The sequence below is a fragment of the Leucoraja erinacea genome, chromosome 13 (assembly GCF_028641065.1).
Source record: "Leucoraja erinacea ecotype New England chromosome 13, Leri_hhj_1, whole genome shotgun sequence".
NCBI classification, from domain to species: domain Eukaryota; kingdom Metazoa; phylum Chordata; class Chondrichthyes; order Rajiformes; family Rajidae; genus Leucoraja; species Leucoraja erinaceus.
The window spans coordinates 54245032-54388376 of record NC_073389.1 but is presented as its reverse complement, the minus strand read 5'-3'; the positions used below and the strand labels follow the sequence as shown (position 1 = coordinate 54388376).

The 143345-nt window shown below is 49.8% G+C and overlaps 4 protein-coding genes across 7 annotated transcripts; 2 read left to right on the top strand and 2 right to left on the bottom strand.

The window, feature by feature from the left end:
- Positions 1 to 3323: 3323 nt before the first annotated feature.
- Positions 3324 to 12216, bottom strand: LOC129703074 (lysozyme C-like). The gene is made up of 3 exons (XM_055645267.1): positions 11957 to 12216; positions 9498 to 9576; positions 3324 to 6506 (listed from the first exon to the last, which is right to left on the bottom strand). Exons 1-3 carry the CDS (start codon positions 12048 to 12050, stop codon positions 6440 to 6442), a joined length of 240 nt encoding a protein of 79 aa, XP_055501242.1. The 5' UTR covers positions 12051 to 12216; the 3' UTR covers positions 3324 to 6439.
- Positions 12217 to 32617: 20401 nt separating this feature from the next.
- LOC129703073 (splicing regulator RBM11-like) lies at positions 32618 to 47592 on the bottom strand. Of its 2 annotated transcripts, XM_055645265.1 has the most exons (6): positions 47322 to 47591; positions 43361 to 43523; positions 39884 to 39965; positions 35228 to 35333; positions 33916 to 33967; positions 32618 to 32876 (listed from the first exon to the last, which is right to left on the bottom strand). In XM_055645265.1, the coding sequence occupies exons 1-6, from the start codon at positions 47412 to 47414 to the stop codon at positions 32731 to 32733; spliced, it is 642 nt and encodes a 213-aa protein (XP_055501240.1). In that variant the 5' UTR covers positions 47415 to 47591; the 3' UTR covers positions 32618 to 32730. The 2 variants fall into 2 exon arrangements, with proteins under 2 accessions (XP_055501240.1, XP_055501239.1); XM_055645264.1 differs by lacking the exon at positions 32618 to 32876 and having other exon boundaries at positions 33276 to 33967; positions 47322 to 47592.
- A 6265-nt stretch (positions 47593 to 53857) lies between these two features.
- Positions 53858 to 79749, top strand: LOC129703070 (stomatin-like). 3 transcript variants are annotated; one of them, XM_055645261.1, is made up of 9 exons: positions 53858 to 54130; positions 56683 to 56774; positions 58482 to 58554; positions 60857 to 60939; positions 64938 to 65141; positions 71025 to 71207; positions 77356 to 77540; positions 79337 to 79419; positions 79632 to 79749. In XM_055645261.1, exons 1-8 carry the CDS (start codon positions 54058 to 54060, stop codon positions 79377 to 79379), a joined length of 936 nt encoding a protein of 311 aa, XP_055501236.1. In that variant the 5' UTR covers positions 53858 to 54057; the 3' UTR covers positions 79380 to 79419; positions 79632 to 79749. The 3 variants fall into 3 exon arrangements, with proteins under 3 accessions (XP_055501236.1, XP_055501238.1, XP_055501237.1); XM_055645263.1 differs by lacking the exons at positions 79337 to 79419; positions 79632 to 79749 and having other exon boundaries at positions 53860 to 54130; positions 56686 to 56774; positions 71073 to 71207; positions 77356 to 77544; XM_055645262.1 differs by lacking the exons at positions 79337 to 79419; positions 79632 to 79749 and having other exon boundaries at positions 53863 to 54130; positions 71073 to 71207; positions 77356 to 77544.
- An 11007-nt stretch (positions 79750 to 90756) lies between these two features.
- Positions 90757 to 115623, top strand: LOC129703069 (lipase member H-like). The gene is given in 11 exon segments (XM_055645260.1): positions 90757 to 91013; positions 97119 to 97483; positions 98067 to 98175; positions 100274 to 100375; positions 105278 to 105367; positions 107622 to 107777; positions 111002 to 111094; positions 112918 to 113029; positions 114404 to 114533; positions 114535 to 114578; positions 115465 to 115623. Coding segments are annotated over 11 exon segments (1356 nt in total). The 5' UTR covers positions 90757 to 90946; the 3' UTR covers positions 115553 to 115623.
- Positions 115624 to 143345: the final 27722 nt, after the last annotated feature.

Here is a 143345-nt window from a genome sequence, read left to right as displayed (position 1 = left end):
CCCTTCGAGCCTGCACCGCCATTCAATATGATCATGGCTGATCATCCAACTCAGTATCCCGTACCTGCCTTCTCTCCATACCCCCTGATCCCCTTAGCCACAAGGGCCACATCTAACTCCCTCTTAAATATAGCCAATGAACTGGCCTCAACTACCCTCTGTGGCAGAGAGTTCCAGAGATTCACCACTCTCTGCGTGAAAAAAGTTCTTTCTCATCTCGGTTTTAAAGGATTTCCCCCTTTATCCTTAAGCTGTGACCCCTTGTCCTGGACTTCCCCAACATCGGGAACAATCTTCCTGCATCTAGCCTGTCCAACCCCTTAAGAATTTTGTAAGTTTCTATAAGATCCCCTCTCAATCTCCTAAATTCTAGAGAGTATAAACCAAGTCTATCCAGTCTTTCTTCATAAGACAGTCCTGACATCCCGGACTGTCCCAGTCAGCGGAGCGAGATGTCCATCGGGGGAATGTTGCCGACTGGGCCCGCTCCAGACTGCAGGAGCACAATAGACAATAGTTGCAGGAGTAGGCCATTCGGCCCTTCGAGCTCCTGCTAAGGGACGCACTGAAGCTGGGTGCAGCCAACGCCAAGGCTCGGAGGGGGAGGACCACAGTCTAGGGACCTTCCGTTGCTGGACATGGGGGAGGGGGGGGGGGGGCAGGTTATGGTGGGGATGCCCCTCACACAAGGGAAGGGATATCACCCCAGGGGGCCACATGAGTGGTATTGGTGTTTAAGAAGGAACTGCAGATGCTGGAAAATCGAAGGTACACAAAAATGCTGGAGAAACTCAGCGGGTGCACCCGCTGAGTTTCTCCAACATTTTTGTGTACCTTCGATTTTCCAGCATCTGCAGTTCCTTCTTGCACCCGCTGAATGGTAAAGGTGTTTTGTTCTACGGTGAGGCCTAACATTGTTGAATGACACTATTGGAGAACTTTGAATGTATGATAAACTGAGAATATTTGAAGAGTGTTTGCCCAGTTTTATTTTTGTGCATTGTGTTTTTATTCTGAATGAAGTTTATTTTTGGAATAGATAAGAGTATTTTACATAGGGATTGGTTTACAGATACAGCATGGAAACAGGCCCTTCGGCCCACCGAGTCCACGCCGACCAGCGATCACCCCGTACACTAGCGCTATCCTACACACAAACTAGGGACAATTTACAATGTTTTGAGGCCAATTAACCGACAAACCTGCACGCCTTTGGAGTGTGGGAGGAAACCGGAGCACCCGGAGAAAACCCACGAGGTCACAGGGAGAACGTACAAACACTGTACAGACAGCACCCGTAGTCAGGATCGAACCCGGATTATTCCCTTATAGTGTGTCTATACACTGTGAATGGCTCGATTAGAAAATAAACAGTAGGAGCAGGAGTAGGCCTTTTTTCGGCCCTTCGAGCCAGCACCACCATTCAATGTGATCACGGCTGATCATCCCCAATCAGTACCCCGTTCCTGCCTTCTCCCCATGTCCCCTGACTCCGCTATTTTTAAGAGCCCTATCTAGCTCTCTCTTGATTGTGATCATGTGGTGATTTTCCGCTGACTGGTTAGCGCGCAACAAAAGCTTTTCGCCGTACATCGGTACAAGTGTATTCTCAAGCCTTTCTTGAGGTCCTCTGCATGAAGGCTATATGTATGTATTTATGTATGTACTTATCTGTATAACGTTAGTAACACCACCAATGTAAAGCACTTTGGCCAACGAGAGTTGTTTTTTAAATGTGCTCTAGAAATAAAACACACAGAGAGTGGTGAATCTGTGAAATTCTCTGCCACAGAGGGTAGTTGAGGCCAGTTCATTGGCTATATTTAAGAGGGAGTTAGATGTGGCCCTTGTTGCAAAGGGGATCAAAGGGTATGGAGAGAAGGCAGGTACGGGATACTGAGTTGATGATCAGCCATGATCATAATGAATGGCGGTGCAGGCTCGAAGGGCCGAATGGGCTACTCCTGCATCTAATTTCTATGTTTCTATGTCTATAAAAGTGACTTGACTTGAATAATCGGTTCGAATCCCGCTTGAATGGACTGTCCCTGGGGCGCTTTGCCTGTGTGTAAATGTAATGTAATTATGTGACCCATCTGAGTTGGGCTATATAAATAAGATTGTTATTATTATTATTATTATTATTATTATAAAAGTGACTTGACTTGAATAATCTAAAGTGAATGGATCCCTGGCGCGGTGAGGCAGCAGCTCTACCTATCTGAGGGGCGGTGGTTCAGCTGGAAGCCGAGTTGTCCTGTTGCCGGCAGTGGTGGGGGAGGGGTGACCTTCAACAATCTCCAGGGTTCCTGCCCCCTCCCCCCATTCCAGTAAATCCACAACAACAATTCTGTGAACAGCAGCCCTCAGCAGAACGTGTGGGCACAGAAGCCGGATTTCTGGGAAACCGTGTGGATTTTGGAGTGTCAGCATTAAACGTTCCTGCTTTGGGAAACGCGTTGTTTGGGAACGTGCCCGCAGAAGCTTTGCGAGAATCTTGACATTTTCAGTTCCGTTTAGTTGCGAGATACAGCATGGAAACAGGCCATTTGGCCCACCGAATCCGTACCGACTTGCACATTGTAGGGCCCGTTCCACTGCACGAGCTCATTCCAAGATCTCTCTCCCGAGTTTCCCCTGATTCGAACTCGGAGATTTACGGTAATGGCCGCTCGTAGGTACTCGGGGATCTCGTGGACATTTTTCAACATGTTGTAAAAGATTTCACGAGCTTACCGCGTTTCCCGAGTACCTGCCGTTAGCGTTACGAGCCGCTAAGAGACGTCCCCGAGCTCCGACGTACCCGCTACGTACGTTCTACGTACTTACCACGAGTTTGATTTTGTTTTAAACTCGGGAGAGCTCTTGGGTAAACTCGCTAGTGGGACAGGGCTATGACACTATCCAGGGGCCACACACACACAGTTTGAGAAGAAGGGGTAAGCCATTTAGAACGGAGATGAGGAAACACTTTTTCACACAGAGAGTTGTAAGTGTGGAATTCTCTGCCTCAGAGGGCGGTGGAGGCCGGTTTTCTGGATGCTTTCAAGAGAGAGCTAGATAGGGCTCTTAAAGATAGTGGAGTCAGGGGATATGGGGAGAAGGCAGGAACGGGGTACTGATTGGGGATGATCAGCCATGATCGCATTGAATGGCGGTGCTAGCTCGAAGGGCCGAATGGCCTCTACTCCTGCACCTATTGTCTACATACACTAGGGACAGGTTTTACATTTACTGTAGGCCAAGTCAATTAACCTACAAACCTGCATGTCTTTGGAGTGTGAGAGGAAACTGGAGCACCCGGAGAAAACCCACGCAGGTCACGGGGAAACTCCGCACAGACAGCACCCGTGGTCAGAATCAAACCCGGGTCTCTGGCGCTGTGAGGCAGCAGCTCTACCCGCTGCACCACCGTGACGGCCAAATCTCCAAAAGATTCTCAATCTAGAATCAAGGAGAGGGTTGGCTGGAATACACTTTAGGAAGGAACTACAGATGCTGGTTTAAACTGAAGATAGACACAAAATGCTGGAGTAACTCAGCGGGACAGGCAGCGTCTCTGGAGAGAAGGAATGGGCGACGTTTTGGATTGAGAGACACTTTAGTTTAGATGCTGAACTACAGATGCTGCCTGACCCACTGAGTTATGGTGCAGCAGCATCTATGGAGCTAAGGAAATAGGCAACGTTTCGGGCCGAAATCCTTCTGGAAATAGGCAACGTTTCGGGCCGAAACCCTTATGGGTTTCGGCCCAAAACGTTGCCTATTTCCTTAGCGCCATAGATGCTGCCTGACCCGCTGAGTTCCTCCAGCACTCTGTGAAACGTCACCTATCCATGTTCTCCACAGATGCTGCCTGACCCGCTGAGTTACTCCAGCACTCTGTGAAACGTCACCTATCCATGTTCTCCACAGATGCTGCCTGACCCACTGAGTTATGGTGCAGCAGCATCTATGGAGCTAAGGAAATAGGCAACATTTCAGGCCGAAATCCTTCTGGAAATAGGCAACGTTTCAGAGATCAGTTTATTATTGTCACGTGTACCGAGGTACAGTGAAGAGCTTTTTTGTTGCGTGCTAACCAGTCAGTGGAAAGACAATACGTGACTACAATCGAGCCGTCCACAGTGTACAGATACAAGATGAGGTTAATAATGAAGTACAAGATAAAGTCCAGTAGGATGAGAAAGCAGGAGAATGGGGTTAGGAGAGAGAGACAGATCAGCTGGCGGAGTGGCGGAGTAGCCTTGATGGGCCGAATGGCCTACTTCTACTGTACACAAAAGTGCTGGAGAAACTCAGCGGGTGCAGCAGCATCTATGGAGCGAAGGAAATAGGCGACGTTTCGGGCCGAAACCCTTCTTCAGACTGAAGACTTACTTCTACTATCCCTTATGACCTCATGACTCTTCCATTACAATGCCACAATGGGTTTTTTTTAGTCTATTTATTAATTCATACCAAATCGAATATGAAACAATCTGGAAAAAGAAACTGATTGTAAAACAGTTACAACAGCAGCTACAAACACATTGCAGTTGGTTATTTTTAAAATTAGTTTTTATATTACAAAATAAATCAAGATTACAAGGTAACTCCCAAGGTTACTCCTCGCTGTGTCTCTAACGGACTCTGGGCGTCCCGTACAGGGAGGTTTAGGCTGCGTGTGGACCCCACCTGATAGACATGTATAACATTATTCGGGCCTCAGATAGGGTGGACAGTCAGAACCTTTTTCTCAGGGTGGAAATGTCCAGCACATTTGTTGGGCGTAGCATGACGGTGAGAGGGGCCAAGTGTAAAGGAGATGCGCGGGTATGTTTTATTTTACACAGAGGGTGGTAGGTACGTGCTGCCAGGGGTGGTGGTGGTGGTGGAGGCAGATACCATAGTGGTGTTTGATACAATATTAGACAGGCACATGGATATACAGGGGATATGGGCCACGTGCAGGCAGATAAGAGTTGATCTTGGCATTGTGTTCAGCACGGACAATGTGGGCCGAAGGGCCTGTTCCTGTGCTGTACTGTTCTATGTTCCATGTGTTATGTCTGTGGAACTGCTGCTGGTGCTACAATGCTGAGATCTATACTCTGCACTCTGTATCTTCCCCTTTGAACTCTACTGAACGTTTTTCCTTCCATTATTTATTATGTCAAAGAATATGCGTGTTATGATTGTGTTTATAATTTGTTTGGTTGTTTTGTTGTTTGTCTTTTGCACAAAAGTCCGCGAGCATTGCCACTTTCATTTCACTGCACATCTCATATGTGTATGTGACAAATAAACTTGACTTGACTTGACTTTGCTCCACCTATTGTACTGGAATTTGACTTAATTGTATTTCTGCATAGTATTATCTTTTCACTGTACCTCGCTGCACGGAACATAAATAACTAAACCTAAACCCATGTCATGCATCCTATTACCACTCTCCCTCCAAGCAAAGGCGCCCATCATCCTACCCAAGGGGGGGCTGCACGATGGCACAGCGGTAGAGTTACTACTTAAAAGCCCTCGAGACATGAGTTCGATCCCGACCATGGGTGCTGTCTGCACATGGTTTGCACATTCTCCCTGTGCCCGCGTGGGATTTAGACAATAGGCAATAGATGCAGGAGTAGGCCATTCGGCCCATCGAGCCAGCACCACCATTCAATGTGATCATGGCTGATCATCCACAATCAGTACCCCGTTCCTGCCTTCTCCCCTTCTCCCCTGACTCCGCTATCTTTAAGAGCCCTATCTAGCTCTCTCTTGAAAGTATCCAGAGAACCGGCCTCCACCGCCCTCTGAGGCAGAGAATTCCACAGACTCACCACTCTCTCTGTGAGAAAAAGTGTTTCAAAGAAGTGCGGGTTTGTCGGCTAATCGGCCCTCTGTAAATCGCCCCCTAGTGTGTAGGGGGCATGGAGAGAAGGCAGGTACAGGATACTGAGTTGGATGATCAGCCATGATTATATTGAATGACGGTGCTGGCTCGAAGGGCCGAATGGCCTCTACTCCTGCACCTATTTTCCATGTTTCTTTGAGAAAGTGGGATAGCATGGAACTAGTGTGAACGAGTCGACGCGGACTCGGTGGGGCCGAAGGGCCTGTTTTATGCTGTAAGTCGGAACCAAACTAAACCAAACTAAACTACAAGGTGATGAATGAAACTTATTTTGTTGCAAATGTTGCCTCGGCAAGGCCAGCAGCATCACCAAGGTCCAGTCTCACTCACCCCGGCCACTCCCTCTTCTCCCCTCTCCCATTAGGGATAAGTTGTACCTCTAAACTAAACTAAACTCTAAGATGGACAGCTCGTGTGTCTGGTTAAGGGCAGGTTAATGGGAAGACAAGCTCTCTCATCCCTTGAAGAGGCAACATTAGTGTAAAGTTAACTCAAACAATCAGAATGCAGCACAGAAGTGCGTCGCTCCCATCGACAGCAGCAACTCTATAGGTTGCAGCCGGCTACAAACTCATCCATGTCTTTTCCCTTGCAGCGACTGCTCCAGGCTACCCTGTAATAGACAGAGGCGTCAGTCAGCGTGGGAAGATGCAACCATGAAGGTGGTTGGGCACGGCACAGCAGGGTGGCGCAGCGGTAGCACCAGAGACCCGGGTTCGACCCCAACCATGTCTGTACGGAGTCAGCACGTTCTCCCCGTGACCCGCGTGGGTTTCCTCCCCGAACTTCCCACCCTCTAAAGACGTGCAGGTTTGTAGGATAATTAGCTTGGAGTACGTGTAAATTGGCCCTAGTGTGTGTAGCATAGTGTTAGTGTGCGGGGGTCGCTGGTCGGCACGGACCCGGTGGGCCGAAGGGCCAGTTTCCGTGCTGTAGCTCTAAGGTAAACAAGACCAAACCCTTGAGTAAAGAGGGCCATACGGGTAGACGGACGACGGTTCAACAGAGGCATCGGCTGCAATGGGCCTTTGTGGCACCAACATTGTACCTTGTGCATGTCGACTGGGCTGCTCTGTACTGACCAGGGAATTGTGCTTCTGTACTGGGATAGTTTCACGGAACTAGATGTAGAATGTATTTCACTGTACCCGGTACACAGGACAGTAAAAAAAACATTGACCCTTGACCCTTGACCATTGAACCAGCGATCATTGACCTTTGAACCATTGACCATTGGGCATAGCACACGGTACTGGAGAAACTCAGCGGGTCATTCAGCGTCTGTGGAGGGAATGGACAGGCAACGTTTTGGGTTGGGTGCCTTGGAGACATAGAACCATAGAAACATAGAAATTAGGTGCAGGAGTAGGCCATTCGGCCCTTCGAGCCTGCACCGTCATTCAATATGATCATGGCTGATCATCCAACTCAGTATCCCGTACATGTCTTCTCTCCATACCCTCTGATCCCCTTAGCCACAAGGGCCACATCTAACTCCCTCTTAAATATAGCCAATGAGCTGGCCTTGACTACCCTCTGTGGCAGAGAGTTCCAGAGATTCACCACTCTCTGTGTGAAAAAAGTTCTTCTCATCTCGGTTTTAAAGGATTTCCCCCTTATCCTTAAGCTGTGACCCCTTGTCCTGGACTTCCCCAACATCGGGAGCAATCTTCCTGCATCTAGCCTGTCCAACCCCTTAAGAATTTTGTAAGTTTCTATAAGATCCCCTCTCAATCTCCTAAATTCTAGAGAGTATAAACCAAGTCTATCCAATCTTTCTTCATAAGACAGTCCTGACATCCCAGGAATCAGTCTGGTGAACCTTCTCTGTACTCCCTCTATGGCAATAATGTCCTTCCTCAGATTTGGAGACCAAAACTGTACGCAATACTCCAGGTGTGGTCTCACCAAGACCCTGTACAACTGCAGTAGAACCTCCCTGCTCCTAGACTCAAATCCTGGACTATCTTTAGTTTAGTTTAGTTTAGTTTAGTTTATTGTCACGTGTACCAAGGTACAGTATGGCTGATTGTATATTGCAGATAGTACGAGGGTCTCTAATGAATTAGATAGCAGCTCAGGACTGCTCTCTAATTGTGGGTGGCATGGCTTTACACAGTGAATCAATGAATTATAGCAGATCCACTTATGGGACCAGCCTGGTCTCGGCACCATCAAGGGCCACACAGCACGGAAACTGGCCCTTCGGCCCAACCTGCCCATGCCGACCAACATACTCCATCTATACTAGTCCTACCTACCTGCATTTGGCCCATCTACCTCTAAACCTTTCCAATCCATCTACCTGTCCAAATGTGGCCATTTACGGCCATTTAAAACTGCGATGAGAAAACAAATGTCACCCAGAGAATAATGAATTTGTGCAATCCTCTGCCGCAGAAGGCAGTACAGGTCAATTGACTGGATGAATTTAAAAGATGGTTAGATTTAGCTCTTGGGGCTAACAGAATCAAGGGATATGGGGAGAAGGCAGGAACGGGGTACTGATTGTGGATGATCAGCCATGATCACATTGAATGGCTCGAAGGACCAAATGGCCTCCTCCTGCACCTATTTTCTATGTTTCTATACATATTGTTATGGTTCCTGACTCTACCTCCTCTGGCAGCTGATTCCATAAACCTACCACCCTCTGTGTGAAAAGGTTCCTATTAAAACATTCTGCCCTCACCTTAAACCTATGTCCCCTGGTTCTTGAGATGCAGACATTGAATTATATTAAAAAATATATTTTGTTTTTGGTCATGCCAACTATAAATATAGACTTTGTAAAAGGAACTGCAGGTGCTGGTTTATACAAAAAACAGGCACAGAGTGCTGGAGTAACTCTGCTGGCCGGGCAGCATCTCTAGAGTAAAAGGATGAGTGACGTTTCAGTTCGAGTTGGGGTCTGAGGAAGGGTCCCGAGTCGACCCCAAACGTCACCTATCCATGTTCTCCACAGATGCTGCCTGACCCGCTGAGTTATGGTGCAGCAGCATCTATGGAGCTAAGGAAATAGGCAACGTTTCGGGCCGAAATCCTTCTGGAAATAGGCAACGTTTCGGGCCGAAACCCGGAAGGGTTTCGGCCCAAAACGTTGCCTATTTCCTTAGCTCCATAGATGCTGCCTGACCCGCTGAGTTACTCCAGCAGTCTGTGAAACATCACCTAGCCATGCTCTCCACAGATGCTACCTGACCCGCTGAGTTACTCCAGCACTCTGTGAAACGTCACCTATCCGTGCTCTCCACAGATGCTGCCTGACCCGCTGAGTTACTCCAGCACTCTGTGAAACGTCACCTATCCATGTTCTCCACAGATGCTGCCTGACCCGCTGAGTTACTCCAGCACTCTGTGAAACGTCACCTATCCATGTTCTCCACAGATGCTGCCTGACCCGCTGAGTTACTCCAGCACTCTGTGAAACGTCACCTATCCATGTTCTCCACAGATGCTGCCTGACCCGCTGAGTTACTCCAGCACTCTGAAACGTCACCTATCCATGTTCTCCACAGATGCTGCCTGACCCGCTGAGTTACTCCAGCACTCTGTGTCTATGCTAAAACGACACTTCATCAGGGAGTACCAGTGTTGGCTTTACCAAGCTATCATTCCGGGATGCAGCGTGACGATAGACTTTGCGCACTTGATGTCATCGGTTAGATCATCGTCCAGAAAGTCTGAAAAAGGAGAGATATATTTTACGATAAATGGAATGAGAATGGGTGGCACGGTGGCGCAGCGGTAGAGCTCATGCCTTGCAGTGCCAGAGACACGGGTTCGATCCTGACTACGGGTGCTGTCTGTATGTGCTCCCTCAAACCGCGTGGGTTTTCTCCGGGCGCTCCGGTTTCCTCCCCACACTCCAAAGACATTACAGGCTTGTAGGCAAATTGGCTTGGTAATATTGTAAATTGTCCCCAGTGTGTGTAGGATAGTGTTAGTGTGCGGGGATCGCCGGTCAGTGCGGACTCGATGGGCAGAAGGGCCTGTTTCTGTAACTCAGTGGGTCAGGCAGCATCTGTGGAGAACATGGATAGGTGACGTTTCACAGAGTGCTGGAGTAACTCAGCGGGTCAGGCAGCATCTATGGAGCTAAGGAAATAGGCAACGTTTCTGGTCGAAACCCTTCCGGGTTTCGGCCCGAAACGTTGCCTATTTCCAGAAGGGTTTCGGCCCGAAACATTGCCTATTTCCTTAGCTCCATAGATGCTGCTGCACCATAACTCAGCGGGTCGGGCAGCATCTGTGGAGAACATGGATAGGTGACGTTTCACAGAGTGCCGGAGTAACTCAGCGGGTCAGGCAGCATCTGTGGAGAACATGGATAGGTGACGTTTCGGGTAACCATATAACCATATAACAATTACAGCACGGAAACAGGCCATCTCGGCCCTACAAGTCCGTGCCGAACAAATTTTTTTTTTCCCCTTAGTCCCACGTGCCTGCACTCATACCATAACCCTCCATTCCCTTCTCATCCATATGCCTATCCAATTTATTTTTAAATGATACCAATGAACCTGCCTCCACCACTTCCACTGGAAGCTCATTCCACACCGCTACCACTCTCTGAGTAAAGAAGTTCCCCCTCATATTACCCCTAAACTTCTGTCCCTTAATTCTCAAGTCATGTCCTCTTGTTTGAATCTTCCCTATTCTCAAAGGGAAAAGCTTGTCCACATCAACTCTGTAAATGGTTTCCGTCATCTGAAGAAGGTCCGAGCTGGCCCGCTGAGTTACTCCAGCACTCTGTGTGTATCTTTGGTATAAACCAGCATCTGCAGTTCTTTGTTTCTATATCCTGTAGCTAACATGGGAACAGCAGCTTCCCACAAACAACACTCAGATAGGTGATGGTTTTGCCTGTTTCGATCACCCGTTCGCGAGTTCTATCCGACACACTAGGGTCAATGTAAGAAGCCAATTAACCTACAACAAGGTGGCGCAGCGGTAGAGTTGCTGCCTTTTGCCCCTGTCCCACTTAGGAAACCTGAACGGAAACCTCTGGAGACTTTGCGCCCCGCCCAAGGTTTCCGTGCGGTTCCCGGAGGTTCCCTGCTTCCACTACCTGCAACCTCCGGCAACCACCTGCAACCTCCGGGGACCACACGTAAACCCTGGGTGGGGCATAAAGATTTCCGTTCCAGAGGTTTCCGTTCAGGTTTCCTAAGTGGGACAGAGGCATTACAGCGCTTGCAGCGCCGGAGACCCAGGTTCGATCCCGACTACGGGTGCTGTCTGTACAGAGTTTGCACGTTCTCCCCGTGACCTGCGAGATCTTCGGTTTCCTCCCACACTCCAAGGACGTGCAGGTTTGTAGGTTAATTGGCTTAGTATAAATGTAAACATTGTCCCTAGTGTGTGTGTGTGTGTGTGTGTGATAGTGTTAATGTGCAGGGGATTGATGGTCGGCGCGGACCCGGTGGCCAAAGGGCCTGTTTCGGCACAGTATCTCTAAACTAAACTAAACTTAAGGATAAGGGGGAAATCCTTTAAAACCGAGATGAGAAGAACTTTTTTCACACAGAGAGTGGTGAATCTGTGGAATTCTCTGCCGCAGAGGGTAGTTGAGGCCACAGTTCATTGGCTATATTTAAGAGGGAGTTAGATGTGGCCCTTGTGGCCAAGGGGATCAGAGGGTATGGAGAGAAGGCAGGTACGGGATACTGAGTTGGATGATCAGCCATGATCATATTGAATGGCGGTGCTGGCTCGAAGGGCCGAATGGCCTCTACTCATGCACCTAATTTCTATGTTTCTATGTAAACTAATCCCGCAGTTGGGATCGAACCTGGGTCTCTGGCGCCGTAAGATAGCAACTCTCCCATAAACTAAAGGAAACTATATACAGATCGATAACCATATAACCATATAACAATTACAGCACGGAAACAGGCCATCTCGACCCTTCTAGTCCGTGCCAAACACATAATCTCCCCTGGTCCCATATACCTGCGCTCAGACCATAACCCTCCATTCCCTTCCCATCCATATAACTATCAAGATACTAAAGCGAAGTCCAACCAGCCGTGACTGCGGCTGAATAACGGGACCTACCTCCGCAGGACATGCCACAGTTGCGTTTGGTGACAGGAGTTTCCGAATCCAAGCACCACCAGAAGCTGTTGATCTGGAAGATGCCACAGTCCATGGACAGAGCCGTTCCCTTGTTCCAGTTGATGTTGATGGCTTGGGAGTTGTAGGTGCTCTCGTAGAACGCCGTACACACCCCTCGTCCATCGCAACGGAGAAACGGTCCAAAATTAGAAACATAGAAACAGAGAGACAATAGCTGCAGGAGTAAAGGCCATTCGGCCCTTCACTCCAGCACCGCTGTTCAATATGATCATGGCTGATCATCCACAATCAGTACCCCGTGCCTGCCTTCTTCCTTGATTCCACTAGCACCTAGAGTGCTGGAGTAACTCAGCGGGTCAGGCAGCATCTGTGGAGAACATGGATAGGTGACGTTTCACAGAGTGCCGGAGTAACTCAGCGGGTCAGGCAGCACATCTGTGGAGAACATGGATAGGTGACGTTTCACAGAGTGCCGGAGTAACTCAGCGGGTCAGGCAGCATCTATGGAGCTAAGGAAATAGGCAACGTTTCGGGCCGAAACCCTTCCGGGTTTCGGCCCGAAACTTTGCCTATTTCCAGAAGGATTTCGGCCCGAAATGTTGCCTATTTCCTTAGCTTTCCTTTCCTTAGCAGGTCAGGCAGCATCACTGGAGCGAAGGAATGGGAGACATTTCGGGTCTGATTGAAACATATAAGATTATTCAGGGTTTGGACACGGAAGAAGCAGGAATCATGTTCCCGATGTTGGGGGAGTCCAGAACCAGGGGCCACACATTAAGAATAAGGGGTAAGCCATTTAGAATGGAGACAAGGAAACACTTTTTCTCACAGAGAGTGGTGAGTCTGTGGAATTCTCTACCTCAGAGGGCGGTGGAGGCAGGTTCTCTGGATACTTTCAAGAGAGAGCTAGATAGGGCTCTTAAAGATAGCGGAGTCAGGGGATATGGGGAGAAGGCAGGAACAGGGTACTGATTGAGGATGATCAGCCATGATCACATTAAATGGCGGTGCTGGCTCGAAGGGCCGAATGGCCTACACCTGCACCTATTGTCTATTGGATCAAGATCTAAGGGCAGATGCTTAGCTTGATCTGAGCTGAGCTTAGCTTAATTTAACTGAACCGAACAGAATCTAACTTATGTCCCACCCACCCACACCCTCACCCTCACATGATCAGTTTAGCTTCGAGAAACGGCATGGAAACAGGCCCTTCGGCCCACCTAGCCCGTACCGACCAGCGATCCCCGCACACTAACACTAGGAACAATTTTACACTCATACCAAGCTAATTAACCTACAAACCTGCACGTCTTTGTAGTGTGGGAGGTAACCGAAGATCTCGGAGAAAACCCACGCAGGTCACGGGGAGAACGTGCAAACTCCGTACAGACAGCACCCGTAGTCGGGATCGAACCCGGGTCTCTGGCGCTGCAAGCGCTGTAAGGCAGCGACTCTACCGCTGCGCCACCGTCACGCCCCCAATAGCAGTCTCTGGATCCAGTCTCTGAATCTTTCCTGCCTATCCTAGATCTCTGTCTCCATCTCAGGTGAGAGTTTTAACTTTCGCTTACAGCATGGAAACAGGCCCTTCGGCCTGCCGAGTCCGCGCCGACCAGCGATCACCAACACAGTCGTTCTATTCTACGCACTAGGGACCTTTTATAATCTTTCCGAAGCCAATTAACCTACAAACTTGCACGTCTTTGAGGAGTGTGGGAGGAAACCGGAGCACCAGGAGAAAACCCACGCAGTCACAGGGAGAGCGTGCAAACGTGCATCTTAATGCTCATCATTCGTTAGTCCACCATATAATAACCATATAACAATTACAGCACGGAAACAGGCCATCTCGACCCTTCTAGTCCGTGCCGAACACGTATTCTCCCCTAGTCCCATCTACCTGCGCTCAGACCATAACCCTCCATACCTTTCCCGTCCATATAACTATCCAATTTATTTTTAAATGATAAAAACGAACCTGCCTCCACCATCTTCACTGGAAGCTCATTCCACACAGCTACCACTCTCTGAGTAAAGAAGTTCCCCCTCATGTTACCCCTAAACTTCAGTCCCTTAATTCTCAAGTCATGTCCCCTTGTTTGAATCTTCCCTACTCTCAGTGGGAAAAGCTTATCCACGTCAACTCTGTCAATCTCTCTCATCATTTGAAAGACCTCTACCAAGTCCCCCCCTTAACCTTCTGCGCTCCAAAGAATAAAGCCCTAACTTGTTCAACCTTTCTCTGTAACTTAGTTGCTGAAACCCAGGCAACATTCTAGTAAATCTCCTCTGTACTCTCTCTATTTTGTTGACATCCTTCCTATAATTAGGCGACCAAAATTGTACACCATACACCAGAATTGGCCTCACCAATGCCTTGTACAATTTTAATATTACATCCCAACTTCTATACTCAATGCTCTGATTTATAAAGGCCAGCACACCAAAAGCTTTCTTTACCACCCTATCTATATGAGATTCCACCTTCAAGGAACTATGCACAGTTATACCCAGATCCCTCTGTTCAACTGTATTCTTCAATTCCCTACCATTTACCATGTACGTCCTATTTTGATTTATCCTGCCAAGGTGTAGCACCTCACATTTATCAGCATTAAACTCCATCTGCCATCTTTCAGCCCATTTTTCCAAATGGCCTAAATCACTCTGTAGACTTTGGAAATCCTCTTCATTATCCTCAACACCCCCTATCTTGGTATCATCTGCATACTTACTAATCCAATTTACCACACCTTCATCCAGATCATTGATGTACATGACAAACAACAAAGGACCCAACAGATCCCTGAGGCACCCCACTAGTCACCTGCCTCCAACCCGATAAACAGCCATCCACCATTACCCTCTGGTTTCTCCCATTCAGCCACTGTTGAATCCATCTTGCTATTCCTGCATTTATACCCAACAGTTGAAACTTCTTAACCAACCTTCCATGAGGAACCTTGTCAAAGGCCTTACTAAAGTCCATATAGACAACATCCACATAGAATCATCCCTGGGATCATTCTCGTAAATCTCCTCTGGTCCCTCTCCAGAGCCAGCACATCCTTCCTCCTTTAAAACTGCTCTCAATATAAACTGTGATACAAGGAGCGAGGAGCGATGGCAGGTTTGTTTTTGAGATTCAATTATTTTGTCTCAGAGCCTCTCGGTTGGTGACTCACATTCTTTCAGATGATATCCCTTAAAACCATCCAATCCTCCCGCTTTGAATATCCGAGCCAGCTCACACTTGTCGAACACTTTGCCACCTGTGGGCGCGAGGAGAATGGCCAGTGTCAAACACAAGAGCATCCTGCCCTTCACCGCCGGGCCTCTGCTTCTCCAGCCTCCGCTGTGGCCAGTAGCCGACTGTAGAATTCCTTTAAGAGAAGATAATCAAAGTGGGAGCACCTTCTGTGACCCAGTGATGGTCCAACCCCCAGAAGATGCTCAACCCCCATCGAAGCCCAAAAGCAAAATATCGCAGATGCCGGAAATCTGAGATAATTAAAAGGCATTTGGACAATTTAGTTTCCGTTAACTTTAGATGAGTTTAGTTTTGGTTTAGTTTAGAGATACAGCGCGGAAACATAGAAACAGTCTGACTGAAAGCATGCAGGAGATTTACTGCATCAAGATATATTTCAATTTCATGTCATAGAAACATAGAAACATAGAAATTAGGTGCAGGAGTAGGCCATTCGGCCCTTCGAGCCTGCACCGCCATTCAATATGATCATGGCTGATCATCCAACTCAGTATCCCGTACCTGCCTTCTCTCCATACCCTCTGATCCCCTTAGCCACAAGGGCCACATCTAACTCCCTCTTAAATATAGCCAATGAACTGTGGCCTCGACTACCCTCTGCGGCAGAGAGTTCCAGGGATTCACCACTTTCTGTGTGAAAAAAGTTCTTCTCATCTCGGTTTTAAAGGATTTCCCCCTTATCCTTAAGCTGTGACCCCTTGTCCTGGACTTCCCCAACATCGGGAGCAATCTTCCTGCATGTAGCCTGTCCAACCCCTTAAGAATTTTGTAAGTTTCTATAAGATCCCCTCTCAATCTCCTAAATTCTAGAGAGTATAAACCAAGTCTATCCAGTCTTTCTTCATAAGACAGTCCTGACATCCCAGGAATCAGTCTGTTGAACCTTCTCTGCACTCCCTCTATGGCAATAATGTCCTTCCTCAGATTTGGAGACCAAAACTGTACGCAATACTCCAGGTGTGGTCTCACCAAGACCCTGTACAACTGCAGTAGAACCTCCCTGCTCCTATACTCAAATCCTTTTGCAATGAAAGCCAACATACCATTCGCTTTCTTCACTGCCTGCTGCACCTGCATGCCTACCTTCAATGACTGGTGTACCATGACACCCAGGTCTCGCTGCATCTCCCCTTTTCCTAGTAGTCCACCATTCAGATAATAGTCTGCTTTCCTGTTTTTGCCAGGCCCTTCGGCCCACCGGGGACGTGCCGACCAGCACATTAACACTATCCTACACCCACTAGCGACATTTTTTAATATTTACCGAAGCCAATTAACCTACAAACCTGTATGTCTTTGGAGTGTGGGAGGAAACCGGAGCACCCGGAGAAAACCCACGCAGGTCCCGGGAAGAACGTGCAAACTCCGCGCAGACAGCACCCGTAATCGTGATGGAACGTGGGTCTCCGGCGCTGCATTCGCTGTCAGGCAGCGACTACCGCTGAGCAACCGTGACCGCCCCACTGTGACAGTTTAGTTTTAGTTTAGACATACAGCGGGGAAACAGGCCCTTCGGCCCACTGAATCCATGCTGACCATCGATCACACGCTCCATGTTATCCCACTTTCTCATCCACTCCCTGCACTCTAGGGGTAATTTACAGAGGGGCCGATTAACCTACAGAACCGCACGTCTCTGGGATGTGACAGGAAACATTAGCACCCCGAGAAACCCTATATAGTCACAGGAAGAACGTGCAAACTTCACACAGACAGCACACGAGGATTGAACCCGGGTCTCTGGCGCTGTGAGGCAGCAGCTCTACCCGCTGCGCCACCGTGCTGCCCACAGGGATGGTATTGAGGGACTCGTGCTTAGTGCCTGGAGAGAGTGGATGTGGAGAGGATGTTTCCACTGGTGGGAGAGTCTAGGACCAGAGGGCACAGCCTCAGAGTTAAAGGACGTTCCTTCTTATAGAAACTTACAAAATTCTTAAGGGGTTGGACAGGCTAGATGCAGGAAGATTGTTCCCGATGTTGGGGAAGTCCAGAACAAGTGGTCGCAGTTTTAGGACTGAGATGAGGAAAACATTTTTCACACAGAGAGTGGCGAATCTCTGGAATTCTCTGCCACAGAAGGTAGTTGAGGCCACAGTTCATTGGCTATATTTAAGAGGGAGTTAGATGTGGCCCTTGTAGCTAAAGGGATCAGGGGGTATGGAGAGAAGGCAGGTACAGGATACTGAGTTGGATGATCAGCCATGATCATATTGAATGGCGGTGCAGGCTCGAAGGGCCGAATGGCCTCTACTCCTGCACCTATTTTCTATGTTTCTATGTTTAGGAAGGAGATGAAGGAGGAATTTCTTTAGTCAGAGGGTGGTGAATCTGTGGAATTCTTTGCCACAGACGGCTGTGGAGGCCAAGTCAATGGATATTTATATGTTAGCGATAATGGGGAGAAAGGAGGAGAATGGGGTTGACAGGGAGAGATAGATCAGCCGTGATTGAATGGTGTCAGGTTGTGAAAAGGAGAAGTACAAAGAGATCTGGAGGTCCTTGTTCAGACACGGAAAGTAAGCATGCAGGTAGGGCGATCGTTTCGCTGAACACCTCCGCTCAGTCCGCCTTAACCTACCTGATCTCCCGGTGGCTCAGCACTTCAACTCCCCCTCCCATTCCCACACTAACATTTCTGTCCTGGGCCTCCTCCATTGTCAGAGTGAGGCCCAGCGCAAATTGGAGGAGCAGCACCTCATATTTCACTTGGGCAGTTTACACCCCAGCGGTATGAACATTGACTTCTCTAACTTCAGATAGCCCTTGCTTCCCCCTCTCTCTCCCACCCCCCCCCCCCCCTTCCCAGACGACATTCTATCTCTGTCCCGCCCACTCCCCTGACATCAGTCTGAAGAAGGGTCTCCACCCAACAACACCCGTTCCTTCTCTCCAGAGATGCTGCCGGTCCCTCTGAGTTACTCCAGCATTTTGTGTCCACCTTCGAAACTCAATATTCCTACCACCCTGCCATTGACTGTGTCAGTCCTGCCCTTGTTAGACTTCCGTAGCTTAGACTTTTCCCACCCTCTGTGTGGAAAACGCTGCCAGTCGGGTTCCCAATAAATCTTTCCCCTCTCACCTGAAACCTTTGTCCTCTGGGTCATGATTCCATATCATCTGGAAATAACTGTGTGTTCACCCTATCTCTTCCCCGCATGATCATACACACTGCAGCTCATCAGAAGATGCGTGGTTGAGGCAAAGATGGGATTCGGACAGAGTAAGGAACATTGAACAAGTCAAATAATCTGACAATACATACTTGAGGGTGCCGACTATATTCAGCAATCTCTGGTTTTATTTCGAATACTGAAAGCAGGGATTTAGAAACATAGACAATAGGTGCAGGAGTAGAGGCCATTCGGCCCTTCGAGCCAGCACCGCCATTCAATATAATCATGGCTGATCATCCAACTCAGTATCCCATCCCTGCCGTCTCTCCATACCCCCTGATCCCTTTAGCCACAAGGGCCACATCTAACTCCCTCTTAAATATAGCCAATGAACTGTGGCCTCAACTAACTTCTGTGGCAGAGAATTCCACAGATTCACCACTCTCTGTGTAAAAAATGATTTTCTCACCTCGGTCCTAAAAGATTTCCCCTTTATCCTTAAACTGTGACCCCTAGTTCTGGGCTTCCCCAACATCGGGAATAATCTTCCTGCATCTAGCCTGTCCAACCCCTTAAGAATTTTGTAAGTTTCTATAAGATCCCCCCTCAATCTTCTGAATTCTAGCGAGTACAAGCCGAGTCTATCCAGTCTTTCAGTGTGGAAACAGGCCCTTCGGCCCAACTTGCCCACACCGGCCAACATGTCCCAGCTACACTAGTCCCACCTGCCTGCGTTTGGTCCATATCCCTCCAAACCTGTCCTATCCATGTACCTGTCTAACTGTTTCTTAAATGTTGGAATAGTCCATACACCCACCACCCTCTGTGTGAAAAAGTTGCCCTTCAGATTTCTATAAAATCTTTTCCCCTTCACCTTGAAACTGTGTCCTCTGGTCCTCGATTCCCCTACTCTGAGCAAGAGATTCTGTGCAACCACCCGATCTATTCCTCTCATGATTTTATCCGCCTCTATAAGATCACCCCTCATCCTCCTGCGCTCCAAGGAATAGAGTCCCAGCCTACTCAGCCTCCTCCTATAGCTCATAGTTAGATGCTCATAAAGATATGGATATGGGGAGAAGGCAGGAACGGGGTACTGATTGTGGATGATCAGCCATGATCACGGTGAATGGCGGTGCTAACTCGAAGGGCCGAATGGCCCACTCCTGCACCTATTGTCTATTGTCTCGCACCCTGCGTGGGAACCACAACTGAGGGGGTGGGGTCAGGCCAGAGGGAGAGGGAGGAGCTGGTCAGGAGACTGGGGAACATTCTCCTAAATCTTCTCTGAACCATTTCAAGCTCGACAATATCTTTCCTGTAACACGGGTGCCCAGAAAATGTTTCTTTACACGGTCCCATCACCCACTCCCCAGGGCAGGGACCGCTCGGGGTAGATACAGACTGAAGCTCCACCCAACACTGTGTCCACTGATACATCCCTGCATTCGATAACCCCGGAAGCCTCTCTGAATTCAGGAGCCGGTGAGTGAAGCCACTCTCGTAGAAACATAGACAACAGGTGCAGGAGTAGAGGCCATTCGGCCCTTCGAGCCTGCACCATTCGCCATTCAATATGATCATGGCTGATCATCCAACTCAGTATCCTGTACCTGCCTTCTCTCCATACCCCCTGATCCCTTTAGCCGCAAGGGCCACATCTAACTCCCTCTTAAATATAGCCAATGAACTGTGGCCTCAACTACCTTCTGTGGCAGAGAATTCCACAGATTCACCACTCTCTGTGTGAAAAATGTTTTTCTCACCTCATAGAAACAGAAAAATAGAAATTAGGTGCAGGAGTAGAGGCCATTCGGCCCTTCGAGCCTGCACCGCCATTCAATATGATCATGGCTGATCATCTAACTCAGTATCCCGTACCTGCCTTCTCTCCATACCCTCTGATCCCCTTGGCCACAAGGGCCACATCTAACTCCCTCTTAAATATAGCCAATGAACTGGCCTCGACTGCCCTCTGTGGCAGAGAGTTCCAGAGATTCACCACTCTCTGTGTGAAAAAAGTTCTTCTCATCTCGGTTTTAAAGGATTTCCCCCTTATCCTTAAGCTGTGACCCCTTGTCCTGGACTTCCCCAACATCGGGAACAATCTTCCTGCATCTAGCCTGTCCAACCCCTTAAGAATTTTATAAATTTCTATAAGATCCCCTCTCAATCTCCTAAATTCTAGAGAGTATAAACCAAGTCTATCCAGTCTTTCTTCATAAGACAGTCCTGACATCCCAGGAATCAGTCTGGTAAACCTTGTCTGCACTCCCTCTATGGCAATAATCTCAGTCCTAAAAGATTTTCCTCTTATCCTTAAACTGTGACCCCTTGTTCTGGACTTCCCCAACGACGTGGGACACTCTGACCTTACCCCCTCGCTGCGCCTGAGGCTCCTTGCTCCAGTCTCTGCGGCTCCGAGCTGCTGAGGATTCCTGCGACGGGCTCTCAGGCAACCTCTGCTCACAGCCGGCTGCTCTTTATGATCGTGGGAACTGCACATGGAGGGGTGGGGTCGGGCCAGAGGGAGAAGGAGGGGCTCCAGGCCCCATCTACACCTCACGCTGCCTCAGCAAGACCAGCAGCATCATCACAAAAGACAATAGACAATAGGTGCAGGAGTAGGCCATTCGGCCCTTCGAGCCAGCACCGCCATGCAATGTGATCATGGCTGATCATCCCCAATCAGTACCCCGTTCCTGCCTTCTCCCCATATCCCCTGACTCCGCTATCTTTAAGAGCCCTATCTAGCTCTCTCCTGAAAGTATACAGAGAACCGGCCTCCACCGCCCTCTGAGGCAGAGAATTCCACAGACTCACCACTCTCTGTGAGAAAAAGAGTTTCCTCGTCTCCGTTCTAAGTGGCTTACCCCTTATTCTTAAAGTGTGTGTGTGGCCCCTAGTTCGGGAATCACGCACCAGTCTCACCCCGGTCACTCCCTCTTCTCCCCTCTCCCATCAGGCAGATACTGAAGTTTGAAAACGCACACCTCCAGATTCAGGGACAGTTTCCTCCCGGCTGTTATCAGGCAACTGAACCACCCTCTCACCCACTGGAGAGCGGCCATGACCTCCATCTTGTTATCTTTCTCACCCACAGCCAAACAACGATCAAACATTTGGATTTCAGGTTGACACGACAAGTTAGAGTAACTCAGCGGGACAGGCAGCATCTCTAGAGAGAAGGAATGGGTGATGTTTCAGGTGGAGACCCTTCTTCAGACTGAGTCAGGGGAGTGGGTGGAACAGATATGTCCTGCTGAGTTACTCCAGTATTTTGTGTCTACCTTCGATTTAAACCGACAGCTGCAGTTCTCTCCTACACATTTGGATTTTAGGTAATGTTTTAAGGTAGCATGATAAATTAATCGATAATTCAGTCTGAAGAAGTGTCTCGACCCGAAACGTCGCCCATTCGTCGGCATTCATAGCAAAAGGATTTGAGTATAGGAGCAGGGAGGTTCTACTGCAGTTGTACAGGGTCTTGGTGAGACCACACCTGGAGTATTGCGTACAGTTTTGGTCTCCAAATCTGAGGAAGGACATTATTGCCATAGAGGGAGTACAGAGAAGGTTCACCAGACTGATCCCTGGGATGTCAGGACTGTCTTATGAAGAAAGACTGGATAGACTTGGTTTATACTCTCTAGAATTTAGGAGATTGAGGGGGGATCTTATAGAAACTTACAAAATTCTTAAGGGGTTGGACAGGCTAGATGCAGGAAGATTGTTCCCAATGCTGGGGAAGTCCAGGACAAGGGGTCACAGCTTAAGGATAAGGGGGGAAATCCTTTAAAACCGAGATGAGAAGAACTTTTTTTCACACAGAGAGTGGTGAATCTCTGGAACTCTCTGCCACAGAGGGTAGTCGAGGCCAGTTCATTGGCTATATTTAAGAGGGAGTTAGATGTGGCCCTTGTGGCTAAAGGGATCAGAGGGTATGGAGAGAAGGCAGGTACGGGATACTGAGTTGGATGATCAGCCATGATCATATTGAATGGTGGTGCAGGCTCGAAGGGCTGAATGGCCTCTACTCCTGCACCTAATTTCTATGTTTCTATGTTTCCTTCTCTCCAGAGATGCTGCCTGACCCCCTGAGTTACTCCAGTATTTTGCGTCTACCTTCAATTTAAACCAACATCTGCAGTTCTTTCTTACACATTACACTCCCAATGGCATGATGACGCAGGTACAGAGTTGCTGCCTCACAGCGCCAGAGACCCTTGTTCGATCCTGACTACGGGTGCTGTCTGTATGGAGTTTGCACGTTCTCCCCGTGACCTGCGTGGGTTTTCTCCGGGTGTTCCGGTTTCCTCCCACACTCCAAAGACGTACGGGTTTGTAGGTTAATTGGCTTGGGTAAAATTGTAAATTCTCCCTAGTGTGTGTGTAGGATAGTGTTAGTGTGCGGGGATCGCTGGTCGGCGTGGACTGGTCAGCGTGGACTGGTCGGCATGGACTGGCCAGCGTGTTTGCGTGCTGTATCTCTAAACTAGACTCAACTCATCCAAAAATTAAATCATAATTAAAATAAAATTAACACCAATATGTTGTTTTCTCGCAGGGTTCAGAGGGAAATGGGTCAAATGCAGAAACATAGAAACATAGAAACATAAAAATTAGTTTCAGGAGTAGGCCATTCAGCCCTTCGAGCCTGCACAGCCATTCAATATGATCATGACTGATCATCCAACTCAGTATCCTGTACCTGCCTTCTCTCCATACCCCCTGATCCCCTTAGCCACAAGGGCCACATCTAACTCCCTCTTAAATATAGCCAATGAACTGTGTTGCCTCAACTACCCTCTGCGGCAGAGAGTTCCAGAGATTCACCACTCTCTGTGTGAAAAAAGTTCTTCTCATCTCGGTTTTAAAGGATTTCCCCCTTATCCTTAAACAGTGACCCCTTGTCCTGGATAAGGTGTGACTAGCCCAGTAGGCCAACCTAGTCAGCATGGACAGGGTGGGCCGAAGGGCCTGTTTCTGTGCTGTACAACTCCGTGACTCTGTACAGCAGCTAAGTTGGACTGGGGTCAAAGTTCATTGGGGGTAGTACAGATGCAGGAGGCTGAATGGCCTTATTCATGGTTCTATTTCTTTAAGTGTCACTGAGTCTTAGATCACGAGAGACTGCGTTCATGTCTTTTGGGATGTATGTGGAGCTACAATCCAGGCCACACTTAGTTGAGGAGTTTATTGTCCCGTGTACCGAGCTACAGTGAAAAGCTTTTGTTGCATGATGTCCAGTCAGCGGAAAGATAATACGTGATTGATTGATTGGTAGATACAGCACAGAAACAGGCCCTTCGGCCCACCGAGTCTACGAATACCAGCCATCGCCCATTCACACTAGTTCTACAGAAGCCAACTAACCTACAAAACTAACCGCATGGTTTTGGGATGTGGGAGGAAACCGGAGCGTCCGGAGAAAACCCATGTGGTCACAGGGAGAACGTGCAAACTCCATACAGACAGCACCCGAGCTCAGGATCGAACCAGGGACTCTGATGCTGAGAGGCAGCAGCTCTACCTGCTGCGCTGCCCCACGTGACGTACACAGGGTGAAGCAGAGATAACTAACAAAATGACTTTCTTCTCTCAACCACCCACCCACTCACCCACTCTAACTCACACACACTCACTCACACACACTCACTCACACACACTCACTCACACACACTCACTCACACACACTCACTCACTCACACTCACTCACACACACTCACTCACACACTCACTCACTCACACACACTCACTCACTCACACACACTCACACACACACACACACTCTCACTCACACACACTCACACTCACTCACACACACACACTCACTCACACTCACTCACACACACTCACACTCACTCACACACACTCACTCACACACTCACTCACTCACTCACACAGAATATGTGTGTTATGATTGTGTTTATAATTTGTTTGGTTGTTTTGTTGTCTTTTGCACAAAAGTCCGCGAGCATTGCCACTTTCATTTCACTGCACATCTCGTATGTGTATGTGAGAAATGAACTTGACTTGACACGCTCATGCATGCATGCACGCTGAAACAGATGGCTGTGGAAGCCAGGTCATTGGACAATTTTTAAGATGGACATCGCCGGATTCTTGACCAGTCGGGTATCAGGGGTTACAGGGACAAGGCAGGAGAATGGGGGTAGAGAGGGAAAGATAGATCAAACGTAATTGAATGGCGGGAGAGACTCGATAGGCTGAATGGCCTAATCCTGCTGATGAACAAGGACAATCGCAAGTTGAGAGGAAGGTTCCCACAGTATAACAGTGTCTCACACACACACAGTGTGGCCGTGGACCGGTGCTCACCGCCTCGCACACCCTGGTCCAGGGAAACGTTCCCACCCTGATAGCAGCTCTCTCGATACACTGGCGCAGGCAATCCTTCACACTGTGTCCACAGTGGCTGATAAGTAGCACAGCTGCTGGTCACAGCGGCAAACGGCAAGGCTGGCCGCTACTGGCAGCGCGTACGGGCACAAGGGGAAACATGTCTAACTGCATTTACATAGCGCCCTGGTGAGACCACACCTGCAGCACTCAGTGAAGTCGTGGGCTCAAGAGAGAGGGTCAAAGGAAGATAGACATACAAAGAGGGGACAGAGAGAGAGAGAGAGAGATAGATGTAGACAGAGAGAAAGACAGAGAGGGAGATAAACAGAGGGAGAGACAGAGAGAGGGAGAGGGAGAGAGACAGAGGGAGGGAGAGGGTGAGACAGAGAAGGAGAGACGGAGAGGGAGAGACAGAGAGAGAGGGAGTTAGAGAGCGAGGAAGAGAAGAGAGGGAGAGACAGAGAGAGGGAGAGGGAGAGAGACAGAGAGAGAGAGATGGAGAGAGGGGGAGAGAAAGAGGGACTGAGAGAGGGAGACACAGAAATGGAGAGGGAGAGAGTGAGAGAGACAGAGATCTTGAGTGTTGACAATACTCACCTTGGTCAGAGGAGCTCCGACCAGAGAGAGCTGCAACCATCCACCATCTTGGTCACCGGCCCTTGCTGGGTCTACCTTGGACGGTCACTGTGTGACCATGCGGTGTGGACGGTCACTGTGTGACCACGCGGTGTGGACGGTCACTGTGTGACGATGCGGTGTGGACGGTCACTGTGTGACCACGCGGCGTGGACGGTCACTGTGTGACCACGCGGGGTGGACGGTCACTGTGTGACCACGCGGTGTGGACGGTCACTGTGTGACGATGCGGTGTGGACGGTCACTGTGTGACGATGCGGTGTGGACGGTCACTGTGTGACGATGCGGTGTGGACGGTCACTGTGTGACCACGCGGTGTGGACGGTCACTGTGTGACCACGCGGTGTGGACGGTCACTGTGTGACCATGCGGTGTGGACGGTCACTGTGTGACCATGCGGTGTGGACGGTCACTGTGTGACCATGCGGTGTGGACGGTCACTGTGTGACCATGCGGGGTGGACGGTCACTGTGTGACCACGCGGTGTGGACGGTCACTGTGTGACCACGCGGTGTGGACGGTCACTGTGTGACCATGCGGTGTGGACGGTCACTGTGTGACCATGCGGGGTGGACGGTCACTGTGTGACCACGCGGTGTGGACGGTCACTGTGTGACGATGCGGTGTGGACGGTCACTGTGTGACCATGCGGTGTGGACGGTCACTGTGTGACCACGCGGTGTGGACGGTCACTGTGTGACCACGCGGTGTGGACGGTCACTGTGTGACGATGCGGTGTGGACGGTCACTGTGTGACCATGCGGTGTGGACGGTCACTGTGTGACCATGCGGCGCGGACGGTCACTGTGTGACCACGCGGTGTGGACGGTCACTGTGTGACCACGCGGTGTGGACGGTCACTGTGTGACCACGCGGCGCGGACGGTCACTGTGTGACCACGCGGTGTGGACGGTCACTGTGTGGCCATGCGGTGCGGACGGTCACTGTGTGACCACGCGGCGTGGACGGTCACTGTGTGCGGTAGGGTTGACCTGTACAAAAGGGACGGGTTACACCTTAACTAGAGGGGGGCCGACATTCTGGCAGCCAGGTTTGCTAGGGCTACGCGTGTGGGTTTAAACTAAATAGTGGGGGGGGGGGGGGGGTGGAGGGATTGACAAATTGGGAGTATAATGGCTGCGGGACATTTAACATTGCCCGCGGGGGGCTTTGACTGTCTTTGACTCTGACATGGGGGGGGGGGGAGAGGAGAGTGCAGGGGAGAGATATGATTTTTTTTGCCATCCTTCACAGCGAGGAGAAGATGCGCTGTGAAGGATGTTTGTGTAAATTGTAGGTTACACAAAAAAGCTGGAGAAACTCAGCGGGTGCAGCAGCATCTATGGAGCGAAGGAAATAGGCAACGTTTCGGGACGAAACCCTTCTTCAGACTGATCGGGGGCGGGGACAAGAAAGGGAAAAGGAGGAGGAGCCCGAAGGCTGGGGGATGGGAGGAGACAGCAGGGGGGCTGAGGAAGGGGAGGAGACAGCAAGGACTAACAAAATTGGGAGAATTCGATGTTCATGCCCCCGGGGTGCAGACTCCCCAAACGGAATATGAGGTGCTGTTCCTCCAATTTCCGGTGCTGCTCGCTGTGGCCATGGAGGAGACCCAGGACAGAGAGGTCGGAGGCGGAGTGGGAGGGGGAGGTGAAGCCTACTTTGTGTAAATTGTGTTGTGTCTTGGGTCTTTTTCGTTTTGTATGTATGGCTGCAGAAACGACATTTCATTTGGACCTCCACGGGGTCCAAAACGACAAATAAATTGCATTGTATTGTATAAAGATGGAGTTGAAGTGATTACAGGAAAAATTACAAATGATTCTCGAATTAATGGGAAGGAAAGCTTGAGAATGGACAACAGGGTAAGGTCAGGGCCAATTGCCAATTGCGAGGGGGGGGGGGAGGGGGGAGTGAATACAGAGGTCAAAGTGCTGGATATGAATGCTTGAAGTGTAAGTGGAATAAAGTGGACGAGCTTGAGGCTCGGGTAGAAACTGGCAAGTATGATGTTGTGGGAATTACAGAAACATGGGTGCAAGAGGGCCAGGACTGGGAACTGAATATTCAAGGGTAGACAAAAATGCTGGAGAAACTCGGCGGGTGCAGCAGCATCTATGGAGCGAAGGAAATAGGCGACGTTTCGGGCCGAAACCCTGAAGGAAATAGGCAACGTTTCGGGCCGAAACCCAAAGGGTTTCGGCCCGAAACGTTACCTATTTCCTTCGCTCCATAGATGCTGCTGCACCCGCTGAGTTTCTCCAGCATTTTTGTGTACCTTCGATTTTCCAGCATCTGCAGTTCCTTCTTGAATATTCAGGGTTATACCTCCTATCGAAAAGACAGACAGGGGGTGGTGTTGCTCTGTTGGTGAGGAATGAAATTCAGTCCCTTGCAAGGGGTGACATTGAGACAGGAGACGTGGAGTCAGTGTGGATAGAACTAAGGAATTGTAAGGGTAAGGATGTTGTTTTTGTAGATTTTAGTTCTGCATTTAATGCCATCATCCCCAGAATGGTGGACAAACTGTCTGACCTGGGTGTTAATGCCAACACATGCAGATGGATCAAGGACTTTTTTAACAGACCGCCCACAGACTGTCAGGATGGGGTCCAATCGCTCCCCAGTCCTGACGCTCAGCACAGGAGCGCCACAAGGTTGTGTGCTGAGTCCCATCTTAACCATATAACCATATAACAATTACAGCACGGAAACAGGCCATCTCGGCCCTACAAGTCCGTGCCGAACAACTTTCTTTCCCTTAGTCCCACCTGCCTGCACTCATACCATAACCCTCCATTCCCTTCTCATCCATATGCCTATCCAATTTATTTTTAAATGATACCAATGAACCTGCCTCCACCACTTCCACTGGAAGCTCATTCCACACCGCTACCACTCTCTGAGTAAAGAAGTTCCCCCTCATGTTACCCCTAAACTTCTGTCCCTTAATTCTGAAGTCATGTCCTCTTGTTTGAATCTTCCCTATTCTCAAAGGGAAAAGCTTGTCCACATCAACTCTGTCTATCCCTCTCATCATTTTAAAGACCTCTATCAAGTCCCCCCTTAACCTTCTGCGCTCCAGAGAATAAAGACCTAACTTATTCAACCTATCTCTGTAACTTAGTTGTTGATGATCCAAACTTGATGATCCACAAACCGGTTCATCAAGTTTGCGGACGACACGACTGTGGTGGGGCTGATAAATAACAACGACGAGTCTGCCTACAGAGATGACGTCCAAAAACTGACTGTCTGGTGCACTAAAAATAACCTGGTACTCCACCCAACTAAAACAAAAGAACTGGTCGTTGACGTCAGGAGGAAGAGGAGTCAGGAACCTGCTCCTTTCTACATCAAAGGAGACACGGTGGAGAGAGTCACTGGCTTTATGTTCCTGGGAATAAACATCTCCCAGGACCTTAAATGGACAATGAACACCGTCACTCTCGTGAAGAAGTCACAGCAGCGGCTGTATTTCTCTGCGGAGAGCAAACGTTTCACAGCCGCTGCGGTGTGCGCCGTGGAAAGTATCCTCTCCTATGGCATCCTGGTGTGGTTTGCTAGCTGCACTGTGGCTGAGAGGAGGGCGATGCAGAGTTATAAAAACTGCACAGAGCATCAAAAACGCTCAACTACCCTCCCTGCATGACATATACAGGGCCCGATGCTTGTGCTGGGCCACAGACATCAAACAGGGCACATCCCACCGTGCCAACCACCTCTTCACTCTGCTACCCTCCTCTGGGAGGCGATAACAGGTCTCTGAAGGCTCGCACCGGTAGACTAAAAAAGTTTCTACCCATGTGCGATAAAATAACTTAATTCCAACAGAGAACACTGGGGAAGCAGAATATAATTTGGGGTGCAAGATAATGCACAATATTCTTTTTTAATATTTTTAATACCTATTTATTATTTTTTTTACTGATTTGTGCAGATGTGAGTCAATTGCTGTTTGTGTTTTGTTCTTTTTAAACCGAAGGAGATGCAATGGAATTTTGTTGCACAGTAAACGTATCGTATTCTAAAAAGACCCAAATGGGACTAATCTACAGGCCCCTCAACAGTAGCCTGGACATAGGGCGCAAGTTGAATCAGGAGTTAAAATTGGCATGTAGTAAAAGTAATGTTGTGGTTGTTATGGGAGATTTCAACATGCAGGTAGACTGGGAAAATCAGGTTGGTACTGGATCCATAGAAAAGGACTTTGTAGAGTGCCTTTGTGATGGATTTGATAAAGGACCTCGGGGTTAAAGAGTATTTTGCTTGGGTAGTTTACACCCCAGCGGTATGAACATTGACCTCTAATTTCAGGTAGTCCCTTCTTTCTCCTCCCCTTTTCATCCTTTCCTCAGCCCACTGGCTCATAGAAAAGAAACATAGAAAATAGGTGCAGGAGGAGGCCATTCAGCCCTTCGAGCCAACACCACCATTCATTGTGATCATGGCTGATCGTCCCCAATCAATAACCCGTGCCTGCCTTCTCCACATATCCCTAGAGCTCTATCTAACTCTCTCTTCAATCCATCCAGAGATTTGGCCTCCACTGCCCTCTGTGGCAGGAAATTCTACAAATTGGATTCTTAGAACAGCTTGTATTGGAGCCTACCAGGGAGAAGACAATTCTGGATTTAGTGTTATGTCATGAACCGGATTTGATAAAGGACCTTGAGGTTAATACAAGATACAAGATACATTTAATTGTCATTTGGACCCCTTGAGGTCCAAACGAAATGAGCCATTAGGAGGCAGTGACCATAACATGGTCAGGTTTAATCTACAACTGGAGAGGGAGAAGGATAGATCGGAGGTGTCAGTGTTGCAGTTGAATAAAGGGGACTATGGGGCCATGAGGGAGGAGCTGGCCAAAGTTAACTGGAAGATACCCGAGCAGGGATGACAGTGGAACAAAAATGGCAGGTGTATCTAGGAATAATACAGAAGGTGCAGGATCAGTTCATTCCTAGGAGGAAGAAAGATTCCAAGGGGAGAAAGGGGCGACTGTGGCTGACAAGGGACGTCAGGGACAGGATAAAAATTAAAGCAAAGAAGTCCAACGTAGCAAAGATGAGCGGGAGCAAGAGGATTGGGTAATGTTTAAAGAACAACAGAATATAACTAAAAATACAATACGGGGAGAAAAGATGAGGTACGAAGGTAAGCTACCCAAGAATATAAAGCAGGATAGTAAAAGCTTCTTTAGGTATGTGAGGAGGAAAAAATTAGTTAAGACCAAAGTTGGACCTTCGAAGACAGGAAAAGGTGAATTTATTATGGGGAACAAGGAAATGGCAGTGGAGTTGAACAGGTACTTTGGATCTGTCTTCACTAAGGAAGACACAAACTATCTTCCTGATATAGTAGTGGCCAGAGGATCTGGGGCGACGGAGGAACTGAAGGAAATCCACATTAGGCAGGAAATGGTGTTGGGTAGACTGATGGGACTGAAGGCTGATAAATCCCCAGGGCCTGATGGTCTGCATCCCAGGGTACTTAAGGAAGTGGGTCTAGAAATCGTAGATGCATTGGTGATCATTTTCCAATGTTCTATAGACTCAGGATCAGTTCCTGTGGATTGGAGGGCAGCTAATGTTATCCCATTTTTTAAGAATGGCGGGAGAGAGAAAACAGGGAATTATAGACCAGTTAGAAACATAGAAAATAGGTGCAGGAGTAGGCCATTCGGCCCTTCGAGCCTGCACCGCCATTCAATATGATCATGGCTGATCATCCAACTCAGTATCCCGTACCTGCCTTCTCTCCATACCCCCTGATCCCTTTAGCCACAAGGGCCACATCTAACTCCAGCATGCGGAGCAAAACCTCCAGATTCAAAAACAGCTTTTTTCCTCAGGCCATCAGACTACTCAACACACTCAAGAAAATTCCATGAACATTACACAAACAAAGACCAACTGACTGTCAAAATAACTTTAACTCAATGTCTGCAGTATGCTATTTGCACTTTTCTATATTGCACCTTTATTATTGCACCTTAATAACATACCTTAAAATTTTACTACACTCTGGCACACTGTGAATATTTTATATAATGTATATGTCCACTGTCTATCTTTATTGGTATATAGTCTGTCTGTGTTATAAATATTATTGCACATTTGGAGTATGTGGAAACGCAATTTCAATCCTCTGTGTAACTACTTATTGCATTATTTGAATTGACAATAAAGTTTACTTTGACTTTGACTAACTCCCTCTTAAAGATAGCCAATGAACTGGTCTCAACTACCTTCTGTGGCAGAGAGTTCCAGAGATTCACCACTCTCTGCGTGAAAAATGTTTTTCTCATCTCGGTGCAAAAGGATTTCCCCTCTATCCTGTGGATAGGGTGAACTGTTTTAAATATCTGGGAGTCCACATCTCTGAGGATATGACATGGGCATCACACGCCTCAGCACTCGTGAGTAAGGCAAGGCAGCGCCTTTACCACCTCAGGCAATTAAGGAAATTCAGAGTGTCTCCGAGGATCCTACAGTGCTTCTACGCAGCGGCGGTGGAAAGCATCTTGTCTGGGAACATTACCATCTGGTTCGGGAATTGCTCTGCCAAGGACAAGAAGGCTCTGCAGAGAGTAGTGCGTTCGGCCGAATGCACTATGGGAACTTCACTCACCCCCCTGCAGGAACTATACAACAGGAGGTGCAACTTCAGAGCAAATAAAATCATGGGAGACCCCTTCCACCCCTGCAACGGACTGTTCCAGCTGCTACGGTCAGGCAAACGCCTCCGTTGCCATGCGGTGAGAACGGAGAGGTTGAGAAGGAGTTTCTTCCCAGAGGCAATTCGGACTGTAAACGCCTATCTCACCAGGGACTAACTCTACTGAACGTTTTTCCTTCCATTATTTATTATGTAAAAGAATATGTGTGTTATGATTGTGTTTATAGTTTGTTTGGTTGTTTTGTTGTTTGTCTTTTGCACAAAAGTCCGCGAGCATTGCCACTTTCATTTCACTGCACATCTCGTATGTGTATGTGACAAATAAACTTGACTTGACTTGACTTGACTATCCTTAAGCTGTGACCCCTGTTAGCCTGACATCGGTGGTGGGGACGATGCTGGAGTCTGAAGCATTCGCTGTAAGACTGCTGCACCACTGTGATCGCCCCTTTCCATGCTGTTTCTCTCTGTATAATACTCATCCCTCAATGGGCCTGTTGCTCTGTAGTTACAGCACCTTTACCACACAAGGAGACGAGGCAAGAAACGCTAATGACGGTGAGACTGAACTGAGAGGAGCGAGCAGCTTTTAATTTCTGGAGGCGACCAACATTTGGCGAGTCTGATTTGATCAATAAACTTGCCAGTAAGTAACATGTTTGCAGCCGGGCATTGCACTTGGGCTAAGGCAGGAGAGCTGGGCAGGACCGGCCACGCACTACCTTGGCCGCCAGTGGCCACAGAGGTGGCGGCTTTACCACTGGTGCCAGGCTTAGTTTCATTTCAAGAAGGAACTGCAGATGCTGGAAAATCGAAGGTACACAAAAATTGCTGGAGAAACTCAGCAGGGTGCGGCAGCATCTATGGAGCGAAGGAAATAGGCAACGTTTCGGGACGAAACCCTTACGGGTTTCGGCCCGAAACGTTACCTATTTCCTTCAGGGTTTCGGCCCGAAACGTTGCCTATTTCCTTCAGGGTTTCGGCCCGAAACGTCGCCTATTTCCTTCAGGGTTTCGGCCCGAAACGTTGCCTATTTCCTTCAGGGTTTCGGCCCGAAACGTTGCCTATTTCCTTCAGGGTTTCGGCCCGAAACGTTGCCTATTTCCTTCAGGGTTTCGGCCCGAAACGTTGCCTATTTCCTTCGCTCCATAGATGCTGCTGCACCCGCTGAGTTTTTCTCCAGCATTGTTGTGTACCTTTAGTTTCATTTCAGTCGATCGGGGGGGGGGGGGGGGGGGGGAAGAAATTCTCATGGATGTGCGGCGTTCCTCAATTCATTCAATGCCACTTGGTTCCCATTGCTGGCGGGCGTGCGTGCGTGTGCGGGCCTGCAGCAGTCTGTAGCTCCAATCCTCTGTCGGATTCAGTCCCCAGTTTGGAGGGGCTTTGTCTGCCCAGCCTGTCGTACCCGCACCGCGAGGGTGGGTGTGAGATCCATCCCAGGTGCGGGGGACTTCTCCACGGCCTGTCCTCATACACACGGTGGGAACGCCAGGATTCCGTCGGTGCGGGGGAGGGGGTGGCAAGTTGGGATTCCGTACCCCTTCCCCCTGCCCCCGCCGCCCTCAGTACTTCTTCTTCTTGGACTTGTGCTTCCTGTAGGAGTGCTTGCTGAAGGCCGGCAAGCGCTGGCTGCGGCCGTCGCTGTCGCTGTCCGAGCCCAGGGTCTTGCCCCCCCCTCCGCTGTCCCGTCGCCCGCGGCTGCCCCCCCCACCCCCCACCACGGGCTCGGGCTCCGGCGGGGGCCAGCTGCTGTCTGGGGTGGCGGGGCATGGCCAGGACGCGAGGTCCTGCAGATGCCCGAAGCTGGGCATGGGAGGCACCGAGGTCGGCGGGTAGTACTGCTGCTGCTGCTGCTGCTGCTGTTGCTGGAGTAGCTGGGAACTGAGGTGGTACTGCTGCAGGGTGTAGGAGCTCATCTGAAACAGAACAACACACAACAAGGCCCCATCAGCTCACAATGTCCATTGTAAGCACAATGCCACCTTATACCGAGCCCCCGGCGCGGCGTTAATGGCCGCGGGACAATTGTTGTCGCCCGCCGGGGGCTCTGACTTTGACTCTGACATCGGGGGGAGAGGGAAGTGCAGGGGAGAGATACGTTTTTTTGCCTTCCATCACAGCGAGGTGGGGATGCGCTGTGATGGATGTCTGTGTAAATTGTGTTGTGTCTTGGGTCTTTTTTTTCTTGTATGTATGACTGCAGAAACAACATTTCACTTGAGCCTCTATGAGGTTCAAGTGACAAATAAATTGTATTGTATTGTATTGTAAACTCATCTCCTCCGCATTCACTTCCAACAGTGGCGCAGCGGGTAGAGCTGATGCCTCACAGCGCCAGGGACACAGGTTCGATCCTGACTACGGGTGCTGTCTGTACGGAGTTTGTACGTTCTCCCCTTGACCTGTGTGGGTTTTCTCCGGGAGCTCTGGATTCCTCCGACACTCCAAAGACATACTAGTTAAAGGGCTAATTGGCTTGGCATAATTGTAAATTGTCCCTAGTGTGTGTAGGATGGTGTTAGTGTGCGGGGGTCGCTGGTCGGCACGGACCCGGTGGGCCAAAGGGCCTGTTTCCGCGCTGTATCTCTAAAAACTGTAAAGCAAACTTACTAAGGCACAAAGCTAACTAACTGCTCTACATCGGTGGGACCAAGCACAGGCTTGGCGATCGCTTCGCCCAACACCTCTGCACAGTTCACATTAACCAATCTGATCTCCCGGTGGCTCAGCACTTCAACTCCCCCTCCCGTTCCCAATCTGACCTCTCTGTCCTGGGCCTCCTCCATGGCCAGAGTGAGTCCCACCGCAAATTGGAGGAGCAGCACCTCATATTCCGCTTGGGCAGTTTACACCTCAGCGGTATGAACATAGGCTTCTCCAATTTCAGGTAGTCCCTGCTTTCTCCCTCCTTCCCCTCCCCTTCCCAGCTCCCCCACAGCCCACTGTCTCCACCTCTTCCTTTCTTCTTCCCGCACCCTCCCCTTACCCCCACATCAGTCTGAAGAAGGGTCTCGACCCGAAACGTCACCAATTCCTTCTCTCCTTAGATGCTGTCTCACCCGCTGAGTTTCTCCAGCATTTTTGTCTACCTTCGATTTTTCCAGCATTGCAGTTCTTTCTTAAACAAGGCTAGTGACCAGACAGGCTTCCTTCCAGTGGCCCAAGCCGTTACTCACCATTGCTTGCCAGTAGTAGGGATCAGGGTGGCTGTAACTGTTGTTCATACAATACGGTGGAGTTAGAAACAGCGAGGAACTGGGCCCACTGGGGAACTGAACGTTCCTGCAGCAAACACACAGAGAGAGAATGTATTAACAGGGGACACAAGACTGTGATTCACCTCTTCTCTCCTTCCTCTCTTCTTCTCTCCAATTTGAGGAAGGACATTCTTGCTATTGAGGGAGTGCAGCGTAGGTTCACCAGGTTAATTCTTAAAGAAAGGAGACTTTGAAAGGTATGAGACGGGAATTGGTTCGGATAGACAGGCAAATTATACTTAAAGGGTTAACGGTGGAGATGCAATGGTGAAGATTTAAAGACCGCATGGTTGACCTCCAAAAATTGTTCATCCCTGTCTGGCGAAAAAATAAAATGGGGAAGGCGTCTCCACCATGGCTGACAAGGGAAATCAAGGATAGTGTTAAATCCGAAGAGGCAGATAAATTGGCCAGAGGAAGCAGCACACCAGCGGACTGGGAGAAATTTAGAACTCAACAGAGGAGGACAAAGTAGCAATGTTACAAAATTTTGAGATTTAAAAAATCAAGTCTGCAATTTATCCCATCAGATAAAGCATAACAATAAGTTTAACTTGACACCTAATTCACTTTCATATCTCAAGTAATAAAAAAGTTATGGCCATTTTCATACTCGGAAATTAGCATCTTGTTCCCTATTGATTTTCTATGGACACAACAAAAAAGCTGTGATCATGGACAGTCAAAAGCCCATAACCTTCTTAAAAATTAAGAGAACTGAATGAAATTTTCAGTTATCATAGATTGAACCATTCTGAAACAAATATAAAATAATCTTACTTGGATGACCTGAAATTAAAGCATATATTAGTTAGTTACCCAATTGTAGCTAATTTCAAACTTCAATTACTAGATCTAAACACCTATCCATTTCTTAATAAATGATTAACATTTTTAAATAGCCTAAGTGTTCAAATAATATTCACAAATAATTCACAATAAAACATGATTTTAAAATCTCATTTACATCAATTTATAGGCCAAATGGAAGGAATTTAGTGTTCAATTGCTGTAAATTAAAGTCCATTTTAAAATCAGCTTTCTAGTGGGATCCTGTGAACGCGCTGGTTTAGAACGTTCACATTGCGCTGGATTTGTGCCCTCAAATGCCCAGAAAAATACTGCGGGATATAAAGAGCCCAAAATGAGCTACTCGCTATAGAAAACTTTATATACAGGGTTCTTAAGAAGCCCCTTTTAATGTAAAAATAAGGTACATACCTTTAATTGTTTGTTTTATAAAACCCTGGGGCTGCGAGAGGTCGCGGGTTTAGAGAGTGATTTTTAAACTACTATAACTATTATACAAGGCCATAAAAACTAATAATACCTTTTGCGACGGGGTCTGTCAGCGATTTTCCGTTAATGATTTACTAGGCTGAACATTTTCGATTGCAACAGCCTAGTAAAAATCGCGTTTTAAACCCGCCCCCTCTAAACAGCGCCAAAATCACACACACGGGGCTGGGACAGATTCTCAACGACGATTCAGGTAGGTTTTGTAACATACCTAGACAAAGGGGTTAATTAAGAGGGGGGGGGGGGGGAAGTGCATGAAAGAAAGTTTGCGGGGAATATAAAAACTAACTCTTAAAAACGTCTTTAGATATGTAAAAAGGAAAAGATTAGTGAAGTCAAATGTAGGTCCCTTACAGTCAGAGTAGGGTGGGAGATTGCAACCTTCACGTGGTCCGCCCTGTTTCGATGAATGCAATCAACCCGGCGTGCATAATCAAGTAAGATCAAATAGAACAAGTTGTCCTACAACTTTAGGCTGTGCACGCCATACGCAAGAAGAAGTCAGTCAGAGACAGGTGAATTTATAATGAGGAAACAAGGAAATGGCAGACCAGTTAAACAAGTATTTTGGTTCTATCTTCACAAAGGACGACACAAACAATCTCCCAGAAATACTAAGGGACCGAGGATCTGTATATCTCCCAGAAATACTAGGGGACTGATGGTAGGGAGGAACTTAAGGGAATCCACATTAGTCAGGAAATGGTGTTGGGTAAACTGTTGGGACTGAAGGGAGATAAATCCCCGGGGACCTGATGGTCTGCATCCCAGGATACTCAAGGAGGTGGCCCTTGAAATTGTGCATGCATTGGTGATCAGTTTCCAATGTTCTCTCGACTCTGGATCAGTTCCTGTGGACTGGAGGATAGCCAATGTAACTACACTTTTTAAGAAAGGAGGGAGAGAGAAAACGGGGAATTATAGACCAGTTAGCCTTACATCGGTAGTGGGGAAGATGCTTGAGTCGATTATTAAAGATGTTATAGCAGCGCATTTGGAAAACAGTGACAGGATCGGTCAAAATCTGCATGGATTTATGAAGGGGAAATCATGCTCGGCTAATCTTCTGGAATTTTTTGAGAATGTAACAAGTAGAATGGATAAGGGAGAGCCAGTGGATGTGGTGTATCTGAACTTTCAAAAAGCCTTTGACAAGGTCCCACACAAGAGATTAGTGTGCAAAATTTGAGCACATGGTATTGGGGGTCGGGTATTGACATGGATAGAGAACTGGGTGGCAGACAGGAAGCAAAGAGCAGGAATTAATGGATCCTTTTCAGAATGGCAGGCAGTGACTAGTGGGGTGCCGCAAGGCTCAGTGTTGGGACCTCAGCTATTTACAATATATATTAACGATTTAGACGAGGGAATTAAATGAGACACCTCCAAGTTTGCGGATGACACAAAGCTGGGTGGCAGTGTGAGCTGCGATGAGGATGCCATGAGGCTGCAGGGTGACTTTGATAGGTTGGGTGAGTGGGCAGATGCATGGCAGATACAGTATAATGTGGATTAATGTGAGGTTATTCACTTTGATGGCTGGAACAGGAAGGCAGGTTTTTATCTGAATGGTAGACAAAAAAATGCTGGAGTAACAGCGGGACAGGCAGCATCCCTGGAGAGAAGGAATGGGTGACGTTTTGGGTCGAGACCCTTCTTCAGACCGATGTCAGGGGAGTGGGCGGGACAGAGATAGAATGTAGTCGGAGACAATAAGACTGGTGGGGGAACTGGGAAGGGGGAGGGGATGGAGAGAGAGGGAAAGCAAGGGCTATCTGAAGTTAGAGAAGCCAATGTTCCTATCACTGGATTCATATTATCTGAATGGTGTCAGATTAGGAAAAAGGGGAGGTGCAAGGAGACCTGGGTGTGCTGGGTGTACATCAGTCACTGAAAGTAAGCATGGAGGTACAGCAGGCAGTGAAGTAAGCTAATGGCCTTCGTTGCGAGAGGATTTGAGTAGGAGCCAGGAGGTCCTACTGCAGTTGTACAGGGCCCTGGTGAGACCGCACCTGGAGTACTGCATGCAATTTTGGTCTCCTAATTTGAGGAAGGAAATTATTACTATTGAGGGAGTGCAGCGTAGGTTCACCCGGTTAATTCCGGCATAGCGGGACTGGCATATGATGAAAGAATGGGTCGACTGGGCTTGCATTCACTGGAATTTAGAAGGATGAGAGGGAATCTTATAGAAACATATAAAATTCTGAAAGGATTGGAGAGGCTAGATGCAGAAAAAATGTTCCCGATGTTGGGGGGAGTCCAGAACCAGGGGTCACAGTTGAAGAATAAAGGAATGAGATGAGGGAAAAAAAAAAACACCCAGAGAGTTGTGAATCTGTGGAAGGCAGTGGAGGCCAATTCACTGGATGTTTTCAAGAGAGAGGTAGATGTAGCTCTTAGGGCTAAAGGAATCAAGGGATACGGGGAAAAGCAGGAACGGGATACTGATTCTGGATGATCAGCCATGATCATATTGAATGACGGTGCTGGCTCGAAGGGCCGAATGGCCTACTCCTGCACCTATTTTCTCTGTTTGCATTTCATTCCCCTCTCCTTATCTGACACCTTTTTGTTTCCTTTGCCACTTACTCCAGCCACCTGCCATCCAACCCCTCCCTCACCTGTATCCACCTGTCACATGCAGGAAGGAACTGCAGACGCTGTTTTACAGGCGAGTCTCTACACAGATAGAACGTGGAAATGTACAGTGTAGGAAGGAACTGCGGATAACCATATAACAATTACAGCACGGAAACAGGCCATCTTGACCCTTCTAGTCCGTGCCGAACACATAATCTCCCCTAGTCCCATATACCTGCGCTCAGACCATAACCCTCCATTCCCTTCCCATCCATATAACTATCCAATTTATTTTTAAATGATAAAAACAAACCTGCCTCCACCACCTCCACTGGAAGCTCATTCCACACAGCCACCACTCTCTGAGTAAAGAAGTTCCCCCTCATGTTACCCCTAAACTTCAGTCCCTTAATTCTCAAGTCATGTCCCCTTGTTTGAATCTTCCCTACTCTCAGTGGGAAAAGCTTTCCCACGTCAACTCTGTCTATCCCTCTCATCATTTTAAAAACCTCTATCAAGTCCCCCCTTAACCTTCTGCGCTCCAAAGAGTAAAGGCCTAACTTGTTCAACCTTTCTCTGTAACTTAGTTGCTGAAACCCAGGCAACATTCTAGTAAATCTCCTCTGTACTCTCTCTATAGAGCCGGATGCCGGTTCGTATTTAACCAAAGGTAAAGCTTCACAGTTACTGTACCTGGAGTTGTCCTGTGGCATTCGACACAGAGTGTTCTCCGCTCCCAGGTACGGCGTACCTGCGTCAGTGTTGTGGGAGCTCCCTGCAACACACACACACACACACCGGTCCCGTAAACCTCACATAACAACACGCGTCTGCTACAGTTATTCACGATAACACGCTCCCCAAAAACTTCAACCTTCCATTTTTTAATTTTCGGACAGTTAGTAGGCCCCCCCTCGGTTATGACTGACCTTGGCTGATGCATCCTGGTCGGATGCAAGCCTGGACAATGTCTTATGGAGGACAGGCTGTTCCCCTAGCAGCACGGCCCCCCTCCCCAGGTCGCTGATCGATTGATTTTCGGACAACGAAAGCCCACTTTTGTCCCATGCTTTTAATTAATGGGTCAGGCCGCATTTGGAATATTGTGAGCAGTTTTGGGCCCAATGTTTGAGGAAGGATGTGCCGGCTCTGGAGAGGGTCCAGAGGAGGTTTACAAGAATGATCCCAGGAATGAGTGGCTTAACCTATGATGAGCGTTTGTCGACACTGGGCCTGTACTCGCTGGAGTTTAGAAGAATGTGGGGAGGACCTCATTGGAACTTACAGAATAGTGAAAGGCTTGGATCGAGTGGATGTGGACAGGATATTTCCACTAGTGGGAGAGTCTAGGAATTATAGGATGTCCATAGCCTCAGAATTAAAGGATGTTCTTTTAGGAAGGAGATGAGGAGACATTTCTTTAGACAGAGGGTGGTGAATCTGTGGAATTCTTTGCCACAGACGGCTGTGGAGGCCAAGTCAGTGGATATTTTTAAGGCAGAGATAGATAGATTCTTGATTAGTATGGGTATCAGGGGTTATGGGGAGAAGGCAGGAGATTGGGGTCAGGAGGGAGAGATAGATCAGATGCTGGTTTAAATCATAGACACAAAATGCTTTTGAGGGAGTGCAGCGTAGGTTTACAAGGCTAATTCCTGGGATGGCGGGACTGTCATATGCTGAGAGAATGATTGAATGGCGGAGTAGACTTGATTGGCTGAATGGCCTAATTCGGCTCCAATGACTTATGACCTTATCTCAAACTGTCCTAAACACCATCCTGACCTTGTCAGGGTATGTAGTCGCCAACGTGCAGAGCTGACTGCAATTTTATTGTAAAGATCCAATCTCTTTATCGTGCAGCTTTTGAAGAAATGCAACAAGTTCAGAGGCCCTCAGTGTTGCAGAAACACTATGCGTGGGCTCCACACATACATGAATCTTCACAGGAATTAATCAAAGATAAAGGCTATTTTTTCACACAGAGAGTTGTGATTGTGTGGAATTCTCTGCCTCAGAGGGTGGTGGAGGCTGGTTCTCTGGATACTTTCAAGAAAGAGTTAGATAGAGCTCTAAGGGATATGGGGAGAAGGCAGGAACGGGGTAATAATTGTGGATGATCAGCAATGATCACATTGAACGGCGGTGCTGGCTCGAAGGGCCGAATGGCCTAATCCTGCACCTATTGTCTATTTGGGTTACAGCAAACTCTGCTCTGGAAAGGGCGGCACAGTGGCACAGCGGTAGAGTTGCTGCCTCACAGCGGCAGAGACCCGGTTTCGAACCTGACTATGGGTGCTGTCTGTTCGGAGTTTATACGTTCTCCCTGCGACCTGCGTGGGTTTGTAGGTTAATTGGCTTCTATAAATTGCCCCTTAGTGTGCGTGTCGGATAGCACTGGTGTATGGGTGATCGATGGTCGGCATGGACTTGGTGGGCCCAAGGGACAGTTTCCGCACTGTATCTCTAAAGTCTAAGGAATCGGCATGAGTTGGCATCATGTTTGGGGGCATGGGTATCGTGGTATGGACATGAGCATATGCAGTAGGAAAGAACTGCAGATGCTGGTTTAATTCGTAGATACAAAATGCTGGAGTAAGAATGTCCTTTGAGAAAGGACATTCTTGCTATTGAGGGAGTGCAGCATAGGTTTACAAGGTTAATTCCCGGGATGGCGGGACTGTCATATGCTGAGAGCTTGTACACTCTGGAGTTTAGAAGGATGAGAGAGCATCTTAATGAAACGTATAAGATTATTAAGGGTTTGGACACGCTAGAGGCAGGAAACATGTTCCCGATGTTGGGGGAGTCCAGAACCAGGGGCCACAGTTTACAAATAATGGGTAAGCCATTTAGAACAGAGTTCGATTTTTTTTTAAACTCGGGAGAGCTCTTGGGTAAACTTGCTAGTGGGACAGGGCCATAACACTATCCAGGGCCACACACAGTTTAAGAATAAGGGATAAACCATTTAGAACGGAGATGAGGAAACACTTTTTCACACAGAGGGTTGTGAGTCTGTGGAATTCTCTGCCTCAGAGGGCGGTGGAGGCCAGTTCTCTAGATACTTTCAAGAGAGAACTAGATAGGGCTCTTAAAGATAATGGAGTCAAGGGATGTGGGGAGAAGGCAGGAACGGGGTACTGATTGGGGATGATGAGCCATGATCACATTGAATGGCGGTACTGGCTTGAAGGGCCGAAAGGCCTACTCCAGCACCTATATTCTTTTGTCTATAACTCAGCGGGACAGGCAGCATCTCTGGATAAATGGAATGGGTGACGTTTTAGGACGAGACCTTGCGGTCTCGACCCGAAACGTCACCCATTCCTTTTATCCAGAGATGCTGCCTGTCCCGCTGAGTTACTCCAGCATTTTGGCGCCTATCTTCGGCATTTGTTGTATCTCTAAATGGACCAGATATCTCTAAATGGACCAGATAGCCAAAACCTTTTTCCTGTATCCCCACATGGTGACAAATATAACCCAGTATCGTTTAAGAAGGAACTGCAGATGCTGGAAAAATCGAAGGTAGACAAAATTGCTGGAGAAACTCAGTGGGTGAGGCATCATCTATGGAGCGAAGGAATAGGTGACGTTTTGGGTCGAGACCCTTCTTCAGACTGATGTGGGGGTGGGGGCGGTAAGAAGAAAGGAAGCGGTGGAGACAGTGGCTGTGGTAGACAGAGGCTGTGGGAGAGCTGGGAAGGGGAGGGGAAGGAGGGAGAAAGCAGGGACTACCTGAAATTGGAGAAGTCAATGTTCGTACCGCTGGGGTTCAACACCCCCTCCCATTCCGAATCTGACCTTTCTGTCCTGGGACTCCTCCATGGCCAGAGTGAGTCCCACTGCGAATTGGAGGAGCAGCACCTCATATTTCGCTTGGGTAGTTTACACCCCAGCGGTATGAACATTGACTTCTCCAATTTCAGATAGTCCTCGCTTTCTCCCTCCTTCCCCTCCTCTTCCCAGCTCTTCCGCAGCCCACTCTCAGCCTCGTTCTTTCTTCTTCCCACCCCCCCCACACCCCACATCAGTCTGAAGAAGGGTCTCGACCCGAAACGTCACCTATTCCTTCACTCCATTGATGCTGCCTCACCCGCTGAGTTTCTCCAGCATTTCTGTCCACTATAGCCCAGGAGCAATGTACGGTGTTGATCCACAACCTACCGGAGCGATATTGCAGGTTCAGCGGTCTACCGTATAGCCGGATGCCGTTGAGCAGGGTAATGGCGTAGGGCACAGACTCTGTGTGCTTGAAGCAGACAAACCCGTAGGTCTTCTGCCTGCCGTCCTTCTCCTTGGCAATGTGCACCTTAGTTAGTGGGCCTGCCTACAATCACAATGGAACATAGAAACATAAAAAATAGGTGCAGGGGGAGGTCATTCTGTCCTTCGAGCCAGCACCGCCATTCATTGTAATCATGGCTGATCGTCCCCTATAAATAACCCGTGCCTGCCTTCTCCCCATATCCCTTGACTCCACTAGCCCCTAGAGCTCTATCTAACTCTTAAATCCATCCAGTGACTTGGCCTCCACTGCCCTATGTGGCAGACCATCCTGGCCACATACTCATCTCCCTGCTACCTTCAGGTAGAAGGTACAGGAGCCTGAAGACTGCAACAACCAGGTTCAGGAATAGCTACTTCCCCACAGCCATCAGGCTATTAAACCTTGCTCGGACAAAACTCTGAACATTAATAACCCATTATTGTTATTTGCACTTTATCAGTTTATTTATTCATGTGTTTTGTAGTCAATGCCTATTGTGTTCTGTTGTGCTGAAGCAAAGCAAGAATATCATTATCCTATCAGGGACACATGACTACAAACTCTCTTGAACTTGAACTTGAATTCCATAAATTTACAACTCTCTGGGTGAAAAAGTTTTTTCTCACCTCAGTCTTAAATGTCCCCCCCTTTATCCTAAGATTGTGGCCCCTGGTTCTGGACTCGCCCAACATTGGGAACATTTTTCCTGCATCTAGCTTGTCCAGTCCTTTTATAATTTTATATGTTTCGATAAGATCCCCCTCATCCTTCTAAACTCCAGTGAATACAAGCCTAGTCTTTTCAATCTTTCCTCATATGACAGTCCCGCCATCCCAGGGATCAGTCTTGTGAACCTACGTTGCACTACCTCAATCACAAGGATGTCCTTCCTCAAATTAGGAGACCAAAACTCCAGATGTGGTCTCACAAGCAAGATGAAGCATCACCCACACTGACCATCATGCTGTGCCCTCTGGAGATCAAGTCCACTCCGCAGTTCAATCATGACTGATCTATCTCTCCCTCCTAACCCCATTCTCCTGCCTTCTCCCCGTAACCCCTGACACCCGCACTAATCAAGAGTCTATCTATCTCAGCCTTAAAAATATCCACTGACTTGGCCTCCACAGCCTTCTGTGGCAAAGAATTCCACAGATTCACCATCCAGGTTCAGGAACAGCTTCTTCCCCACAGCCATCAGACTATAAAACACAACTTCAAACAAACTATGAACTATAACAGCCTATTGCACTTTATCTGTTGGTAGACAAAAGTGCTGGAGAAACTCAGAAGGTGCAGCAACATCTATGGAGCGAAGGAAATAGGCAACGTTTCGTGCCGAAACCCTTCTTAAGCACTTTATCTGTTTATTTATGTGTGTGTATATATATATTCTATGGTATATGGGCACTCTGAACTGATCTGTATTCATGCCTTCAATATTCTGTTGTGCTGCAGCAAGCAAGAATTTTCCGATCTGGGACACATGACAATAAACTCTATTTACTGAACTCTTCACTCCCTCTGAATAAAGAAATTCCTCCTCATCTCCTTCCTAAAGGAACGTCCTGTAATTCTAAGACTATGACCTCGAGTCCCAGACTCTCCCACGAGTGGAAACATCCTCTCCACATCCACTCTATCCAGGCCTACATTAATAGACAATAGATGCAGGAGGAGGCCATTCGGCCCTTCGAGCCAGCACCGCCATTCAATGTGATCATGGCTGATCATCCCCAATCAGTACCCCATTCCTGCCTTCTCCCCATATCCCCTGATTCCGCTATCTTTAAGAGCCCTATCCAGCTCTCTCTTGAAAGTATCCAGAGAACCGGCCTCCACTGCCCTGTGGCAGAGAATTCCACACTCACAACTCTCTGTGAGAAAAATGTACACTATCTTACAGCGCCCTCCATAATGTCTGGGACCAAGACCCAGCATTTATTTATTTGCCTCTGTACTCCACAATTTGAGATTTGTAATACGAAAAAAAATCACGTGGTTAAAGTGAACATTGTCAAGATTTTAATGATTTTTATACATTTTGGTTTCACCGACTGGAAATGACAGGTCCCCAGGGTGGAGGAGGAAGGTCACTAGGGTGGGGGTTTAGTCTCCAGCGGGTGGGGATGATCCTGACGGGATAGGGGGAGGAGAGGGGAGGGAAAGGATGCTCCCTGGGGTGGGGAAGAATCCGAGCTTTGGGAGGAGGATCACTAGGGTGGGGGAGATCTCTCAGAGGGTGGGGATGGTCCCGGGGGGTGGTGATGATCCTGTGAGGGTGGGGGCTGATCGCTGGGGTGTGTGTCCCGGTCCCCGGGGGGGGGGGGGGGGGGGATGATGTGTGTCCCGGGCCCCAGGGGGTGGGGGAGATGTGTGTGTCCCGGTCTCCAGGGGGTGGGGGAGATGTGTGTCCCGACCCCCAGGGGGTGGGGGAGATGATGTGTGTCCCGGTCTCCGGGGGGGTGGGGATGACGAGTGTCCCGGCCCCAGGGGGTGGGGGAGATGTGTGTCCCGACCCCCAGGGGGTGGGGGAGATGTGTGTCCCGGGCCCCAGGGGGTGGGGGAGATGTGTGTCCCGGCCCCCAGGGGGTGGGGAGATGTGTGTCCCGGTCCCCCAAGGGGTGGGGGAGATGTGTGTCCCGGCCCCCAGGGGGTGGGGGAGATGTGTGTCCCGGGCCCCAGGGGGTGGGGGAGATGTGTGTCCCGGGCCCCCAGGGGGTGGGGGAGATGTGTGTCCCGGGCCCCAGGGGGTGGGGGGAGATGTGTCCCGGCCCCCAGGGGGTGGGGGAGATGTGTGTCCCGACCCCCAGGGGGGGGGGGGGGAGATGTGTGTCCCGGGCCCCAGGGGGGGGGGAGATGTGTGTCCCGGGCCCCAGGGGGTGGGGGAGATGTGTGTCCCGGGCCCCAGGGGGGGGGGGAGATGTGTGTCCCCGGCCCCAGGGGGTGGGGGAGATGTGTGTCCCGGGCCCCAGGGGGTGGGGGAGATGTGTGTCCCGGGCCCCAGGGGGTGGGGGAGATGTGTGTGTCGGGCCCCGGGGGGGGGGGAGATGTGTGTCCCGGGCCCCAGGGGGGGGGGGAGATGTGTGTCCCGGGCCCCAGGGGGTGGGGGAGATGTGTGTCCCGACCCCCAGGGGGTGGGGGAGATGTGTGTCCCGGGCCCCTGGGGGGTGGGGGAGATGTGTGTGTCCCGGGCCCCAGGGGGGGGGGGGGTGGGGGAGATGTGTGTCCCGGCCCCCAGGGGGTGGGGGAGATGTGTGTCCGGGCCCCCCTGGGGGTGGGGGAGATGTGTGTCCCGGGCCCCAGGGGGGGGGGGAGATGTGTGTCCCGGGCCCCAGGGGGTGGGGGAGATGTGTGTCCCGGGCCCCAGGGGGTGGGGGAGATGTGTGTCCCGGGCCCAGGGGTGGGGGAGATGAGTGTCCCGGGCCCCAGGGGGTGGGGGAGATGTGTGTCCCGGGCCCCAGGGGGGGTGGGGAGATGTGTGTCCCGGGCCCCAGGGGGTGGGGGAGATGTGTGTCCCGGCCCCCAGGGGGTGGGGGGGGAGATGTGTGTCCCGGGCCCCAGGGGGGGTGGGGTGGGGGAGATGTGTGTGTCCCGGGCCCCAGGGGGTGGGGGAGATGTGTGTCCCGGGCCCCAGGGGGTGGGGGAGATGTGTGTCCCGGGCCCCCAGGGGGTGGGGGAGATGTGTGTCCCGGGCCCCAGGGGGTGGGGGAGATGTGTGTCCCGGCCCCCAGGGGGTGGGGGAGATGTGTGTCCCGGGCCCCAGGGGGTGGGGGAGAGGTGTGTCCCGGGCCCCAGGGGGTGGGGGAGATGTGTGTCCCGGGCCCCAGGGGGTGGGGGAGATGTGTGTCCCGTCACCTGCAGGAAGAGCTCGAACAGGATCTCCTCCCGGGCGCCGCCGTCCAGGTTCCCCACAAACACGGTGCGGTCCGCCTCGTCCTGCTTGCTCATCCCCGGCCCCAGGTCCAGGCCTCAGGCCTCAGGCCGCCCGTCCCCGGAGCTCCCCGCTACCCGGCACCGCCATCACGGCCCTCGGTGCGGCCACACAACCGGGCACAGCAGAGCAGAGCAAAGCCGGCCGGCCGCCACTCCTCCCAGCGACAGTGGAGCAACCCTCCCGGCCACAGGGGGCGCCGTGGGCCCGGTGGTAAATGGTCCTCCCAGCGACAGTGGAGCAACCCTCCCGGCCACAGGGGGCGCCGTGGGCCCGGTGGTAATTGGTCCTCCGGGAGACAGTGGAGCAACCCTCCCGGCCACAGGGGGCGCTGTGGGCTCGGTGGTAAATGATCCTCCCGGCCACAGGGGGCGCTAATGGGATATGTGGTAATTAGTCCTCCCGGAGACAGGGGGTGCCGTGGGCCCGGTGGTAAATGATCCTCCCGGAGACAGAGGGCGCTAGTGGGCCCAGTGGTAATTGGTCCTCCAGGAGACAGGGGGCGCCGTGGGACCGGTGGTAATTGGTCCTCCGGGAGACAGTGGAGCAACCCTCCAGGCCACAGGGGGCGCCGTGGGCCCAGTGGTAATTGATCCTCCAGGAGACAGGGGGCGCTAGTGGGCCCAGTGGTAATTGATCCTCCAGGAGACAGGGGGCGCTAGTGGGCCCGGTGGTAAATGGTCCTCCCGGAGACAGAGGGCGGTAGTGGGACTGGTGGTAAATGGTCCTCCCGGCCACAGGGGGCGCTGTGGGACCAGTGGTAATTGGTCATCCCAGCGACAGTGGAGCAACCCTCCCGGCCACAGGGGGCGCTGTGGGCTCGGTGGTAAATGATCCTCCCGGCCACAGGGGTCGCTAATGGGATATGTGGTAATTAGTCCTCCCGGAGACAGGGGGCGCCGTGGGCCCGGTGGTAAGTGGTCCTCCAAGGAGAGGGGGCGCTAGTGGGACTGGTGGTAAATGGTCCTCCCGGCCACAGGGGGCGCTGTGGGACCAGTGGTAATTGGTCCTCCCAGCGACAGTGGAGCAACCCTCCCGGCCACAGGGGGCGCCGTGGGACTGGTGGTAATTGGTCCTCCGGGAGACAGGGGGCGCTAGTGGGACCGGTGGTAATTGGTCCTCCCAGTAACAGTGGTGAGCAACCCTCCCGACCATTGGCCCTCCTGAGCCACAGGGGGCGCTTGTAGGCCCCATGGTAATTGGTCCTCCAGGAGACAGGGGGCGCTCGTGGGACTGGTGGTAAATTGGCTCTCCTGACCCACAGGGGGAGCAAGCGAGCCTGGTGTGATAGGTCCTCCCAGCCACAGAGGGCGTTAGTGGGCTCAGTAGCAATTCGCCATCCTGGTCTACAGGAGGCAGTAGTGGGCCCAGTGGTAATTAGTCCTCCAGGGCCAGGGGCACTACTGGGACTGGTGGTAATTGGCCCTCCCGGCCACAAGGGGCGCTAGTGAGCCCAGTGGTAATTGGTCCTCCCGGAGACAGGCTGCAGTAGTGGGCCCGGTGGTGATTAGTCCTCCTGACCCACAGGGAGCGGCAGTGGGCCTGGTGTGATTGATCCTCCCTGTGACAGTGGTGAGCAACCCCCCTGGCCACAAGCGGCGCTTGTGAGCCCAGTGATAATTGGCCCTCTAGGCGATGGGGGGGGGGGGGGGGGGGGGGGGGGGCGCTGCGGGACTGGCAGCGTTTAGTCATTCCACAGGGGGCGATAGTGGGTCCAGTGTGATTAGTCCTCCCAACCCACAGAGAGCAGTAATGAACCCAATGGTGATCAACCCTCCCAGACTACAGAGGACGGTAGTGAACCTGGTGTGAGGTGATTTATTCCTCTCTGCGACTGGAGGCGCTTGTGGGACTGATGGTGATGAGTCCCGCTGACCCACAGGGGGCGGTAGTGGACCTGGTGGTGATGTGTCCCGCTGACCCACAGTGGGCAGTAGGGGTGTTCAAGAAGGAACTGCAGATGCTGGCAAATCGAAGGAACACAAAAATGCTGGAGAAACTCAGCGGGTGCAGCAGCATCTATGGAGCGAAGTAAATAGGCAACGTTTCGGGCAGAAACCCTTCTTCAGACCTGGTGGTGATTGATCCTCTAGGAGACAGGGGGCGGTAGTGGATCCGATGGCAATTAGCCCTCCTAACCCATAGGGGGCGGCGGTGGCATTGATGCGACAGGTCCTGGCAGCGACATTGGTGAGCAATCCTCCCGGTGGCCACTGGTGTTAATTGGTCCTCCAAGCGACAGGGGGCAGCAGTGGGACTCGTGCTGTTGCTCCTCCCGGCCAAAGGGGGGGCGGCAGTGAACCATATAACCATATAACAATTACAGCACGGAAACAGGCCATCTCGACCCTTCTAGTCCGTGCCGAACACGTATTCTCCCCTAGTCCCATCTACCTGCGCTCAGACCATAACCCTCCATTCCCTTCCCATCCATATAACTATCCAATTTATTTTTAAATGATAAAAACGAACCTGCCTCCACCACCTTCACTGGAAGCTCATTCCACACAGCTACCACTCTCTGAGTAAAGACGTTCCCCCTCATGTTACCCCTAAACTTCTGTCCCTTAATTCTCAAGTCATGTCCCCTTGTTTGAATCTTCCCTACTCTCAGTGGGAAAAGCTTTTCCACGTCAACTCTGTCTATCCCTCTCATCATTTTAAAAACCTCTATCAATTCCCCCTTAACCTTCTGCGCTCCAGAGAATAAAGCCCTAACTTATTCAACCTTTCTCTGTAACTTAGTTGCTGAAACCCAGGCAACATTCTAGTAATGAACCTGGTGGTAATTGGTCCTCCAAGCGACAGGGGGCAGCAGTGGGACTCGTGCTGTTGCTCCTCCTAACCCACAGGGGGCGGTAGTGAACCTGATGGTAATTGGCCCTCCTGACCCACAGGGGGCGGTAGTGAACCTGGTGGTAATTGGTCCTCCTGACCCACAGGGGGCGGTAGTGAACCTGGTGGTAATTGGCCCTCCTGACCCACAGGGGGCGGTAGTGAACCTGGTGGTAATTGGTCCTCCTGACCCACAGGGGGCGGTAGTGAACCAGGTGGTAATTGGCCCTCCTGACCCACAGGGGGCGGTAGTGAACCTGGTGGTAATTGGTCCTCCTGACCCACAGGGGGCGGTAGTGAACCTGGTGGTAATTGGCCCTCCTGACCCACAGGGGGCGGTAGTGAACCAGGTGGTAATTGGTCCTCCTGACCCACAGGGGGCGGTAGTGAACCTGGTGGTAATTGGCCCTCCTGACCCACAGGGGGCGGTAGTGACCCTGGTGGAGGAAGGGGACGATGGTGGGCCCGGTATAACGAGGTACGTCCTCACTCCCAGTGTAGTGTCATCGCCAATAGACAATAGACAACAGGTGCAGGAGTAGAGGCCATTCGGCCCTTCGAGCCAGCACCGCCATTCAATGTGATCATGGCTGATCATCCCCAATCAGTACCCTGCCTTCTCCCCATATCCCCTGACTCCGCTATTTTTAAGAGCCCTATCCAGCTCTCTCTTGAAAGCATCCAGAGAACCGGCCTCCACCGCCCTCTGAGGCAGAGAATTCCACAGACTCACAACTCTCTGTGAGAAAAAGTGTTTCCTCGTCTCCGTTCTAAATGGCCGACCCCTTATTCTGAAACTGTGTGTGGCCCCTGGTTCTGGACTCCCCCAACATCGGGAACATGTTTCCTGCCTCTAGCGTGTCCAAACCCTTAAGAATCTTATACGTTTCAATGAGATGCCCTCTCATCCTTCTAAACTCCAGAGTGTACAAGCCCAGCTGCTCCATTCTCTCAGCATATGACAGTCCCGCCATCCCGGGAATTAACCTGGTGAACCTACGCTGCACTCCCTCAATAGCAAGAATGTCCTTCCTCAAATTAGGGGACCAAAACTGCACACAATACTCCAGGTGTGGCCCCACTAGGGCCCTGTACACCTGTACACAATACTCCAGGTGTGGTCTCACTAGGGCCCTGTACACCTGTACACAATACTCCAGGTGTGGCCTCAGTAGGGCCCTGTACAACTGCAGAAGGATCTCTTTGCTCCTGTACTCAACTCCTCTTGCTGCCAGTGCCTCGGAGTGTGGGAGGAAACCGGAGCACCTGGACAAAACCCACGCAGGTCACGGGGAGAACGTGCAGACTCCGTACAGACAGCACCCGTAGTCGGGATCGAACCTGGGCCTCTGGCGCTGTGAGGCGGCAACTCTATCGCTACGCCACCGTGCCACCCCATCTGTCTATTCACCCCCTCCGTCCCTAACTACCTTGCTCTCTCCCTCCCTCTCTCCCTCCTGCCCACCTTCACCCCCCTCTACACTGGTCCACACATGTGTTCCCACACCCCCAGTCACTTTGCTCTCTCATCCTCTGACTGCCCATCCACCATCCCCAATTCCTCTATTTCCGTTTTATTCCCGTCCACTGACACACTGGCTGGATAGCACGTAACAAAAAGCTTTTCACTGTACCTCGGTACACCTGACAATAAACTCAACTAAACTAAACTGAACCAAATTTCATGTATAATCTGACGAAGGGACCAACCTAAAACGTCACCTATTCATGTTCTCCACAGGTGCTGCCTGACCCGCTGAGTTACTCCAGCACTCTGTGAAACGTCACCTATCCATGTTCCCCACAGATGCTGCCTGACCCGCTGAGTTATGGTGCAGCAGCATCTATGGAGCGAAGGAAATAGGCAACGTTTCGGGCCGAAATCCTTCTGGAAATAGGCAACGTTTCGGGCCGAAACCCGGAAGGGTTTCGGCCCGAAACGTTGCCTATTTCCTTAGCTCCATAGATGCTGCTGCACCCGCTGAGTTACTCCAGCACTCTGTGAAACGTCACCTATTCATGTTCTCCACAGGTGCTGCCTGACCCTCTGAGTTACTCCAGCACTCTGTGTCCTTGTTTTGTAAGCCGGTTCCTTGTTTATACATTCATTGTTTTTCTTCAATGGTTGATAATGTAGTTCCTCATTGCTCCATAATTTTATGTACCATTTTTAGACCTTCCCTCAATCCTGAATCGGGTGAATCCATCACTCCAGTGGATCAGTGGTGATGGTGTTAATGTCCGAGTGACCCACTCCTTGCGAACTCCTTCCTGGTAAACACAGGGAAACCCTGGAGTGACAGCCCTGACCTCCATCTGTTTGCCCCACCGCCCCTCCCAGTATGTGTCAGTCAGCACCAAACAGTAACCTGACTCTGGGAGAGTGGAGGAGAGCCGACACATGTGATGCACCAGCGGCCCAAAATACCACCAGCTCTCACTCTGAAATATCTGGCCTTAAATCGTCCCCTCGCTGTCATGCCTGTGATTCAAACACTGCTGCTCTCTGTGTGAGTTGATGTTCCAAAATCTACCCCAGTTTTCGCGTCGGACCAGGGTCCAACCTTTGCCTGGTTGACTCAAATAAACAGCCTAACACACTGACCATTTGACCAAAATAAAATCCTCTTTCTTGCATTACAACCCATCACACCCTATCATTCCATTCACAGATAGTCACGAAACGCTGGAGTAACTCAGCGGGACAGGCAGCATCTCTGGAGATAAGGAATGAATGGGTAACGTTTCTGGTCGAGACCCTTCTTCAGACTCCATAATTTTACATGGATTGGTGAAGTTTCACTTGCACTCGGGACAGGTATGAAGAAGAGTCCCGACACGAAACGTCACCTGTCCATGTTCTCCACAGATGCTGCCTGACCCGCTGAGTTACTCCAGCACTCTGTGAAACGTCACCTATCCATGTTCTCCACAGATGCTGCCTGACCCGCTGAGTTACTCCAGCACTCTGTGAAACGTCACCTGTCCATGTTCTCCACAGATGCTGCCTGACCCGCTGAGTTACTCCAGCACTTTGTGAAACGTCACCTATCCATGCTCTCCACAGATGCTGCCTGACCCGCTGAGTTACTCCAGCACTTTGTGAAACGTCACCTGTCCATGTTCTCCACAGATGCTGCCTGACCCGCTGAGTTACTCCAGCACTCTGTGAAACGTCACCTATCCATGTTCGCCACAGATGCTGCCTGACCCACTGAGTTATGGTGCAGCAGCATCTATGGAGCTAAGGAAATAGGCAACATTTCGGGCCGAAATCCTTCTGGAAATAGGCAACGTTTCGGGCCGAAACCCTTATGGGTTTCGGCCCAAAACGTTGCCTATTTCCTTAGCTCCATAGATGCTGCCTGACCCGCTGAGTAACTCCAGCACTCTGTGAAACGTCACCTATCCATGTTCTCCACAGATGCTGCCTGACCCGCTGAGTTACTCCAGCACTCTGTGAAACGTCACCTATCCATGTTCTCCACAGATGCTGCCTGACCCGCTGAGTTTACTCCAGCACTCTGTGTCTTTTTTCTCCTCCTGCCTGGTCTTCTGTGGGTGTAGTGGACACTGGCCCCTTTTAAGAACTGTGGCAGCCCATGCTGCTGTGACACTTGAGCACTCTGCAGTGCCCTGGTGCCGTAGCAACCCTGGCAGCCCTGTCGGAGGTGGGGCCATCCCCTGCTCATCCTCTGCCCCGGCCAGCCCAGTGCCCGGCCCCTCTTGCCCCCACTCGCGTGTCTCCCACTCACTGATTGTTGCCTCTGTCCTCCAGCGATCGGCTCCAGTTCCAGCTCGTGGCTGGACAGCGAGAGAGCAGCCATGGATGAATACAAAATACAGATTCAAGCACGTAGCATGGATGAAACTGTGAAAGAGGAGAAACAAGATGAAGGTATTGGTCGGTTAAATGACAAAGATGTTGCAACCCTCACCCTTCCGGCTCATGTTGAAGTTTGAGAACGCACTATCTCCATCGAGTCATAGAGTGATACAGTGTGGAAACAGGCACTACAGCCCAACTTGCCCACACCGGCCAACATGCCCCATCTACACTAGTCCCACCTGCCCGCGTTTGGCCCATATCCCTCCAATCCCATCCTATCCATGTACCTGTCGAACTGTTTCTTAAACGTTGGGATAGTCCAAGCCTTAAAATACCCCCCAGCAGCTTGTTCAATACACCCACCACCCTTCGTGTGAAAAAGGTACCCCTCAGATTCCTATTAAATATTTCCCCTTCACCTTATGTCCTCTGGTGCTCGGTTTCTCTGCTCTGGGTAAGAGACTGTGCATCTACCCGATCTATAGACAATAGATGCAGGAGTAGGCCATTCGGCCCCTCGAGCCAGCACCGCCATTCATTGTGATCATGGTTGATCATCCATAATCAGTACCCCGTTCCTGCCTTCTCCCCATATCCCCTGACTCCACTGTCTTTAAGAGCTCTATCTAACTCTTTCTTGAAAGTATCCAGAGAACCGGCCTCCACTGCCCTCTGAGGCAGAGAATTCCACAGACTCGCAACTCTGAGAGAAAAAGTGTTTCCTCATCTCCAGACTAATGTCATCATCTCATGCCCTCTGGTCCTCGGTTCCCCTACTCTGGGCAAGAGACACTGTGCATCTTCCCGATCTACTCCTCTCATGATTTTATACAGATTCAGGGACAGTCATCAGGCAACTGAAACGTCCTCTCTCCAACTAGAGAGCGGTGCTGACTTCCCATCTCCCTCATTCGAGAACCTCAAACTAGCTTTAATTAGAGAGAGACACAAAGTGCTGGAGCAACTCAGCGGGTCAGGCAGCAAGTCTAGAAGGGCCCTGACCCTAAACGTCACCTGTTCCTTTTCTCCGGAGACGCTGCCTAAGTTGCTCCAGCAGTTTGTGTCTCTTTGTGTATAAACCAGCATCTGCAGTTCCTTCCTACATATCTTTAATCGGAGTTCACTGGACTTTATGTTGCACTAAACGCTATTCCCTTTAGCCGGTATCGTTATGCTATGGGCGGCTTGATTAGACAATAGACAATAGGTGCAGGAGTAGGCCATTCGGCCCTTCGAGCCAGCACCATCATTCATTGTGATCATGGCTGATCATCCACAATCCGTACCCCGTTCCTGCCTTCTCCCCATATCCCTTGACACCACTATCTTTAAGAACTCTGTCTAGTTCTCTCTTGAAAACATCCAGGGAACCGGCCTCCATCGCCCTCTGAGGCAGAGAATTCCACAGACTCACAACTCTCTGGGTGAAGAAGTTTTTCCTCATCTCCGTTCTAAATGGCCTACCCCTTATTCTTAAACTGTGGCCCCTGGTTCTGGACTCCCCCAACATTGGGAACATGTTTCCTGCCTCTAGTGTGTCCAATCCCTTAATAATTTTATATATTCCAATAAGATTCCCCTCTCATCCTGCTAAATTCCAGTGTATACAACAAGCCCAGCCGCTCCATTCTATCAACATATGACAGTCCCGCCATCCCGGGGATTAACCTGGTGAACCTACGCTGTACTGATTGGGGATGATCAGCAATGATCACAAAAATGCTGGAGAAACTCAGCGGGTGAGGCAGCATCTATGGAGCGAAGGAAATATGCGACGTTTCGGGTTGAGACCCTTCTTCAGACCCGAAACGTCACCAATTCCTTCGCTCCATAGATGCTGCCGCACCCGCTGAGTTTCTCCAGCATATTTGTCTACCTTCGATTTTCCAGCATCTGCAGTTCCTTCTTAAGCATTGAATGGCAGTGCTGGCTTGAAGGGCTGAATGGCCTACTCCTGCACCTATTGTCTATTGTCTATTGTTATCCTTCTAAATTCCAGTGTATACAAGCCCAGTCAGTCCATCCTATCAACATATGTCAGTCCCGCCATCCTGGGAATCATGATCATGTAGAATCTTTCCGCTGACTGGATAGCACGCAACATTAAACTTGGTACACATGACAATCAAGTTTATTGTCATGTGTCCCAGATAGGACAATGACATTCTTGCTTTGCTTCAGCACAACAGAACATAGTAGGCATTGACTACAAAACAGATCAGTGTGTCCATTTACCATAATATAAATATATACACACATGAATAAATAAACTGATTAAGTGCAAATAACAGATAATGGGCTATTAATGTTCAGAGTTTTGTCCGAGCCAAGTTTAATAGCCTGATGGCTGTGGGGAAGTAGCTATTCCTGAACCTGGTCATTGCAGTCTTCAGGCTCCTGTACCTTCTACCTGTAGGTAGCAGGGAGATGAGTGTGTGGCCAGGATGGTGTGGGTCCTTGATGATACTGCCAGTATTTTTGAGGCAGCGACTGTGATAGATCCCCTCGATGGAAGGGAGGTCAGAGCCGATGATGGACTGGGCAGTGTTTACTACTTTTTGTAGTCTTTCGTCATGTAGTCATGAACTAACCTAAACCTTCCACCGTTATCGCTCTCTCAGCAGGGTACGGATGGTGTGCCTGGATGATCATCATCGGCTCAGTAATGTTAGTCCTCGCAACCTTCCCCGTCTCCATCTGGTTCTGCCTTAAGGTAAATAAATGTCTCCTCTGGTGGCTTTGAACGGCTGTTCAGTAACTGTCCCCAAAACCCAGCTATTGCAGAGAGACACGAAACGCTGGAGTAACTCAGCGGGTCACGTGGCATCTCTGGAGAAAAGGAATAGGTGACGTTTCGGGTCGCGACCCTTCGTCAGACCTCTCCAGAGTCTTGCAGAAACTCTTGCAGAGTCTTGCTCCCGATGTTGGGCAAGTCCAGGACAAGGGGTCACAGCTTAAGGATAAGGGGGAAATCCTTTAAAACCGAGATGAGAAGAACTTTTTTCACACAGAGAGTTGTGAATCTCTGGAACTCTCTGCCGCAGAGGGTAGTCGAGGCCACAGTTCATTGGCTATATTTAAGAGGGAGTTAGATGTGGCCCTTGTGGCTAAGGGGATCAGGAGGTATGGAGAGAAGGCAGGTACCGGATACTGAGTTGGATGATCAGCCATGATCATATTGAATGGCGGTGCAGGCTCGAAGGGCCGAATGGCCTCTACTCCTGCACCTAATTTCTATGTTTCTATGTTTCTATGTTTCTATGACTGAAAACTACAAAAGAAGAAAAGGTCGAGACAGGCCATTGGCGAGGCTGCCATCGTACAGCGCCACCTGCAAAGTAAATGAGAGGGACCAGTCAGGGTCCAGGGGTCAAGGCGCACTGTCACTCCACCTCGGGTCCACAAGGGGGAGCAGTGGGTCTGTGACGGGATCTAGGGAGTGGGCAGGGCTGAAGATGTCCTGGGTTACACAAAAAAGCTGGAGAAACTCAGCGGGTGCAGCAGCATCTATGGAGCGAAGGAAATAGGCAACGTTTCGGGCCGAAACGTTGCCTATTTCCTTCGCTCCATAGATGCTGCTGCACCCGCTGAGTTTCTCCAGCTTTTTTGTGTAACCTTCGATTCTCCAGCATCTGCAGTTCCCTCTTAAACACTGAAGATGTCCTGGTTGGGTTGCTCCTGGGCCTGGCCATGCTGGCCATCCGCGAGTCACGGCGCAAGGCGGTGGAGGGCTTTGCCCGAGCCCGATGCCTGCCCCTTTACCAGGGTTACGTCCGCCAGTGCCCGGCTGGTGTTACAGGGGGACATCGTAGTCTAGTAGTTATTGAGTATATTTGTAACAACGCTGTTTGCAATTTAGAGCCTGAATAATCTGGTGATTCTGGAACATGGTGTTGGGGGGGCACCACGTGGTTGTTACGTGCAGGGTTAATAATAATAATAATAATAATAACTTTATTTATAAAGCGCTTTTAGAAAACATCAGTTACCACAAAGTGCTGTACATGGGAAATCAACAAAAAGTTATTACAAACTACTAAAACCATTAAGACGACAGGACTATAAAAACAGTAAAAAATTAAAAGACATTAAAAGCACTAAAACAGGAACAATGTCTCAGCCAGTGTCGAAAGCCAGTGAATAAAAGTGAGTTTTTAGGGAGGATTTAAAGATGGACAGTGAAGGGGCCTGTCTGATCTGCAGCGGCAAGGTGTTCCAGAGTGCCGGGGCAGCAACAGAAAAGGCTCTATCCCCTCTGAGCTTCCGCTTAGACCTTGGTACCTCAAGGAGCAGCTGATCCGCTGACCTGAGGCACCGGGTAGGAGCATATAGGTGGAGCAGCTCAGAGAGGTTGGTGGATGATGGGCTCGTCGTGGCTGAGTGATGATGTGTCGGTGTTGATTGTGTCCGTTTCTTGCAGACTGTCCAGGAATACGAGAGGGCTGTGATATTCCGACTCGGCAGACTCCTTCGTGGGGGGGCCAAAGGACCAGGTAGGCTTCCCAATCCCTGGCACGGAACCCAGAGCTTCAACCCACCGGCCAGAAGCGATAGGAGTGGAATTAGGCCATTCAGCCCATCAAGTCTACTCTGCCATTCAATCATGGCTGATCTGTAATTTTTCCTCTTTCTCCTCCCCTTCCCAGCTCTCCCACAGCCCACTGCCTCCGCCTCTTCCTTTCTTCTTCCCGCCCCCACCACCCCCCCCCCCACATCAGTGTGAAGAAGGGTCTCGACACCTATTCCTTCACTCCATAGATGCTGCCTCACCCGCTGAGTTTCACCAGCATTTTTATCTACCTTCTATCTCTCCCTCCCTAACCCTATTCTCCTGCCTTCTCCCCATAACCCCTGACACCTGTACCAATCAACAATCTATCTAGAGAATCTCTGCTTTGAAAATATCCATGGACTTGGCCACCACAGCCTTCTGTTCCAAAGAATTCCACAGGTGAGAATTTCCTCCTCATCTCCTTCCTAAAGGAACGTCCATTAATTAATTCCGAGGTTATGACCTCTAATCCTAGACTCTCCCGCTAGTGGAAACATCTACCATCCAAGCCTTTCACTATTCTGTAAGTTTCAATGAGGTTCCCCCACCCCATTCTTCTAAACTCCAGTGAGTACAGGCCCAGTGCCATCAAACGCTCCTCATAAGTTTGACCCACTCATTCTTGGGATCACAATAGACAATAGACAATAGGTGCAGGAGTAGAGGCCATTCGTCCCTTCGAGCCAGTACTGCCATTCAATGTGACCATGGCTGATCATCCACAATCAGTACCCCGTTCCTGCCTTCTCCCCGTATCCCCTGACTCCGCTATCTTTAAGAGCCCTATCTAGCTCTCTCTTGAAAACATCTTTGAATAAGGAAGTACAGCGAAGGTTAACACATCGATTCCCAGGACAGAGGCTCTTCCAACCTACCTCATTGTGGAGCCCTATCTAGCTCTCTCTTGAAAGTATCCAGAGAACCGGCCTCCACCGCCTTCTGAGGGGGAGAATTCCACAGACTCACGACTCCCTGTGAGAAAAAGACTCGTGTAAACCTCACGCCAGTGTGTCTGCTTCCCACTGGCCTGATTCAGGACCAGCTCCTTCCCCGCTGTTGTCAGACTCAGACAAACATAGACCAGTGCAGCACGGGAACAGGCCCTTCGGCCCATAATGTCTCTGCAGAACACGATGCCAAAACCAACTCTTATCTGTCTGCACGTGATCCACTTCCCTCCATTCCCTGCATATCCACGCGCCTGTCCAAATATATGCTGAGAACTATATTCTGCACTCTGTATCTTTCCCTTTGCTCCACCTGTTGTACTTTAGTTCCTGATTGTATTTATGCATGGGATTGTCTGATCTGATCTGTACAGCATGTGAAATAAAGCTTCTCACTGTACCTCGGTACACGTGACAACAATAAGCTTAAATACAGAAGGCCATTTGCCAGAGTAGGCTGTGGAGACAATAGACAATAGACAATAGATACAGGAGTAGGCCATTCGGCCCTTTGAGCCAGCACTGCCATTCAATGTGATCATGGCTGATCATCCCCACTCAGTACCCCGTTCCTGCCTTCTCCCCATATCCCGTGGCTCCGCTATCTTTAAGATCCCTATCTAGCTCTCTCTTGAAACCGGCCTCCACCGCCCTCTGAGGCAGAGAATTCCACAGACTCGCAACTCTCTGTGTGAAAAAATGTTTCCTCATCTCCGTTCTAAATGGCTGACCCCTTATTCTATGTTATCCCACTTTCCCATCCATTCCCTAAACATTGGGGGCAATTTACGGAGGGCTGATTAACTTGCAGATCTGCGCGTCTTTGGAATATGGAAGGAAACCGGAGCACCCGGAGGAATCTCATGCAGTCACAGGAAGAGGGCGGCACGGTGGCGCAGCGGGTGGAGCTGCTGCTTCACAGCGCCTGAGACCCGGGTTCCATTCTGACTACGGGTGCTGTCTGTGCGGAGTTTGTACGTTCTCCCCGTGACCTGCGTGGGTTTTCTCTGAGATCATCGGTTTCCTCCCACACTACAAAGACGTTGGATAATCGGCTTGGTGTAAATGTAAAATTCTCACTCATGCGTTCAGTATTAAAGTGCGGCTCGGACTCGCTGGTCCGAAGGGCCCATTCCCGCGCTGTATCTCGAAAGTAATTAAAAAAACTAAGAACGTGCAAACTCCGCACAGACAGCTCCCGAGGTCAGGATGGAACCAAGCTGTCCCACTATGCCGCACTTGCGTTTAAGTTTCAACTTGTTTAAAAGGCTGATGACATGTTTTGTTTACCTTTAGGTCTTATATGGTTCATTCCTTACACTGATAGCTTCTCTCTTGTTGACTTGCGGACAGTGTCATTCTCTGTGCCACCTCAAGAGGTAGGTGTGGTGGTTGTTTGCTACGTGCTGGTGGGGAGGGTGGAGAGTAATTAACTGTTTGCCGAAATATATCGTGCCAATGGTTGCACAATCTCCATGATCAGCTTTGTTGTTGTTTGTTTGTTTATGTGTGTATGTCTGTGTGCAGTGTGAACTGTGAGGAAGATGCTATGAGGATGCTGGGTGACTTGGACAGGTTGGGTGAGTGGGCAGATGCATGGCAGATGCAGTTTAATGTGGATAAATGTGAGGTTATCCACTTTGGTGGCAAGACCAGGAAGGCAGATTACTATCTGAATGGTGCCAAGTCTGGAAAAGGGGAAGTACAATGGGATATGGGTGTCATTGTACATCAGTCACTGAAAGTAAGCATGCAGGTGCAGCAGGCAGTGACATGTTGGCCTTCATAACAAGAGGAGTTGAGTACAGGAGCAAAGAGGTCCTTCTGCAGTTGTACAGGGCCCTAGTGAGACCACATCTGGAGTATTGTGTGCAGTTTTGGTCTCCAAATTTGAGGAAGGACATTCTTGCTATTGAGGGAGTGTCATATGCTGATAGAATGGAGCGGCTGGGGTTGGATACAGTGGAATTTGGAAGGATGAGAGTGCATCTTATTGAAACATATAAGATTATTAAGGGATTGGACACACTAGAGGCAGGAAACATGTTCCCATTTTTGAACGGAGATTAGGAAAAAATTCTTCACCTAGAGAGTTGTAAATTTGTGGAATTCTCTGCCTCAGAAGGCAGTGGAGGCCAATTCTCTGGATGCTTTCATCTACAATTCTCTGGAATCAGTACCCCGTTCCTGCCTTCTCCCCATATCCCCTGACTCCGCTATTTTTAAGAGCCCTATCTAGCTCTCTCTTGAAAGCATCCAGAGAACTGGCCTCCACCGCTCTCTGAGGCAGAGAATTCCACAGACTCAGAACTCTCTGAAAAAAAAAGTATTTCCTCGTCTCCGTTCTAAATGGCTTACTCCTTATTCTTAAACTGTGGCCCCAGGCTCTGGACTCCCCCAACATCGGGAACATGTTTCCTGCCTCTAGCGTGTCCAAACCCTTAACAACCTTATATGTTTCAATAAGATCCCCTCTCATCCTCCTAAACTCCAGAGTGTACAAGCCCAGCCGCTCCATTCTCTCAGCAAATGTCAGTCCCGCCATCCCGGGAATTAACCTTGTAAACCTACGCTGCACTCCCTCAATAGCAAGAATGTCCTTCCTCAAATTAGGAACAACATGCTGTATCTCTAAAACTAAACATGACTTTGACACCATCATGTTTCCACTAGTTTAGTTTAGTTTAGTTTCGAGATATAGCGCGGAAACAGGCCTTTCGGCACACCGAGTCCGCACCGACCAGCGATCCCTGCACAGACCAACAGGCCCTGGTACTGAAGGCTGATAAATCCCAAGGGCCTGATGCTCTGCATCCCAGGATACTTAAGGAAGTGGCTCTAGAAATCGTGGACGCATTGGTGATTATTTTCCAATGTTGTAAGACTCAGGATCATTTCCTATGGATTGGAGGGTAGCTAATGTTATCCCACTTTTTAAGAAAGGCGGGAGAGAGAAAACAGGGAATTATAGACCAGTTAGCCTGGCATTGGAGGTAGGGATGATGCTGGAGTCAATCGTTAAAAGATGAAATAGCGGCATTCGGATAGCATTAACAGGATCGGTCCGAGTCAGCATGGATTTATGAAGGGGAAATCATGCTTGATTAATCTTCTGGAATTTTTTGAGGATGTAACTAGCAAAATGGACAAGGAAGAGCCAGTGGATGTAGTGTACCTGGACTTTCAGAGGAAAACATTTTCACACAGAGAGTTGTGAATGTGTGGAATTCTCTGCCTCAGAGGGCAGTGGAGGCTGGTTCTCTGGATGCTTTCACGAGAGAGTTAAATAGAGCTCTTTGGGATAGCGGAGTTAAGGGATATGGAGAAAAGGCAGGAACTGGGGTACTGATTGTGGATGATCAGCCATGATCACAGTGAATGGCGGTGTTGGCTCGAAGGGCTGAATGGCCTACACATGCATCTATTGTCTATTAACACTATTCTACACACACTAGGGACAATTTTTAAAAATCATTTATCCATTTATACAAAGCCAATTAACCTACAAACCTGTTTGTCTTTGGAGTGTGGGAGGAAACCGAAGATCTCGGAGAAAACCCACGCAGGTCACGGGGAGAACGCAAAAAATGCATCAGACAAGCACCTGTATTCAGGATCGAACCCAAGTCACTGGCGCTGTGGGGCTGTAGTTCTAACGCTATGCCACGGTGGGAGAGTCTAGGGCGAGCCCTCGCCAGGCGTCGCCGGAGGTGAGCGCTCCGTTCGTGGCCCGTGTCAGCCTGAAGCCGCGGTCTGCGGAGCTCCAGCTGGCGGCGTTTGGAGCCCGGGATCCTTCGTTGGGGATCCATAGAAACATAGAAACATAGAAACATAGAAATTAGGTGCAGGAGTAGGCCATTCGGCCCTTCGAGCCTGCACCGCCATTCAATATGATCATGGCTGATCATCCAACTCAGCATCCCATCCCTGCCTTCTCTCCATACCCCCTGATCCCCTTAGCCACAAGGGCCACATCTAACTCCCTCTTAAATATAGCCAATGAACTGGCCTCAACTACCCTCTGTGGCAGAGAGTTCCAGAGATTCACCACTCTCTGTGTGAAAAAAGTTCTTCTCATCGGTTTTAAAGGATTTCCCCTTTATCCTTAAGCTGTGACCCCTTGTCCTGGACTTCCCTAACATCGGGAACAATCTTCCTGCATCTAGCCTGTCCAACCCCTTAAGAATTTTGTAAGTTTCTATAAGATCCCCTCTCAATCTTCTCTAATTCTAGAGAGTATAAACCAAGTCTATCCAGTCTTTCGTCATATGAAAGTCCTGACATCCCAGGAATCAGTCTGGTGAACCGTCTCTGCACTCCCTCTATGGCAATAATGTCCTTCCTCAGATTTGGAGACCAAAACTGTACGCAATACTCCAGGTGTGGTCTCACCAAGACCCTGTACAGACACCTGCTGAGCAGACACCAAGATCCAGAGGAGAAGGGCTCCGACCAGCGGCCCGTGGCCTACCTCTACCGCAGGCACTGCGGGTACTTACCAACCTGGAGTAGGGTCCCTTGCCGGGGATCCCTGGAGGAGAGCTCTGACCACTGGCCCTGCCGTCTGCGGTGCTTCTGGCTGCGGCGCGGCGGGGACTTTAAATCTTCGACCGCCAGCCTGCCGTCTACACCATCTTGAAGCCGCGGTCTCCGGTGGGGATGCACCGATTCAGGACTTACCTGGACTTACCCTGTCTGTACATCTGGACGCCCGCAGCGGCGACTGCGGAGGGTTGAGGTCCCGACCACGGGGGAAAATGGAGGAGGACTGGCCAAACTTTGTGCCTTCCACCACAGTGATGAATGTTGTGGTGGATGTTTGTGTTAAATGTTATTGTGTATTTGTGTGTGTTCTTTTTTGTTGTACCGCTGCTGGCAAATTCATTTCACGAATAAAACTTGGCGACTTGACTTGACTTGACTCTGAATAAAAGGACGTACCATTAGAAATGAGACGAAGAGGAATTTCTTGAGCCAGAGGGTGGTGAATCTGTGGAAATCTTTGCCACAGACCAAGTCAGTGGATATTTTTAAGGCAGAGATTGCCAGATTCTTAAATAGTACGGGTGTCAGGGGTTATGGGGAGAAGGCAGGAGAATCATATGATGGTGAAACATAGAAACATAGAAAATAGGTGCAGGAGTAGAGGCCATTCGACCCTTCGAGCCAGCACTGCCATTCAATATGATCATGGCTGATCATCCAGAATCAGTACCCCGTTCCTGCCTTCTCCCCGCATCCCTTGATTCCGTTAGCCCTGTGAGTTAAATCTAACTCTCGGTTGAAATCATCCAGTGAGTTGGCCTCCACTGCATTCTGTGGCGGAGAATTCCACAAGTGTCTGGGAAACTCTACTGACCGCTGAGCTTTGTTGCAGGTGCTGTCGAAGGACTCTGTGGCGGTGATGGTGGACGCTATAGTGTACTACCGCATCTTTGACCCGGTGCGTTCGGTGGTCAAAGTGAAGAACGTGGCCAGTGTGACTCACCTCCTGGCCCAGACCACACTGCGCAACATCCTGGGCACCCGCAACCTGTCCGAGATCGTCTCGGATCGCATGAACATGGCTCAGCAGATGGAGGTATGGCCCAGGCAATCAACCCCTCCCCCCCTCGGCCCACAGCCTGGTCTACCTGTTCAGGTGTCTTTTAAATGTTGTTGTCGTACCTGCCTCAACGACCTCCTCTGGCACCTCGTTCACTAATGGAAACAAGGGGAGTATACGGGGAGAAGGCAGGAACCGGGTACTGATTCTGGATGATCAGCCATGATCACATTGAATGATGGTAGACACATATGCTGGAGAAACTCAGCGGGTGAGGCAGCATCTCTGGAGCGAAGGAATAGGTGACGTTTCGGGTCGAGACCCTTCTTCAGACTGATGTGGGGGTCTGCGCCTCTTCCTTTCTTCCTCCAGCCTCTATCCCCCCCACCCCCACATCAGTCTGAAGAAGGGTCACGACCCAAAACGCTCCATAGATGCTGCCTTACCCACTGAGTTTCTCCAGCATGTTTGTCTACCTTCGATTTTTCCAGCATCTGCAGTTCTTTCATAAACACATTGAATGGCGGTGCATGCTCGAAGGGCTGAATGGCCTACTCCTGCAGCCAGAGCAGCTACCCCGGCCTTTGTCTCTCATGTTTAGTTTAGTTTAGGGATGCAGCGCGGAAACAGGCCCTTCGGCCCACCGAGTCCGCGCCGACCAGCGATCCCCGCACACTAACGCTATCCCCCACACACACTAGGGGACAATTAACCTACAAACCTGCCGTTCTTCCGCGTGTGAGAGGAAACCGGAGTACCCGGAGAAAATCCACGCAGGTCACGGGGAGAACGCACAAACTCCGTTAAGACAGCACCCGTGGCGGGGATCGAACCTGGGTCTCTGGCACCGCGGCGCCACCGTGTCACCCTGTTACTGGTGCATTATTCTCCGTACTCTGGCCCCGTACATCGCCCATCATGTTGTTGTGGGTAGGAACTACAGATGCCGGTTCAAACCGAAGATAGACACAAAACACTGGAGTAACTCGGCGGGACAGGCAGCGTCTCTGGAGAGACGGAATGGGTGATGTTTCGGGTCTCGGGTCAATATCCTTCATTCCGAAGAAGGGTCTCGACCTGAACGACTCCCATTCCTTCTATCCAGAGATGCTGCCTGTCCCGCTGAGTTACTCCAGTATTTTGTATCTATCTTCGCCCATCACTTTGTGTCTTACACGTTCATAAGGCCATAATTTCTTGGTGCAGTATTAGGCCATTCGGCCCATTATGTCTATTCCATCATGCAATCATGCCTGATTAATCTTTCCCTCTCAACCCCATTCTCCTGCCTTCTTCCCATAACCCCTGATACCTGTGGTAATCAAGACTCTTGTCTATCTCTGCCTTAAAAATATCCATTGACTTGGCCTCCACAGCCGTCTGTGTCAATGAATTTCATTCTGTGGCAATAAATTCCATTCCAACACTTCCCACCAGTAATCGGGCAGCTTGTTCAGTGTAGATTCTCATCTTTGGCCTGCGATTCCATGAGACTTTTAGATGTTTACACTTTCGAGATACAGCGCAGAAACAGGCCCTTCAGCCCATCGAGTCCGCACCGACCAGTGATCACCCCGTACACGAACACTATCCTACACACTGGGGACGATTTACGATTTTTAAACGGAACCAGGCCCTTCGGCCCAACTCGTCCATGCCGACCATCTAAGCTGGTCCTATTTATAGAAACATAGAAACATAGAAAATAGGTGCAGGAGTAGGCCATTCGGCCCTTCGAGCCTGCACCGCCATTCAATATGATCATGGCTGATCATCCAACTCAGTATCCTGTACCTGCATTCTCTCCATACCCCCTGATCCCTTTAGCCACAAAGGCCACATCTAACTCCCTCTTAAATATAGCCAATGAACTGTGGCCTCAACTACCTTCTGCAGGAGAGAATTCCACAGATTCACCACTCTCTGTGTGAAAAAGGTTTTCTTCATCTCGTTCCTAAAAGATTTCCCCCTTATCCTTAAACTGTGACCCCTTGTTCTGGACTTCCACAACATCGGGAACAATCTTCCTGCATCAAGCCTGTCCAACCCCTTAAGAATTTTGTAAGTTTCTATAAGATCCCCCCTCAATCTTCTAAATTCTAGCGAGTACAAACCGAGTCTATCCAGTCTTTCTTCATATGAAAGTCCTGCCATCCCAGGAATCAGTCTGGTGAACCTTCTCTGTACTCCCTCTATGGCAATAATGTCTTTCCTCAGATTAGGAGACCAAAACTGTGCGCAATACTCCAGGTGTGGTCTCACCAAGACCCTGTACAACTGCAGTAGAACCTCCCTGCTCCTATACTCAAATCCTTTTGCTATGAATGCTAACATACCATTCGCCTTCTTCACTGCCTGCTGCACCTGCATGCCTACTTTTAATGACTGGTGTACCATGACACCCAGGTCTCGTTGCATCTCCCCCTTTCCTAATCGGCCACCATTTAGATAATAGTCTTGTCCTTGAAGGCACCAGTCAAAAACACAACTCGATGGCAAATCCTTGGTGCCACATACTCTGTAGCTGGCTCCAGATGTAACACATTCCCAGTTAGCCTTTGTTTTGAGTTTAGAGATACAGCGCAGAAACAGGCCCTTCGGCCCACCGAGTCCATGCCGTCCAGCGATCCCGCCACACTGGCGCTATGCTACACACACACGAGGGACAATTCACAATTTTACCGAAGCCAATTAACCTACAAACCCCTACGTCTTTGTTGTGTATTGTGTATCGCCTTTCCGCTGACTGGTTAGCACGCAACAAAAGCTTTTCACTGTACCTCGGTACACGGGACAATAAACTAAAACGCTATTGTTTCTCCCGCCTTGGGCACAGATAGGTGCTCACCCTTATAGTTTCCCCCCTTCTATTAATGGGTGCTCACCCTTATAGTTCTGCCCTTGACCCCCACTGATAGGTGCTCACCCTTATAGTTTCCCCCTTCCTCCCACTGATGGGTGCTCACCCTTATAGTTTCCCCCTTCTATTAATGGGTGCTCACCCCTATAGTTCTGCCCTTGACCCCTGACTGATGGGTGCTCACCCCTATAGTTTCCCCCTTCCTCCCAATAATAGTGCTCACCCCTATTGTCCCCCCCCCTTCCTCCACTGATGGTTGCTCACCCCTATTGTTTTCCCCCCTTTCTCCTGTCGAAGGGTGCTCACCATCAGTTCCCTCCCCGCCAACTTCCTCTCACCAGAAGTTCCCCATACTCCTCCTCATCAATGGGTGTTCACCTTTGGTGTTCCCCCGTCCCCCTCACCGTTGCGAACTCACCTTGCCGCCCAACTTGTCCACGTTGACCAACAAGCCCCATCTGCCTGTGCTTGGCCCATATCCCTCCAAACCGATCCTGTCTCACTGTTAAACGTTGCCTCAACTACCTCCTCCAGCACCAAGCCACACTTCCTGCATGGATGGGGTTGTTTTTCAACGTTATTCCCTTATCGTATCTAGACACTGGAAATAGCTCGATTGTAATCATGTACTGCCTTTTTTAACTTGGCATCATGGTCAGCACAGACATTGTGGGTCGAAGGGCCTGTTCCAATGCTGTACTATATACCATGCTCTGTAAAGTTGACCAGAGCATCGACTATAACATTTCTCTGGAGCGTCGGAGACTGAGGGGAAACCTGATATAACTGAACTGTATAAAGTATGGGAGACGCAGAGAGGGTGGGCAGTCAGAACTCATCTACTATCTACCTCATTGGTGACCCTCGGACTATCCAACACCCAATGCGGTTTAGTTTATTAATGTCAGGTACAGTGGGGTCCAGTGAAAAGCTTCAGTTTGCAGGCTGCCTGGACAAAGGAAAGACTATACGCAATTACAATCAAGCCGTCCACAGTCCGAGCCTCGGACTGTCCTTGATCGGACTTTACTGGCTTTATCTTGCACTAATCGTTATTCCCTTATCATGAATCTGTTCACTGTAGACGGAGATGAAGAAAAACGTTTTCACCCAGCGAGTTATGAATCTGTGGAATTCTCTGCCACAGAAGGCAGTGGAGGCCGATTCACTGGATGTTTTCAAGAGAGAGTTAGATAGATTTCTTAAAGATAGCGGAGTCAGGGGATAGGGGAGAAGGCAGGAACGGGGTACTGATTGGGGATGATCAGACATGATCACAATTGGTGGAGTGCTGGCTCGAATATCCAACACCCCAATGCGGTTTAGTTTATAATGTCAGGTACAGTGGGGTCCAGTGAAAAGCTTCAGTTTGCAGGCTGCCTGGACAAAGGAAAGACTATACGCAATTACAATCAAGCCGTCCACAGTCCGAGCCTCGGACTGTCCTTGATCGGACTTTACTGGCTTTATCTTGCACTAATCGTTATTCCCTTATCATGAATCTGTTCACTGTAGACGGAGATGAAGAAAAACGTTTTCACCCAGCGAGTTATGAATCTGTGGAATTCTCTGCCACAGAAGGCAGTGGAGGCCGATTCACTGGATGTTTTCAAGAGAGAGTTAGATAGATTTCTTAAAGATAGCGGAGTCAGGGGATAGGGGAGAAGGCAGGAACGGGGTACTGATTGGGGATGATCAGACATGATCACAATGAATGGCAGTGCTGGCTCGAAGGGCCGAATGGCCTACTCCTGCACCCATTGTCATCGTGTATTGTCTTTCAGCTGTCTGGATAGCATGCAACGAAAGCTTTTCACTGTACCTGGGTACATGTGACAATAAACCGGACTGTAAATTGGTTCAAAGACGGTGACGTTCCGCGCTGTGGCCCCCGCTGGCCTCTGACCAGCGACCTCCACATGAGGTGGAGACAATGTACTGGGGCTCAACATCTGCCGTTAAAAATCCCCTCCTGCTTGAACCTTGGACAGAATAAAACAGCCCTGTCCGCACTCCGAGTGCTGGCTTTTGCTGTAATTTAGAAACATAGAAAAACATAGAAAAATAGGTAGGAAAGAACTGCAGATGGTGGATTAAATCGAAGGTAGACACAAAATGCTGGAGTAACTCAGCAGGTGAGGCAGCATCTCTGGAGAGAAGGATAGGTGCAGGAGTAGGCCATTCGGCCCTTTGAGCCATTACTGCCATTCAATATGATCATGGCCGATCATCTAAAATCTACCTCCTCATATCCCTTGATTCCGTCAGCCCTAAGAGCTCTATCTAACTCTCTCTTGAAAACGTCCAGTGAATTGGCCTCCACTGCCTTCTGTGGCGGAGAATTCCACAGATATAGCCGGCTCCTTATTGCTGAATCTTGTACCATTTATCTGTGGACTTTGGACGGCTTCATTCTCGATTAGTTCGGGTGTCAGGAGTTACGGGGAGATGGCAGGAGAATGGGGTTGAGAGGGTAAGATGGATCAGCCATGATTGAACGGCGGGGTAGATCCGATGGGCCGAATGGCCAAACTCTGCTCCGAAGACTTAGTTTAGAGATACCGCAGAGAAAACTGGTCCTGCGGCCCACTGAGTCCGCGCTGACCAGTGACCACCCCTGGGGACAATTTACCACTAACGCTAATTAACCTACAAACCTGCGTGTCTTTGGAGTGTGGGAGGAAACCGGAGCGCCCAGAGGAAACCCATGTGGTCACGGGGAGAACGTGCAAACTCCGTACAGACAGCACCCGTAATCAGGATTGAACCCGGGCCTCTGGCGGTGTAGGGCAGCATCTCTACCTTAAGGTCCTAAGTGATGGCAGTAGAATGAGGCCATTCAGCCCATCGTTTACTCCACCATTCAATCATGGCTGATCTATCTCTCCTTCCTAACCCCATTCTACCACCCCTTAACCTCTGACACCCGCACTAACCAAGAATCTATCTACCTCTGCCGTAAAAACATCCACAACAGCCGCCTGCCCAAGTTTTTGTTTTGTTGACAATGTCAGGCATCCTGTGGGGGTAATTGTCATAATTGATGTGCTTTTGGGCAGCGGCCAGGGAGAGAGACCCCCAGTGTGAATGCCGTGTCCTTGCCACAGGGCCTCCTGTTCGAAGCGTCGCAGGTCTGGGGCGTCAAGGTGGAACGCGTGGAGTTCAAGGATGTGCGGCTGCCGTCGGGCCTGCAGAGAATGATGGCGGCAGAGGCAGAGGCCGTGAGGGAAGCCAAGGCCAAGGTGAGGGGGCGAGGGGTGAAGGTGAGGGGGCGAGGGGTAAAGGTGAGGGGTCGAGGGGCAAAGGTGAGGGGGCGAGGGGCGAGGGGTAAAGGTGACGGGGCAAGGGGCAAAGGTGAGGGGGTCGAGGGGCAAAGGTGAGGGGTCAAGGGGTAAAGGTGAGGGGCAAAGGTGAGGGGGCGAGGGGTGAAGGTGAGGGGGTCGAGGGGTAAAGGTGGGGTCGAGGGGCAAAGGTGAGGAGTAATGGTGAGGGGGCGAGGGGCAAAGGTGAGGGTGCAAGGGGTAAAGTTGGGGCCGAGGGGCAAAGGTGAGGGGTCAAGGGGTAAAGGTGAGGGGCAAAGGTGAGGGGGCAAGGGGCAAAGGTGAGGGGGCAAGGGGAAAAGGTGAGGGGCAAGGGGCAAAGGTGAGGGGGCGAGGGGCAAAAATGAGGTGTGGGGCAAAGGTGAGGGGGCAAGGGGCAAAGTTGAGAGGGAATGGCTGGGGGGGGAAGGTGATAGGGTCAGGGATAAGGTCACAGAGACTCCATGAATGGCAAGACTAGTGTGAGGGATCTACTGCCATTCCCATTCCATTATGTGTTTCTAAGACGTTCTTGTTTAATTTATTATTGTAACGAGGTGCTGTGAAAAGCTTCTTGTTGCGTTATTTTGTTTAGCGATATGGCGCAGAATCAGGCCCTTCGGCCCATCGTGTCCGTGCCGACCAGCGATCCCCGCACACTAACACTATCCCACACACTAGGGACAATTTACTATTTTTTTTACCGAAGCCAATTTACCAACAAACCTGAAAATGGATGCAAAAAGCTGGAGTAACTCAGTGGGACAGGCATTATCTCTGGAGAGAAGGAATGGGTGACATTTCGGGTCGAGACCCTTCTTCAGACCTGTCTGTCTTTGGAGTGTGGGAGGAAACCGGAGCACCCGGAGGAAGCCCACGCAGGTCGCGGTGAGAACGTACAAACTCTGTACAGACGGAATCCGTAGTCAGGATGGAACACGGGTCTCTGGCGCTGTGAGGCGGCAACTTTACCGATGTGCCACCGTGCCGCCCTATTCAGCCGGAGGAAAGGATCACAAGAGACATTGTTTGCTGCTGGGGTGTGGGGCTGCTTGATGTGCTTGGTGTGATGTGAGGACAGGGCCACGGAGTGAAGCCACGATGACTCCCGACATCACAGTCCAGAACCAGGGGCCACAGTTTACGATTAGATTAGATTAGATTCCTTTATTGTCATTCAGACCTTTCGGTCTGAATAAAATTTTGTTGCCTGTAGTGATACACGACAATAATAAATAACAAAACATCCAATAAACACAAATTAACATCCACCACAGTGAGTTCACCAGGCACCTCCTCACTGTGATGGAGTCAAAAGGCTTAGTCTCTGTCTCTTCCCTCCTTGTTCTCCCTCTGCTCTGAGGCGGATCCAGGCCGAAGATGCCGCCCTCCAGTCCAGCGGACCTCCGTAGTGATGTCGCCGCTGCCTCAGCTCCGATTCGGGCCGCTGCCGAAAGCCGGAAAACACCACCTCAGTGAGTCGGGCCGCCACCGCCTCAGCTCCGAGTCCCGCAGCCCCACCTCCGAGTCCCGCAGCCCCAGCTCCGAGCCGGGCCGCATCAGCTCCGAGTCCTGCAGCCTCAGCTCCAATTCAGGCCGCTGCCGAAAGCCGGAAAACGCCACCTCAGTGAGTCGGGCCGCCACTGCCTCAGCTCTGAGTCCCGCAGACTGAACTCCGAGTCAGGCTGCTGCCGAAAGCTGGAACGCCGCCTCAGCGAGTCGGGTCTCCGCCGCATCAACTCCGAGTCCCGCAGCATCAGCTCCGAGTCGGGCCTCCGCCGCCGCCTCAGCCCCGAAGTCGGCCAGCCTAGTCCTGGCTGGCACTGCCTCCGGAGCCTCGAGGTCGGTCGCAGTTGGAGACCGCCAGCTCCGCCATTAGGCCTCAGCGCAGACGGAGGCAGAGAAGAAGGGGATACGACAAGAAAAAGTCGCATTCCCCCGAAGGAAGAGACAAAAAAACATGTTTCACCCCCCCCCACACACACATAACACAAACAAATAAACTAAAATTTAACTAAAACAAGACAAAAAAAATACAACAAAAAAAGTAAAAAGCAGACGGACAGCAGGCGAGCCGCAGCTTAAGAATAAGTAGAAATGTTACAAAATTTTGAGATTTAAAAAAATCAAGTCTGCAATTTATCCCATCAGATAAAGCATAAAAAGAAGTTTAATTTGACACCTAATTCACTTTCATATCTTCAGTATTAAAAACGTTGTGGCCATTTTCATACTCGGAAATTAGCATCTTGTTTCCTATTGATTTTCCATTGACTTAACACAAAAGCTGTGATCGAGGACAGTCTAAAGCCCATAACTTTCTTAAAAATTAAGAGAACTGAAAGAAATGTTCAGTTATTATAGATTGAAGCATTCTGAAACAAATGTTAAACAATCTTACTTGGATGACCTGAAATTAAAGCATATAATTAGTTAGTTACCCAATTGTAGCTAATTCCAAAATTCAATTACTAGATCTAAACATCTATCCATTTCTTAAGGAAAGATTAACATTTTTAAATAGCCTAAGTTCCACAGAACATTCACACAAGAATTCACAATAAAACATGATTTTCAAAACTCATTGACATTAATTTATAGGTCAAATGGAATGAATTTAGTGTTCAATTGCTGTAAATTAATGGCCATTTAAATCAGCTTTCGAGTGGGATCCTGTGGAACTCTGTGGAACGCGCTGGTTTGGAACGTTCCCATTGCAGTGAATTTGTACCCCATATGCCCAGAAAAATACTGCGGGATTTAATGGGCCCCCAAATTAGCTACTCACAACATAACATTTTGTATAAAGGTATCTTATGAAGCGCTTTTTAATGTAAAAATAAACAGCCTACCTTGCGTTGTCCCCTACATGATATCCGTCCCATTGGCGGCGGTCGCGGGTGTAGAGGATGATTTTTAACCTACTATAACAATTAAATTAACCAATTAAGTTTAAAAATAGCTGCAGCGAACGAACCTCGCAGCGATTTTTCGTCAGCAACTAAGTAGGCTGAACAACCTCGATTTGAATAGCCGAGAGAAAATCGCGTTTTAAACCCGCCCCCCTCTCAAAGGCGCCAAAATTGCGCACACGGGCAGCGATAGATCTGCAGCGTAGGTTTTGCAACATACCTAGAATAAGCTGTAAACCATTTAGAATGAGGAGATGAGGAAACACTTTTTCACCCAGAGAGTTGTGAGTCTGTGGAATTCTCTGCCTCAGAGGGCAGTGATAGGAGTAGAGTAAAATGGGTGCTGGGTGAACCGTGCGCAGCTGAAGGGCTTGGTTCAGTGCTGTATGACTCTCACACAGAGTTGGAGAGCTGAGAACTAGAGGACATCGGTAGAAGGTGAGAGGGGAATGGTTTAATGGGAATCTGAAGGATAACCTTCACACACAGAGGGTGGTGGGTGTATGGAACAAGCTGCCAGAGGAGGTAGTTGAGGCTGGGACTATCGCAACGTTTAAGAAACAGTTAGACAGGTACATGGACAGGACAGGTTTGGAGGGATATGGACCAAATGCAGGCAGGTGGGACTAGTGTAGCTGGGACAGGTTGGCAGTGTACGCAAGGTGGGCCGAAGGGCCTGTTTCCACACTGTATTACTCTATGACTCTTAAAACATAAGAGGGGAGGAGGAAGATTTAATAGGAAGGTGAGGGACAACTTTTCCACACGGAGTGTGGTGGAACGAGCTGCCGGAGAAGGTAGTTGTGGCAGGTACAATAACAGCATTTTAAAAAGTAGCTCAGCGGGTCAGGCAGCATCTGTGGAGAACATGGATAGGTGACGTTTCACAGAGTGCTGGAGTAACTCAGCGGGTCAGGCAGCATCTATGGAGCTAAGGAAATAGGCAACGTTTTGGGCCGAAACCCATAAGGGTTTCGGCCCGAAACGTTGCCTATTTCCAGAAGGATTTTGGCCCGAAATGTTGCCTATTTCCTTAGCTCCATAGATGCTGCTGCACCATAACTCAGTGGGTCAGGCAGCATCTGTGGAGAACATGGATATGTGACGTTTCACAGTGCTGGAGTAACTCAGCGGGTCAGGCAGCATCTGTGGAGAACATGGATAGGTGACGTTTCACAGAGTGCTGGAGTAACTCAGCGGGTCGGGCAGCATCTGTGGAGAACGTGGACACAGCTGGGGTGTGAGCTACACTAGGTGCTTTTCCTGCAGTTTGCATGTGGCCTCACTCTGGTAATGAAGGAGACCCAGGACAGGAAGGTCAGAGTGGGTACACTAAAAAGCTGGAGAAACTCAGCGGGTGCAGCGGCATCTATGGAGCGAAGGAAATAGGCAACGTTTCGGGCCGAAACCCTTCTTCAGAGGCCAGAGTGGGAATGGGAAGGGGAATAACCTGGGAGATTCGGTAGGAACTCTCTTATTCCGGACTGCAGAGAATTGTGAATGTAACCGGGTCCATCACACAGACCAGACTACCTACCATCTGTCTGAAGAAGGGTCTCGACCCGAAACGTCACTCATCCCTTCTCTCCAGAGATGCTGCCTGTCCCGCTGAGTTGCTCCAACATTTTGTGTCTAACTACCTACCTCCGCCTCCACCAGGTGGCGCTTCGATGGCAGCCTCGCCAACAGTCTGTCTGTCCATTTTGTCTTTTTTTTAGTTATTTTTAGTGTGTTTTAAAAGTTTGTGTTAATGTTCTCTGGTTTGTTTTATGTGGGGGAGGGGGCGAGGGGGATTTTTTTTCTCAGTCTCTTACCTTGCCGGAGATGCGATTGTTTCCCGGATCGTATCTCCAGTCGATCTGCAGCCTAACATCATGGAGCTGGCGGCCTCGCTCGGGACTGACTTTGAGCCCCACCGCGGGGACGTGGACTTGCCAGCGGAGCCTGCGATTCCTTGCCTGGGATCGACGCTCCAACCGCGGCCTGCGGACTTTAACATCGAGGAGCTCGCAGTCTCGGTTTGAGGGCGACGTCGGGAAGCTCCAAGAGCAACACGACGTTCGACCAGTCCCGGCCCGGGGTAGATCGCCCGGCGCGGGGAAGCTGAGATTCCCCCCCGATGCAGGAGCTTGATCGCCCCAACGAGGAGGCCCGCCACTGGCTACGGGAGTAAGATCGTCCCGTTAACGGAAGGTTCGAGGCCCCCGACCGCTGGAGGACAAAGAAGGGAAGAGATTGAACTTTTTTTCGCAAAAACAGGAAAGCAGACTATTATCTAAATGGTGGCCGATTGGGAAAGGGGGAGATGCAGCGAGACCTGGGTGTCATGGTACACCAGTCATTGAAAGTAGGCATGCAGATCCAGAGCCAGCAACATTTTGGGGGACCCCTTCCACCCCAGCAACGGACTGTTCCAGCTGCTACGGTCAGGCAAACACCTCCACTGCCACGCTGTGAAAACAGAGGATGAGAAGTAGTTTCTTCCCACAGGCCATTAAGACTGTAAACTCTTATCTCACCAGGGACTCATTTACTGTTGTGTTGTGTCTTTTTTAAATTGCTGTTTTTTTTTTCTTTCATCAATATGTAATTACTGTCTGAAGGAAGGTTTCGGCCCGAAACGTTGCCTATTCCCTTCGCTCCATAGATGCTGCTGCACCCGCTGAGTTTCTCCAGCACTCTGTGAATGTCTATGGTTTAAAACAGCACCTGCAGTTCCTTCCTGCACTTGGAGGTTAACGGACAAAAATGCTGGAGGAACTCAGCGGGTGCAGCAGCATCTACGGAGCGAAGGAAATAGGCAACGTTTCGGGACGAAACCCTTACGGGTTTCGGCCCGAAACGTTGCCTATTTCCATACCGGTTTCGACCCAAAACGTTGCCTATTTCCTTCGCTCCATAGATGCTGCTGCACCCGCTGAGTTTCTCCAGCTTTTTTGTGTACCTTCGATTTTCCAGCATCTGCACAGTTCCTTCTTAAATAATATGTAATTACGTTCAGTTCTATTCTATATTGTAGTGTTTTGCACAAAGTCCGCGAGCATTGCCACTTTTCATTTCACTGCACATCTCGTATGTGTATGCGACGAATAGACTTGACTTGTCCATGTCTCTGTGTTTCCACGTCTCGTTGTTAATGTCCGGTATGGGTGTCTCTCTCTCTCTCTCTCTCGTCGCAGGTGATCGCTGCCGAGGGTGAGTTGAATGCGTCGCATGCGTTGAGGGATGCGGCAAGCGTGATGAAGAGACACCCGACTGCCCTGCAGCTGCGGTACCTGCAGACGCTGACCGAGGTGGCGTCCGAACACACCTCCACCATCTTCTTCCCCGTGCCCATCAACCTGATGACCGGCTTCGTGAGGAAGTGAGCCTGGGTCGACGGGGGGGGGGGGTCTCGGGGAAAAGGAGGGGGTGCACCTCAACATCCTAAAATCCTGCACTCGTGTTTCCTGCCTCTAGCGTGTCCAAGCCCTTAACAATCTTATATGTTTCAATGAGATATCCTCTCATCCTTCTAAACTACAGAGTGTACAAGCCCAGCCGCTCCATTCTCTCAACATATGACAGTCCCGCCATCCCGGGAATTAACCTGGTGAACCTACGCTGCACTCCCTCAATAGCAAGAATGTCCTTCCTCAAATTAGGGGACCAAAACTGCACACAATACTCCAGGTGTGGTCTCACTAGGGCCCTGTACACCTGTACACAATACTCCAAGTGTGGTCTCACCAGGGCCCTGTACAACTGCAGAAGGACCTCTTTGCTCCTGTACTCAACTCTTCTTGTTATAAAGGCCAACATGCCATTCGCTTTCTTCACTGCCTGCTGTACCTGCATGCTTACTTTCATAGACTGATGAACAAGGACCCCCAGATCCCATTGTACTTCCCCTTTTCCCAACTTGACGCCATTTAGATAGTAATCTGCCTTCCTGTTTTTGCTACCAAAGTGGATAACCTCACATTTATCCGCATTAAACTGCATCTGCCATGCATCTGCCCACTCCCCCAACCTGCCCAAGTCACCCTGCATTCTCATAGCATCCTCCTCACAGTTCACACTGCCACCCAGCTTTGTGTCATCTGCAAATTTGCTAATAGACCTTGGGCAGGAGTGGGGGTGAGGAGGGGGAGGGGGAGGGGGAGGGGGATAGAAAGATGCCAAGCGTTTGGGTTAACGTGTGGGAAGGAACTATAGACCGAAGATAGATGCAAAAAGCTGGAGTAACTAGGCAGGTCTGGAGAGAAGGAATTGGTGACAATGGTCTCGACCCGAAACGTCACCGAATCCTTCTCTTCAGAAATGCTGCCCGTCCCGCTGAGTTACTCCAGCTTTTTGCCTCACCCCTCCCCATCCCCACAACACCATCACACTTTTGTTTTACAGACTTAAGGTCATGAGGAATAGTAGAATAAGGCCATTCGGCCCATCGAGTGCACTCCGCCATTGAAGCATGGCTGATCTGTCTCTCCCTCCTAACCCCATTCTCCTGCCCTTCTCCCCGTAACCCCTGGCACTCGCACTAATCAACAATCTATCCACTGATCTGTCTCCCACTTAAAAATACCCACTGACCTGGCCCCCACAGCCTTCTCAAGATTCAAGATTCAAGATAGATTTAATTGTCACATGTGCCTGATGGCACAGTGAAATGAATTTCCATACAGCCATACAATAAAAATCAACAGGACACAACACACTATAGGGTTTGACATAAAACATCCCCACACAGCAGAATCAAAGTTCCCCACTGTGTGGGAAGGCACCAAAGTCAGTCTTCTTCCTCCACTATTCCCCGTGGTCAGGGCCTCCCCAAGCCCTCCGCAGTTGCCGCTACGGGCGGCCCGATGTTCAGGACCGCTCGCCGGGGTGTTGTAAGTCCGACGTCGGGGCTGCGGGACGTCCTCAGCGGCGTGGACACAGAGTCCGCCCCCTCCTACCGGAGTCTGCGGCTTCCCAAAGTCCGCAGGCCGCGCCGGGTGGAGATTGCTGCTGGAGACCCTCTGCAAGGAGCCCCCGGACTCCACGATGCCGTTCTGCCTACTAATCTACGCATTAAAATTTTCCATTGACTTGGCCTACACCGCCTTCTGTGGCAATGAATTCCACAGATTCTCCAGCCTCTGACTAACGAAATTCCTCCTCATCTCCTTCCTAAAGGAATCCCGAGACTGACGACGAGGGAAGCCATCATCGCCCCTGACGCCCGCACTAGCCCTCAAAGTATTGCAAGCGGGTGAATGGTGGGTGTTTACACTGCTGGAGATGGGCAGTGGGTTGGGCAGCGGCGGGGTGGGGTGGGGGGGGGGGTGGGGGGGGGGGGGGGGGGGAGGTGAGGGGGATCTAGCCCAGGGCCAGGAGTTGCTGAGGAGTTTCAGCACTCACTGTTTCCCCTCTATTAATGTACTGTAACGAGGTGACTTGTTGTCCATTCTGCCTCTGCTCTGCTCAACAGATTCTCCAGACAAGTGTGCCATTTGATGGTGTCATTGAGTGTGGCCATTCCACCTCCATGCCCAAAGAGGTCGGGCAGCGATCACCCATTTCCTACAACGCAAGGCACTTTCCCCCCCTCCCCTCTCCCCCTGCCCGCTCTCTCTCCCCCTCCCCCTCCTCACCCTCGCCCTCGCTACTCTCCCCCCTCCTGCCCCCCTCTCACCCTCTCCCCTCCCCTCTCTCCTCCCTCCCTCTTTCCCCTGCCTCTATCCCCCACCATTTCTCCCCCCCCCTTTCTCACCACCCCTCGCTCCCTCCCCCCCCCCTCCTCTCCTCTCTCTCTCTCTCTCCGTCCCTCTCCTCCCCTCTCTCCTTCTCTCCCCTCCCCCTCCTCCTGCCCTCTCTCCCCATTCTCTTCCTCTCCCCCCCTCCCTCCCTCCCTCTCCGTCCCCCCCCACACACCCCCCCTCCTCCCCCTCCCCCTCCTCTCTCGCTCCAAAGGCTGTACCCGACAATACTATTAATTGGGAAGGAATCTGTTCTCTGGTTTAGCTGAGAGTCTGTTTTGTTAATCCTCTGCTGAGTGAGACACAATCTGTGCTGTTTACAGTTGTGCCTTGTGTTGCTTCTCCATTGTTAAACTTTCCACTTTCTCTAAAAGTTGTTTAATACTGTGGTTTTTTTTTTTAACACCGGCAATTAAAAAGTTCCGAACAATTTCTTAGAAAACGCTGTTTTTCCGTCCACGCACGGCTTTCACAATAGAAAGTAGAATGCTGCACCTCGATAACATTACCCCCTCATCCCCCTGCGCTCAAAGGACCCACCCAACCTCTCTCCCTGTAGCCCAGACCCTCGAGTCCCGGCGACACCCTCGTAAATCTTCCCCGCGTTCTTTCCAGCGGCACGGTGGCGCTGTGGCAGAGTCACTGCCTCACCGCACCAGGTTCGATCCCGTGTAGGGATTTCTCCAAAATCTTCGGTTTCCTCCCACACTCCAAAGACGTGCAGGTTTGTAGATTAGCGGGCTTGGTTATAAATGTAAAACATAAATTGTCCATAGTATGTGTAGAGTTCACGGAGCCTAAAGGCCCGACACAAAACTGCTGGTCTACAGAGCCGTTGTCCTCTCCACCCTGTTGTATGGAGCTGAGCCATGGACCACCTACAGCAGGCACCTGAGAGCCCTGGAACAATAACATCGAAGATCCTTATGAAAGAATCCGAGGATCAGCTGGGAGGACAAACGCAGCAACATCAGCGTTTTCGGGGGTTCAGTACTGATGTGGATAGAGACCTGGCTGGCAGACAGGAAGCAAAGAGTGGGAGTAAACGGGTCCTTTTCACAATGGCAGGCAGTGACTAGTGGGGTACCGCAAGGCTCAGTGCTGGGACCCCAGCTATTTACAATATATATTAATGATCTGGATCAGGGAATTGAATGCAACATCTCCAAGTTTGCGGATGACACGAAGCTGGGGGGCAGTGTTAGCTGTGAGGAGGATGCTAGGAGGCTGCAAGGTGACTTGGATAGGCTGGGTGAGTGGGCAAATGCATGGCAGATGCAGTATAATGTGGATAAATGTGAGGTTATCCACTTTGGTGGCAAAAACAGGAAAGTAGAGTATTATCTGAATGGTGGCCGATTAGGAAAAGGGGAGATGCAACGAGACCTGGGTGTCATGGTACACCAGTCATTGAAAGTAGGAATGCAGGTGCAGCAGGCAGTGAAGAAAGCAAATGGTATGTTAGCATTCATAGCAAAAGAATTTGAGTATAAGAGCAGGGTGGTTCTACTGCAGTTGTACAGGGTCTTGGTGAGACCACACCTGGAGTATTGCGTGCAGTTTTGGTCTCCTAATCTGAGGAAAGACATTCTTGCCATAGAGAAGGTTCACCAGACTGATTGCTAGGATGTCAGGACTTTCATGGATAGACTCGGCTTGTACACGCTGGAAGTCAGAAGATTGAGGGGGGATCTTAACTTACAAAATCCTTAAGGGGTTGGACAGGCTAGTCTTTTAGGACCGAGATGAGAAAATCATTTTTTACACAGAGAGTGGTGAATCTCTGGAATTCTTTGCCACAGAAGGTAGTTGAGGCCAGTTCATTGGCTATATATTGGCTATCCAAAGCAAGCGCTGTCTGCGGAGGGCGCTCAGCATCGCCAAGGACTGCTCTCATCCCAACCATGGACTGTTTAACCTCCAACCATCCGGGAGGCGCTACAGGTCTCTCCGTTGCCAGACCAGCAGGTCCAGGAACGAACTTCTTCCCGGCGGCTGTCACTCTACTCAACAACGTACCTCGGTGACTGCCCAACACCCCCCCCCCCCCCCCCCCCAGACACTTATTATTTATTCAAAAATCATTTGCTATGTCACTCTTCCAGGGAGATGCTAAATGCATTTTGTTGTCTCTGTACTGTACACTGACAATGACAATTAAAATTGAATCTGAATCTGAATCTGAATCTAAGAGGGAGTTATAAGTGGCCCTTGTGGCTAAAGGGATCAGGCGGTATGGAGAGAAGGCAGGTACAGGATACTGAGTTCGATGATCAGCCATGGTCATATCGAATGGCGGTGCAGGCTCGAAGGGCCGAATGGCCTCTACTCCTGCACCTATTTTCAGATTCAGATTCAGATTCAATTTTAATTGTCATTGTCAGTGTACAGTACAGAGACAACGAAATGCATTTTCTATGTTTTTCTATGTTTCTATGTTTTGGATGAAACCAACATGACCAGTATCACCACCACAATAATGCAGCACCACCTTCGATGGTCTGGCCATGTCCAACACACGCCCGCCTAAACACGTCGTGTACTCTCAATTGAAGGAAGGTCGGTGAGGCCCAACGGCGGGCCAAAGAGTAAGGAGAGAGAGAGAGAGAGAGAAAGGGTCTCGACGACTACCGACCACCGCCAGTCTCCACTGCCCACGTTGCACCAAACTGTGTGGATCGCGGATCGGCCTCTACAGACATCTGCAGACCAACAAGTAGACCACCCTATGGAGAGGAGAGACCAGTCATACTAATTCCCAGCCTTCTTCTTCTTGGATGATCAGCCGGGACGACAGATGGCGCAATGGGCTAAGTGTTCGGCTGGCGACCGGAAGGTAGCCGGTTCGAATCCCGCTTGGAGTGCATACTGTCGTTGTGTCCTTGGGGCAAGACACTTCACCCACCTTTGCCTGTGTGTAAATGTAATGTAATTATGTGAAGCACTTTGGGGTCAATGCAAGTTGACTAAAAATGTGCTATATAAATAAGATTATTATTATTATTATTATTATTGCGTATAAATTTACGCACAGCCTAAAGTTGCCGGACAACTTGTTCTATTTGATTGTGCACGCCGGGTTGATTGTATTTGTTGACCACGTGAAGGTTGCAATCTCCCGCCCCCTCGTTTCCAGTGGCCGCCGATGATACAGAGTAATATTAGCGTGCGGGGATCGCTGGTCGGCACAGACTCGGTGGGCCGAAGGGCCTGTTTCTGCGCTGTATCTCTAAATTAAACTTAACTATTCCTGATCAAAACCGAACACAATACTCCAAATGTGGCCTCACCAGCGTATTATACAATTGTAACATTTTACATCCCAACTTCTAGACCGTACCGCCCCGACTTTAGGAGATTGAGAGGGGATCTTATAGAAACTTACAAAATTCTTAAGGGGTTGGACAGGCTAGATGCAGGAAGATTGTTCTCGATTGTTCCCGATGTTAGGGAAGTCCAGGACAAGGGGTCACAGCTTAAGGATAAGGGGGAAATCCTTTAAAACAGAGATGAGAAGAACTTTTTTTCACACAGAGAGTGGTGAATCTCTGGAACTCTCTGCCACAGAGGGTAGTCGAGGCCAGTTCATTGGCTATATTTAAGAGGGAGTTAGATGTGGCCCTTGTGGCTAAAGGGATCAGGGGGTATGGAGAGAAGGCAGGTACGGGATACTGAGTTGGATGATCAGCCATGATCATATTGAATGGCGGTGCAGGCTCGAAGGGCCGAATGGCCTCTACTCCTGCACCTATTTTCTATGTTTCTATGTTTCTATGACTTGCCATTAATTGTACATTGTACCCTTGCATTCAGTTGGGGTATTGCCCCTCAGATTGGGGTCACAGATTAAGAATAAGGGGTAGACAAAAATGCTGGAGAAACTCAGCGGGTGAGGCAGCATCTATGGAGCGAAGGAGTAGAAACGTAGAAACGTAGAAAATAGGTGCAGGAGGAGGCCATTCGGCCCTTCGAGCCAGCACCGCCGTTCATTGTGATCATGGCTGATCATTCCCAGTCAATAACCCGTTCCTGCCTTCTCCCCATATCCCTTGACTCCACTAGCCCCTAGAGCTCTATCTAACTCGATCATAAATCCATCCAGTGATTTCCTTCTGTATCTCGACCCATTTCTCCATTAAAGCAGCCCAGTGGCGTCTGAATTGTGGTGAAGCAGTTTCACTCTCGTAAGTTCACAAGTTAGAGGAACAGAATTAGGCCATTCGGCCCATCCAGCCTACTCCCCCATTCAATCATGGCTGATCTGTCTCTCACTCCTAACCCCATTCTCCTGCCTTCTCCCCAGAGCCCCTGAAACCCGTACTAATCAAGAATCTGTCAATCTACGCCTTAGAAATATCCATTGTCTGTGAATGAATTGCACAGATTCACCACCCTCTGGCTAAAGAAATTCCTCCTCATCACCATCAGAATGGAACGCCCTTTAATTCTGAGGCTATGGCCTCCAGTCCTACACTCTCCCACTAGTGGAAGCACCCTCTCCACAGCCACTCTATTCCGTGCTTTTCACTGGTAAGTTTCAATGAGGTCCTTCAATAGACATTCTTGCTTTTGAGGGAGTGCAGCGTAGGTTCGCAAGGTTAATTCCTGGGATGGGGGACTGTCAAACGCTTAGGGAATGGAGCAGCTGGGCTTGTACACTCTGCAATTTGGAAGGATGAGAGGGGATCTTATTGAAACATATAAGATTATTAAGGGTTTGGACACGCTAGAGGCAGGAAACATGTTCCCGATGTTTGCAAAGACCAGAACCAAGAGCCACAATTTAAGAATAAGGAGTAAGCCATTTAGAACGGAGACGAGGAAACACTTTTCCACACAGAGAGTTGTGAGTCTGTGGAATTCTCTACCTCAGAAGGCGGTGGAGGCCGGTCCTCTGGAAACTTTCAAAAGAGAGCTAGATAGGGCTCTTAAAGATAGCGGAGTCAGGGGATACGGGGAGAAGGCAGGAATGGGGTACTGATTGGGGATGATCAGCCATGATCACATTGAATGGCGGTGCTGGCTTGTGGGGCCGAATGGCCTACTCCTGCACCTATTGTCTGTTGTCTATTGTCGATTGTGCCCCCCCTCATTCTTCTAAACTCCATCGAGTACCGGCCCAGTGCCGTCAAACGTTCATTATATGTTAACCCACTCATTCCTGGGAGACAAAAATGCTAGAGAAACTCAGTGGGTGAGGCAGCAACTATGGAGCGAAGGAATAGGTGACATTTCGGGTCGAGACCCTTCTTCAGACTGTCTACCTTCGATTTATCCAGCATCTGCAGTTGGTTCTTAACCAACCATTCCTGGGACCGTTCTTGTAAACCTCCTCTGGCCCCTCTCCAGAGCCGGCACATCCTTCCTCAGATACGGGGCCCAGACACGGCTCACAATGCTCCAACTGTGGTCTGACCAGCGACCCTCAGCGTTACATCCCTGTTTTATAACCATTTCATTCTTACATAGAAACATAGAAATTAGGTGCAGGAGTAGGCCATTCGGCCCTTCGAGCCTGCACCATTCGCCATTCAATATGATCATGGCTGATCATCCAACTCAGTATCCCGTACCTGCCTTCTCTCCATACCCCCTGATCCCCTTAGCCACAAGGGCCACATCTAACTCCCTCTTAAATATAGCCAATGAACTGTGGCCTCGACTACCCTCTGTGGCAGAGAGTTCCAGAGATTCACCACTCTCTGCGTGAAAAAAGTTCTTCTCATCTCGGTTTTAAAGGATTTCCCCCTTATCCTTGTGTCTACACTGCATCACAATGCGGAACTACAAAGGTTCTCATTAGTGCAACTTTAGATTAATGTTCAACGTAAACTGTCTGCTGCTCAGCACCACCCTAGACTGAATGTTGTGTTTAGCTGTCGTTATGGGCTGTTTGACCTGTGTCTGCAGTAACGGTGTCCCTGTGCAGTTACACCCATTACCACCGTCCGCAGAGACAGGAGAGGACAACTGAGGAAGGGGCAACCTCACAGACAGGGGCGAGGCGAAGAAGGGAAGAGGATGACGTTGCAATTTGGCCATGATTTAATTTATTATTGTGATAAGGACCAGAGGTCACAGCCTCGGAATTAAAGGGCGCTCTTTTAGAAAGGAGGTGAGGAGGAACTTCTTTAGTCAGAGGGTGGTGAATCTGTGGAATTCATTGTTACAGAGGGCTGTGGAGGCCACAAGTCAGTGGATATTTTTAAGGCATAGAGAAATTCTTGATTAAAAAGGGTAGTTAATCTATTAATCTCCCCATCAACCCCCCCCCCCCCCCCCCCATCTGTCTGCCTGACCCGCTGAGTTACTCCAGCACTCTGTGAAACGTCACCTATCCATGTTCTCCACAGATGCTGCCTGACCCGCTGAGTTACTCCAGCACTCTGTGAAACGTCACCTATCCAAGTTCTCCACAGATGCTGCCTGACCCGCTGAGTTACTCCAGCACTCTGTGAAACGTCACCTATCCATGTTCGCCACAGATGTTGCCTGACCCGCTGAGTTACTCCAGCACTCTGTGAAACGTCACCAATCCATGTTCTCCACAGATGATGCCTGACCCGCTGAGTTACTCCAGCACTCTGTGAAACGTCACCTATCCATGTTCTCCACAGATGCTGCCTGACCCACTGAGTTATGGTGCAGCAGCATCTATGGAGCTAAGGAAATAGGCAACGTTTAGGGCCGAAATCCTTCTGGAAATAGGCAACGTTTCGGGCCGAAACCCTTATGGGTTTCGGGCCGAAACCCTTATGGGTTTCGGCCCGAAACGTTGCCTATTTCCTTAGCTCCATAGATGCTGCCTGACCCGCTGAGTTACTCCAGCACTCTGTGAAACGTCACCTATCCGTGTTCTCCACAGATGCTGCCTGACCCGCTGAGTTACTCCAGCACTCTGTGAAACGTCACCTATCCATGTTCTCCACAGATGCTGCCTGACCCACTGAGTTACTCCAGCACTCTGTGAAACGTCACCTATCCATGTTCTCCACAGATGCTGCCTGACCCGCTGAGTTACTCCGGCTTTTTGTGCCTATCTTCAATGTAAAGCAGCATCTGCAGTTCCTTCCTACACATTGTTTGGACATTAGGCAACGCTACATGTGGGAGCATGTTGTGTCGAAGTTACAGGAACACGTACACTCCAGCGTCTGTGTGTTGCTTTGGTGAATCTTGAAATAAAATCCTTCCTCCTTGTGACGACCAATGACACAAGATTAGCTTGTTATTGTCACCTTCCCAGATACGGTGAAAAACATTTGTTTGATCCAATTAAATCAGATTATAATATACATGAGTACAATCAAGTGTCGTTTAGTTTAATAGACAATAGGTGCAGGAGGAGGCCATTTGGCCCTTCGAGCCAGCACCGCCATTCCATGTGATCATGGCTGATCATCCCCAATCAGTACCCCGTTCCTGCCTTCTCCCCATATCCCCTGACTCCGCTATCTTTAGGAGCCCTATCTAACTCTCTCTTGAAAGTATCCAGAGAACCGGCCTCCACCGCCCTCTGTGAGGCAGAGAATTCCACAGACTCACCACTCTCTGTGAGAAAAAGTTTTTCCTCGTCTCCGTTCTAAATGGCTTACCCCTTATTCTTAAACTGTGTGTGTGGCCCCTGGTTCTGGACTCCCCCAACATCGGGAACATGTTTCCTGCCTCTAGCGTGTCCAAACCCTTAATAATCTTATATGTTTCAATAAGAATCCCTCTCATCCTTCTAAACTCCATAGTGTACAAGCCCAGCCCCTCCATTCTCTCAGCATATGACAGTCCCGCCATCCCGGGGGATGTAGAGATACAGCGCAGAAACAGGATCTTCGGCCCACAGAATCAGCTCCGACAAGCGATCCACACACACTTACACTGTTTTACAGTACCACACACACTAGGGACAATTTACATTTACACCAAGCCAATTAACCTTCAAACCTGAGGTAGACACATATGCTGGAGAAACTCAGCGGGTGAGGCAGCATCTATGGAGCAAAGGAATAGGTGACGTTTCGGGTCTCGACCCGAAACGTCACCTATTCCTTCGCTCCATAGATGCTGCCTGACCCACTGAGTTTCTCCAGCATTTTTGTCTGCCTTCGATTTTTCCTGCATTTGCAGTTCTCTCTTATACCTTCAAACCTGTACGTCTTTGGAGCGTGGGAGGAAACCGAAGATATCGGAGAAAACCGATGCAGGTCGCGGGGAGAACGTGCAAACTCCGCACAGACAGCGGTGGTAGTCGGGATCGGGAAAGGCAGCAACTCTACCGCTGCGCCACCGTGCCACCCTTAGAAACATATAGAAACATAGAAATTAGGTGCAGGAGTAGGCCATTCGGCCCTTCGAGCCTGCACCGCCATTCAATAAGATCATGGCTGATCATCCAACTCAGTATCCCATACCTGCCTTCTCTCCATACCCTCTGATCCCCTTAGCCACAAGGGCCACATCTAACTCCCTCTTAAATATAGCCAATGAACTGTGGCCTCGACTACCCTCTGCGGCAGAGAGTTCCAGAGATTCACCACTCTCTGTGTGAAAAAAGTTCTTCTCATCTCGGTTTTAAAGGATTTCCTCCTTATCCTTAAGCTGTGACCCCTTGTCGTGGACTTCCCCAATATCGGGAGCAATCTTCCTGCATCTAGCCTGTCCAACCCCTTAAGAATTTTGTAAGTTTCTATAAGATCCCCTCTCAATCTCCTAAATTCTAGAGAGTATAAACCAAGTCTATCCAGTCTTTCTTCATAAGACAGTCCTGACATCCCAGGAATCAGTCTGGTGAACCGTCTCTGTACTCCCTCTATGGCAATAATGTCCTTCCTCAGATTTGGAGACCAAAACTGTACGCAATACTCCAGGTGTGGTCTCACCAAGACCCTGTAGAACTGCAGTAGAACCTCCCTGCTCCTATACTCAAATCCTTTTGCAATGAAAGCTAACATACCATTCGCTTTCTTTACTGCCTGCTGCACCTGCATGCCTACCTTCAATCACTGGTGTACCATGACACCCAGGTCTCGCTGCATCTCCCCCTTTCTCAATCGGCCACCATTTAGATAATAGTGTAAAGAGAAAAATACCACCAGAGTGCAGAATACAATTTCTCAGCGTTGCTGTGTCATAATTCCAGGCACAAAGTCCAATAGTCCGTAGCGAGATATACGTGGGAGAATCGGGACGCATCCTCGCCTGTAGGAGGAGCCGTCCTGATAACAAGAGAGATAAGAGACATTTATTGTGACATGCACCAAGTGGTACAGTGATATTTGTGGTCACCATACAACCATACGAATAAAATAAAGAACACAGAACATGATAGACTTTAACATAAACTTCCCCACAGCGGTATCCAAGTTTCCAGCCGAGAGGGAAGGCCAAAGTTCACTCCACCTCCTCTGTGATGTTCACCCATGGTCGGGGCCCCCCGATCCCTCCGTAGTCGCCGCTACGGGTGTCCCGATGTTCAGGCCCGCTCGCCGGGATGATGGAACTCCGATGATGGAACATCCTCAGCGGCTTGGACCTCCGAATAGTCCACTTCCAACCGGAGTCTGCGGCTCCAGAAGTCCACGGGCCGAGCTGGGTGGAGATCCAACACTGGCGACCCCCGGCAAAGGGTCCCGTCCCGGGACTCCGCGATCTTGGTCAGCGCCGCCCGCTAGCGCTGACAGCGGGGAAGAAGCTGGTGGTGGTGTGGGCTTTCAACGTTCTCTATCTTCTGCCTGGCGGGAGAGGGGACAAGGTTGTGCGGGACGGTGGCGCAGCCATAGAGTTGCTGCCTCACAGCGCCAGAGACCCAGGTTCGATCCTGACCACGACCGCGGCCCGTACGTTCTCCCTGTGACCGCGTGGGTTTTCTCCGGGTGCTCCAGTTTCATCCCACATTCCAAAGATGGTCAGCACGGGCTCGATGGGATGAAGGGCCTGTTTCCACGCTGCATCTCTAAATCTATAACTGAAGTGGAAACAACTGGGGTGGGACTATCTTTGATTATGTTGGCTGCTCTTCTGAGATGCCGTGGTGTAGATGGAGTCGATGGTGGGGAGTGCGGTCTGTTTGATGGACTGGGCTACATAGAAACATAGACAATAGGTGCAGGAGGAGGCCATTCGGCCCTTCGAGGCAGCACCGCCATTCAATGTGATCATGGCTGATCGTCCCCAATCAATAACCCGTGCCTGCCTTCTCCCCATATCCCTAGACTCCACTAGTCTCTATCTAACTCTCTCTTAAATCCATCCAGTGACTTGGCCTCCACTGCCCTCTGTGGCAGGGAATTCCACAAATTCACAACTCTCTGGGTGAAAAAGTTTTTTTTCACCTCAGTCTTAAATGACCTCCCCTTTATTCTAAGACTGTGTGGCCCCTGGTTCTGGACTCGCCCAACATTGGGAACATTTTTCCTGCATCTAGCTTGTCCAGTCCTTTTATAATTTTATATGTTTCTATAAGATCCCCCCCCCCCTCCCTCCCCCCCTCCGCCCCCCCCTTCATCCTTCTAAACTCCAGTGAATACAAGCCTAGTCTTTTCAATCTTTCCTCATATGACAGTCCCGCCATCCCAGGGATCAATCTCGTGAACCTACGCTGCACTGCCTCAATCACAAGGATGTCCCTCCTCAAATTAGGAGACCAAAACTGTACACAATACTCCAGATGTGGTCTCACCAGAGCCCAGTGCAACTGCAGAAGAACCTTGGGCAGAGCTGTTCCCAAAACAGGCTGAGTTCCTTCCTGTAGCGTCTTGCATCGTTCAAGGATAAGTACCTGCCCGCTGCCACTCAATGTCCCGAACAATCGCCCCAGCGAGTTGCGACCTGCCTGTGAATTTGCTTTCATTGAAGGCAGTGGTTTAGGGTTTCCTGTAACTAGCACTGGCTGGCAGTCGGTTGGATTCACACTCTCTTTCCCCCTCCTATCTCTATGGTAACTGGTTGATATTTGACTGTCTATTGACCTGCTGGTAGTGAAACACAGTTCCCTTGACCAAGTTTCCAGACCGACCTCTCGTTCACTCTTCAATCTGTTCTCCCTACCGAGGCGATGGTGCGGTGGTTGTCAGTGCTGCTGCTGCTGCTGCTGCTGCTGTGTACCAAGGCTGTCACCTCAGGTAATTAGCTACACAGACTGTGGTTTGTTGTGTGGTGTTTGGGCTGAACTCCGGTCTGTTGGGTCAGAGTCTCCCTCCTCCCCCCCCGTTCCTTAACCCCCAGAGTTGCTGCCCGTCCCGCTGAGTGACTCCGGCTTTTTGTGTCTGTTCACCGTGAAATCCCTGTTTGGTTCCAGGCCAGTGGAGAGGGAGAGGCTGAGGCTGAGGCTGAGGCATCCTCGCCTCTGGGAACTGGAAACACGTTGACAGCTCGTCCCCGGACTCCCGGCCCTTGTCCGGGAAGTTGGGGATTTAATTCCCAGCCGGAGCCGACCGTCTGATCTCTGCTCCAGTTGTGGATGCAGGAATAGTGGTGGGTGGGAGAGGAGATGGGGAGGGAGGGAGAGAGGGAGAGGGGGGGAGAGAGGGAGAGAGAGGGGGGGGGAGAGAGGGAGAGAGGGAGAGGGGAGGAGAGAGGAGGGAGATAGGGAGAGGAGGGAGAGAGAGAGAGAGGGGAGGGAGAGGGAGGGGGAGGGGGGGAGAGGGAGAGAGAGAGAGAGAGAGAGAGGGGAGAGAGGGAGAGAGGGGGAGAGAGGGAGAGAGAGAGAGAGAGGGAGAGAGAGAGAGAGAGAGAGAGAGAGGGAGAGGGGGAGAGAGAGAGAGGGGGAGAGAGAGGGAGGGTGAGAGAGAGAGGAGAGAGAGAGAGAGAGAGAGAGAGAGAGAGAGAGAGAGAGAGAGGGTGAGAGGGAGAGAGAGGGGGAGGGAGAGAGGGAAAGGGAGAGAGAGAGAGAGGGAGAGAGAGAGAGAGAGAGAGAGAGAGGGAGAGAGAGAGGGAGGGAGAGAGGGAGAGAGAGAGGGAGAGGGAGAGAGAGAGAGAGAGAGAGGAGAGAGGAGAGAGGGGGAGGGGGAGAAGGAGAGAGAGAGAGAGGAGAGGGAGAGAGAGAGAGAGAGAGAGAGAGAGAGAGAGAGGAGAGAGAGAGAGAGAGAGAGCATGAGGGGGGGAAAAGCAGGGGGAGAGGGAGAGGGGGAGGGAGGTTTGGGGGGGAGAAGGAGATTCCGTGGTGGGGGGGAGAAAAGAGGAATGTGGTGATGGAAAGGTCAGGAGGAGAAAAGAAGGAAGAGAGGTGGGCGGGAGGATTTCAGCTAAAGTCGTCTCATGCTGGGACGTAGAGAGGAGGGGCCGGGCGAGGGTGGGGGAAATCTCTGGGGTGAGGGGGTGGAAGAGAATAATGTTGAAATTAGACAATGAGTGTGTTTATTCTCTGGTCCAACACATGCAGCAAGGTAGAGTGACATTCATTTTGTATACAGTTCAGGACAAACATCACAACACATAAGCACTAGGGTGGTGCAGCGGTAGAGTTGCTGCCTTACAGCACTTGCAGCGCCAGAGACCCGGGTTCGATCCCGACTACGGGCGCTGTCTGTACGGAGTTTGCACGTTCTCCCCGTGGCCTGCGTGGGTTTTCTCCGAGATTTTCGGTTTCCTCCCACACTCCAAAGGCGTGCAAGTGTGCAGGTTAATTGGCTTGTTGTATATGTAAAATTGTCCCTAGTGTGTGTAGGATAGTGTTAGTGTGCGGGGATTGTCGGTCGGTGTGGACTTGGTGGGCTGAAGGGCCTGTTTCCACTGTATCTCTAAACTAAACTATGATACATTTAGATTCATTCTGAAGAAGGGTCTCGACCCGAAACGTCACCTATTCCTTCGCTCCATAGATGCTGCCTCACCTGCTGAGTTTATCCAGCATTTTTGTCCACCATACATTTAGATTAGGGTTACACAAAAAAGCTGGAGAAACTCAGCGGGTGCAGCAGCATCTATGGAGCGAAGGAAATAGGCAACGTTTCGGGCCGAAACCCTGAAGGAAATAGGCAATGTTCGGGCCGAAACCCAAAGGTTTCTCTAAATTAAATTAATCTAAATGTATTTAAGAGTTTAAGAAGGAACTGCAGATGCTGGAGAATCGAAGGTTACACAAAAAAGCTGGAGAAACTCAGCGGGTGCAGCAGCATCTATGGAGCGAAGGAAATAGGCAACGTTTCGGCCCGAAACCCTTCTGGGTTTCGGCCCGAAACGTTGCCTATTTCCTTCAGGGTTTCGGCCCGAAACGTTGCCTATTTCCTTCAGGGTTTCGGCCCGAAACGTTGCCTATTTCCTTCGCTCCATAGATGCTGCTGCACCCGCTGAGTTTCTCCAGCATTTTTGTCTACCTTCGATTTTCCAGCATCTGCAGTTCCTTCTTAAACTCTTAAATACATTTAGATTAATTTAGTTTAGAGATACAGCACAGAAACAGTCCCTTCGGCCCATCGAGTCCGCACAGCCCAGCGATCCCCGCACACTAACACTATCCTACACACACACACTAGGGATAATTTACAATTTTACCGAAGCCAATTAACCTACAAACCTGCACGTCTTTGGAGTGTGGGAGGAAACCGGAGCACCCGGAGAAAACCCACGCAGGTCACATAGAAACATAGAAACATAGAAATTAGGTGCAAGAGTAGAGGCCATTCGGCCCTTCCAGCCTGCACCATTCGCCATTCAATATGATCATGGCTGATCATCCAACTCAGTATCCTGTACCTGCCTTCTCTCCATACCCCCTGATCCCTTTAGCCCACAAGGGCCACATCTAACTCCCTCTTAAATATAGCCAATGAACTGGCCTCAACTACCCTCTGTGGCAGAGAGTTCCAGAGATTCACCACTCTCTGTGTGAAAAAAGTTCTTCTCATCTCGGTTTTAAAGGATTTCCCCTTTATCCTTAAGACCACGTGCAAACTCCGTACAGACAGCACCCGTGGTCAGGAAACAACCCGGGACTCTGGCGCTGTGAGGCAGCAACTCTACCGCTGCGCCACCGTGCCGGCCCATCTTGGAGCTGAGAAACATCGTAGATACAAATCTAAGATACGGAACAAATGAACATTAATCAGAGGTCGGAACAGACAATCATTTACAGCTTCATTACAATTCTCTTAAAGGCTTCAAGATTCAAACATGCAGTGCAGTAATCTTGTGAGTAGCATGAGAGGTGATAGAGTGGAGAGGATGTGGAGAGGATGTTTCCACTTGTGGGAGAGTCTAGGACCAGAGGTCACAGACTCAGAATTAAAGGACATTCCTTTAGGAAGGAGATGAGGAGGAATTTCTTTAGTCAGAGGATGGTGAATCTGTGGAACTTGTTGCCACACAGACGGCTGTGGAGGCCACAAGTCAGTGGATATCTTCAAGACAGAGTTGGATGGAATCTTGATCAGTGCGGGTGTCAGGGGTTATGGGGAGAAGGCAGGAGAATGGGGTTAGGAGGGAGAGATAGATCAGCCATGATTGAATGGCGGAGTAGACTTCGCCCATCGAGTCTACTGCACCACTCAATCATGGCTGATCTCTGCTTCTTAATCCCAAATTTCCGGCCTTCTCCCCATAACCCTTGACGCCCGTTTTAATCAAGAATTTCTCTATCTCTGCCTTGAAGATATCCACTGACGTGGCCTCCACAGCCGTCTGTGGCAACGAGTTCCACAGATTCACCACCCTCTGACTAAAGAAATTCCTCCTCTTCTCCTTTCTAAAGGAACATCCTTTAATTCTGAGGCTGTGCCCACTGGTCCTGGACTCTCCCACAAGTGGAAACATGGGTGAGACCAAGCGCAGGCTGGGCGATTGTTTTGTCAAACCACCCCGCTCACATTAACTCCCCCTCCCTTGCCTTCATTGACCTTTCTGTCCTGGGCCTCCTCCACTGTCAAAGTTCTCCCCTTTATCATGTATCTGTACACTGTGGACGGCTCGATTGTAATCATGTATTGACTTTCCGCTGACTGGTTAGCACGCAACAAAAGCTTTCACTGTACCTCGGTACACGTGACAATAAACTAGAGTTCAGAGTCTTTCCTTTGAACATCACAGAGGACACTATCAAGGTAGACTAAACTGAACTGTTAACACACGTTCTCTGCGCTTCAGAACAAGTCCTTGCCAGCGACAAGTTGCCGAGATGTTCCCATGAGTTAGTAGACATAGAAACGTAGGAAATATGTGTAGGAGCAGGCCATTCGGCCCTTTGAGGTAGCACCGCCATTCAATATGGTCATGGCTGATCATCCAAAATCAGTTCCTGCTTTCTCCCCATACCCCGATTTTTCCATTGGTAGACAATGCTGGAGTAACTCAGCGGGACAGGCAGCATCTCTGGAGAGAAGGAATGGGTGATGTTTTGGGTCGAGACCCTTCTTCAGACTGATGTCAGGGGAGTGAGCGCGGGGCAAAGATAGAATGTAGTCGGAGACAGTAAGACTGGTGGGAAAACTGGGAAGGGGGAGGGGATGGAGAGAGAGAGGGAAAGCAAGGGCTATCTGAAGTTAGAGAAGTCAATGTTCATACCGCTGGGGTGTAAACTACCCAAGTGAAATATGAGGTGCTGTTAATTCCCTTGATTCCGTTAGCCCTAAGAGCTAAATCTAACTCTCTCTTGAAACCATCCAATGAATTGGCCTCCACTGCCTTCTGTGGCAGAGAATTCCACAGATTCACAACTCTCTGGGTGAAAAACGTTTTCCTCGTCTCAGTCCTAAATGGCCGACCCCTTATTCTTAAACTGTGTGACCTCTGGTTCTGGATTCCCCCAACATCGGGAACATTTTACCTGCATCCAGCCTGCCCAATCCTTTAAGAATTGTACAAGCTTCTATAAGATATCCTCTCATCCTGCTAAATTCCAGTGAATACAAGCCCAGTCGACCCATTCTTTCATTTGTCCATGGGCCAACGTAGAACATTCCTAGATGTGAGTGGGAAGCAAACAGGTTTCCAGATTGGATAGCTATCTTTTGCTGACTGGATAGCACGCATCAAAAAGTATTTGTATGTGTCCTCTATTGCCCCTGTCCCACTTAGGAAACCTGAACGGAAAACTCTGGAGACTTTACGCCCCAACCAAGGTTTCTGGAGGTTCCCGGAGGTTTTTGTCAGTCTCCCAACCTGCTTCCACTACCTGCAACCTCCGGCAACCACCTGCAACCTCCGGGAACCGCACAAAAACCTTGGGTGGGGCGCAAAGTCTCCAGAGGTTTCCGTTCAGGTTTCCTAAGTGGGACAGGGGGCATTACACTAGAAAAATAATAAACTACACTAACTTAAGCTAAGCCAGTTTGAAGAAGGGCCCTGACCCAAAGCGTCACCTATCCTTTATCTCCAGAGATGCTGCCTGACCCGCTGAGTTACTCCAGCACTCTTGTGTCTCTCTTAAACTAAACTAAACTACACTAAACTAAACAAAGCATTTTGACAGGTACATGGATAGGAAAGATTTAGAAGGTTATGGGCCAAACGCAGGCAGGCGGGACTGGTGTAGACGGGGCATGTTGGTTGGCGGGGGCTAGTTAGGCTGTAGGGCCTGTTTCCACAACGTACAACTCTATGACTGTTGCCCGCGGCCTAGCACTGATGCCCACCTCCCCTCGTGAAATCACCCCGTAAACTAAAGTAAACTGAATTACACTGAAATGAACTGGACTGGACTGGGACTAGACTGGACTGGACTGGACTAGACTGGACTGGACTGGACTAGACTGGACTGGACTAGACTAGACTGGACTGGACTGGACTAGACTGGACTGGACTGGACTGGACTGGACTAGACTGGACTGGACTGGACTGGACTGGACTAGACTGGACTGGACTGGACGGACTGGACTAGACTGGACTGGACTGGACTGGACTGGACAGGACTGGACTGGACTAGACTGGACTGGACTGGACTAGACTGAACTGGACTGGACTGGACTGGACTGGACTGGACTGGACTGGACTGGACTGGACTGGACTGGACTGGACTGGACTGGACTAGACTGGACTGGACTAGACTGGACTGGACTGGACTAGGACTAGACTAGACTGGACTGGACTGGACTGGACTGGACTGGACTGGACTAGACTGGACTGGACTGGACTGGACTGGACTGGATTGGACTGGACTGGGACTGGACTGGACTAGACTGGACTGGACTGGACTAGACTGGACTGGACTAGACTGGACTAGACTGGACCGGACCGACCCAGACCCACGGTGGGTGTGTTCCTGGTGACCCCACACAACTCTGCTTCCGGTTCAGCGGAGCCAGAATGCCACAACTTCACCAAGCTGCCGTTCACGGACACCATCATCGGAACGCCGCTGGTAGTGCGTCTGCTTCTGTACACGAGCAAGAACACCACGTGCGGCCAGCTGATCAACGCCACCCACACCAGGCCGCTGGACGTCAAGAAGAAAACCATCTTCGTCATCCACGGCTACCGGCCGTTTGGCTCCCCCCCTAACTGGCTGGCGATGGTGATCGAGACCATACTGGACGTGGACGATGTCAACCTCATCATCGTCGACTGGAACCGAGGCGCCACCACCATGGTTTACTCTGCCGCTGTCGCCAACACCAAGAAGGTGGCCGCCATCTTGGAACCCGTGATTCACAACATTCTGGTGAGTTCCTGTTTACACTTTACCGTTCCGTTTTATTTTTAATTTTTCTCATCAAAAATATTGATTCCAATATTAAAATAGTATATACAGTGCAGTAAAACAAAACGCAACGCAACTCACCAGCATAACACACGACAAACGGTACATGACTATACAACTATGTTACACTCCTTGTCCAGGATACATTCCACCCCTCCCCACGGTCCCGCAAACCCCCCAGGGTGCCCGTGGACAGCGCGTAGTCCCCTCTCGAACCCAACCCGGGCGCAGACATAACCTCGGAAAAGGGGCTCGGGCAGAATTCCACAGACTCACCACTCTCTCAGTGAGAAAAAATGTTTCCTCATCTCCGTTCTAAATGGCTTACTCCTTATTCTTAAACTGTGTGTGTGCCCCTTGAGGGGAGGCTGTTTAGTTTAGTTTAGTTTAGTTTACAGATACAGCGGGTAAAGAGGCCCTTCGGCCCAGCGAGTCCGTGCCGACCAGCGATCCCCGCACACTGACGCTAGGGTGTGATAGCAACCTTTATTGATTTGCGTGGTTCTGAGTTGATTATTTTTCATCCTTCATTGTGTTTCTACAGCATAACGGCGGCTCGCTGGACTTGATCCATATGATTGGCGTGAGTCTGGGCGCTCACATATCGGGTTTTGTCGGCAGCAGGTTCGATGGGAAGATCGGCCGGATAACAGGTGAGCTGGAACATCCCTAGATACGTGCAATCCGCTGCAGGGACTCAGCGGGCCGGGCAGCATCTGTGGAGGGAATGGGCAGGTGACGTTTTGGGTCGGGACTCCTTCTTCAGACAGAGGGAGTACGGGGGGAGATATTTGGTCTTACACAAATAAACCAAGGGAATAGTTAAATCTCAAGCCGGGTGGGTGTTGGGCAGCCAGGTTGTTGTCTGTGTTGGTGTCAATGTCTGCCAGGCCCTGACACAGCTCTCCATGTGGTGGGTGGTAGAGCGGGCACCCAGAGATGACATGGTTGGCTGTGTCTGTTGTCCTGCTCCTCATGCACAGGCTGGGCTCTGGCGGAGGGAGCCCCCATCTACACACGCTGGCGTTGAAACGCCCAACTCCAGTACCAAGTCTGTAGAGGGTAGACAAAAATGCTGGAGTAATTCATTTTGGTGGCAAAAACGGGAAAGCAGACTATTATCTAAATGGTGGCCGATTGGGAAAGGGGGAGATGCAGCGAGACCTGGGTGTCATGGTACACCAGTCATTGAAAGTAGGCATGCAGGTGCAGCAGGCAGTGAAGAAAGCGAATGGTATGTTAGCTTTCATTGCAAAAGGATTTGAGTATAGGAGCAGGGAGGTTCTACTGCAGTTGTACAGGGTCTTGGTGAGACCACACCTGGAGTATTGCGTACAGTTTTGGTCTCCAAATCTGAGGAAGGACATTATTGCCATAGAGGGAGTGCAGAGACGGTTCACCAGACTGTTTCCTGGGATGTCAGGACTGTCTTATGAAGAAAAACTGGATAGACTTGGTTTATACTCTCTAGAATTTAGGAGATTGAGAGGGGATCTTATAGAAACTTACAAAATTCTTAAGGGGTTGGACAGGCTAGATGCAGGAAGATTGTTCCCGATGTTGGGGAAGTCCAGGACAAGGGGTCACAGTTTAAGGATAAGGGGGAAATCCTTTAAAACCGAGATGAGAAGAACTTTTTTCACACAGAGAGTGGTGAATCTCTGGAATTCTCTGCCACAGAGGGTAGTTGAGGCCCACACAGTTCATTGGCTATATTTAAGAGGGAGTTAGATGTGGCCCTTGTGGCTAAAGGGATCAGGGGGTATGGAGAGAAGGCAGGTACGGGATACTGAGTTGGATGATCAGCCATGATCATATTGAATGGCGGTGCAGGCTCGAAGGGCCGAATGGCCTCTACTCCTGCACCTATTGTCTATTGTCTATTGGGTGTGGCAGCATCTATGGAGCAAAGGAAATAGGCAACGTTTCGGGTCGAAACCCTTACGGGTTTCGGCCCGAAACGTTGCCTATTTCCTTCAGGCTTTCGGCCCGAAACGTCGCCTATTTCCTTCGTTCCATAGATGCTGCTGCACCCGCTGAGTTACTCCAGCATTTTGTGTAACCTTCGATGTAAACGTCTGCAGTTCCTTCCTACACATCCTATCCCGACCCAAGTTGACTCTCACAAGAAAAACATTTTTCACACAGAGAGTGGTGAATCTCTGGAACTCTCTGCCGCAGAAGGTAGTTGAGGCCACACAGTTCATTGGCTATATTTAAGAGGGAGTTAGGTGTGGACCTTGTGGCTAAAGGGATCAGGGGGTATGGAGATAAGGCAGGTACGGGATACAGAGTTGGATGATCAGCCATGATCATATTGAATGGCGGTGCAGGCTCGAAGGGCCGAATGGCCTCTACTCCTGCACCTATTGTCCATGTTTCTATGTTTCTATGTTTCTAAATAACGAATATAGTGCAAATAACAAATTTGCATTTCAGTGCTCAGGGCTTATGCGTTATTGTGTTCAATAGCCTGATGGCTGTGGGGAAGGAGCTATTCCTGAACCTGGACGTTGCAGTCTTCAGGCTCCTGTACCTTCTTCCTGATAGCAGCGGTGAGATGAGTGTGTGGCCAGGATGGTGTGTGGGTCCTTGATGATGTTGGCTGCCCTTTTTGAAGCAGCGACTGCGATAGATCCCTTCGACGGTGGGGAGGTCAGGCCCATCTCTGTGGGGTGGGAGAAGAAATGGGAAGGGTGAGGTTGTGTGTCCTGGTGGATTTATTTGGGGGTCTCACCTCTTGTTGGACAGGTCTGGACCCGGCGGGACCGCTGTTCACAGGGAAAGGAGTGGACGACAGGCTGGATCCGGCCGATGCCCAGCTGGTCGACGTTCTCCACACGGACATTGACGGTAATCACGCCCACTCCGCATGTTCCCGAGCAAGACTTCATTGCAAGATTGAGGCACATGGACAACTAATGGGGCCTCAGGACTTCTGTTACCAGTTTAGTTCAGCTCCATTTAGTTCATCTTAGACAGGCACAAAATGCTGGAGTAACTCAGCGGGACAGGCAGCATCTCTGGAGAGAAGGAATGGGTGACGTTCCGTGTCGAGACCCTTCCTCAGACAGATGTCAGGGGAGTGGGCGATACACAGACAAAGTGTAGTCGGTGACAGCAAGACTGGTGGAATTCTCTGCCTCAGAGGGCGGTGGAGGCCGGTTCTCTGGATACTTTCAAGACAGAGCTAGATAGGGGCTCTTAAAGATAGCGGAGTCAGGGGATATGGGGAGAAGGCAGGAACGGGGTACTGATTGTGGATGATCAGCCATGATCACATTGAATGACGGTGCTGGCTCAAGAGGGCCGAATGGCCTACTCCTGCGCATATTGTCTATTGAGAACTGGGAAGGGGGAGGGGATGGAGAGAGAGAGGGAAAGCAAGGGCTATCTGAAGTTAGAGAAGTCAATGTTCGTACCGCTGGGGTGTAAACTACCCAAGCGAAATATGAGGTGCTGCTCCTCCAATTTGCGGTGGGACTCACTCTGGCCGTGGAGGAGGCCCAGGACAGAAAGGTCAGATTGGGAATGGGAGGGGATGTTAAACTCAATTTATATTAGATCAGTCTGAAGAAGGGTTTCGGCCCGAAACGTTGCCTATTTCCTTTGCTCCATAGATGCTGCTGCACCCGCTGAGTTTCTCCGGCATTTTTGTCTACCATTTATATCAGATTAGTTTAGTTTAGTTTAACTCAGGCACAAAATACTGGAGTAACTCAGTGGGACAGGCAGCATCTCTGGATAGGAATGGGTGACGTTTCGGATCCCTTCTTCAGTACAGCTTAGTTAAAGTTAGTTTAGTTTAGTTTATTGTCACGTGTACCGAGGTACAGCGAAAATCTTTTTTGGGGATGATCAGCCATGATCACATTGAATGGCGGTGCTGGCTCGAAGGGCCGAATGGCCTCTACTCCTGCACCTATTGTCCATTGTTGCGTGCTATGAAACCAATGAATGGACTCTGTGCGATTACAATCGAGCCGTCCACGGTGTACAGTTACAGGATAAAGGGAATAACGTTTAGTGAGTAACTTAAGGGCCGGTCCCACGAGCATGAGGCTCCATGCGGCAAGCGCGACCTAACTTGGCGGGGCCAGTCCCACTTTGAATCGCCGGAGTCGTATGGAGTTGTGGTCCTGACATTGCGCGGGGCTCCGAAAAACTGACCGTGTTCAAAAATTCCGCGCAGCAACGGCCTGCCGGCCCGCAGCCGCATTGAGGCCGTGCGCAGTTTCTCGACGGACGTGCGCAGTTTCTCGGCGCATGCTGGTGGAACAGGCCCTTAACACGTGATTACAGGTCCACTCTTGGGCCAGCACACAGAGAGTGGCCTGTGTTGGGGGCATCTTGCTGCCTCAGTTCTCCTGTTAACAAACCTTCCCATTGAAGACCACCCTCCACTCTCCCCGCCCTCCCAAAGTAACACGTCTACTCGAGTCACAGATGCAGCACAGAAACCGGCCATTCGGCCCATCGAATCTGTGCCAGCCATCAAACCGAGGCTACAATAATTCCATCTCTTTACGATTCTCCCCCACACATTCCCATCAGCTCCAAGCTGGGGGTCATTTACTACCAGTCAACTTGCCCACAAACCCGCACGTCTCTGGGATGTGGAGGGAAACCGGAGCACCCGGAGGAAACCCACGAGGTCACGGGGAGAATGTCCAAGCTGCCCAGGCCTCTCATTGAACCATCAAATCCCTCTTGCATCCCCTCTCTCTCATAGTCATAGAGCTGAATCCGGCCATTCAGCTCATCATGCCCATGTTGACCAAGGTGGCCAGTTGGGCGAGTCCTATGGACCAGCATGTTGCCCATATCTCTCTGAGATAAGGAGGAATTTCTTTAGACAGAGGGTGGTGAATCTGTGGAATTCATGGCCACAGACGGCTGTGGAGGTCATCAATGGACATTTGTAAGGCAGAGACAGACAGACAGACAGACAGACAGATAGACAGACAGATAGATAGACAGATAGACAGACAGACAGACAGATAGACAGACAGACAGACAGACAGACAGACAGACAGATAGATAGACAGACAGACAGACAGACAGACAGACAGACAGACAGACAGACAGACAGACAGACAGACAGATAGATAGACAGATACGAGTGTCTGTGGTTATGAGGAGAAGGCAGGAGAATGGGGTTGAGAGGGATAAATCAGCCATAATTGAATGGTGGAGTAGACTTGATGGGCCAAATGGCCTAATTCTGCTACTATCTCTTATGACATGACCCCGTTTTTGTCCAAATGTATTTTAAATGTCATCGTTGTATCAGCCTCCACAGTTTCCTCTGGCAGCTCGTTTTCAGTGAGATATCTAATTCGCGTAACTCTCTCCCCAACGACACTGTGGGACAACCTTCACCAGCAGGACCGCTGCTGTGGTCCTCACCACCTTCTCAAGGGGCAATGAGGGATGGGTAATAAATGCTGACCTTGCCAATGACCACCCTCCCTCAATCCCTCTTCTCCCCTCTCCCATCGGGCAAGAGGTACAGAAGTGTGAAAACGCACAGCTCCAGATTCACGGACACTTACTTTCTTCCCAGCTGTTATCAGGCAACTGAACCATCCTATCACCAACTAGAGAGCGGTCCTGACCTCCCATCTACCTCAGACTATCTTTAATCAGGATTCAAGTGAGTTTATTGTCATGTGTCCCAGATAGGACAATGAAATTCTTGCTTTGCTTCAGCACAACAGAACATAGTAGGCATGAATACAGAACAGATCAGTGTGTCCATATACCACTGTATAAATATATACACACATGAATAAATAAACTGATGGAGTGCAAATAAACAGATAATAGGCTATTAATGTTCAGAGTTTTGTCCGAGCCAGGTTTAATAGCCTGATGGCTGTGGGGAAGTAGCTATTCCTGAACCTGGTTGTTGCAGTCTTCAGGCTCCTATACCTTCTACCTGAAGGTAGCAGGGAGATGAGTGTGTGGCCAGGATGGTGTGGGTCTTTGATGATACTGCCAGCCTTTTTGAGGCAGCGACTGCGATAGATCCCCTCGATGGAAGGAAGGTCAGAGCCGATGATGGACTGGGCAGTGTTTACAATTTTTTGTAGACTGTTCCTCTCCAGGGCGCTCAAGTTGCCGAACCAAGCCACGATGCAACGGTAAGCACGCTCTCCACTGTGCACCTGTAGAAGTTAGAGAGAGTCTTTTTTTCACACAGAGAGTCCGTGAATCTCTGGAACTCTCTGCGCACAGAGTTTTCTTTATAGTTGAGGCCAGTTCATTGGCTATATCTTTAAGAGGGAGTTAGATGCAGCCCTTGTGGCTAAGGGGATCAGGGGGTATGGAGAGAAGGCAGGTATAGGATACTGAGTTGGATGATCAGCCATGATCATATTGAATGGCGGTTGCAGGCTCGAAGGGCCGAATGGCCTACTCCTGCACCTAATTTCTATGTTTCTATGTTTTCTATGTCCTCCTTGACAAACCGACTCTCCGTAATCTTCTCAGGAAGTAGAGGCGCTGATGTGCTTTCTTTATAATTGCGTTAGTGTTCTCGGACCAGGAGAGATCTTCGGAGAAGTGCACGCCCAGGAATTTGCAGCTCTTGAATCGGATGTTACTGGACTTTATCTTGCATTAAACGTTATTCCCTTTATCATGTATCTGTATACTGGACGGCTCAGTTGTATTTATGTACAGTGTTTACTTTGACTGGTTGGCATGCACCAACAAGCTTTTCAATGTACCTCGTTATGGTTATTACACATCATCCACACTTTATACACATACAACATGTACAGTGAAATGAAAGTGGCAATGCCTGCGGGATACAAGGCTATAATAATATAAACTAACCTAAACTAAATGCCGAAATCCTGGAAAAATCAATAATTGGATGAAAGAAAATCTCAGCTCAGTGCTCGACTGAATGTCTTTGTGACCATCCCCCTCTGGGTCCTGCATTCTGCTTTGAGCCTTGGCTTCATTCTGCATCAATAGTACATCTATTGTAAACGTATGTACAGGAAGGAATTGCATAGAAAATAGTCGCAGGAGGAGGCCATTCGGCCCTTCGAGCCAGCACCGCCATTTATTGTGATCATGTCTGATCATCCCCAATCAATAACCCGTGCCTGCCTTCTCCCCATATCCCTTGACTCCACTAGCCCCTAGAGCTCTATCTAACTCTCTCTTAAATCCATCCAGTGACTTGGCCTCCACTGCCCTCTGTGGCAGGGAATTCCACAAATTCACAACCATCTGGGTGAAAAAGTTTTTTCTCACCTCAGTCTTAAATGACCTCCCCTTTATTCTAAGACTGTGGCCCCTGGTTCTGGACTCGCCCAACATTGGGAACATTTTTCCTGCATCTAGCTTGTCCAGTCCTTTTGTAATTTTATATGTTTCTATAAGATTCCCCCTCATCCTTCTAAACTCCAGTGAATACAAGCCTAGTCTTTTCAATCTTTCCTCATGTGACAGTCCCGCCATCCCAGGGATCAGTCTCGTGAACCTACGCTGCACTGCCTCAATTGCAGACTAAAACCAAAGACAAACACAAAAACGCTGGAGTAACTCAGCAAGTCAGGCGACATCTCTGGAGATAAGGAATGGGTGATGTTTTGACCTTCTTCAGTTGTCTGAAGAAAGATCTCGACCTGAAAAACATCACCCATTCCTTCTGTCCAGAGATGCTGGGTGACCCGCTGAGTTACTCCAGCGTTTTGTGTCCATCCTCTGATGTTTGAAACACATTTCTGTCCACAGCTCTCGGCTACCGCGAGTTCCTGGGTCACATCGATTATTATGCGAATGGAGGAGCTGACCAGCCCGGCTGCCCGGCGACCATATTGGGTGGTTAGTATTGGTTCTGTCTTCATTCCTATCCATGTCTATTTAATTTTTTAAATGATCGCTCAACATTTCTTCCATCGAACGTGTCCAAAGACAGGCAGCTCGATTACCTATGAGAGGGAAGTGAGTGTCACCAAACTTCTGAATTCACTGGTCGGGGTGGAACCTTCTCCAAGACAGACGTAAAGCTCACCGTTTGACCTGTGATGTTAAATGGTCAGCTCGACACAGATGGCCAAACCTACACCAAACCCAAACACATTAGGAGCTGACGAGGGCATTTGATCCAATTTGAGATTCCAGCTACCAAGACAGATGTGTACAGCAATTCGTTCTTCCCCCGCACAATTAAAGCATGGAATAATCTCCACCCTACTATAGTTACCCAACCAGACGCAACTACATTTAAGGTTGCTCTTCTTCTCCAAGAATCCTTTTAGCTTAAGTCCACCCTCCGCCACCTCCAGTTTAAAGTCCACCCTCCGCTCTTCCGCCACCTCCGCTCCTCCGCCAGCTCCAGGCCTTGCCTGGGTCGCTGAGCTGGAACTGCGGTGAGCTGGGTCCGTTGCGGAGTTGCGGGTCTGTGGAGCGGCTGCGGGCGGCGCCGCTGAACTTTATCGGGAGCATCGGAATCCGGAAGCCACGGTCTCGATCTCCACCCAACTAGGACTCCTCCCAAGTTACCCCAACCACACGTAGAGGCAACTACATTTAATGGGGGAACTTGCTTTTTTCTTCTCCAAGTTAAATCCTTTTAGCTTAATGTCCATTGGCCTTCCGCCAGCCCTCCAGAATTCAAAATCAAAATCAAATTCCAATTGGAATATTTTTGGAGATCCAGGAAGCCAAGAACCAAGAATTAAGAATCCTGGCGTTTTCCACACAGTGGGTGGTGGGGGCTGGGAATGACCTGCCTGGGCTGGTGGTGAAAGCTGCTGTGACGGAGGTTGTAATGGCAAATCTTCAACCTTTCCAGTGTCCTCTTCTCCAGCCGCCAATAATACACAGGTACGGTAGGGTGATCTAACGCAGACCCAATAGAACAGATCTTCCCGTCGTTAGTTCCAGTTTAGTTGCTTGTTTATTGAAGCAGTTGTACAAACAAAGAGTTGAACGTACCAGGTTTTCCTAATGCTGCGTGCAAGTTGTAACTGGCTGCTCTGTCCCTGAGAACTGTATGCTCTCCCTCCCTGTGCCTGCCCCTTCCTGTTCCCTTTGCCCTTACATATGCACCACCCCATGCATCTAATGACCGCCCCCTAGTGTCCGAAATAATGCTGCAAGATATATCCCAACAAAATAATATGATATGCCAACAACAAACATAACAATTAAGCACACCTGGAGTATTGTGTACAGGTGTACAGGGCCCTAGTGAGACCACACCTGGAGTATTGTGTACAGGTGTACAGGGCCCTAGTGAGACCACACCTGGAGTATTGTGTACAGGTGTACAGGGCCCTAGTGAGACCACACCTGGAGTATTGTGTACAGGTGTACAGGGCCCTAGTGAGACCACACCTGGAGTATTGTGTACAGGTGTACAGGGCCCTAGTGAGACCACACCTGGAGTATTGTGTACAGGTGTACAGGGCCCTAGTGAGACCACACCTGGAGTATTGTGTACAGGTGTACAGGCCCTAGTGAGGCCACACCTGGAGTATTGTGTGCAGTTTTGGTCCCCTAATTTGAGGAAGGACATTCTTGCTATTGAGGGAGCCCAGCGTAGGTTCACAAGGTTAATTCCCAGGATGGCGGGACTGTCATAGGCTGAGAGAATGGAGCGGCTGGGCTTGTACACTCTGGAGTTTAGAAGGATGAGAGAGGATCTCATTGAAACATAAAAGATTATTCCGGGTTTGGACACACTAGAGGCAGGAAACATGTTCCTGATGTTGGGGGAGTCCAGAACCAGGGGCCACACACAGTTTAAGAATAAGGAGTAAGCCATTTTGAAAGGAGCCGAGGAAACACTTTTTCTCACAGAGAGTGGTGAGTCTGTGGAATTCTCTGCCTCAGAGGGCGGTGGAGGCCGGTTCTCTGGATACTTTCAAGAGAGAGCTAGATAGGGCTCTTAAAGATAGTGGAGTCAGGGGATATGGGGAGGAGGCAGGAACGGGGTACTGATTGCGGATGATCGGCCATGATCACATTGAATGGCAGTGCTGGCTCGAAGGGCCGAATGGCCTACTCCTGCACTTATTGTCTATTGTCTATTGTCTGTGCGGTCTTTAGTTGTCCTTTGCTTCACTTCCAGGGAAACGTTATATGGTGTGTGACCACCAGAGGTCAGTCTATCTCTACGTCAACTCCATGAACATTTCCCGCAACATCACTGTATATCCATGTGGATCCTACGCAGAATTCCTGGATGCCCGCTGCACACGGAGAGACGGCACCTATCCCATATTTGGTAAGGAACCCACTCTTCCCAAGAACACCTCTCATCATGGACATCTCTGCCCAAGGACCCCTTTCCCCAATCGCCACCTCTCCCCACAACCTTTCATCCCATGGACCTCTCTTCCCAAGAGCATCTCCCCTGAGGACATAGAAACATAGAAACATAGACAATAGGTGCAGGAGTAGAGGCCATTCGGCCCTTCGAGCCTGCACCGCCATTCAATATGATCATGGCTGATCATCCAACTCAGTATCCCGTACCTGCCTTCTCTCCATACCCCCTGATACCCTTAGCCAGAAGGGCCACATCTAACTCCCTCTTAAATATAGCCAATGAACTGTGGCCTCAACTACCCTCTGTGGCAGAGAGTTCCAGAGATTCACCACTCTCTGTGTGAAAAAAGTTCTTCTCATCTCGGTTTTAAAGGATTTCCCCCTTATCCTTAAGCTGTGACCCCTTGTCCTGGACTTCCCCAACATCGGGAACAATCTTCCTGCATCTAGCCTGTCCGACCCCTTAAGAATTTTGTAAGTTTCTATAAGATCCCCTCTCAATCTCCTAAATTCTAGAGAGTATAAACCAAGTCTATCCAGTCTTTCTTCATAAGACAGTCCTGACATCCCAGGAATCAGTCTGGTGAACCTTCTCTGCACTCCCTCTATGGCAATAATGTCCTTCCTCAGATTTGGAGACCAAAACTGTACGCAATACTCTAGGTGTGGTCTCACCAAGACCCTGTACAACTGCAGTAGAACCTTCCTGCTCCTATACTCAAATCCTTTTGCAATGAAAGCTAACATACCATTCGCTTTCTTTACTGCCTGCTGCACCTGCATGCCTACTTTCAATGACTGGTGTACCATGACACCCAGGTCTCGCTGCATCTCCCCCTTTCCCAATCGGCCATTTAGATAATAGTCTGCTTTCCCGTTTTTGCCACCTCTCCTCATGTACATCTCTGCCCAGGGACCTCTCCCCCCAATCACCACCTCTCCCTAGGGACCTCCTCTCCTCAGAGACCGCTCTCCCCGAGAACATCTCTGCCAGGATGCTCTGCAGATGCGCCGTGGATGGCATCTTATCGGGATGCATCACAGCACGGTTTTGGGAACAGCTCTATCCAAGACCCACAAGAAATTGCAGAGTATTGTGGACGCAGCCCAGACCATCGCACAATCCAACCTCCCTTCCATTGACTCCATCTCCACCTCACGCTGCCTCGGCAAGGCCAGCAGCATCATCAAGGACCAGTCGCACCCCGGCCACTCCCCTCTTCTCCCCTCTCCCATCGGGCAAGAGGTACAGAAGTGTGAAAACAAACGCACACACACCTCCAGATTCAGGGACAGTTTCTTCCCGTCTGTTATCAGGCAACTGAACCATCCCACCACAACCAGAGAGCGGTCCTGAACTACTATCTACCTCATTGGTGACCATCGGACTATCCTTGATGTCTTTACCTTGCACTAAACGTTATTCCCTTATCATGTATCTGTACACTGTGGACGGCTCGATTGTAATCATGTGTTGTCTTTCCGCTGACTGGTTAGCACGCAACAAAAGCTTTTCACTGTACCTCGATACACGGGACAATAAACTAGACTGAACTGAGGACCCCCCTCCCGAGGACCATCTCTCTCCAGAGACAATAGGTGCAGGAGTAGGTCATTCGGCCCTTCGAGCCAGCACCGCCATTCAATATGATCATGGCTGATCATCCCCAATCAGTACCCCGTTCCTGCCTTCTCCCCATATCCCCTGACTCCGCTATCTTTAAGATCTCTATCTAACTCTCTCTTGAAAGCATCCAGAGAATTGGCCTCCACTGCCCTTCCACAGATTCACCACTCTCTGGGTGAAAAAGGTTTTCCTCATCTCCATTCTAAATGGCTTACCCCTTATTTGTAAACTGTAGCCCCTGGTTCTGGACTCCCCCAACATCGAGAACACGTTTCCTGCCTCTAGTATATCCAATCTCTTAATAATCTTATATGTTTCAATAAAATCCTCTCATCCTTCTAAATTCCAGTGTACAAGCCCAGTCGCTCCATTCTTTCAACATATGACAGTCCCGCCATCCCGGGAATTAACCTTGTGAACCTACACTGCACTCCCTCAATAGCAAGAATGGCCTTCCTCAGATTTGGAAACCACAACTGCACACAATACTCCAGGTGTGGTCTCTCCAGGCCCTGTACATCTGCAGAAGGACCTCTCTGCTCCGATACTCAACTCCTCTTGTTATAAAGGCCAACATGCCATTCACTTATATTCACTGTCTGCTGTACCTGCATGCTTACTTTCAGTGACTGATGTACAAGGACCCCCAGATCCCGTTGCACCTCCTCTTTTCCCAACTTGACACCATTCAGATAATAATCTTCCTTCCTGTTCTTGCCACCAAAGTGGATAACCTCACATTTATCCACATTAAACTGCATCTGCCATGCATCTGCCCACTCACCCAACCTGTCCAAGTCACCCCTGCATCCTCATAGCATCCTCCTCACAGTTCACACTGACACCCAGCTTTGTGTCATTTGTAAATTTGCTAATGTTACTTTTAATCCCGTCACCTAAATCAGGGATGTATATTGTAAATAGCTGCGGTATCTTGGTACACCTGAACACACTGAACAAAACTAAACTAAGCTTTCATTGTTCCATCTGTGTGTACATGACAATTAATGACGTTTGACTCTTGACCCTGTTAGTCACCAGTAACTCACTAATCCTCACCAGCACGGCACGGTGGCGCAGCGGTAGAGTCGCCGCCTCACGGCACCGGAGACCCGGGTTGGATCCTGACTACGGGTGCTGTCTGTACGGAGTTTGCAGGTTCTGCCCGTGACCTGCGTGGGTTTTCTCCGAGATCTTCCGTTTCCTCCCACGCTCCAAAGACGTGCGAGGTTTGTAGGTTGTTCACTCGTGTGTGAGACGACGCTGTTGGCTTCTGTCGTCGCCCAACGTTGACGGAATCGCTCGCCCACCACGACACGGACACGGAGTGCCGTCGTTTCCGGGGATCGCCACGGGGAGGATTCTGTCACAGTCGCCAATTTGTAGGTTAATTGGCTAGGAATTAATGTAAAAACAATTGTCCCTAGTGTGTGTGTGTGTAGGGTAGTGTTAGCGTGCGGGGATCGCTGGCTGAAGGGCCTGTTTCCACAATGTATCTCTAAGCTAAAAATAAACTAAACTAAACTCAGAACCTTTGCTGCTTTGGTCTGCAGGTTATCACCTTGAGAAGTGGAGAAACAGCAGCAGCGTCATGAAATTTCCGAATAAAGTCTTCTTTCAAACCTCCCCTGATGAACCCTTCTACAGTAAGTACTTATCTCGGCTGAGCGCGGCACGGCGGCGCAGCGGTAGAGTTACTGCCTCATCATCCTGAGCTCTGGTGCTATCTGCGTGGAGTTTGCATGTTCTCCCCGTGACCTGCGTGGGTTTTTACCGGGTGCTCCGGTTTCATCCCACACTCCAAGACGTGCAGGTTTGTGGGTTCATTGGCCCTCTGTAAATTGCCCCCTACCTAGTGTGTAGGGAGTGGGTGAGAAGGTGGGGGTAAAGTGGCGTCAGAGACCCCGGTTCGATCCTGACCTCGGGTGCTCTCTGTGTGGAGTTTGCATGTTCTCCCACCTCCCACATCCCAAAGACGTGCGGGATTGTAAGTTAATCGGCGTCTCTGTAAATTGGCCCCTAGTGTGCAGGGAGTTGATGAGAAAGTGGGGTAGCATAGTGTGAACGGGTGATTTATGGTCGGTGTGGACTCGATGGGCCGAAGGGCCTGTTGCCATGCTGTATCTTTCAATCAGATCCCAGTTACTCCGTCCCGATACTGATCTGAGGCTTAATAAGCCGCTGGTCAGGCCACATTTGGAACATTTTGGGCCCCGTATATGAGGAAGGACCTTCCGGCTCTGGAGAGGGTCCAGAGGAGATTTACGAGAATGATCCCAGGAATGAGTGGGTTAACCTATGATGAGCGTTTGTCGGCACTGGGCCTGTACTCGCTGGAGTTTAGAATCAGGGGGGGACCTCATTGAAATTTACCGAATAGTGAAAGGTCTGGATGGTGTGGATGTGGAGAGGATGTTTCCACTAGTGGGAGAGTCTAGGACCAGAGGGCACAGCCTCAGAATAAAAGGACGTACCTTTAGAAATGAGATAAGGAGGAATTTCTTACGTCAGAAGGTGGCAAATCTGTGGAATTCGTTGCCACAGACGGCTGTGGAGGCCACAAGTCAGTGGATATTTTTTAAGGCAGAGATAGATAGATTCTTGATTAGTGAGGGTGTCAGAGGTTATGGGGAGAAGGCAGGAGAATGGGGTTAGGAGGGAGAGATAGATCAGCCATGATTGAATGGCGCAGTAGAATTGATGGGCAGAATGGCCTAATTCTGCTCCCTATCACATGAACATACTCACCCTTGCCATCTACACCTCTCCCCACACTATTCCTCAACACATCCGACCCACCTCCTCCCGAAAGCCCTCTACTCGAGTGACCTACCCCCCCTCATCCCTCACCGTCAGCAACCCACCTCCTCTCCAGATTCCTCAAACCCTTGAATGAGGAGAAGACATTCTTGCTATTGAGGGAGCCCAGCGTAGGTTCACCAGGTTAATTCCCGGGATGGCGGGACTGTCATATGCTGAGAGAATGGAGCGGCTGTGAGCTTGTACACTCTGGAGTTTAGACGGATGAGAGGATATCTCATTGAAACGTATAAGATTATTAAGGGTTTGGACACGCTAGAGGCGAGAAACATGTTCCCAATGTTGGGGGAGTCCAGAACCAGGGGCCACACACACAGTTTAAGAATAAGGGGTAAGCCGTTTAGAACGGAGACGTGGAAACACTTTTTCTCACAGAGAGTTGTGAGTCTGTGGAATTCTCTGCCTCAGAGGGCGGTGGAGGCCGGTTCTCTGGATGCTTTCAAGAGAGAGCTAGATAGGGCTCTTAAAGATGGTGGAGTCAGGGGGTATGGGGAGAAGGCAGGAACGGGGTACTGATTGGGGATGATCAGCCATGACCACATTGAATGGCGGTGCTGGCTCGAAGGGCCGAATGGCCTCTACTCCTGCACCTATTGTCTATAAGACCAGAACTCCGTTTAACCACCTGGTCTGTATTTGTATTGTGCAGTGTTTTATTATCTTCTGGACATCGTTTCCTGGAACAAAAATCCCCGGAAAGGCTACATAACAATTGGACTAACAGGAAGAGATGGAACGGTGGTCAAGTCAGAAACTAATCAGTGAGTATGCCAATCTTTGTTCCGTTTCCTCCCACACTCCAAATACGTACTGTACAGATTTGTAGGTTTAATTGGATTGGTATAAGTGTAAATTGTCCCTAGTGTGTGTAGGATAGTGTAATACCCCTGTCCCACTTAGGAAACCTGAACGGAAACCCCTGGAGATTTTGTGCCCCACCCAAAGTTTCCTTGCGGTTCCCGGAGGTTCCCTGAGGTTTTGTCAGTCTCCCTACCTGCTTCCACTACCTGCAACCTCCGGCAACCTCCGGGAACCGCACGGAAACCCTGGGTGGGGCTCAAAGTCTCCCAAGGTTTCCGTTCAGGTTTCCTAAGTGGGACAGGGGCATTAGTGTGTGGGGATCCCTGGTCAGCGGGGACCTGGTGGGCTGAAGGGCCTGTTTCCGGGCTGTATCTCTAAACTACACTAAAACTAAACTAAACGCACCCCCTGTGTAAAATGCACAGTGATCGTATGGTATTATCTGATCTTTAATTTAGTTTAGAGATACAGCGCGGAAACAGGCCCTTCAGCCCCACTGGGTCCCCACCGACCAGCGATCCCCGCACACTAACACTATCCTACACACACCAGCGACAAATTTTACACATACACCAAACCAATTAATCTACAAACCTGCACGTCTTTGGAGTGTGGGAGGAAACTGAATATCTCGGAGAAAACCCACGCAGGTCACGGGGAGAACGTGCAAACTCCGTACAGACAGCGCCCGTAGTCGGGATGGAACCCGAGTCTCTGGCGCTGCATTCGCTGTAAGGCGGCAACTCTACCGCTGCACCACCGTGACCGCCCCTGATCTGTTGGGATGGCAGGTAAAACAAAGCCTTTCCCTGTACGTCGATACACATGGCTGCGGAACTCTCTGCCTCAGAGGGCGGTGGAGGCCGGTTCGGGAGTCAGGGGATATGGGGAGAAGGCAGGAACGGGATACTGATTGGGGATGATCAGCCGTGATCACGTTGAATGGCGGTGCTGGCTCGAAGGGCCGAATGGCCTCTACTCCTGCACCTATTGTCTATTGAAAACAAAAAGGGAAAGGTGTGCGACTGTTGGCCGGCTTCTGTCACCAGAACAAACAAACAGAGGGTTCTAAAACCAGAGGCCCCCCACCCCACTACACCAACTGAGCATCTATGTAGTGCCCTCTCCCTCCCCCCCCTCCTCCCTCTCTTCCCCCACCCACACTGAGGCAGCGTCTATGGAGCGAAGGAACAGGAATATGTTCTTCCCGCGGGCTGTTGCTGTTGCTGTTGCTGTTGCTGTTGCTGTTGCTGTTGCTGTTGCTGTTGCTGTTGCTGTTCCTGTTGCTGTTGCTGTTACTGTTGCTGTTGCTGTTGCTGTTTCTGCTCCCACAGCCATGGGAAAAGCTTTGAGCGGTTCCGTGAGACGACGCTCCTCGTCAGCGTGGACAAGGACCCGGGGGACGTGACCGGCATCTCACTCACGTACAGCTCCTCCACCCTGGTGGAACACAAACTCACCCTGGGGGCTGCTCCGCGTACGGCTGAGGTCACTGACCCACCCGCAGAGGTCAGCGCAGGGGCCCAGCCAACACGAGGGGGGGAGAGATGGAGGGGGGGGGGGGGGGGTGGGGGGGGAGGGGGAGAGAGGGAGAGAGGGAGGGAGAGAGAGATGGGGAGAGGAGAATGGAGGATTCAAGATTCAAGATTCAAGATTCAAGATTCAATTTAATTTGTCGTTTGGACCCCTTGAGGTCCAAACGAAATGCCGTTTCTGCAGCCATACATTACAAACAAATAGACCCAAGACACAACATAATTTACATAAACATCCATCACATTGCTGTGATGGAAGGCCAAAAAAACTTATCTCTCCACTGCACTCTCCCCCCCCGATGTCAGAGTCAAAGTCAAAGCCCCCGGCTGGCGATGGCGATTGTCCCGCGGCCATTAAAGCCACGCCGGGTGGTGCGAGGTCGCACACCGGGTCTTGATGTTAGAGCCCCCGGCGTGCGCTCGCAAAGTCCCTTTGAGGAGAGGGGAGAGGGGGATAGGAAGGCAGGGAGAGGGGGCGAGAGAGAGGGAGGAAGGGAGGGAGGGAGAAAAGGGGAGAGGGAGAGGGAGAGGGAGATGGAGTGAAGAATGGTAGGAAGAGAGGTGCTGACAGGGAGGGGAGAGAGAGAGGGAAGGAGGAGGAGAGGGAGATGGAGAGAGAGGAGGAAGAGAGGTGATGAGAGGGAGAGAGGATAAGAGAGGGAGGGAGCGAGAGAGGGAGAGGAAGGGAGAGGGACAAGAGGGAGGGTGGACTGTGGTGCTGTACACCTCCCTACACTTTCTCCCGCTGAGTGGCATCGTTCCTGACCGATTGTCGATCGTGTGACTGGCAGTGGCAGCTAGAAGAGTTGCCAAGTTTACAGGGCAGGTTGTGACGGTGCTTGTTTGCGTTTTGCCCGCAGGCCTCACCTGTGCAGGTACGACGTGGCTCTGGAGAGGGATGAGGAGGTGAGGGTGGAACTCTTCCCGTGCCAGCAGCAGGAGATGTAGACACAGGCCGCTTCTCTGGGTTATTTCTGCCTAAAGTACACAATTTGCATAAAACCATCAATTTTACAAAATCAGGTGGTTGCATTCTCGTCATTCGCCAGCACAGCAGCCCATTCATACGACACGGAACAGCTCAGCGCAGAAACAGGCCCTTCGGCCCAGAGTGACCATGCCGGACGTGACACCACTTTTCCCTGGTCAACTGGTCCCTTGCAGCCCAAACCACCCCCTCCCCGGGTACTTTCCCCTGCAACCGCTGGAGATGCAACACCTGTCCCTTGACCTCCCCCCCTCGACTCCATCCAAGGACCCCGACACCTGCACCTCCTCCAACCTCATCTACTGTATCCGCTGTTCCAGGTGTCAACTTCTCTAGCGCAGGCTCGGCCATCGTTTCGCTGAACACCTCCCGTCACTTATCCATGTTCTCCACAGATGCTGCCTGACCCGCTGAGTCAGTCCAGCATTTTGTACCTTTTTTGTTTGTCAAGTCAAGTCAAGCCAAGTCAAGTTTATTTGTCACATACACATACGAGATGTGCAGTGAAATGAAAGTGGCAATGCTCGCGGACTTTTGTGCAAAAGACAAACAACAAAACAACCAAACAAATTATAAACACAATCATAACACACATATTCTTTTACATAATAAATAATGGAAGGAAAAACGTTCTGTAGAGTTAGTCCCTGGTGAGATAGGTGTTTACAGTCCGAATGGCCTCTGGGAAGAAACTCCTTCTCAACCTCTCCGTTCTCACCGCGTGGCAACGGAGGCGTTTGCCTGACCGTAGCGGCTGGAACAGTCCGTTGCAGGGGTGGAAGGGGTCTCTCATGATTTTATTTGCTCTGGAGTTGCACCTCCTGTTGTATAGTTCCTGCAGGGGGGCGAGTGAAGTTCCCATAGTGTGTTCGGCCGAACGCACTACTCTCTGCAGAGCCTTCTTGTCCTTGGCAGAGCAATTCCCAAACCAGATGGTAATGTTCCCGGACAAGATGCTTTCCACCGCCGCTGCGTAGAAGCACTGGAGGATCCTTGGAGGATCCATCAGGAATAGTCTCGGGTCTCGACCTATTCCATCGCTCCATAGATGCTGCCTCACCCGCTAAGTTCCTCCAGCATTTTTATCTATCGCCGAATGAAATGACCGTTTGATCATAAAGTATGGATTCACTACAGGAGCGTCACTCATTGTGTCTCGGCATCTTCAAATGGGCATGAGAGATCCCAGGACCACTATTATGAAGAACTTTCCATATTTTCCTGCCCTTGGCATCAAGCTGCATCAAGTTACGCCTTGATCTTGCTTCAGAGCCACATGAAAGGGATAATTTTAGCAGCCCCTGCATGCAAGAGGAACTGATATTTAAATTCACGGATTGGTGTGGTGGTGAATTTTAAGTACGTCTTAGCTTGTTGAATAACCGCTCCTTGAGTAACGATCCACTCAAAGTAACGATTAAGGTTTCTCTTTTGAAAAATTGCGTGATTTAAAAACTAGCTTTTTAATTTCAAGGTCAAATTATTTTATTTTCCCCCCATCCACCGTGCATGTTTAATTTGGTAAACCTTCAAACCACGAGGGGGGGACACGGGGGCAGCAGCGGTAGAGTTGCTGCCCCACAGCGCCAGAGACCCAGGTTCCATCCCGACTACGGGCGCTGTCTGTACGGAGTTTGCACGTTCTCCCGCGTGGGTTTTCGCCGAGATCTTCGGTTTCCTCCCACACTCCAAAGACGTGCAGGGTTGTCGGTTCATCGGCTTGGTGTAAATGTAAAAATATTCCCCTAATTTGAGGAAGGACATTCTTGCTATTGTGGGAGTGCAGCGTAGGTTTACAAGGTTAGTTCCCGGGATGGCGGGACTGTCATATGCTGAGAGAATGGAGCGGCTGGGCTCGTACACTCTGGAGTTTAGAAGGATGAGAGGGGATCTTATTGAAACATGTAAGATTATTAAGGGTTTGGACACGCTAGAGGCAGGAAACATGTTCCCAATGTTGGGGGAGTCCAGAACCAGGGGCCACACACACACAGTTTAAGAATAAGGAGTAAGCCATTTAGAACGGAGACGAGGAAACACTTTTTCTCACAGAGAGTGGTGAGTCTGTGGAATTCTCTGCCTCAGAGGGCGGTGGAGGCCGGTTCTCTGGATACTTTCAAGAGAGAGCTAGATAGGGCTCTTAAAAATAGCGGAGTCAGGGGATATGGGAAGAAGGCAGGAACGGGGTAGGGATTGGGGATGATCAGCCATGATCACATTGAATGGGGTCCTTCGGCCCACCGAGTCCACACTGACCAGCGATCCCCGCACACTCAAGCCCCTGTCTCACTTTCCCGAGTTACTCACGAACTCTCCCGAATTTCCCCCTGGATTCGAACTCAGGGAATGTAAATAGCGGGGCCTTAGGAGTTCGTAGATGTTTCGTAGCGGCTTGTAATGCCAGCCGTGGGAACTTGGGGCATTAGGACTGGTTTACAGAGGGCTAGTATGGACACTGTGGAACAAATGGACTCTTGGGGTGGCAGCTCAGTCACTTAAGCCTGATGTGCTGGCAGCTCACTCACGGCTGGTGGGCTAGCAGTTGACCCATGGCCATTCTTTAAAATTCCATTTCAAGCAGGGTACAAGGCCACCGAATTCAAGTGCAGTTTCCTACATAGAAACATAGAAATTAGGTGCAGGAGTAGAGGCCATTAGGCGTTTACAGTCCGAATGGCCTCTGGGAAGAAACTCCTTCTCAACCTCTCCGTTCTCACCGCATGGCAACGGAGGCGTTTGCCTGACCGTAGCAGCTGGAACAGTCCGTTGCAGGGGTGGAAGGGGTCTCCCATGATTTTGTTTGCTCTGGAGTTGCACCTCCTGTTGTATAGTTCCTGCAGGGATGTGAGTGAATTTCCCATAGTGCGTTTCGGCCGAACGCACTACTCTCTGCAGAGCCTTCTTGTCCTTGGCAGAGCAATTCCCAAACCAGATGGTAATGTTCCCGGACAAGATGCTTTCCAGCATGCAGATGTAAACCAGCATCTGCAGTTCCTTGTATCTCCTTTGTATCCAGTTGGCTAGCTGGCCCTGGATCCCACCTGATCTAACCTTCCAGCCCAACCCACCATGTGGTACCATGTCAAATGCTGTGCAAACGGCTGATCATCCTGAAGAAGGGTCTCAACCTGAAACATCACCCATCAAAGAGATGCTGCCTGACCCGCTGAGTTCCTCCTGCTACCACAAGAGTGCAGTGTCTGCACAAACTCATAGAAGAGCAGAATTAGGCCATTCGGCCCATCAAGTCTACTCCGCCATTCAATCATGGCTGATCTATCTCTCCCTCTCAACCCCATTCTCCTGCCTTCTCCCCATAACCCCGGACACCCGCACTAATCAAGAATCCGTCAATCTCCGCCTTAAAAAATATCCGTTGACTTGGCCTCCACAGCCGTCTGTGGCAATGAGTTCCACGTTCAATGCCAAGTTCAGGGCCTGTCCCACTTGCGTGACCAGCACCCGTCATAGATCGCAGCAGGTCGGCGAAAATGTTCAACGTGTTGAAAACCCAGCGGCGACCAGAACAAGGTACGACTCTTTGTGCGACCACTCACGACCGTACGGGCTTCACCCCGCGACATGTCGCCTGTACGGTCGTGAGTCGTCTCCTCAGTCGCCAAAAGAGTCGTAGCGTTTTTCTGGTCCCCGCTGGATTTTTCGGTGACCTGCAACGACCTATGACGGGTGCCGGCAGTCGCCGAAAAACTTGCGTAAGTGGGACAGGCCCTTTCGTCTCCGTGGATTGTCACCTTGTCGTGGTGGAGAAGCTCGTGTGTGGTCCTGAGATCCTGAGAGCGATGCCGTCTGGAGCTATTTACGCTCCTGGTTGGGCCACTCATGGCGGTAAGATCGAGGGGGAGGTCTGGTCTCTGACAAAGAGCCAATCGAACTAAGACCTCAACGGTAGAACAGGCGGAGGACGATGGCTGACCTTAGTAGAGCTAACGTCACAACGGCTGGGAAGGCGGATGAAGGCTGCAGCAGAAAAGGGTCTCCGGACCCAAAATTGTGGGCGATTTTGGGCCCCATATCTGAGGAAGGATGAGCCGGCTCTGGAGAGAGTCCAGAGGAGGTTTACAAGAATGATCCCAGGAATGAGTGGGTTAACCTATGATGGGCGTTGATCAGCACTGGCCCTGTTAGTTCCACAGATTCACCACCCTCTGACTAAAGAAATTCCTCCTCATCTCATTTGAATGAATGAATGAATGAATAAGTTTATTGGCCAAGTATTCACATACAAGGAATTTGCCTTGGTGCTCCGCCCCCAAGTGACAACATGACATACAGTGTCAGTTAGGAACGACACATGAAACATTAAACATTAATAATAAAACATTATCGATTAAACATGTGAATTAAACAAAATACCAGATCAAAGGGAGGCGACAGATTTTTGGCTGTTGAGTAGAACAACTACTCGTGGATAAAAACTGTTTTTATGTCTGTGGCTGTGGCAGCTTTGACAGTCCGGAGTCGCCTTCCAGAGGGAAGTGATTCAAAGAGTTTGTGGCCAGGGTGAGAGGGGTCAGAGATGATCTTGCCCGCTCGCTTCCTGGGCCTTGCAGTGTACAGTTCGTCAATGGAGGGAAGGTTGCAGCTAATAACCTTCTCAACTGATCGGACGATTCGCTGCAGCCTCCGGGTGTCGTGCTTGGTGGCTGAGCGAAACCAGACCACGATGGAGAAGGTGAGTACCTTTCTAAAGGAACGTCCTTTAATTCTGAGGCTGTGACCTCTGGTCCTAGACTCTCCCACTAGTGGAAACATCCTCTCCACATCCACTCTATCCAGGCCTTTCACTATTCTGTAAGTTTCAATGAGGTCCCCCCCTCATCCTTCTAAACTCCAGCGAGTACAGGCCCAGTGCCGTCAAACGCTCATCGTATGTTAACCCACTCATTCCTGGGATAATTCTCGTAAACCTCCTCTGGACCCTCTCCAGAGCCGGCACATCCTTCTTCAGATATGGGGCCCAAAACTGCGGACAGAGCGGAAACAGGCCCTTCGCCGCCCCCCCCCCCCCCCCCCCCCCCCCCCCCTCGAGTCCTGTGCCGACCATTCGATCCGCTCACACAAGGAAACCGAAAATCTTGGAACCGAAAACCCACGCAGGTCACGGGAAGAACGTACAAACTCCGTACAGACAGCATATAACCATATAACAATTACAGCACGGAAACAGGCCATCTCGACCCTACAAGTCCGTGCCGAACAACATTTTTTCCCCTTAGTCCCACCTGCCTGCACTCATACCATAACCCTCCATTCCCTTCTCATCCATATGCCTATCCAATTTATTTTTAAATGATACCAACGAACCTGCCTCCACCACTTCCACTGGAAGCTCATTCCACGCCGCTACCACTCTCTGAGTAAAGAAGTTCCCCCTCATATTACCCCTAAACTTCTGTCCCTTAATTCTGAAGTCATGTCCTCTTGTTTGAATCTTCCCTACCCTCAAAGGGAAAAGCTTGTCCACATCAACTCTGTCTATCCCTCTCATCATTTTAAAGACCTCTATCAAGTCCCCCCCTTAACCTTCTGCGCTCCAGAGAATAAAAACCTAACTTATTCAACCTTTCTCTGTAACTTAGTTGCTGAAACCCAGGCAACATTCTAGTAAATCTCCTCTGTACTCTCTCTATTTTGTTGACATCCTTCCTATAATTGGGCGACCAAAATTGTACACCATACTCCAGAATTGGCCTCACCAATGCCTTGTACAATTTTAACATTACATCCCAGCTTCTATACTCAATGCTCTGATTTATAAAGGCTAGCATACCAAAAGCTTTCTTTACCACCCTGTCTACATGAGATTCCACCTTCAAGGAACTATGCACGGTTATTCCCAGATCCCTCTGTTCAACTGCATTCTTCAATTCCCTACCATTTACCATGTACGTCCTATTTTGATTTGTCCTGCCAAGGTGTAGCACCTCACATTTATCAGCATTAAACTCCATCTGCCATCTTTCAGCCCATTCTTCCAAATGGCCTAAATCACTCTGTAGACTTTGGAAATCCTTTTCATTATCCACAACACCCCCTATCTTGGTATCATCTGCATACTTACTAATCCAATTTACCACCCCTTCATCCAGATCATTGATGTACATGACAAACAACAAAGGACCCAACACAGATCCCTGAGGCACCCCACTAGTCACCTGCCTCCAACCCGATAAACAGCACTCGTAGTCGGGATCAAACCCGGGTCTCTGGCGCTGCAAGCGATGTAAGGCAGCAACTCTACCGCTGCGCCACCGTGCTGCCGTGAAGTCATCTTCTTCTAAACCCTTGCCAACTTAATGACATTCCATACAGGGCGGAGAGCAGCGAAGCACATCGCAGACGTACATGCCCAGTGCCGTTAAACGCTCATTGTAAATTCACCACAGAGACTGGAGAAGAGCTAATTCCACTTCGTTGGACTTGACAGGTTTATTATCCTTTGCGTACAATTTGGGGCTGGCTTTTAACCGCTGTTAACATTGTTTTCATTTTATTGAGAGCTTAGTATATCTTAGAGGGAAAAAAAACCCAGAGATGTTTGAGTGGGCGTAAAAGGGTGTAATTTAATGAGCAAGTTGACATCACATCCATAACCTGTACTGCTGTGGTCTGTGATTCACCCACACCTTCCTGATTGAATTACACCAGGAGCGCACCGTCCATAACTCGGCAAAAACCTCACACTGACTGCAGCGGCTGCAGATGCCAGTCTGCAGAAAGGAATAGACAATAGGTGCAGGAGTAGAGGCCATTCGGCCCTTTCAGCCAGCACCGCCAATCAATGTTGTCATGGCTGATCATCCCCAATCAGTACCCCGTTCCTGCCTTCTCAACATCTGGCTTGACATCTTTCCTATAACACGGTGCCCAGAACTGAACACAACACTCTAAAGTTCAAGTTCAAGTTCAAGAGAGTTTATTGTCATGTGTCCCTGTATAGGACAATGAAATTCTTGCTTTGCTTCAGCACAACAGAACATAGTAGGCATTGACTACAGAACAGATCAGTGTGTCCATATACCATAATATAAATATATACACACATGAATAAATAACTGGTAAAGTGCAAATAACAGATAATGGGCTATTACATTAGATTAGATTTGTTTATTGACAGAACATTCGTTTATGTTCTGAGTTTTGTCCGAGCCGGGTTTAATAGCCCGATGGCTGTGGGGAAGTAGCTATTCCTGAACCTGGACGTTGCAGTCTTCAGGCTCCTGTACCTTCTACCTGAAGGTAGCAGGGAGATGAGTGTGTGACACTCTAAACTGAGCAGACCTGTAAATGCGACAACAAACAGATAAATACTATACATAAATAATCAAAAATACAATGAATTAATAATCAGTCGTACTAGGTAACCAGTCGATAATACAAAACTAATGTCCCTGGTGCAACAAAGACCATTGTAGATCATAGTGGCTGACATGGAGGTTGGAGTTGTGCAGTCTTCAGGACAATAGACAATAGATAATGGACAATAGAGACAGCACCACCATTCACTGTGATCACGGCTGATCATCCGCAATCAGTACCCCGTTCCTGCCTTCTCCCCATATCCCCTGACTCCGCTATCTTTCAGAGCCCTATCTAGCTCTCTCTTAAAAGCATCCAGAGAACTGGCCTCCACCGCCCTCTGAGGCAGGTTCTCTGGATGCTTTTAAGGTCCACGCGTTGTGTGGACACTCGGTTTAATCATTCACCGATCCAGCCCCGTCGCTCCCGCGCGCCTCAAGTTAATATTTAACTATTACTGTGCCGTCGCTCGTCAACACCAAAGATTATAGAGCAGAGCAAGATAGACCACTGCTCCGAAATCCAATGGACTGACGTGTAGCACGTAACGGAACGTCACGGCCGCCATTTGTTTATGCCAAACGGACATCTTTGGTAGCGGGGACAGTTATACAATCTGCTCTTACATCAGGTCGCAGGGAAAAGCAAAGATACTAGAGGCTCCTCTGCCCGGGATCCACTCTATCATCTTTGGTGTAATCAGTGTTGTAGGCCGGGAACAGTGTTTTGTACCGCATCGATCACTTCACATATTTAGTTAATACTATTGTCAATTGCTGCTCACTAAAATGGCGTCATGTCATGCCCATGTCATACTACGCTTTTTTCGCAGAGTGCCGCATCTTGCTCTGCTCTATAATCTTTGGCCCTGACCATGTGACCGTTCGGCCCATCTTTGACTGGCCCTTTGACTGACGCGTTGCTCGTCTCCCGGGTGGATTGCAAGACCAGCACGCGCTTCAGGTGAAGCAGGAAAGGCCGCGAGGACGTGCAGCGCGGGGGAGCGAGCATGCGGGAAGAGGAGAGGGCTGTGAGAGGATACAGAGGAGGGGGAGGTCAGTGAGGTGGTATGGAGGGGTCTGAGATGGTGATGGAGGTCTGAGTAGGCTGGGACCTTATTCCTTGGAGAGCAGGAGGATGAGGGGAGTTCTTACAGAGGTGTACTAAATCATGAGAGCAATAGATCGGGTAGATGCGCAGTCTCTTGCCCAGAGGAGGGGAATCGAGGACCAGAGGACATGGGTTCAAGATGAAGGGGAAAAGATTTAATAGGAATCTGAGGGGTGTCTTTTTTACTCAAAGGGTGGTGGGTGTATGGAACAAGCTGCCAGAGGTGATAGTTGAGGCTGGGACTATCCTAATATTTAAGAAACAATTAGACAGGTTGGATAGGACAGGTTTGGAGGGATATGGGCCAAACCCAGGCGGGTGGGAGGTCGGTGTGGGCAAGTTGGGCCGAAGGGCCTGTTTCCACACTGTATCACTCTATGACTCTAAAAGGTATTTCCAAAAGCAACATATTAGGCAAATGTTTATTCAAAACATATGCAACAGGACAAGAACATCAGGGGGTTATGGACGGTTACACAAAAAAGCTGGAGAAACTCAGCTTGTGCAGCAGCATCTATGGAGCGAAGGAAATAGGCAACGTTTCAGGCCGAAACCCTTCTTCAGACTGATCGGGGGCGGGGGGTGGGCGGGGACAAGAAAGGAAAAGGAGGAGGAGCCCGAAAGGCTGGGGGATGGGAGGAGACAGCAGGGGGACTGAGGAAGGGGAGGAGACAGCAAGGACTAACAAAATTGGGAGAATTCGATGTTTATGCCCCCGGGATGCAGACTCCCCAAACGGAATATGAGGTGCTGTTCCTCCAATTTCCGGTGCTGCTCGCTGTGGCCATGGAGGAGACCCAGGACAGAGAGGTCGGAGACGGAGTGGGAGGGGGAGTTGAAGTGCTGAGCCACCGGGAGGTCAGCTTGGTTATTGCGGACCGAGCGGAGGTGTTCGGCGAAACGATCGCCCAACCTCCGCTTGGTCTCACCGATATAGTTCTGCTGACATCTAGAGCACGGATGCAATAGATGAAGTTAGAAGAGATGCAGGTAAACCTGCTTTCCCTTGCAACCGCAAGAGATGCAACACTTGTCCCTTTACCTCCCCCCTCGACTCCGTTCAAGGACCCAAGCAAAAAAAAAAAAAAAAAAAAAAATACGACCACAGGGCGTTATGGACTTTGACTCCAAGATCCTCTGTACATTATGGCACAATGACAAGTCTTGTTATTCCATAGTCAATACTCCCACCCAGTGGTGTCCCATCACAATTACAAACCGTGCTATTTTGTGGACTACACTCGCACTTGATGGTGTACCTGCACAATGGCAGGTCCCCTGTGTTTTATCCACAATATTTAAATTCAGAGAAACATAGAAACACAGAAAATAAGTGCAGGAGTAAGTCAAGTCAACACCGCCATTCAATATGGTCATCCGTAATCTGTACCCCATTCCTGCTTTCTCCCTGCATCCCTTGATTCCGTTAGTCCTAAGAGCAAATTCTAAAGGGCCTGTCCCACTGTACGAGTTTACCCAAGAGCTCTCCAGAGTTTAAAAAAAAAAATCAAACTCGTGGTAAGTACGTAGAATGTACGTAGCGGAGCTCGGGGACGTCTCTTAGCGGCTCGTAACGCTAACGGCAGGTACTCGGGAAACGCGGGAAGCTCGCGAAGTTTTTTCAACAGTGTGAAAATTTTCCAAATACTCGTGATGAAATACCACGGGTTTGATTTTTTTAAACTTGAGAGAGCTCTTGGGTAGACTCGTATAATGGGAAAGGCCCTTAAAACTCTCATTAAATCATCCAGTGAATTGGTCTCCACTGCCTTCTGTGGCAGACAATTAGTGGAACGGCTGATCATCCAAAATCAGTTCCCCGTTCCTGCTTGCTCCCCATATTCCTTCACTCCGTTAACCCCAAGAGTTATATTCAACTCTCCCTTGGAAGCACCCAGAGAATTGGCCTCCACTGCCTTCTGTGGCAGAGAATTCCACAGATTCACAACTATCTGAGTGAAAGTTTTTCCTCATCTCAGTCCTAAATGGCCGACCCCTTATTCTTAGGGTACACAAAATTGCTGGAGAAACTCAGCGGGTGCAGCAGCATCTATGGAGCAAAGGAAATAGGCGACGTTTCGGGCCGAAACCCTTCTTCAGACTTATTCTTAAACTGTGTGACCCCTGGTTCTGGACTCCCCCCAATATCAGGAACATTTTTCTTTCGTCTAGTCTGTCCAATCCCTTAAGAATTTAAAATGTATAAAATGTTCCAATTCCATATGACTTTTAAATGTGGTGATAGTACATGCCTCAATTACCTCCCTTGGCAACTTATTCCAAATATCCACCACCCTTTGTGTGAAAGAGTTGCCCTTCAGGTCCCTATTAAAAATGTCCCCTCTTATCCCAAAGCAAGGTCCTCTGGTTCTTGAGTCTGGGTAAATGACTATGTATTTATCCTATCATTTCCCCTTGAGATCTGTAGCTTGGTGTGGCGGTGCCTATCAGCAGCAGCTCGACTATAGTCCGTCTGGCTTTTTTTTAATTTTTGTCTCGTTAAATGTATGTGTTGATTCTAGTTTTTATTATTGTTTAGCTGTGTATATGTGGGGTTGGGGGAAACCGTTAATCTCTTCACTGTACGGGGTGTTGGGCCTCCGATGTCGTTGGGCCTAACATCATGGAGCCGGCGGCAGCCTCTGGCCGGGACCAACCTGAGGGCTCCAGTCGCTGAGCCTGCGGACATGCCATCGTGGAGCTGGCCGACTCTGGAACGGGGAGAGCTGTGGTGGCGCGCGGTTGTGACCCGACGGGAGCTTCGGAGCCTCTGGCCGCAGGCCCGGTGGACGGGAACATCGGGAGCTCGCGGGTCCCTAGTGGGAGACCGCTTTTCGGAGCTCCCGCAACGGCAACTTCTCCCGCTGGAATCGCGGGGTTTAAAGGACTCGGAACGGGGCCTAACTTCGCCCGGCGCGGCTTAACAAGCCGCTGGACTTACCATCGCCCGCCGGGGGCTTTAACATCGGGAGCCCCTGTTGCCTCGACGCTGCGGTTGGACTGCTGGACCGCGGGAGAACAAAGGGAAGAGATAAAACTTTGCCTTCCGTCACAGTGAGGAGGTGTTGGAGATTCACTGTGATGGATGTTTGTGTAAATTGTGTTAAGTGTGTGTCTTGGGTTTTTGTAATGTCACGTCTGTAGGAATGAAATTGCGTTCAAACCTTGTCTGTTTGAATGATAATAAAAGGCATTCTATTCTATTCTATTCTTCGTGTTCAATCAATATATTAATTTTCAAAAAGAGAAATTAGATTTAAGACATGGTTTTCACTTTATTAAAATAATGGCTATGTGCAAACACCAGTAGCACACAGAGGAAGCTGAACCTGTGATGGGTTTCGAACCAAAACGAAATTGAATGAAATTAAATTGATGAGTGGAAAGGATTGGGGATGAGCAAAGATTGTGGAGGGGGGCGAGTCAGAAGGGGGAGGAGTTATTGATTGTGGATGATCAGCCATAATCGCAATGAATGGCGGTGCTGGCTCGTAGGGCCGAATGGCCTCCTCCTGCACCCATTTTCTATAATTAAACTCAGCCCCCAGTAGGCTTTATTCCAGTGTTTCGTGAGCCCAAGTCACCAAACTACATGAAATTTTCACATATTGTGTAAAACAAATTATATAAATCGCCCCTGAAACTCGTCATGAACACGACTTGCACATTTTTTATTTAATTAGAGAAAAAACTGAAACATTTCGGGTATTTTTAGTCCAATCGAAGCACGTTTAACATTGAGTTGTCTGCCAGTTGGCCAATCACGCGCTTTGTTTCAGGAGAGCATACATCATAGCTGAGAGGGCTTCACAGATGCCTGTTTTAATGGAGATTCCCATGTGTTGTTGGGGGATTCAATATGATCATGGCTGATCATCTAACTCAGTATCCCGTACCTGCCTTCTCTCCATACCCCCTGATCCCCTTAGCCACAAGGGCCACATCTAACTCCCTCTTAAATATAGCCAATGAACTGGCCTCAACTACCCTCTGTGGCAGAGAGTTCCAGAGATTCACCACTCTCTGTGTGAAAAAAGTTCTTCTCATCTCGGTTTTAAAGGATTTCCCCCTTATCCTTAAGCTGTGACCCCTTGTCCTGGACTTCCCCAACATCGGGAACAATCTTCCTGCATCTAGCCTGTCCAACCCCTTAAGAATTTTGTAAGTTTCTATAAGATCCCCTCTCAATCTCCTAAATTCTAGAGAGTATAAACCAAGTCTATGCAGTCTTTCTTCATAAGACAGTCCTGAGATCCCAGGAATCAGTCTGGTGAACCTTCTCTGCACTCCCTCTATGGCAATAATGTCCTTCCTCAGATTTGTAGACCAAAACTGTACGCAATACTCCAGGTGTGGTCTCACCAAGACCCTGTACAACTGCAGTAGAACCTCTCTGCTCCTATACTCAAATCCTTTTACAATGAAAGCTAACATACCGTTCGCTTTCTTTACTGCCTGCTGCACCTGCATGCCTACCTTCAATGACTGGTGTACCATGACACCCAGGTCTCGCTGCATCTCCCCCTTTCCCAATCGGCCACCATTTAGATAATAGTCTGCTTTCCTGTTTTTGCCACCAAAATGGATAACCTCACATTTATCCACATTATACTGCATCTGCCAAACATTTGCCCAATCACCCAGCCTATCCAAGTCACCTTGCAGTCTCCTAGCATCCTCCTCACAGCTAACACTGCCCCCCAGCTTAGTGTCATCCGCAAACTTGGAGATATTGCCTTCAATTCCCTCATCCAGATCATTAATATATATTGTAAATAGCTGGGGTCCCAGCACTGAACCTTGCGTACCCCACTAGTCACTGCCTGCCATTGTGAAAAGGACCCGTTTACTCCTACTCTTTGTTTCCTGTTTGCCAGCCAGTTCTCTATCCACATCAATACTAAACCCCCAATGCCGTGTGCTTTTAGTTTGTATACTAATCTCTTATGTGGGACCTTGTCGAAAGCCTTCTGGAGGTCCAGATACACCACATCCACTGGTTCTCCCCTATCCACGCTACTAGTTACATCCTCGAAAAATTCTATAAGATTCGTCAGACATGATTTACCTTTCATAAATCCATGCTGACTTTGTCCAATGATTTCACCACTTTCCAAATGTGCTGCTATCCCATCTTTAATAACTGATTCTAGCAGTTTCCCCACTACCGATGTTAGACTAACTGGTCTGTAATTCCCCATTTTCTCTCTCCCTCCCTTTTTAAAAAGTGGGGTTACGTTTGCTACCCGCCAATCTTCAGGAACTACTCCAGAATCTAAAGAGTTTTGAAAAATTATCACTAATGCATCCACTATTTCTGCGGGGACTTCCTTAAGTACCCTGGGATGCAGCCTATCTGGCCCTGGGGATTTATCGGCCTTTAATCCATTCAATTTACCTAACACCACTTCCCAGCTAACCTGGATTTCACTCAGTTCCTCCATCTCATTTGACCCCCGGTCCCCTGCTATTTACGGCAGATTATTTATGTCTTCCTTAGTGAACACAGAACCTAAGTAGTTATTCAATTGGTCTGCCATGTCTTTGTTCCCCATGATCAATTCACCTGTTTCTGACTGCAAGGGACCTACATTTGATTTAACTAATCTTTTTCTCATCACATATCTATAAAAACTTTTGCAGTCCGTTTTTATGTTCCCTGCCAGTTTTCTTTCATAATCTATTTTCCCTTTCCTAATGAAGCCCTTTGTCCTCTGCTGGACTCTGAATTTCTCCCAGTCCTCTTGAAGGCTGCTTTTTCTGGCTAATTTGTATGCTTCATCTTTTGTTTTGATACTATCCCTGATTTCCCTTGTTATCTACGGATGCACTACCTTCCCTGATTTATTCTTTTGCCAAACTGGGATGAACAATTGTTGTAGTTCACCCATGCAGTCTTTAAATGCCTTCCATTGCATATCCACCGTCAACCCTTTAAGAATCAATTGCCAGTCTATCTTGGCCAATTCACGTCTCATACCCTCAAAGTTACCTTTCGTTAAGTTCAGGACCCTTGTTTCTGAATTAACGATGTCACTCTCCATCCTAATAAAGAACTCAACCATATTATGGTCACTCTTGCCCAAGGGGGCACGTACAACAAGATTGCTAACTAACCTTTCCTCATTACTCAATACCCAATCTAGAATAGCCTGCTCTCTCGTTGGTTCCTCTACATGTTGATTTAGATAACTATCCCGCATACATTCCAAGAAATCCTCTTCCTCAGCACCCTTGCCAATTTGATTCACCCAATCTATATGTCGATTGAAATCACCCATTATAACTGTTTTACCTTTTGGTGCCTACCTGCAAGAATGCTGGTCCCCCACCTGTTAAAATGCAATCCGTCCCTTTTGTACAGTTCCCCCTTACTCCAAAACAGATCCCAGTGATCTAAGAATCTAAATCCCTGCCCCGTGCACCAGTTCCTCAGCCACACGTTCAGGTCCCGTATCTCCCTGTTCCTGCTCTCGCCAGCACGAGGAACTGGAATAAACCGGAGATAACAACCCTGGCTATTAAACTCGGCTCGGACAAAACTCTGAACATTAATAGCCCATTGTCTGTTTATTTGCACTTTATCTGTGTGTATATATTTATATAATGGTATATGGACACACTGATCTGTTTTGTAGCCAATGCCTACTATGTTCTGTTGTGCTGAAGCAAAGCAAGAATTTCATTGTCCTATACAGGGACACATGACAATAAACTGGCAGGACTGTCTTATGAAGAAAGACTGGATAGACTTGGTTTATACTCTCTAGAATTTAGGAGATTGAGAGGGGATCTTATAGAAACTTACAAAATTCTTAAGGGGTTGAACAGGCTAGATGCAGGAAGATTGCTCCCGATGTTGGGGAAGTCCAGGACAAGGGGTCACAGCTTAAGGATAAGGAGGAAATCCTTTAAAACCGAGATGAGAAGAACTTTTTTCACACAGAGACTGGTGAATCTCTGGAACTCTCTGCCACAGAGGGTAGTCGAGGCCACAGTTCATTGGCTATATTTAAGAGGGAGTTAGATGTGGCCCTTGTGGCTAAAGGGGATCAGGGGGTATGGAGAGAAGGCAGGTACGGGATACTGAGTTGGATGATCAGCCATGATCATATTGAATGGCGAATGGTGCAGGCTCGAAGGGCCGAATGGCCTCTACTCCTGCACCTAATTTCTATGTTTCTATCTTGAATTTTCTGTAGACCCTGACCCTTCCACCAGGTGGCGGAAAACACCAACCTGACCGTTGTAGTATCCCACAGCAGCCACTTGGTGGGGCTGCGGCTCCAACTTCCTGTTCTATCCAATGACCATGAAGTCAAGGCTGTTCAAGGATTCAAGCCAAGATTCTCTGGTATATTCGGTTTCAAGGCCAGTTTATTGTCTCATGCCCCCAATTAAAGTACAGTGAAATTCGAGTTACCATACAGTCATACTAAGTGAAAAGCCACAAGACACGCAGCCACATAAAAGTTTACATAAACATCCGCCACAGTGGAGTCCACATTCCTCACTGTGATAGAAACATAGAAACATAGAAATTAGGTGCAGGAGTAGGCCATTCGGCCCTTCGAGCCTGCACCATTCGCCATTCAATATGATCATTATAATGCATTTCGTTGTCTCTGTACTGTACACTGACAATGACAATTAAACTTGAATCTGGATCTGAATCTGAATCATGGCTGATCATCCAACTCAGTATCCCGTACCTGCCTTCTCTCCTTACCCTCTGATCCCCTTAGCCACAAGGGCCACATCTAACTCCCTCTTAAATATAGCCAATGAACTGTGGCCTCGACTACCCCCTGCGGCAGAGAGTTCCAGAGATTCACCACTCTCTGTGTGAAAAAAGTTCTTCTCATCTCGGTTTTAAAGGATTTCCCCCTTATCCTTAAGCTGTGACCCCTTGTTCTGGACTTCCCCAACATCGGGAACAATCTTCCTGCATCTAGCCTGTCCAACCACTTAAGAATTTTGTAAGTTTCTATAAGATCCCCTCTCAATCTCCTAAATTCTAGAGAGTATAAACCAAGTCTATCCAGTCTTTCTTCATAAGACAGTCCTAACATCTCAGGAATCAGTCTGGTGAACCTTCTCTGCACTCCTTCTATGGCAATAATGTCCTTCCTCAGATTACGGGAATTTAGGAGATTGAGAGGGGATCTTATAGAAACTTACAAAATTCTTAAGGGGTTGGACAGGCTAGATGCAGGAAGATTGTTCCCGATGTTGGGGAAGTCCAGGACAAGGGGTCACAGCTTAAGGATAAGGGGGAAATCCTTTAAAACCGAGATGAGAAGACCTTTTTTTCACACAGAGAGTGGTGAATCTCTGGAACTCTCTGCCGCAGAGGGTAGTTGAGGCCAGTTCATTGGCTATATTTAAGAGGGAGTTAGATGTGGCCCTTGTGGCTAAGGGGATCAGGGGGTATGGAGAGAAGGCAGGTACGGGATACTGAGTTGGATGATCAGCCATGATCATATTGAATGGCGGTGCAGGCTCGAAGTGCTGAATGGCCTCTACTCCTGCACCTAATTTCTATGTTTCTATGTTTCTATGTTTCTCCCCACAACCCCTGACACACGTGCTGATCATGAATACATCTATCTACTGGTACTGGAGTTGGGCGTTTCAACGCCAGCGTGTGGAGATGGGGGCTCCCTCCGCCAGAGCCCAGCCTGTGCATGTGGAGCAGGACAACAGGACACAGCCAACCATGTCACCTCTGGGTGCCCGCTCTACCACCCACCACATGGAGCTGTGTCAGGGCCTGGCAGAAATTGACGACAACACAGACAACAACCCGGCTGCCCAACACCCGGCCTGAGATCTAACTATTCCTTTGGTTTATTTGTGTTCCATTCGCAAGAAGAAGATCTATTCTGCCTTAAAAATATCCACTAACTTGGCCTCCACAGCCGTCTGTGGCAATGAATTCCACAGATTCACCACCCTCTGATTAAAGAAATTCCTCCTCATCTCCTTCCTAAAGGAACATCCTTAATTCTGAGGCTGTGCCCTCTGGTTCTAGACTCTCCCACTAGTTCAAACATCCTCTCCACATCCACTCTATCCAGGCCTTTCACTGTTCTGTAAGTTTCAATGAGGTTCCCCCCCCCCCCCAATCCCTCATTATGGGCCAAATGGCCTCATTCTACTATAACTTATGATCTTATGATTAACCCGCCAACTCACGGGTGGATATTGTAGTAAGCTGGTGACGTTTCAAAGACGTGCGGTCTGGTAGGTGACTTGGCCTCCGTGAGTTCTCCCTGCTATGCAGTTTAGTGAAACATATAAGATTGTTAACGGCTTGGACACGCTAGAGGCAGAAAACATGTTCCCGATGTTGTGGGAGTCCAGAACCAGGGGCCACACACACACAGTTTAAGAATAAGGGGTCGGCCATGTAGAACGGAGACGAGGAAACACTTTTCCACACAGAGAGTTGTGAGTCTGTGGAATTCTCTGCCTCAGAGGGCGGTGGAGGCCGGTTCTCTGGATACTTTCAAGAGAGAGCTAGATAGGGCTCTTAAAGATAGCGGAGTCAGGGGATACGGGGAGAAGGCAGGAACGGGGTACTGATTGGGGATGATCAGCCATGATCACATTGAATGGCGGTGCAGGCTCGAAGGGCCGAATGGCCTCTACTCCTGCACCTAATTTCTATGTTTCTATGTGTCCAAGAGATCGGACAATGCAACTCTTGCTCGCTGCAGCACCACAGAACAGCAATATATAAAACAAATGTTGTTGTCATTAGGATCTTTTGTTTCAAAGTAATATTTACCATCTGGGGGAAATCTGCCCACTCGTCCAAAACCCCTGCAACAAACATCCTTCCACGCTAAATCGAGACAGATTGCATTTAATTTCCTGAGATCAGTGGCTCGTCGTTTTTCACCGGGGAGCTGGGACTTTTAATATGAAGGGAGGTGCCTTAAAAAAAGTGGATGTGTCGGTGTGGCTGGTGCTGGTGATTTGCAAGCTCTGCTGCTGCTGCAACTGAGGCAGCCTGCCTGCCTGAGCTGAGCTGAACGGCCAGCGAGACAGACAGAGAGAGGATGAGACTCCACTTGTGATCACCTGCATCTGTATCTCAGCGGAGGCTTGAATACTGAAGAGTGGCTTGCAGGCAAGTAGTACACTCTCTGTACTAGATCACAAGACCGGTGGCAGCCTCTGTTATCTTCAGCCTCTTTTATTTTCTCTCTCCCTCTCTCCCTCTCCCCCTCTCCCCTCTCTCCCTCTCACCCCTCCCTCTCACCCCCCTCTCTCCCTCTCTCCCCTCTCCCCACCCTCTCCCCCCCCTCCTCCCCCCCCCCTCTCCTCCTCCCTCTCATCACTCCCCTCCTCCGCACTCCCCCTCTCCCCCCCTCTCCCCCCTCCACCCCCTCCCCCCCCCTCCCTCTCTCCCACTCTCCATCTCTCTCTCTCTCTCACCCCTCTCTCCCTCTCTTTCTCTGTCTCACTTCTCCCTCTCTCCCCTTTCCCTCTCTCTCTCTTCTCTCTCTCTCTCCTCTCTCTCTCCCCCCCTCCCCCCCCCTCTCCTCTCTCTCCATCTCTCCCTCTCTCCCTCTCTCTCCCTCTCTCCCCCTCCTCTCCTGTCCTCTCTCCCTCTCTCTCTCTCTCTCTCTCTCCCTTTCCCTCTCTCTCCCTCCTCTTTCTCTCTCTCTCTCTCTCTCTCTCTCTCTCTCCCTCTACCTCTCTCCCTCTCTCTCCCCCCCTCTCTCTCCCACTCTCCATCTATCCCCTCCCTCTCTCTCTCCCTCCCCTCTCTCTCTCCCTCCATCGCGAGGAAGGACTTTGCCCTTGTCCAAGTGGTGTGGAGTTGCAAGGGCATCAGGAGGGAACAGCAGATGCTGGTTTACTCCAGAGACAGACACAAAGTGCTGGAGTAACTCAGCGGGACAGGCAGCGTCTGTGGAGAGTGGGGAATGGGTGACGTTTCGGGTCGAGACCCTTCTAGTTGCAGGTGACTAAGGCTGGGTTAAAGATCACATCTCATGTCAGAGGGTAGTTGAGAGCCCATCTTCCCCCCTCCTCTCGAGGCAACACATCTTTGAGGGTCTTTGACAAGTAATCCCCAGGTAAGTCTCAATATTGCCAGCTGCAATAAGCAATCTATAAACATATTGTGAATAGCAAAGAACTTCTCTCTCTCTCTCTCTCTCTCTCTCTCTGCATGCACTGTGAATGTTAAATGTTCAAATGGCCGGTAGTTCAGTTGCTTCAACTTGATTTCGAGTCTGTTGGAATTCATTAACTTGGAAAATGAAATGAAAGCAGAAAGGCTGCCGATGCTGGAAATCTAACAGAAAAAACCGCAGCAGTCCCTGGGCAGGTCAGGCAGCATCTGTGGGTGGAGAGCCGTGTCACCCATTCCTTCTCTCCAGAGACGCTGCCTGTCCCGCTGAGTTACTCCGTGGTTTTTGAGTCCATCTACGGAATCTACGCGAATGGTATGTTGGCTTTCATTGCAAAAGGATTTGAGTATAGGAGCAGGGAGGTTCTACTGCAGTTGTACAGGGTCTTGGTGAGGCCACACCTGGAGTATTGCGTACAGTTTTGGTCTCCAAATCTGAGGAAGGACATTATTGCCATAGAGGGAGTGCAGAGAAGGTTCACCAGACTGATTCCTGGGATGTCAGGACTGTCTTATGAAGAAAGACTGGATAGACTTGGTTTGTACTCTCTAGAATTTAGGAGATTGAGAGGGGATCTTATAGAAACTTACAAAATTCTTAAGGGGTTGGACAGGCTAGATGCAGGAAGATTGTTCCCAATGTTAGGGAAGTCCAGGACAAGGGGTCACAGCTTAAGGATAAGGGGGGAATCCTTTTAAACTGAGATGAGAAGAATTTTTTTTTCACACAGAGAGTGGTGAATCTCTGGAACTCTCTGCCACAGAGGGTAGTTGAGGCCAGTTCATTGGCTATATTTAAGAGGGAGTTAGATGTGGCCCTTGTGGCTAAGGGGATCAGGGGGTATGGAGAGAAGGCAGGTACGGGATACTGAGTTGGATGATCAGCCATGATCATATTGAATGGCGGTGCAGGCTCGAAGGGCCGAATGGCCTCTACTCCTGCACGTAATTTCTATGTTTCTATGTTTCTATGTTTCTATGAGAGGGAGTGGCCGGGGTGAGACTGGTCCTTGATGATGCTGCTGGCCTTGCCGAGGCAGCGTGAGGTGTAGATGGAGTCAATGGAAGGGAGGTTGGTTTGTGCGATGGTCTGGGCTGCGTCCACAATTTTCTGCCATTTCTATCAGTTGTGGTTAAACCGATCTCTCTGTCTCCATGTGACAACGCGGAAACAGGCCCTTCGGCCCATCGAGTCCGGACCGCCCAGCGACACTATCCTACACACACACACTGGGGACAACTTATAATTTTACCGAAGCCAATTAACCTGCAAACCCGCACGTCTTTGGAGTGTGGGAGGAAACCGGAGCACCCGGAGAAAACTCACGCAGGTCATGGGGAGAACGTGCAAACTGCGCACAGACAGCGCCCGTAGTCAGGATCGAACCCGGGTCTCTGGCGCTGTGAGGCAGCAGCTCTACCCGCTGCGCCACCGTGCTGCTTAAGAGCCACTATGGTATTTGTCTCCACTAGCAATCCTGGTAGCGTGTTCCACGCACCCACCACCCTCTGTGTTAAATACTTGTCTTGTCGAGAGCGGTGGAAGCCATTCTTTGATGCTCACGGATAGAAATGAACCATTCCTGCAGTGATTCATAGACAATAGGTGCAGGAGTAGAGGCCATTCGGCCCTTCCAGCCAGCACCGCCATTCAATGTGATCATGGCTGATCATCCCCAATCAGTACCCCGTTCCTGCCTTCTCCCCATATCCCTTGACACCGCTATCTTTAAGAGCCCTATCTAGCTCTCTCTTGAAACCATCCAGAGAACCAGCCTCCACTGCTTTCCGAGACAGAGAATTCCACAGACTCACAACTCTCTGTGTGAAAAAGTGTTTCCTCGTCTCCGTTCTAAATGGCTTACCTCTTATTCTTAGACTGTGTGTGGCCCCTGGTTCTGGACTCCCCCAACATCGGGAACATGTTTCCTGCCTCTAGCGTGTCCAAGTCCTTAATAATCTTATATGTTTCAATAAGATCCCCTCTCATCCTTCTAAACTCCAGTGCATCAGCCCTCAGTCCCATCAGTCTACCCAACACCATTTCCTGCCTAATGTGGATTTCCTTCAGTTCCTCCGTCACCCTAGATCCTCTGGCCACTACTATATCAGGAAGATAGTTTGTGTCCTCCTTAGTGAAGACAGATCCAAAGTACCTGTTCAACTCCACTGCCATTTCCTTGTTCCCCATAATACATTCACCTTTTTCGGTCTTCAAGGGTCCAACTTTGGTCTTAACTAATTTTTTCCTCCTCACATACCTAAAGAAGCTTTTACTATCCTGCTTTATATTCTTGGCTAGCTTACCTTCGCACCTCATCTTTTCTCCCCGTATAGTATTTTTAGTTATCTACTGTTGTTCTTTAAACATTATCCAATCCTCTTGCTCCCCGCTCATCTTTGCTACGTTGGACTTCTTTGCTTTAATTTTTATACTGTCCCTGACGTCCCTTGTCAGCCATGGCCGCCCCTTTCTCCCCTTGGAATCTTTCTCCCTCTTTGGAATGAAACATAGAAACATAGACAATAGGTGCAGGAGTAGAGGCCATTCGGCCCTTCGAGCCTGCACCATTCGCCATTCAATATGATCATGGCTGATCATCCAACTCAGAGTTGACGTGGAAAAGCTTTTCCCACTGAGAGCAGGGAAGATTCAAACAAGGGGACATGACTTGAGAATTAAGGGACTGAAGTTTAGGGGTAACATGAGGGGGAACTTCTTTACTCAGAGAGTGGTAGCTGTGTGGAATGAGCTTCCAGTGAAGGTGGTGGAGGCAGGTTCGTTTTTATCATTTACAAATAAATTGGATAGTTATATGGACGGGAAAGGTATGGAAGGTTATGGTCTGAGCGCAGGTAGATGGGACTAGGGGAGAATGAGTGTTCGGCACAGACTAGAAGGGTCAAGATGGCCTGTTTCCGTGCTGTAATTGTTATATGGTTATATGGTTAGTATCCCATCCCTGCCTTCTCTCCATACCCCCTGATCCCTCTAGCCACAAGGGCCACATCTAACTCCCTCTTAAATATAGCCAATGAACTGTGTGGCCTCAACTACCTTCTGTGGCAGAGAGTTCCACAGATTCACCACTCTCTGATGAACTGATCCTGCACCTGTATTATTCCCAGATATTCCTGCCATTGTTGTTCCCACCGTCATCCCTGCTGGGGTCCCGTTCCAGTCAACTTTGGCAGCTCCGCCCTCATGCCTCCATAATCCCCTTTGCTCAACTGTAACGCTGACACTTCCAATTTACCCTTCTCCCTCTCAAATTGTAGATTAAAACTTATCATAGTATGGTCACTGCCTGCTAGTGGCTCCTTTACCTCGAGGTCCTTTATCAAATCCGGTTCATTACACAACACTAACTCCAGAATTGCCTTCTCCCTGGTAGGCTCTGGTGCAAGCTGCTCTAAGAATCTCAGCAAATCTATTGACAAATAATTTCCGAGGCTCTCTGACTTTAGCCCCTACTGGGGAAGAACTCTCCTGCTCTCTCCCCAATGATAAGGTGTAATATTTTGCAAAACACAAATAACCACCACTGTGTTGTACATCTTAGGTCTGAAGAAGGGTCTCAGCCCGAAATGTCACCCATTCCTTCTCCCCAGAGACGCTGCCTGTCCCGCTGAGTTACTCCAGCATTTTGTGTCCATCTTCGGTTTAAGCAGTTCCTTCCCACACTGTACAAAATAAAACCCAGCCTCCGTGTAGGAAGGAATTGCAGACGCTGGTAGGATTCATAGAAACATAGAAACATGGAAATTAGGTGCAGGAGTAGGCCATTCGGCCCTTCGAGCCTGCACCGCCATTCAATATGATCATGGCTGATCATCCAACTCAGTATCCCGTACCTGCCTTCTCTCCATACCCCCTGATCCCCTTAGCCACAAGGGCCACATCTAACTCCCTCTTAAATATAGCCAAAGAACCGGCCTCAACTACCCTCTGCGGCAGAGAGTCCCAGAGATTCACCACTCTCTGTGTGAAAAAAGTTCTTCTCATCTCGGTTTTAAAGGATTTCCCCCTTATCCTTAAGCTGTGACCCCTTGTCCTGGACTTCCCCAACATCGGGAGCAATCTTCCTGCATCTAGCCTGTCCAACCCCTTAAGAATTTTGTAAGTTTCTCTATAAGATCCCCTCTCAATCTCCTAAATTCTAGAGAGTATAAACCAAGTCTATCCAGTCTTTCTTCATAAGACAGTCCTGACATCCCAGGAATCAGTCTGGTGAACCGTCTCTGCACTCCCTCTATGGCAATAATGTCCTTCCTCAGATTTGGAGACCAAAACTGTACGCAATACTCCAGGTGTGGTCTCACCAAGACCCTGTACAACTGCAGTAGAACCTCCCTGCTCCTCCCCTCTCCCATCGATCAAGAGGTACAGAAGTGTGAAAACAAACGCACGCACACCTCCAGATTCAGGGACAGTTTCTTTCCGGCTGTTATCAGGCAACTGAACCATCCTTAGCCGAATGGCCAACTCTTGCACCTATAGTCTATTGTCCTACCGTAACCAGAGAGTGGCCCTGACCTCCCATCTACCTCATTAGAGATATCTTTAATTGCACTTTACTGGACTTTACCTTGCACTAAACATTATTCCCTTAATCATGTATCTGTACACTGTGGACGGCTCGATTGTAATCATGTATTGTCTTTCCGCTGACTGGTTAGCACGCAACAAAAGCTTTTCACTGCACCTCGCCAAACTCAGACCCTCTCTCACACCTCCCGCTGCTGAAAGACTCATCCATGCCTTCATCTCCTCCCGACTGGACTATTGCAACTCACTTCTCCTTGGCATCAGCTCCACCTACATCAACCGACTCCAACTGGTCCAGAACGCAGCCGCCCGACTCATCACCCACACCAAATCCTGGCATCACATCACTCCAGTCCTCAAACAACTTCACTGGCTTCCCATCTCCCACCGGATCACCTACAAAATCCTGGTCCTCACCTACAAAGCCCTCCACCATCTTCCCCCCCCCCCCCCCCCCCCCATATCTCACTGACCTCCTCTCCCCCTACCAACCCTCACGGTCCCTCAGATCTACATCAGCCGGTCTCCTCTCCATCCACAAGTCCAACCTCCGCAGTTTTGGGGACAGAGCCTTCTCCAGGGCAGCTCCCAGGCTCTGGAACTCCCTCCCCCAACTGATCCCCAATTCCGTGTCCCTCACCATCTTCCAGTCCCGCCTCAAGACCCATCTCTTCACCTCTGCCTATCCTTAGCCCCACGTCCCCCTCCCTTTTCATCTGTGCATGAATTGCCTCATATTGTGTTTTGTATTGAATTCTGTCTTTACTTTGTGTACTAGTCATGTCTCTACTATTTATTTAATTCCCCTTACATGTTTTTCCTCTACCTGCTAAATTTTTGTAAGGTGTCCTTGAGACTCTTGATAGGCGCCCATAAATAAAATTTATTATTATTGTTACCTCGATACACGTGACAATAAACTGAACCATTCTGGAAACAGAACTTGGCATCATATTCAGCATGGACATAGAGGGCCGAAGGGCCTGTTCCTGTGCTGTACTGTTCTATATAACAGAGCTGGAAATCACTTCATTTTTAAGAAGGAACTGCAGATGCTGGAAAATCGAAGGTACACAAAAATGCTGGAGGAACTCAGCGGGTGCAGCAGCATCTATGGAGCGAAGGAAATAGGCGACGTTTTGGGCCAAAACCCTTCTTCAGACTGATGGGGGATGGGGGGAGAAGGAAGGAAAAAGGAGGAGGAGGAGATCGGGGGCTGAGGGAGAGATAGGAAGGGGAGGAGAGAGCAGGGACAGCAAGGAAATTGGAGGAACAGCACCTCGTATTCCACTTGGGCAGTCTGCATCCTGGTGGCATGAACATTGAATTCTCCCAATTCTGTTAGCCCTTGCTGTCTCCTCCCCTTCCTAGCTCTCCCTCAGCCCTCGGGCTCCTCAACCTCCTTTTTCCTTCCCTCTCCCCGCCTCCCCCACACTCCACCATCAGTCCGAAGAAGGGTTTCGGCCCGAAACGCTACCTATTCCTTCGCTCCATAGATGCTGCCTCACCCGCTGAGTTTCTCCAGCATTTCCGTGTACCTGTGGGTCAGTGTGAGAGGTGCAGGAGCACTGCCCCCTAGAGTCGGCAGGTGGCAGTGTCAGCTGCTGGACGGGCCTGCGGTTGCTATGGTCAGTAGCGCCTCTGGCCGGGGTCAAAGGGTATCCAGAGTTCCCGCCTCCATTGCCGTGCGGGGAACAGGTATTTCCGCGGTTGCCTGAAGTTTTGTTGCAACTGTTGAACGATTACTCAACGTTAATTCCCGGGATGGCGGGACTGTCATATGCTGAGAGAATGGAGCGGCTGGGTTTGTACACTCTGTGGAGTTTAGAAGGATGAGAGGGTATCTCATTGAAACATATAGTTTATTAAGGGTTTGGACACGCTAGAGGCAGGAAACATGTTCCCGATGTTGGGGGAGTCCAGAACCAGGGGCCACACACACACAGTTTAAGAATAAGGAACGGAGACGAGGAAACACTTTTTCTCACAGAGAGTTGTGAGTCTGTGGAATTCTCTGCCTCAGAGGGCGGTGGAGGTCGGTTCTCTGGATACTTTCAAGAGCGGGGCTCTTAAAGATAGCGGAGTCAGGGGATATGGGGGGAAGGCAGGAACGGGGTACTGATTGGGGATGATCAGCCACGATCACATTGAATGGCAGTGCTGGCTGGAAGGGCTGAATGGCCTCTACTCCGGCGTCTATTGTCAGCTAGGGTCTTCGAGGAAGCGTTGGTGGAAAATGGAAAGGCCGGACTTGCTTCACTTTGGGATGCCGTGTATTATTGATTGGGTCTGAAGTAATGCATGTGTGCGGGCCAGAGGGTGGATTGGGTGAGTGTGTGGCTCTGTAGCCCATTATAATGTATCGCCTTTCATCGTAACCTTGTTTACGCGGGGCTCTGAGAGATGAATGGCTAATTGGGTAAGTCACTTGAATTGATTTTGCTCTCTCTGTGTGTGTATCCACTTATTCATTTACCGTCACTAATGTGCTGTACTTCTTAGCAATTGCACTTACTGAACTAAGGGGCAAGAGCGGCAATTATTTACCCAAATAAAGCACTGGATACATTTGCTGAGTCAGTGCTCGAACTCCTTAATGTCTCAGATGCTGCGGTTTACGGGCCTGTAGTTCAGTTTAGAGATACAGCGTGGAAACAGGCCCTTCAGCCCACCGGGTCAGCGGTTATGTCACCTGCTGAGTCAATAGACAATAGGTGCAGGAGTAGAGGCCATTCGGCCCTTCGAGCCAGCACCGCCATTCAATGTGATCGTGGCTGATCATCCACAATCTAGTACCCCGTTCCTGCCTTCTCCCCATATCCCCTGACTCCGCTATCTTTAAGAGCCCCCTATCTAGCTCCCTCTTGAAAGTATCCAGAGAACCGGCCTCCACCGCCCTCTGAGGCAGAGAATTCCACAGACTCACAACTCTCTGGTGGTGCGGCTGGGCTTGTACACTCTGGAATTTAGGATGAGAGGGGATCTTATTGAAACATAAAAGATTATTAAGTGTTTGAACACGCAAGAGGCAGGAAATGTGTTCCCGATGTTGGGGGAGTCCAGAACCAGGGGCCACACACACAGTTTAAGAATAAGGAGTAAGCCATTTAGAACGGAGACGAGGAAACACTTTTTCACACAGAGAGTGGTGAGTCTGTGGAATTCTCTGCCTCAGAGGGCGGTGGAGGCTGGTTCTCTGGATACTTTCAAGAGAGAGCTCGATAGGGCTCTTAAAGATAGCGGAGTCAGGGGATATGGGGAGAAGGCAGGAACGGGGTACTGATTGGGGATGATCATCCATGATCACATTGAATGGCGGTGCTGGCTCGAAGGGCCGAATGGCCTACTCCTGCACCTATTGTCTACTGTATATGTGGAGAAGGCAAGAGAATGGGGTTCGGAGGGAGAGATAGATCAGCCATGATTGAAAAGGGATATGGATCAAATTCAGGCAAATGGAGCGATTTTGATTTGCGATCTTGGTCGGCATGGACAATGTGCGTTGAAGGGTTTGTTTCAATAGACAATAGGTGCAGGAGTAGCCCATTCGGCCCTTCGGTCCTTCGAGCCAGCACCGCCATTCAATGTGATCGTGGCTGATCATCCATGTTGAAGGACGTGCAGG

Bases quoted from the DNA above. Each gene is read 5' to 3' on its own strand.
- LOC129703073 (XM_055645264.1), bottom strand. From the start codon at position 47,414: ATGAGCAAGCAGGACGAGGCGGACCGCACCGTGTTTGTGGGGAACCTG. The intron at 43,524-47,321 runs GTGACGGGACAC...TTGTGATTGTAG, and splicing joins TGTTCGAGCTCTTCCTGCAG to GCAGGCCCACTAACTAAGGT. The intron at 39,966-43,360 runs GTAGGTTGTGGA...TGTGTGTTGCAG, and splicing joins GAACCTGCAATATCGCTCCG to GGAGCTCCCACAACACTGAC.
- LOC129703070 (XM_055645261.1), top strand. From the start codon at position 54,058: ATGGATGAATACAAAATACAGATTCAAGCACGTAGCATGGATGAAACT. The intron at 54,131-56,682 runs GTATTGGTCGGT...TCGCTCTCTCAG, and splicing joins AGAGGAGAAACAAGATGAAG to CAGGGTACGGATGGTGTGCC. The intron at 58,555-60,856 runs GTAGGCTTCCCA...GTTTACCTTTAG, and splicing joins TGGGGGGGCCAAAGGACCAG to GTCTTATATGGTTCATTCCT.
- LOC129703074 (XM_055645267.1), bottom strand. From the start codon at position 12,050: ATGGACTGTGGCATCTTCCAGATCAACAGCTTCTGGTGGTGCTTGGAT. The intron at 9,577-11,956 runs GTAGGTCCCGTT...CTCCTTTTTCAG, and splicing joins CTGTGGCATGTCCTGCGGAG to ACTTTCTGGACGATGATCTA. The intron at 6,507-9,497 runs GTAAAGCCAACA...TGTCTATTACAG, and splicing joins CATCCCGGAATGATAGCTTG to GGTAGCCTGGAGCAGTCGCT.